Source organism: Pecten maximus, chromosome 7, assembly GCF_902652985.1.
Source record: "Pecten maximus chromosome 7, xPecMax1.1, whole genome shotgun sequence".
Classification (NCBI taxonomy): Eukaryota; Metazoa; Mollusca; class Bivalvia; order Pectinida; family Pectinidae; genus Pecten; species Pecten maximus.
In genome coordinates, this window is record NC_047021.1 from 30,386,666 (window position 1) to 30,503,872 (window position 117,207).

The window sequence follows — 117,207 nt, forward strand, 5'->3', positions numbered from 1 at the left end:
TGAACATGTTCCACAGGTTATCGACTTTACGATAAAACGTCTCATCGAACAGTTAACGATTGGCCTCCTGGATGTAGTCCATTCTGTTCATTGTAACTATTGCAGAACGTTTGTCAGCTAATATGATGACAATGCTGGTGTTTGTTTAAGAGCCTGAGGTGCTTTACGCTTACTCATTCCAAAGGGATCTCTTTAGATCTGAATCATGTTATCTGACATCTCCTGTTTTACAGCCTCTATGAATGCCTCCTGCGGTGAGACTTTACTTGGTGGAGGGTTCCATGTGTTTTTTCTTAAATGAATTACCAGGGGGCCCTGTTTCAGAGCAAACCAAGTCTTCGTCTTTGGCAAAGTGTACGCGAAGGCGGAGTCGTCTGTGAAAGCTCTCTTTAACCTGCATCAGTTTCGCATTGTTTAGATTCCGTTAGATAGGGCAGAAGTTTAAGCATTTAGAGAGAACTGAATTCACTTGAGTAGTTAGGATATTGTCAGAGAGATTAACTGCTGTGTTCACCATTTTCGTGGTTCGCTCATGTTTAGGGCGTAGTCTTCTCTTTCGGGGTTTACATTGTGTCACTGATGGGGTGATGATCATCTCCTGCTCTCCATACAAAGATTAAACACCTAGAGTCTAGAATTGATGAGATGGAGTAGTACTCGCGCCGCAATTTTAGATATCCCCCGAAGATGGTAAGGATTAAAACACTGACGAAAAGATACTCCATGTGAGTATTAATATACACAAAGTGTAATGGTCACACAGCCAAATATAAGTCGCAATCATCGAGTCGGCCCACGTAAAAAGAACTTTTCACGTGATATCATTGTGCAATTCATTTCATACTGTAAAGTATTGATTTCCACATAATATCATCATCATATATATAAATTCTAGTATTCAAAATATTTTGCAATTTGTCATTATTCTTATGCTACGAAAGTATACAGAGGCTTTAATGATATCCCAATTTGTAGTAGCATATGATAATTTGCTGATGACATTTGTTTGAGATTGTGGGTAATTACCCCGTCATAGTAGCTCAAACTCTTGGGGATTATTTATTTATACTAATACTTGGGCTAATCGTTGGGATATACATTTCAACCCATATTAAACTAAATCAGTCATTTTTTCTAAAAATAAATTTGGATAATATGTTAGTATCGATCAGTTCAATTCTTAAGCATCTTTCTGTTCAGTAATGATGGTAAATAGAGCCAACATATAGGATCTATTTACAGAAAGACTAATAAAAGAATGGGAATTCTTACACTATTAAAAATACAGAAAATTCTCTTAATATTTTATATTTTCAATGTTCATTTACTTGAATACGCTGATGTTATATCGGAGAGTATTGTCCTGATTATGCCAAAAACCGTTCAGAGTCTATAAATCTTGAAATCAAGAATAATAACTGGTTTACGCAGAGGTACCTCCCATCCAAACCTGTTTAAAGAGCTCGGCTTTGAACCACTACAGGAGAGGGGCTTGGGGGTGGGGGTATGTGAAACGGGGGGATTTGGGCAGAGGCTAAATGACAACCACAGTGGTGCAGTTCCTTCTTTTCACGTTTTATTCACATATAGTCTCAGTAGGACACCCTAAAACATTAGAAACAAATACTATAAATTTACAGTAGATATGGACATCATAGATAAATTTAACGATACAGTAATAAAACTTACGTATGATCACATACAGTTACCATGATAATAATACAATTACATCATCCCGAATTACATTGAAAATAATATGGATGATAGACAAAATGACCTTATAACTAATATGAAATGTCTTATATTAATAACACTTACTCTATCAATATGGCAGGGGTTGAATCCCAATACCAATTCCGTCCTTTTTTTTTTTACAAAGAACCTAACAAAATGAAAAGACTACCATATACCACTATACTTTATACAGTGACAAATATATATATATATATCTATAAAAGTACTTCAGAGATAATTAATATACCACTTAAAAGTGCTATATTGGACAAATGGCCTGAAGTTAGGAATAATTATGAATTATTTTCAATATGGCCGCCCGGCCCAACACCTTACATAATTTTCATAGATAAAGTTAATACTGAACCTAATTACAATTAATTACCAGGTAATATGTAATTAGCTACAATTGTATGTACAAATACAATTTCTAATTGAATAACAATACTTAAAACTAAATTAAAGAACTGTATGCATGTAATTTAAAAATACCTTATCATGGCTCTGTGTCCCCTGGTGGTCTGACTATCTCTGTCCCAGCTCTGCATGTGCAGGGTGGGCTAGGTGTGCGAGAGGTGGTCACATGGTTACAGGTGAAGGGTGCCAGGTATGAGGTCAAGGGTCACAAACACAAAACATAAACACAAGCACATGGCACTTGACATGGACACTGACACTGAACAGGACTTGATTACAGTTGACATAGACAGTGACATACATTTGACAGAAACTCACAACCTCACTATTATACTATTATATATAGTATATATATATATATATATATTATACACACTGTTTAAAATATTATATGAAAATTGTATCAAAATATTAATTTTGATTTCCAAGACTGGATGTCTCCGCCACATACACCCCCTCAAGGTTGAATGACGTCCCGGAATTCAAATTTAGTCCTGCGGCTACAAGAAAATAAAAACATGCTTATCAAAACTGCTATTTCATGCTGAAATGAAAAGACAACTTACCCACTACTAGACAAGATGTCTACCAAACAGTTTGCCACCCGGTCTAGAGTCCGAGCATTGACCAGGCTACCACTGTTGATCAACCTTTCGAGGATATCTGCCTTTTTCTTCCACTCGGGCTCCACAATCTGCTGAGCCAAGACATACTCCTCGCTTCTCATCCATTTGGGAGGCTGTCGATTCCTTGTGGGGCGGCCTTCCGGTTTCGCCTTCCCAGATAAATCTGACTCCGCTCCACCTCCTTCCGATGGCTCGGCCGTGACAACCTCCTCCTCCCGCACAGCCAGAAAAGAAGGAACTGCACCACTGTGGTTGTCATTTAGCCTCTGCCCAAATCCCCACCCCGTTTCATTGGCGCCCAACGTGAAAGCTGTCCTCTCCTTATGCGCTTCAGCAACCTCAACCTGGTGGTATCCGCTTTTCATATCGATAACAGAGAAAAAACGTGAACCCGCCAGACAGTCGAGGATATCCTCCACACGAGGAAGTGCATAGGAATCCCGTATAGACATCTTATTCAGCTCTCTGTAGTCAATGCACATCCTTAGGGAATTATCTTTCTTCCTAGCTAAAACGACGGCTGATGCCCAGGGGCTGTGAGATCTTCTAATGATACCAGAGTTCAGCAGCGTCTGAAGGTGGGCTCTAACCTCATCATACAGGCCAGGTGGTATCCGCCGGTGTTGATGTTTAAATGGCTTGGTATCTTCTAAGTTGATGTAATGTTGGACAGTGGTACTGTGTCCAATATCGGTATCCCCATGAGAAAAAAATGTTATTAAAATACTCAATAACTTGGGTTCCCTCACGAAATTCCTCATCAGTGAGACTGCCTTGTGTGAAATCAATCTTGGATAGTGTTGAATCATCTTTTGCAGAGTCCACGCGAGTTTCCAACTGCTCAATATGCAAAGGTTGCAATTCGCACAACACCGCCCCAGGTGCTATAGTTACAGTGCGAGTAGAGAGATTGGCGATACTTACCTGCACTGGTCCTGTCTCTCTGTGGTTGTAATTTATAACTGTCGGTGCAATACTGAGGTCAGATTCCAGGACAGAGTCCTTACATGCTTGTAATAAAGCACATGACTTAGGATAGTGCTGACCTTTGTCCACGTATCCCGAAACAACAACCTGTCGGTTAGGGTTAATGGTAATACTTCTGCGCTCTGCACTCTTTAAAATTCCCAATCGATGGTGATGACGGGCCATTCTCTGCTCCCTTAGGGCTATGCATCTAAAAGCGATATAAGATGGGGTATTCATGGAACATCTCTGCATAAAGCGTGCTCCATAACGCGACTGAAAAACAGACATAATCCTGCCAAGTACATTAGTTCCCAGCAGAACGGGAACTCGGGAATTATATGTACTCTCCAGCACCACCAACATCAGGCAAGGTACTCTAATACCGTCAGGCTGTCCATCCCACGAAAGTTCCACCTCTATGAAACCTTCATAGGGCAAAGGATTCCCATCAGAACATTCTATGTTTAACAAAATATCCAATGGCTTCATATCTAAGTGTGAAAAATTAGCCTGGTAAAATCCAGTACTAATAGTTGACACACAAGATCCTGTATCCAACACAACTGGTGTGGCAATATTTTCAATAAATACTGTGGTCTCGTTGGCTTCACCATCTAGTTGCAGCGACTCGGACTGGGCTGCTATATTGGGACTATGTTGTTGATACAGACCTACAGAGTGTCCCTTCTCATAGGTCCTTCTCAAAAATCCTGTGGTCGGCGAACATGATCCACATTAACACGACACCCGTATTGCAGATGTCCACTCTGTCCACATCTCCAACATATAGGTTCGTCCCGCTGTTCCCATGTCCCACCATCATTGTGGCTATGGTGCTGAGTAGATCCATCCCAGTTGTTTGTTGCCTGTTGATAGGAACCCCTATCCTCCATTTGTTGGTTGTTTCCTTGTTGATTTTTGTTGTGCTTGTTATGCTGAGACTGTCGATGTCTGTCCCCTTGTTGTTTATTCTTGTTATACTGTTTCTTGGAATTCCCTTTCTTCAACTCAGCAATATCCACAGTCAGCTGCTGTACCGTAACTGCTAACTTCTGAGGGGATCCTCCTGAGCTGACTTCACAGGTACAGGCTTCTTCCCTGTAGGCTCCTTCAGTACATCTGTACTGGTGGCTGGGATCTGATGCTGCTTCTCAATACGTCTCAGGGCTATACGAAGATCATCAAAATTGGAAATCTGATCAACCAGATACCCCGATATATCCTTGAGGTCCTGTCTTAACCCTGTCCACAGCATATTTCTCAACATCTTGTCAGGCGAATGAGGCAGGGTACACTGCTTCTGTACAGAATCCAGGACACTCTCCAGCCTACATCCCCAATCAGCCACAGACTCGTCCTTGAGTTGTTTGGCTCCATAAATTCCGCAAGGAGATCAGCCTCACTATCAATCTCTCCAAAGACGCTGCCCATCCTCTTCAGTATATCTTCAATGGAAGCTCCATTCTTAATCCTAGCAAATATACTTGCAGACTTATCTTGCAGAGATGAACGGAGAGCATCCATGATATCCTGAGCCTTATGGTTCTCCTGCACCAAGATGATGAGTTGATGTCTCCAAACTGCATAGCTATCCTTATCGGTCCCATTAAACTTGGCAATCCAGGGTTTTCGGTTAAGATGAACCTGAACAGGGGCACTTTCATCTTCAAAGGCTTCGTCATCATTGGTAGTGCTATCATATTCCTCCTTGATGTGTCGGTCAAAATCAGCAGTAGTTAGGACCCCTTGCTGCTTTAAATAGTTCACCATCCATGACTGAAGCTCATCCTTGTTGCTAGTCTTTGGCTTCACCCCGAGTTTATCAAAAAATTCCTTCATTGGATCCACTTCGGAATCCGCACCCTCAGGCTTGTCAACTAATGGTTCTTGTCCACCCTCAGCCATTACAAAAGGATAAATGTTAACAAACATAAATAGAACCAAAGCTGAAATAAATAAAAAAAATTCTGAAAAACAAATATACTATAAGTCATTAGCTGAAAGAAAAAAGAAAAACCAATAAGCAAACAAAGTAAGGAATAATTAACAACAACAAAAAATTACTAACAAATGAAGAGTTACTTCCCCTTATTATGCTAAGGGTCAAACCCTACGCCATTATCTCCCCTTGATTGGGAGGAGCACCTGCTCAATAGTTGTTACCGTCGACAGATGACCGGAATGACACCAAGTGTGGACAGCCACACTAGGTACCCACTACAAAGCAATTAATCATATATATATGCAAAGAAAAAAATAAATATGCCAATGTAAAATATCTAGCTTAGCAGATCCACACACAACAAATAAGAACATTCAACACTGAGTCGACAAAAAACAGAAGGGTGTACTACATATAACACTGAACATATAAACATAAAATGCAAGTGTGAATGAATGAGAGTAAGTTAATTGGGTAATGGGTAGGTGACCTGCTTCAGAGCTTTAACCCACTGGTATGATTTAACACACTGTACTTACCAAAAATATGACAGTATTGTAACACGAAATAAGTAATCTATCTACCGTACACAAGTTACAACTAAATTGTTTTAAAAAAACCACGCAAAAAGCAATATTCATACACAATTAATTGAACAGTTCGAGTCTCACGTAGTATTCCCGGAGATGTACGACATCCTGGTAACAGTAATAGTTCAATGTTCCATAAACTGCAGTAATAATTTCTCGGCGATAAAATGTAAAGTTCTATTTCCCTCAATCACTTCCGGTATAACGTTGACTTCCGGTGTGGCGTAAACTCTCGTTCGATTAGGAACTCACGTGTAGGTCACAACACACGTGCCCCGTGGAATTCACTGGTCTTCTTAGAAGCGAACACTTGGCGACTTCCCATGAATATAGTTATATTCAAAAATGACATGTTTGTGAAGTTCATAGGTAAAGTTAGTTACAAGCGTGACAAATATCATGTCTATAACCGGCAACCGGCGAAATCAAGCTAACTGTTACCTTCTTAGCTTCACTAGAACATCCATATGGATACATGTTGAAAGTTCTGCACTGATGTTGGGCGCCTCTACCCCACGTTGGGCGCCAATGAAACGGGGTGGGGATTTGGGCAGAGGCTAAATGACAACCACAGTGGTGCAGTTCCTTCTTTTCACGTTTTATTCACATATAGCCTCAGTAGGACACCCTAAAACAGTAGAAACAAATACTATAGATTTACAGTAGATATAGACATAGTAGAAACAAATACTATAAATTTACAGTAGATATGGACATCATAGATAATTTTAACGATACAGTAATAAAACTTTACGTATGACCACATACAGTTACCATGCTAATAATACAATTACATCATCCCGAATTACATTGACAATAATATGGATGATAGACAAAATGACCTTATAACTAATTTGACATGTCTTATATTAATAACACTTACTCTATCAATGTGACAGGGGTTGAATCCCAATACCAATGCCGTCCTTTTTTTTTTACAAAGAACCTGACAAAATGAAAAGACTACCATATACCACTATACTTTATACAGTGACAAATATATATATATATCTATAAAAGTACTTCAGAGATAATTAATATACCACTTAAAAGTACTATATTGGACAAATGGCCTGAAGTTAGGAAAAATTAAGAATTATTTTCAATATGGCCGCCAGGCCCAACACCTTACATATTTTTATAGATAAAGTTAATACTGAACCTAATTACAATTAATTACCAGGTAATATGTAATTAGCTACAATTGAATGTACAAATACAATTTCTAACTGAATAACAATACTTCAAACTAAATTAAAGAACTGTATTCATGTAATTTAAAAAATACCTTATCATGGCTCTGTGTCCCCTGGTGGTCTGACTATCTCTGTCACAGCTCTGCATGTGCAGGGTGGGCCAGGTGTGCGAGAGATGGTTACAGGTGAAGGGTGCCAGGTATGAGGTCAAGGGTCACAAATACAAAACATAAACACAAGCACATGGCACGTGACATGGACATTCACACTGAACAGGACTTGATTACAGTTGACATAGACAGTGACATACATTTGATAGAAACTCACAACCTCACTATTATACTAATATATATATATATTATATATAAGGGTCAAAGAAGTAATATGAACAGTATAATCCAGATAACACTGGATCCTCACATAAATGTATGGAGGATACAAATTACTTGTAATGATTATATGGGGCAAAGAAGTAATTCAAACAGTGTAAACAATAAGGTTTGTTAAATTTTCGAGGCAATCCGCCCCTTAATCAAAACACAAAAAATCACAAATACAATCACATAATATATATAAGAAGTACTGGAAATACAATATAATACAATAAGAATAATGTTTTAGTAACTGGAGAAACCACAATGAACCCTTCGGCAAACGTGGGCCGAAGGCGGATACTAGCGTGACTGCATCATGTTCAAACACTAGAACGCTATGCGACCAACGGCAGAGATATTTTGAATTCCCCCGCACGTGAAAGTATTCCGAAGAGTTCAAAGACGATTCGTCCCTAAACACTGCTAGTGGACGACATTGCATTTATATAAAAAACGTTGCATTATCGTCTCTACAGTGATTGATTAAATATCGTGTACAAAGTCTGAAAAACTTTAGAAAAATATGTGTTAGATCATAAGAATTATAGAGAGTGGTGTGAAAAAACTGCTACAAATATTTATCAAGACTGAAAATATAAGAAATACGAATGCCGAAGTGTCCCTACAGGACGCTACGGGAAACAGACGATTCGGACCAACTCGGACCAAGATGCTGCTGCATGATGGCGGGAGGCGACTAAATGTGAGTCTCAAAGAGCAACAATGAATAGATGCCCCAAAAAGTACAGCAATTATGAAAATTTTAACAAATTGAATAATTAACTACATGAATAGTCAAACATAATGGTCAGATGGAGAGTACACCCAGAAGGCGTCTTTAACGTTCGTTCATACCCCGAGGGTAGCAGGTTTGGAGATTGGTAATCCAGTATCTTTCTCTGGAACGACGTTTAGTTTCATTCCAGGTAGGACAGTGATCAATGGCGACCACCTGCATATCCTTCCAACTGTGACTAGGTAAATTGAAATGCCCTATATATATATTATACACACACTGTTTAAAATATTATATGAAAATTGTATTAAAATATTAATTTTGATTTCCAAGACTGGATGTCTCCGCCACATATGTATAATGTATAAAATACTAAATAATGTGACTCCAAAATATGTACTTGATATAATTCAACCAATAATGTTTATGGAACTAGAAAACCGAAAATGAAAGTAGAAATGAAATGATAATATGTCATATGCACTGTGTTGTTGATGCGAAGATTAAAGATTCCACTTGTAGTTGTATCGAATATCCGCATATCCATGTAGTTATATACATTGTGATCCAGGTATAAATATCATCCTATATAGACGATTTGTCACTATGATCATGTCCGGGTATCGGACCGACCATCACTTCTGCATTGAAGCGTTTTTTCAAGAACGTGGATGTAGCGCAGTAGAAGCTGCGTGTATTATCGTGAGTTCGAGGCACTAGTCAACAAATTGTCTTCCTTTGACATTTTTTGTTACTATGTTATATATCTAAGAACTTTTGGGGAAGCTCTGGATTTGTTTTGTATATCTGCTTATCGTTATTAATAAAATTATTATATTCAAATTACCCATTTCATATGCTTACAGTGCCAATTCCTGGGGTTATTGATACTTGACTGTTAGGTTAATACGAATTGCTTCCCTTTAATCGTAAAGATTTATATCCAAATCCGATCACTGTTTTTGAATTAACTTATTACAGTCTTCCAGCCTGCTGTCTAATCGAATTGATATGCTCATACTAATAAAATATCCTGAAATGAGCGCTAAATACAAAACTTCAGCTTAAGATTTTAGAATTATACGATGAAGAAGGGTATTTACATCTGGACCAATATTAGTATATACATCGTAGTTCATATGTTTTTCAAAAGTTTGATGTTGATATAAATAAAGCAAAATTTATTCATTTTAAGTTAAACCTGTTCCACATAAATAATGTACAAACATAATTATGAGCGAGTTTACAGTGCAGAAGTTATATTGTTTTTTTTATAACATAAAGCAATTAAGACAGTTTCATCGTCTATGAAATACTGTTTTGAAGTTGTGTAAAAAGCACTTGTAAATCCATTAGACCTGACTTTACATCCAAATTCACTCATTATCGTAACCAATTTATATTAATTTTTCTTAATTTGTGTCTTTCCTTAAACTTTTGCCCATGGGTTTGTTCTTGTTCATAGATATACTGTTTCGATATATGTTTGTAGTTAGATATGTCTATATCATATCATAAAAAAGAATATTCATTCCTTTTCAAACAACTAGAATATTAAAATTCACTTCGCAGCCGCCAGCCGCATAGTTGCGTGAACACCCCACGTCATACCAGTATGCAGTTGTCCCCCACAGATACACACAGTTCTCAATGTCATCACCACTAGGTTCACCAGGATACCAAACCGCGTTGGTTACCACATCTCCTGGGCCCCACATCCACTCGCCCTCCACAGCCCTGTCGTTTGCAGCAATCCACATAGATGGTAAAACTGTAAATTAAGAGGACACATTCAGTGGGTGATATAAACTCCACCCTCCTCGAATCAGTTAATAGCTTGTGTGACAATATAAACATAAGTGCTATCAATAACGGCAGTTATCGCGAACTGCTTACAATAATACTTCAGCTAGCTAAAGGCCTCTGTTATTTTGGTTCTGACGCCAACCAACCTTTAGCAACCGAACCCTATTTGACACTGCGCAAGTTCGCCCTGATTTCAGGGCGGAAAGATAAATACAATAATATCAGTATTTACAACTATAAAAATCGGACCACTAATCCACGTCTACCAAGCGGAACAAATACAAATTACGAAGCAAATAGCTTCTCGTTTGTTTATGTTTCATATTGCATTTTTGTATTTACCGGACCACCATTTTCAATCAGAACTGTTACCGAATGAAGCCCGGAAATGTAAATAATCTTGATTGCGTCTCGTTTATTGCTATTTTTCTGCATTTAAAGATGGATTCATCAAAACAGCTAATTACATAACATCGCATATAATTCAAATGTAATTTAGCTGTTTAAATAATCAAAATCCTAACTTAGTAAATTTGACATCCTGCGCAGTGTTAATCCGCCTTGGGAAGTTAGAGGTTACATGGCGCCCGTCGCTATTTTCTTGCCATGTTATCCTCTAACATTGTTGGATAAACACTTTAATTGCCGCAACTTATAAAGATGTGAGACTTCAATGCCAATGCATAAATCAGGATTAACTTGCCATTTGTTGCCATTTCCGCTTGAAGGAAAGCAATGACTTCTGCGTTGTCGAGCCTTAAAAGTGAGCTATTCATTGCATCGCAAATTTCCTGAAATACAAATAATATACAATTATGGCCCTCTGTGGAATAATATGTCAAGAATTATGCTCCTGGGAAGGGAAACAAATCTGACCAGGGACACAAATCCAGACTCCTTCCGTTGACAGACCGAACAGTGTTGACACTTCCATTTTTAATGTTATAATTTTGAAATTGAAGCAGAAGACTTCCGGCGGAGGTGCATTCGATGCAAATTGGGGTTATACAGCGGGCGGAAGTTATCCCATGATAATTTGTCCAGAACCAATAGTTTCAACTTCATAAACGGTAACAATGACAGGCTCCTATTGGAGGTGGATACACCCTCTTCCTCTAACAAATTCGTGGCTTTCAAATTTACCATTCCAGACAGGCGTTATACGATATACGTTAATTTCATTTCTAAATAACCAAAATATTTCATGGAAAAATGATAATGTTTGATTTTCACTTTTGCTGATATCTCGTCTGTTCAAATTCAAGCTACTTTTAGTTTAAAAATGAATTAATGGTATTACCTTGACAGTCTATAAATAAATGTTAATTTCGTGTTAAGACGATCCAAAGCAACTTTAACAAGGTGTTCAACATTTAGTCAGCAGCTATGAATTGACATGATTTACATAAAAGAGTTTACTAAAATTAGAATCCTTAAAATTACCGTCTTTGAATCAGAATGGAAACTTCTTTCGGCTAATTCAGCATGCCCTACTAGCCATGATACTTAGAATATGGATGGTCATCAAATATGATTGCATGGAATTTTCCATTCCTTTCATCAGTCCATGCAAGTAACAAAATGGACAATCAATCCTTTTGTTTATGTAATGAAATTTAAAATCCCCGCCCCAGACTGCAAATTTCGTGGATACTGTATTGAATATGTGCGTCACTACGTAATTTTGTTTAAGCTGTCTTGCATGTATGCACAAACAGCTGTCAGGCAGCTACTTCCGTCGCCAAGGCAACATATATTGAGATCCAATAACGTTTGAATTACTGTTATTTTGTATTTTTGTATTTTAATGTTAATATAGTTAGCATATTCAAAAGAATTTCGAGTGATATATCGCATCAATGAATAACCACAACACTAAACACCGAGTTTTTGTCAGTCGTCTCAAACAATTAAATCTTATTGTACAAAAACAGCTTTACCAAGTTGTCATCAGCTAGCATGTTATTTTCTGGAAAGAAATAACACCTGTGATGGAATGGCACCCAGTCCTCTGTGGGGCATACCTCTGGAAAGTAGAAAGTAATTTAGCATAATTGGAAATTGAATAGGACATGTATAATTTCTCATGGATACTTCTAGCATTGACTTCGTGTTCGTAAATTATAAATGAAAATACCTCAATTTACATTTACTTATGTAAAATCGATTTGGGCCTTGATATCATATCAATCCCCAATAGTCACCTACAAAAGCGTTTGAAACAATCAATATGTTGATGTTAAATTAACTTATATAGTGCTATCGTTGGCGTTTTCATAAGCACATGATTAGCCAGCTTTCATAATCATGTACATGTGTGGAATGTCAAAATGTTGTAGTAGGAAGTATTACGAACCATGTTGGGTCGTATTATTTGTTGACGCTATTTTGATATGAGTTTATCTGTGGCCATACATACCTTGCTCAAGACAAAGATGGCTGCCTTCTTTCCTTTCGACGCAAACGTCAGTCTCGGAGCAATTTGCGTATGAACAGTCAGAAATGTCAGTCTGAAATTCGTAATCGTTAAAGTAAAAATTGTGTTTATAGAATATATTAACCAATAATTTCAGAGAGAGAGAGAGAGAGAGAGAGAGAGAGAGAGAGAGAGAGAGAGAGAGCTTTACTACAGGTATAAGCCACATGTAGTCAGGGGCATTTTCTGAATGAGGTTTTAGTGGTCTCACCTGATCGGCTCTAGTGGCTCTAGTGGACTTCTAGTCAATACCTAATATATGTACTAGATTGTAAATAGTAGTCTATAATCACCTGTACTCAAGTACATTGGAATAATGCAAAATAAACAAGATACCAATATGAACTGGTGTCATGGTCTTACAAATCGCTAAATAGTGACACTTATCGAGTTCTACAAATAGCAAAAACTCTCAAGTAAAGCCTATATCAGACACGCAAGGTGAATCATGTGTGTCGATCTTTGACGAGGCAGATGTTAACGAAACCACTATATTATTTATAAACAACCGATAGTCTGTCCTACTACACCTTTATCAGATACAGAATGCGACAAGTTCGGTATCAATATTGGCATTCAAATGTAATTGGTTTTTTTTTTACACGAAAACAATATTAACTATTTAATTACTTAATGACTGCAGTAGAAATGGTACCAAAACCTAAACGGAACTGTCGGTATTTACAACGTGCACTTTGATATAAACATTAGCATTAAGAAGTGCGCTTTAAGGTTGCCTTACTGTAAGACCTGCCACTCCCTAAATCTTCTTAAAACTCATATTTTGAAACTTCGCCTTTTTAGTACTGTCAACTTTTACAGCATATACAAATTACCGTATACCCAATGACATAACGCTCAGGTGATCGATAAAACTCTTCCTTCAAAAAATGGCGCCAGCAACTTTCATAATTTTCCACGCTTCCGCGAAATTTCATAATTGCATGTTTAAATTTCTGAAAATAGTCTTCATTAAATGTTCGATCGTATCACAACAAAGAACAGTGAGCAAGAAACAAACCGAAAATAATAAAACAAGTGTTATGAGAAATATATTTTGTCAACAGTTAAAGCAATGAAATAAATAACTCATGGAAAATATATTAACCTAGTAACACCAGCATTCGTAGAAGCTCTTGATGTAATCGATATCTTCTTTTTTATACAAGGTGTAAACAATGTAAAGGGTCTGCCTTTATATGTTCCTGATGATAAACCATAATGCTTTTTGAAAACGAGAATGAGAATATCATGAAAGATGAACGTGTTCTGCTTCATCGACAAGACTCCAACATAAAATTCCAATTGGCTAGTAATACAAATAATAGTTTAGTAGAATCCAACCAGGGATGGATTGCTAGACGAAGGAAACGAATAATTATTATATCCTTCTCATAACTGTTATCTCGTAGTGTTGGCGATACATTCAGGAGTGAAATAAACAATCTATGAAAGAACAGAAATAACTGAGAATACCGACATAATAACGAATCCAGCGTAAGAGCAACCTATGCAAAAATATAGGGTGGTGACAAAGGAACCACAAGGCATACCAACAAGTGGGAAATGCTAGCCTGTAGTGTCATTAATTTTGAGTTCTTCACGGTATATCCGATCGATAAGGTTAAAAAAAGGTTTTGCTTTCATGTAACCTGTCGTTGATGTATCTAGGTGGAATTGAATGACTTTGTAAGGTATCTGTTATCTGCTCTGATACGATTTCTGTATATTGAGTGTCATGTGGGATCAGTCAATCTCTTAACAGAAACTCTACCTAATGGTGTACTAATAAATTAGATAGAATAACTTTTATCAGTACGTTCATGTACTGTTTCTGATGATTTGTCTGATTTGTCTCAATTCCTATGGATAGGGCGATAGCTTTTTTGGTTCTATTATATCTGACCAAAACAAATTTGGTCCTTTTAGTCAGTGTTTCATATCGTTGTGTCATTCCTTCTCATACCGAAGGGTACCGATATGCTTGATTTGGCGAACGTTTCCTTAGAAGCTTGAAATATAAACTTGTACAGCATTAGTCGAAAGCATTTAATATGTCACCCTGTATTTGTATCACTATCTCCTGTGGTTTGTCTTAATACTCCACATACTACCCATCGTTAACCTTGGAATTACAGAAGTCGCGATTCGTTTTGGTATAGTTTTACACCCTATTTATACACGTAAGATAATTTACTCAATTTTGTGTCGTTGGATTTGATCGTGGAGACACCGCCTGACCACTATAAAGTATCAGTCGTAAAACACCAATACAATGGTATATCAAGTTTCGAGGTAGATAATGGCATATCGAGTTTCCATGTTAAAGTTAGCATGCATTTTAACAGGTGTGTAAAATAAAATGAAATAATTGTTTTTAAATATGAAAGACAAAATGAAGGCATCTGAAATAAATAGTTTGGCTTCGACCTACCTGTACGGATTGTACATCCAAAAGCGACGTCATGTTGTTTTTTTCAGCGTAAGTCATCATGAGGTTACATGTCAGGTGTTCCCGATTGTGGTGGATTTTCTCACATAGTTTGATTCTCTTACATACTTTGATACATTGTATCACGCCAATGGTATCCAAACGCATAAAAGACTTGTAATACATGTTCGATTCCTGGTCAACGTGTACATAACTGGCACAAAGACCATGTCCATCAACAAGTGAAAATATTTTGAAGAAAACAGATGCAGTAAGTATAAGATGATTAAATCGAAAAACAATCATGATGATGTCAAACGATTTCACAGTTTAGCATAAAAGGCTGTCATGCTGTCTCCTTGTCTGCTGTCATTAGTCATTTGGGATCAATATGCCAACTGCAATTCAATATGTAAGGAAAATAAACGTCCAAACTTATACCACCTGACGCAACTAAGCAGGCGAATAAAGGGAAATGTCAAATATTAATGCAATGCTATATTTAAATGCACTCAATGCCAGCGTCATACGAGAACGAATGTCTTGTGGGATGACGACACAGGAAAACAAATACATGTACACATAAAAACAGACCGGAAACAAGTGAAAATACAAAGACCAAAAGTGTTGTAGTGGGCTCAATGGTCTCCTTAGTGTCATGTAAAGGGCACTAAACTTTAGTTGCCTCTGAACGACACGAGTCGACACGAGACATTAAAACAAGCCTTTGAATAGTGTTGAAGAAACAAACAAAAAACAAAAACAAAAATAAAAATAGAAATCGATCATGTCCAAATTATTACACTGCAGGTTGTCCGGTTAGTATATTTGCAAGTTTCATAACTATATCTATAAGAAAAAAAGAAAAAGGAGAAAAGTTATAATTTTTGAATATTTCGTATAATGAATTTGAAGTTTAGGACTCTGATCCTTTGTTATCGGATGTTAATTGTTGCATTGCGTTTACTTTCCGTAGGTCACCGATAAATGACAACTAAGTACACGATTTGCCTAATGTAAATATAGTAAATGTTGTATGTATTTAAATGGGAAAACGATTTAATGAAATGAGCTTGTCAAGTTTATTACAATTGAACAAAACGGAAAATTGCATCTATTAAACAATGCACTAATACTCTTATGCACTAGATCGATCATTAAGTGTGTAATTTGTTATAATTAGGTTAATTTTTGGTGCTGAATTCAATAATAATGGTGGCCCCCATATGAAAAAGTTCAAATTGGTAGAATTTTTAAATGTTCTATTTAAAGGTGGGTGACAGTCTTCAAAATTAGGGTTAGTGGACCAGTGCTGAAAAATCTAATTTCTGTGTTTGAAACATTCGGCAATTTTCCCCGAAGCGCACGTTTAGCTTTGTCCATTTTGTCGAACATGGCTGCTTTTTTATCTTCAGAATTTACATAAAATTTGATGTTTCCAAGAATTGCCTTGTTAGTTTTTTCCTTTCTCCTAACATTTCTACTTCTCATCATTTCACCCGTCCGAAACATGACTCTCTCTATAGCTGGTAGTTGCTGTATTATGTTCTGCCATATTGGTCCCTGGAATTTTTACTATGAATGACCTATATGTAAAACAGGGTTTCTATTTACTCTACATTGACCGGAAGGTATCTACTTATTGAAAAGGGGTTTCAGGTAGTAAATTATGTACATCATGTAACTGTTTTAACCTTATTTGCATGATGTAACACATCCTGACTCTCCCTATCAGAATGAACTGACCAAGATCCGGTCATCTCCCGCCAACACGTTAATGCGCCAAAAATCTTTCTTTGTCTAGAACAGTTTGACCACAGCAGTCATAAATTTATCACCATAAGATAAGGAAGATGAAAGGAGGGTTATACAGCTTAGACTAACATTTGAACAGATAGATGTTATTTCATCCCTATTCACTCATTACGACTGGAACCTTGATAATGCTGTGGTGAGTAGCCCCTGGGATATATCTGAGCAGGAAACACATCATGTCATCACAACACAAACTACTGACCACCATAACCTGGAACCATTAGAAACAGCATGTGACGAGCCTAATAAAAATACTGGTGTGACTGATAGTGACCAAGAAGATCAAATAGAAGGTTATAAAGACTGTTTATGTAACATATGCATTACTACTGATGTGCAGACATGGCTTGGAAATGGTGCACCTGCACATGCACGCAATTCTGCCATAAGGAAAATTAGTTATAAGAAATATTGGACACCATTGTCTCGAAGAGGTGTTTGCACAGACAACAGATATAAGCGCAGAAAAAATGCATTAATTGGTAGAGGTGACAATGATGAATGTGTGTGGACAAAACGTGAACTAATTCCTGATTGTGTTTTAATGCAAGTCAGAAACTTCTATCCAAATCCTCCTGGGACACCATACATGGGACACAAATGGGTGTAGTACTTGGTTATAATATTACATGAAGACATATCAAGTTACAACACTATACATTGTGCAAAATATTTCGCTACTATATTTTTGTGAATCAACTTGAATATGAAAAAACAACTTTGTGTTAAATTCTTGGGGGATGGATATATCGGTATGAGATCATTCAAAAAATTTGGGAAATAATGTAATACCAAACATTTCTGTTATAAGGTATGTAAGCATGCAGTTTTACTAATACACACACATATACACACAGCAGTGTACGTGTATGAGATAGGGCCACGTGGGGGAAATCTTGTTAATGTTGTTGTATGGGGTTAGCAAAGGTCAACATCCCTTATTTGGAACAAGCAACTGTCTAATAAACAGCACTTCAACATTTGTATTTCAAATTGTTACTTTATTACATTTTTTTTCAAACATGACACTTAGCAGATATGTTAATCATACTTAGGAGCAGTTGCATGCCATTTTTCTGCATAATAAATTATTGATGTCTACTGTATACAAAAACGCATTGTCTCTGACCTGAAACCTGCTGAAAAAGTGAAACATTTTGAAATTAGCTCCGCCCATTTCCTTTTATAGTCTCGGTCCCCCTTTAAGCAGGGCAGTGGTAAACGTTAACATTATCGTCTATTAGAAATAATTTGGTTTCGTGGTTCCTAAACGGTCGGTACGTTGTTTTAGTTTACCTTGCGCAGAAAAGACGATGATTATGGAAAGATGTTGCCACCAAAAGCAATTGAAGAGGATATCTAACGTTCTTCTACCAGAAACTAAATAATGTTACTCTAAAACATATATTTGATGTAATTCAAACGATAATGTTAATGAAACTAGATACCAACTTAGAACAAACATAATTGTAATCAACCTATGTGTAGAACAGCAATCTATTCATAAAGCTTTTCCTCTACAATGTTCGTTAAATCTAATCGTCTTACTAAGGATCGTTTTATTGTGCATTCTGGGAGATTATTTAGAAAATATCTGAACAAAAGTGAAAGAGATGTTTATGTATATGGATAATGTATCATATACACTGTGTTGTTGATGCGAAGGTTTCAGATTCCCCTTGTAGTTGTAATGTATTGAATATCCGCATATGTACATCCATGTAGGTATATACGTTGTGGTCCAGGTATTAATATCATCTTATAGACGATTTGTCACTATGATCATGTCAGGGTATCGGGCCGACCATCACTACTTCATTTAAACGTTTTTTTCAAGAACGTGGACGTAGCGCAGTGGAAAGCTGCGTGTATTATCGTGAGTTCGACGCCCGGTCGGGACACCAGTCATCAAATTGTCTTCTTCGACATTTTTTGTTACTATGTTATATATCTAAGTACTTTTGGAGGAGCCCTGGATTTATTTTGTATAACTGCTTATCCTTATCAATAAAAGAATAATACTTTTATTGTATGATTCACATTACTCATGTCTTATGCTTGCAGTGCATATTCCTGGGTGAGGTCATATTGATACTTGACTGTTAGGTCTATCCCCCTTGAGATTTGCATGGCATGTATGTAAAATGAGCATCTTATTTTCTGTATGAACAAAATTTGGAAAACAAGTGTTTTGTGGATGATTCATAGTAAGTTAACTTATGCTGTCAGTTTTTACATCCGACCACTGGTTTTACCTCGTAGTTCATATGTTGTTCAAATGTCTGATGTTAATATAAATAAAGCAAAGTTTATGTAAATGTAAATTTGAACAAAATCATCCAAGCCGAGTTGTCGAATGTTTATTATCTTATTGTTCATATACAATAACCCTAGAATACAAATAATAAAACAATATACATATATATATATACATGCATATCACCGTTATAGGTATTATGGATATGTTACACGGTGAAACTTATAAACTTTAATTATTTAACTTTTCCCGCCATTTGGTAAAATATTATACATAAAATATTCTCTAATATATCGATGGTAAGTATAATTCCATCGATTATACATATCTATAAATTTCACATAATAGCACGTACATACGAACCCGAACAATGGGTTTGGGGTGTCAGATATTTCATAATAAACACTCGGCCAGTGCTGGTCGGTATTCTGCTAGAACGAATAATAATGTCCTAAATTAATAATATATCAGATAATTAACACCAAAACGAAATCGACCGCGTCCAATAAATACCAAATAACTTCTAGAGTTTAAAAGAACTAACCTTTAACGGACCAACTCAAACACACATCCGTCTACCTCGGTGGCTCTACGTCTGATAAAACTTACAAGACAAAGACACCAAAATCGACCGCCAAAACCCAAAACGAGACGACACTGGATATGACCAAACAAGGAAACATTTACATAACCATTCACAACATACATGTAAGACAGGTAACGTACATAGGTAAACAGCACAGTCGTACACAAGTCCGCGCTCACCGCGAAAACGTGGCCGAAAACAGCGAGCGGCGCGTACCTTGGGTAAAATATATCAAACATAATTAAAACCAATAAATTACCAAATTTACACACTGTTACAGAAACATAATTATGAGCGAGCTTACAGTGCAGAAGTTATATTGTATTTTATGATATAAAGCAATTTGGAAAGGTTCTTCGTCTATTAACTATTGTTTTGAAGTTGTGTAAAAAGTACTTGTAAACCCATTAGACATGACTTTACATGCAAATTAATGGAACGTAACCAATTATATATTCATTTTTCTTAATTTTTGTCTTTTTTCTTAAGCTGTTGTCCATGGGTTTGTTGTTATGGATATAATGTTTCTTTATCTGTTTGTCTTTTCATAAAAAAAATTATATATATAAAAAAGAATATTCATTCCTTTTCATACAATTAGAATATTAAAATTCACTTCGCATCCGCCAGCCGCATAGTTGCGTGGACACCCCGCGTCATACCAGTATGCAGTTGTCACCGATAGATACACACAGTCCTCATTGTAGTAATCATTAGGTTCACCGGGATACCAAACCGCGTTGGATACTACATCTCCTGGGCCCCACATCCACTCGCCCTCCACAGCCCTGGCGTTTGCAGCAATCCACATAAATGGTATAACTGTAAATGAAAAGGACAAATTGAGTGGGTGAAAAATACTCCACCCTCCACTTATAAGTTAATAGTATGTCATAGATAATTGCTATCAATGACGGCAGCGATCCCAAACTGCTTACACTATATTTGCCGCAACTTATTGAGATGTGACACTTAAATCGGGATAGGCAACTTACCATATTTTGCCATTTCCGCTTGAAGGAAAGCAGTGACCTCTAAGTTATCGAGCCTTAAAAGTGAGCTATTCATTGCATCGCAAATTTCCTGAAATATAAATGATATAGATTTATGGCCTTCTGTGGAAGAATATATCAAAATTCATACCCCTGGTAAGGGCTATTTCATTGACACACTTCTGGAAATATCCCGACTCAGAGGGCCGTTAACGTTTTATTATACCGAAACAAACAACATTCATCAGGTCGATGTCCCAGTTGTGATATATTTAAGGATTAAACTGTCTTTTTTTGGTGTCTATGGTCGATATAGATGCCAGAGCTTTGCAAACAAACGTCATATTGTGCGCTAGCACAATATGACATGTTTGTTTGCAAAGCTCTGACATCTATGTCGACCATAGACACCAAAAAAAGACAGTTTAATGATTATATTTACATTCTAGACATATTCGTTTTGTTATTTTTGAAAATTAAAATTGAGTTAGCATAAAAAATGCCAATATTCAGCGATTTCGTCAATGGGGTTCGACAAATAGAACAGCCTCTTTTTTTCAAAATTCAATTGTCACAAACAAAAAAGTGCATTGAAATAATACGAAAAAAACACAGTCTGTTCATTTTTTTTTAATTATTTGTGTAACAATATTGTATAAAATGTCTTTTTGATACTTTTTAATCAACATAAACAAAGATTTACGTTAGTTACAAGTAGTTCCGATGGTTGAATATATTCATGCGCGGCATGGATTGATGTCACGTAAATATTCTGTAATGTAGTCTTACTTAGTCACCGCTATGTTTGTAAACATGATCATGATCAATGAGAAGCTTAAAATAAAGTAAGTCGAATGGCGGGAATCCAATGTAACATGGTTGTCTGTGCTGAGCAAAAAAAAGAACGAAACACTGGTCTGTTTCAACAATTTATGCATACAAGGCTTCCAGCGCGTATTTTATAGAGACTTCTAGTATTGATAGCATCTTTGCTATCCGATATATCACTGATGACTCCTTCCGTTGATCGACCGAACCGTGCTGACACTTCCATTATTATTTTGAAATCGAAGCAGACTACTTCCGGCGCAGGCGCATTCGATGAGTAGGTTATACACCGGGCGACGGTTATCCCATGAAGATCTGTCCAGAACCAATTGTTTTAATGTTTCAACGACAGGCTCCTATTGAAGGTAAAAACACCCATTTCCTTTATTAAATTCGCGGCTTTCACATTTCCCATTCCAAACAGGCGTTATACAATATACCTTAATTTCATTTCTAAATAACCAGACCATTTCATGGAAAAATTCTAATATTTGAATTTCATTTTGGCTGATATCTCGTCTGTTCAATTTCAAACCACTTTTAGTTTAAAAATTAATTGGTGGTATTACCTGGACAGTCTACTACTGAATGTTAATTTCTTGTTTGTATCACCCCAATTAAAAGCAACTTTAACAATGTGTTTAACATTTAGTAAACTTTGAGTTGACACGTTTTGAATAAAAGAATTTACTGAAATTAGAAGACTGAAAAATACTGTCTTTAAATCATAAAGACAATAAATAGAAATGTCTTTCGGCTAATTCAACATGTCCTAATGGCCATGATACTTAGATAGATGAATGAACATCAAATATTGTCTTATTATTGATTGCATGGGATGATGAAGGAAAATTAGCCTCCTACAAATGGTATATGTTCACTTCATTTCATCAGTCTATGCAAGTAACAAAATTGACAATCAATCCGTTTGTTTATGTTAAGTAATTTGGAATTCCCGCCCCAGACTACAAATTCCGATGATACTTTATTGAATAAGTGCGTCACTACGCAATATTATTTTAGCTATCGTACATGTATGCACAAACAGCTGTCAGACAGCTACTCCCGCCTCCAAGGCAACATAGATTGAGATCCAATAACGTTTGAATTATTTTAATGTTGATATAGTAAGTATTTTCAAAAGATTTTCGAGTAATATATCGCATCAATGAATAACCACAACATTTAACACCCAGTATTTGTTACTGGTCCCAAACAATTAATTCTTGTTGTACACCATTACCAAATTGTCATCAGCTAGCGTGTTTTTTTCTAGAAAGAAATAACAATTGTGATGGAATGGCACCCAGTCCGCTGTGGGACATACATCTGAAATGTAGAAAGTAATTAAGCATAATTAAAAGTTACATAGGACATGTTTAATTTCTCATACATACTTCTAGCATTTTTTTCGTATTTGTAAATTATTAATGAAAATACCTCAATTAACATTTGCCTACTTAAAATCGTTTTGGGCCCACATTCACTTCAATTATATCTTATCAATCCCATTAGTCACCTACATAAGCGTTTGAAACTATAAATATGTTGATGTTAAATTAATTTATATAGTGCTATCGTTGGCGTTTTCATAAGCACATGCTTAGCCAGCTGTCATAAGTATGTAATGTGTAGAGCGTCATAATGACGTAGTAAGTAATGTCACGACCCATGTTGGGTCGTATTATTTGTGGACGCTATTTTGATATGAGTTTATCTGTGGCCATAGATACCTTGCTCAAGACAAAGATGGCTGCCTTCTTTCCTTTCGACGCTAACGTCAGTCTCTGAGCAATTGGCGTGTAAACAGTCGAAAATGTCATTCTGAAATTCGTAATCTTTGAAGTAAAAATTATGTTTATAGAAAAGACAGACAGACAGACAGACAGACAGACAGACAGACAATGAACTGCTAGTCAATGCCTAATGAATTTACTAGATTGCAATTCTATAATCAACTGTACTCAAGTACATTGGAATAATGTAAATTAGGCAAGATACCAATATGAACTAGTGTCATGTTCTTACAAATTGCAAAATAGTGACACTGATCGTGATCTGCTACAAATAGCAAAAACTCATGTCAAGCCTATATCAGACACGCAAGGTGAATCATGGGTGGCGATATTTGACGAGGCAAATGTTAACGAAATCACTATATTATTTATAAACAATCAATAGTCTGTGCAATTTGATATACACTTAAGCATTAGATTGTTTTCACAAAAACGTTAAGGTTGCCACACTGTACGGCCTTCCAGTCCCTTCTTCAGCATTGTCAACTTTAACAGCATATATAAATTACAGTATACCCAATGACATAACGCTCTGGTGATCGATAAAACTCTTCCTGCAACTTTCATGATTTTTATTGAAAATACCGGGAAATATATCAACCTAGTAACACCAGCATTCGTAGAAGCTCTTGATGTAATCGATATCTTCTTTTTTTCTTTTGTCTTCATACAAAGTGTTAACCATGTAAAAAGTCTGCCTCTTTGTTCCTGATAATGAACCATAATGCTCTTTGAAAACGTACGAGAATCAGAACATCATGAATGGTGAACGCGTTCTGCTTCATCGACAAGACTGAAGACTCCACAAATTCTAATAATAATAGGCTTTGTTTATTCTTGATGACATATTGAGTCAACGACTCGTCTTACATATGCATGATATGGTCAAGTAAATTGTACATTATTTACAACATCAATACACTATTGATATCAATAGTTGAATAAAAATACAACAGGTGAAGTTAAAATAATAAATAGATACATAAATATGTAATACATGTAGCTGTAAATAGTTTAGTAGTAATATAATGATGGACAAATATCACAGTTATATTATTTGAGATTGGCATATTGCACTAATGTTCCAATTTCTTTGTAGCCTGATCAATCATGCAGAGGACTCTGCTTCTGTGTTGGTCATATCAACTCTTACCCCGTCTACAGAGTCATCAGCATGTTTGAACAGGCTCCACACTGATTTACCAATTTTAATTAGTACAGATACTTATATTATAGCTTTGAATGATTTCATCTAAAAAGTAGTATATTTCAATAGTAAAAATGTTAATACATATTGCATAACGACACCATAAAAGACTGCTTGGCGCATTTCTTAAAAGATAAAAGACTTTTTCTGTTTTGTACATAAGATGCTAAACTATTCCATATATAAGGGCCTTGGTAGGTAAAAGATCGTTTTAATATATATTTGTTTTAAAAGATGGCATGTAAAATACATTCTGTGTTGATGATCTAGTAGTTCTTGTTTGAATTTCGAATTTTGAACACCGACTGTGAGGGTTTGGGGATCACTTTGAGAGTTTTTGAAACTAACGGTTTGAAAACCGTCATTGATGCAATTTCTGAAAGATGCCATAGTGGTTTTTTTGAACAGCCATACAATCTTAATTTAGAAAGTAACATGTTGTGATCAACAAGGCCAAAAGCCTTTCTGAAGTCTAAAAATAGAACCCCTGGTAAGTATCCCGTATCTATCGAATCATACCACATATTTGTTACTTTTGTCAAAGCAGTCTCACAGGAATGTTGAGCTCTACAACCAGATTGACATTCTAAAATAAGATCATGACTGCATAAAAAGTTGTAAAAATGTTAATGGATCTGTTTTTCTTGACATTTATATAGAATTGGTAATACTGATATTGGTCTATAGTTACTTTGTTAATTTGTTAGTGATACAAATAAAAGTTTAATAGAAAATTCAACCAGGGATGGATCACTAGACGAAGGAAACGAATAATTATTAGATCCTTCACATAACTGTTATATCGTAGTGTTGGCGATACATTCAGGAGTGAAATAAACAATTCTATGAAAGAAGAGAAATACAAAAAAGATGTAACTGAGAATACCGACATAATAACGAACCCAGCGTTCTATCTGAAATTTGAAAGAAAGAAAATAACCTATGCAAAATAGCAGATTTGTAAGGATATCCGTGAAAAAGTACAAGAGTAATTATACCAGGTGTTTCATTAGGGTAGGCGTCTTCTGCTTCATCGTTGAGTTCTGAGAATGCAAGTCTAGTTCCAATGCGGGTTTAATTATATACTCAACATGGAAACTAGGGTGGTGACAAAGGAACCACAAGCCATATCAACAAGTGGGAAATATTAGCCTGTATTGTCCTTAATTTCGAGTTCTTCACGGTATATCCGATCGATGAGGTTAAAAAGGTTTTGTTTTCATGTAACCTTTCGTCGATATATCTAGGTGGAATTGAAGGACTTTGTAAGGTATCTGTTATCTGCTCTGATACGATTTCTGTATATTGAGTGTCATGTGGTATCAGTCAATCTCTTAACAGAAACTTACCTAAATAGTACCTAATGGTGTACTAATAAATTAGATAGAATAAGTTTCGCCAGTGCGTTCATGTATTGTTTCTAGTAATTTCTCTATAATTCCTATAGAGAGGGCGATATCTTTTTTGGTTCTATTATGCCTGGTCAAAGCAAATTTGATCCTTTCAGTCAGTGTTTCATATCGTTGTATCATTTTTTCCAATGCTGAAGGTTACCGATATGTTTGATGTGGCGAACGTTTCCTTAGAAGCTAGAAATATAAACTTGTACAGCATTAGTCGAAAGCATTTTATGTCACCTGTATTTGTATCATTATCTCCTGCGGTTTGTCTTAATACTCCACATACTACCCATCGTTAACCTTGGGATTACAGAAGTCGCGATTCGTTTTGGTATAGTTTTACGCCCTATTTATACACGTAAGATAATTTACTCAATTTTGTGTCGTTGGATTTGATCGTGGAGATACCGCTTGACCACTATAAAGTATCAGTCGTAAAACACCAATACAATGGTACATCAAGTTTCGAGGTAGATAATGGCATATCGAGTTTCCATGTTAAAATTAGCATGCATTTTAACAGGTGTGTAAAATAAAATGAAATAATTGTTTTTAAATATGAAAGACAAAATGAAGGTATCTGAAATAAACAGTTTGGCTTCGACCTACCTGTACGGATTGTACATCCAAAAGCGACGTCATGTTGTTTTTTTCAGCGTAAGTCATCATGAGGTTACATGTCAGGTGTTCCCGATTGTGGTGGATTTTCTCACATAGTTTGATTCTCTTACATACTTTGATACATTGTATCACGCCAATGGTATCCAAACGCATAAAAGACTTGTAATACATGTTCGATTCCTGGTCAACGTGTCCATTACTGGCACACAGACCATGTCCATCAACAAGTGAAAATGTGTTGAAGAAAACAGATGCAGTAAGTGTAAGATGAATAAATAGAAAAACAATCATGGTGATGTCACATGATTTCACAGTTTAGCATAAAAGGGCTGTCATGCTGTCTCCTTGTCTGCTGTCATTAGTCATTTGGGATCAATATGCCAACTGCAATTCATAATGTAAGGCAATGATTTTTAAAGCTACTTCCAAACTTGTACCACCTGACGCAACTTAGTAGACGAATAAAGTGAAATGTCAAATATTAATGCAATGCTATATTTAAATGCACTCAATGCCAGCGTCATACGAGAACGAATGTCTTGTGGGATGCCGACACAGGAAAACAAACACACAAATAATTAACAGACCGGAAGTAAAGAAAAATACAAAGACCAACAGTGTTGTAGTGGGCTCAATGGTCTCCATAGTTTCATGTAAAGGGCACTAACATTTAGTCGCCTCTGAACGACACGAGCCGACACGAGTCATTAAAACAAGCTGATAAATAATGTTGAAGCTCACGAAAATGACAAAAAAAAAAAAAAAAAAGCTTCATTTTAATCGATCATGTCCGAATTATGCAGGTTGTCCGATTAGTATATTTGGTTAGTTTCATTACTATACCTAGAAAAAAAGAAGAAAACCTGGAGAAATTATAATTTTTGAATATTTCGTGTAATGAATTTGAAGTTTCTGACTTCGATTCTTTGTTCTCGGATGTTCATTGTTGCATTGCGTTTACTTTCCGTAGGTCACCGATAAATGATAACTAAGTACACGATTTGCCTAATGTAGAAAATGTCGAATGTGTTTAAATGGGAAAACGGTTAAATAAAATGAGCCGGTCAAGTTTATGACAAATGAATAAAACGGAAAATTGGATCTATTAAATAATGCACGAATACACTTTTGCACTAGATCGATCATTAAGTGTGTAATTTATTATATTTAGGTGATTTTTTTATGCTTAATTCAATACAAGATGGTGGCCCCCATATGAAAAAGTTCAAATTGGTAGAATTTTTAAATGTTCTATCTAGAGGTGGGTGACAGTCTTCAAAATTAGGGTTAGTGGACCAGTGTTGAAATTTAAGCAGGACAGTAGTTAACATTAACATTATCGTAAATGGGAAATCATTTTTAGTTCCGGTTCCTATACGGCCGGGTCGTTGTCTGAGTTCACATTACGTAGAGAAGACAATGGTTATGGAAAGATATGGCCACCAAAAGTAATTCAAGAGGATATTTAACATTCTTCAACTATTCTACCAGAATATACTGCTACCACAAACCGTTTAAAAATACAATTGGGTACAGTTTGTCTGTATGTGCTTTGAAAACAATTAACTCATTAACTTCTTTTAACTTCATGTTTACACATACATCTAGCTTTTACTTTAATTTATAATCAGATAAGAGGTATGCTTACATGTTGGGCAGTCTGTATTGTATATCCTGAAGGTGCTGAAATCACGTTCACGTCCAGGTGATCATTAATTAATCGGCTAAACAAATTTCGATGTACATGTATATGTTGTGCAACCACTGCATCAGAGAAGTAAATCAAAGACTTGTGTATGCCCCATAAACACGTTTAATCAATAAACAAAACAGACACTGCTCGTATGAAGGTACATGGAAAAACATAAGGTAAATCCTCATCTACGCACGTGTTCGATTCTGCTAGTTTTGTTAAAACCATAATTATGTTACTCGTTAAATATTAAATATCAAATCTCAACATCGGGATGATGGTAAATGACTGTATCAAAGTGTAATTTGTTTTGAATTTTTGATCAACAAGGTCATCCCACTGCGTTAAATTACGGTTATAATAATCATTTTATATGGTAAGTGCTTGACTATAGAATTGAATAAAAATATCTTGTGTCTCTGGCTCTAGCATCTTATATAGAATATTGTTAACTATAAGCAGCTATTTGAAACTTAGTTACTCTTATAAAAATGAATTGAGTACGACTTATGCCCCTCTAGTTGGCTCATGTACGATTTCAATTATGATAGAAGTTATACAGAACAAAAATATCACATCTTTCAACATTACTCTGTAGGTAGATCTAGATCTAAGTGAAGTCTCGGCAAACTCGCTTACAATTTCTTCACTGTTTTCGCAACCGTTTGAAAAACGTTACACCTGTCATATTTCTATCCTTACAGTAATTCTCCATAATTTTTCATTCATTCTCTGTAAACCAGTAAAAATATCCGGCTTCAAATGCAAACCATGTTGTTTACAGTCATGAGACGGTTTTGCGCTTCCTCACATATCCAAGTTTGCATAGACGACTGTTCATTTGCATATAAATCGTATGGTCAGACTATTAAGATCCCACAAACAACTAACTATAATTGCAATGACATAATTGTGTATCAATATATTGCCAACAATAGTTCATAAGGAGTTCTAAAGTACATTACATGGAATAATTCGTGAAATGATAAAAAAAAAAAGTAAACAAACTTGACCAAATTGTCCCTTTAAGGTATATTGATGAAAGCGGGCAAGTTTTGTTAAAACGATTTATCTCATAATACACAACATATGAAAACTGGAAAATAGAGTTTACATGGATCAAATCAAATCTTGACACCTTGTCTCTCTACACCACAATATGAACTTATCAGCAGTGGAGTCAAGACTCATAAGGAAAAAAAATGTGAGTAATCACACGTATGACGGACGAGTAGACAGGGTGTAAATTACATACTATGTCGTAAATACGAGATGACGACGTCGTAAATACGTGATAATCAAGTCGTTATTACGAGATAGCTATTCCGTGATTATGACATACTACAATGAATGTCATAATTACATGTACGACATAAAAGTTTACTTCATGTGCCACTAACTGGATAACTAGATATCTGATGTTAGTATCATAAATAAAATTATTGAGTAGAGGGTGATGTCTTTAATGTACTGGCAGGCAGAACGTACCCGCCGGAGTATTAGTAAACATATCGGTAAATGAAAGTACACAAAATAAAACGACCGATAACAAAACATTGAACTTGATTTCAATCTGATACGACAATATTTCCAACACAACATATATATATATATATATATCTGATACAAGTATGAATATCAAAGCTTTTTGTTCCAGTATTGTTCTTTCTGATGGAAGTTTAGTTCCATGATGTCAACAAGGTTAAGCTGCGATGTCAACAATGTCAAGTTGCTATGGCAACGTGGCGTAACCAACTTCGCACGCGGCATGTAGCTTTTCTTTTGCACATCCATCCGAGTCGCCCCAATATGTACTTTCGTTATTCAAAAGGTCCATCTCATCACTGTTGGACTGAGCATTATCCAATACTTCATCTCCTGGCTTCCATACCCATTTCTTCTCCGCAGCACTGCCGTCTTTAGCAAGCCAAACAGCGGGTATTCCTGTAGATAAGTAAACAGTAATGTTGAACACACTGTTTCTATTTTATGTAACATACATGTAATATAGTTTAATCTGCATATAACTATTCATGATTTTATATTTTAACTGATAGAACAGCTGGTTTCGCCCACTCAAGAGCGCAGAAAGAATATGCATATCTAAAATGTGCTATCAAACATGGATACATTCTCCTAAACGTCATCTTGGCCTCTGGTTCTATATAAATTAACACTACTGGAATGATTATGATATTGATGGTCACTTGCTACATTTGATTACTGACTCACGTTAAATATCTCTAAATTAAATCGGATATAACATTTACTCTTGTTCATCAAAACATATACACCGCAGTTTTATTTCGAAGAAATGGATACATTTCAAATTATTATGAAATAGTGACCCCGCCGAATCCAATATGACAATATATGATAACATAAATAATATTCCTACAGTAAAATGTTAATATATATATGCTATATCATTTATATTCGATATGAAAGATTGGATTTTCAGGCAAACACATTATTGCGAGCTACCGCCCTGGTTATAACACTGCCATCCAATGTTATTTTCACAGTTCCCATTAAGTTTGCTGTCTTTTGTAAATCCCATTTATATTTGACCCTTTGATTTATTCACTAACCACAGAGTAACGCAACTTTGACGTTGAACTAATTATCGACGTCTTTACTGTTATAAATGAATTATGACGTCATTACAGCACGTGTCGTTGATGCTATTTATTGTCCTTTAAACCACACCTCTTTCTGGTAAGTACATATGCATCTGCGCTACCCAAGGCTTCTGCTTGCAATATTATCCACGTGTTGGGAGTGGAACGCAATCAGAAGCCCTTGATGATATAATAGTATATGGTACATTGCAATCTCTTAGTATGCTGCCGTAAGTGAACCATATGGTATCTTTTTTGTCCCGTTCTTTCCTGTATGCTCTGCCTCACGCATACTGTTTTTATTTGCCTGGTGTCGTATTGGATGTGCTGGGTGTCCAATTGGACGCCCGCCCCCAGTGATACTGGCAATTGCTGGGTGTCCCATTGGACCCCCGCCCCCCAGTGATACTGGCAGTTGCTGGGTGTCCCATTGGACGCCCGTCCCAAAGTGATACTGCAATTGATGGGTGTCCCATTGGACGCCCATACTCTACTGATAATGACATTTGCTGGTTGTCCCATTGGATGCCCGTCCCCTAGTGACGTGACACTGGAAATTGGGTGGACAAACAAGCAAATAAACAATCCTTACAAGAGAGTTTTATCGGAAATAATCAGGGCTCCAAGTGGATATTTTGATCTCGTGGCCTATTTGGCTACCAAGTCATAAAATCTAGGCACTAATTTGAAAAGTTAGTCGCATGGCTAAATTAAAAATTAAAAAAACCCTTTTAATTATTTAGATCAGTATAACATCTCTTTGTCATTTTAGCATTGACTACAACCTTTGAAAGATTAACCAAATGAGATTTACACAATATTTTTAGTGGCCATGTTGGCGCCTTATAGGTCAATAACTGATCGCAAATAGTGAATTTAAGACGCCAGGGACCACTTTGAGCCCTGCTACTTGAATAAAAAAATCCTTGTTCTTCAGTTGAAATGATTTAAATTGATTAAAGATAACGTACACATGTTAGGTGTTAACGTTGGAAGTTTACAATCTTACCCCTTTTTGTCATTTCCGTTCTGAGGAAAGCTGTCATCTCCTTGTTATCAATATTCACAAGCGATGTATTTCTTGCTTTACAAAAGGCCTGTGCAACAGAGACAAAATAATTTCAAGGTATGCATAAGTTCATACATCTATTATAAAACCCGACAGACTAAAAAAACAACAACAACAACAAAAACAAAAACAAAAACAAAAACGCATAGTCATGAATATAATATCCGATATATGCGGTTTCTATAAATTGTATCATTTACGGATAATATCTTAAGTGCGGACTACAACCATTTACAACAAGTGCAATCAAATAGATAAATGATTCTTGATGTCCCAGATGGCATCGCACGAATCGTCTCACCGTGGCAGGAAGCCGCGGCCTTCCCGGAGAAACCATAATTTTGTCGCGCCTGGGAGAAAGACAACGGGCAGCCGATGCAATTTTACTAGGACATCATTAATGCATTGTAAGAGGAACATTTACGATAAAACCAAAATCATTCATAATTCGCTAGAATGTATGAGAAGAATTTATAAGGTTTAATATCAGATACTCTCATATTTTGAAATCTTTTGATCACAATATTAAGTGATTACCGCAGAAAAATATGCTTTTAGAACCATTACCGGGTCATAGATTATGATTTACTTGTATTACATATATTGTAACTACAAAAATGATTTAATTACAAAACATTTTGTTGCTTTATCTTCAGTATTTTTGTCATTTATTTACAAGTGAGTTTGTGTTAAAAAGTGCAATAGCATATTCATAAATCGCTTATTATAATTAATCGAATACTACTAATATTACTCTTTTAAAGTAAAACCGTATGTTTGCTTCCTATACTAATGCTCCTCCCGTAGTCTCCTGTCTATGACCATGCGGAAATGAACACAAATAATCGACAAAGCACTCTATTTGCTGATATTCAAATAAAATGACAATTTTGGTTGAACTGATCTCTGAATAATAAGATATATGTTATGTTTTAGTATTGAAAAATACTTGCAATATATCAAACAATTGTTCTGCTGTACTTTTCTTTACTTTTTACTTTTTCACTTCAATGAAACAAGTGTATTAGTTAAAATAAAATCTAAAAAAAAAAAAAAAAAAAAGCAAAAAAAACAAAAAAAAAAAATAAAAAATAAAAACAACAAATTATTGTATAATATCGTACTATGGTTTAAATCAATTTTGAAAAGTAAATGGAAATAATGGGTTAAGTACAACACAAATCATTTACCACGTTCTCATCAGCTGTCATTTCACTTCCCGTGAAGAAGTAACACTTCTGGTTGAAACCTACCCAGTCTGACGTAGGACAGACACCTGGAATATTAACAAGACGGCGTTTTTATTAGAAAAGTCAGATATACATAGTTTTCGAAGTGTCACAGGTACATATTGATTAATTAAGTATACATATCTATCAATTATGTTGTGTACTGTTTCGTCTGTGCGGTCTTACACTTGTAACTTGTTACTATTTATAGTTCTGTCCATGTCTTACACGTGTCGTGTTAGTACGTCCATGTGTTTGGTTGTTCGTGTCCTTATTTGGTGTTGTTTTCGACTTATATGTAAATGAGCGTGTGAGTTTGTAAGAAGTTTGCATTGAAGTGAATGAAGTAGGGATATTAATTACAAGAAAACTACCATTGCTGCTGTTCCATTTTGCTTTTGTATTACGTCCAAAAGACACAGTAAGTTCATTGATGGTCATTGTCCATAAATGATGCTGCCACTTATATTGCACAATGCAGGTGCGTTTATAATGTCATCACACTGGAATTCCACGCGCGGACACTGCAATGTCACATTATATTGAAAAAAGGCATAAAGCCCTCACTAAAAGCAGCATGTACCTATTTTAAAGTGTTGGTTTGTCCCTAAAAGTGTAGAACACAAAACTTCCGCATGGATGAGTGTTCAGCTTGTATCCAAAAGTGAGACAGCGTCAAAGGAGATATTAGGGAGAAGACATTTGGCAGGGCAAAAAGTTGAATAAAAGAAGAATATTCCACATTGAGTCGACTCTAACGAGTAGTACTACAAGTAGTTCAAATAACGACTGCCTATGTATAGAGACATCCATTGATGAATGTGATATTGCGTAGTCACAGAAAGAAATGAAGAAGATAAATCGTGCTTAGAAAGAAAAGATAAAACCTCGAACAAGCAAACGTATTTTAAAAAGACGCAAAGGAGGATAGCGAGTGAAACGATGAGTTTAGTTTCTGGATATTTGAGGAAACGAAATAAACCTTTTTTCCCAATTAAAAAAATTGAAAAGCTTTTCTTTTAAACTGTTCATATTCTGTACAGTTTCTTGGAATTCATAAACTACTTTTAACCGGTCGATGTAACTTATTTGGAAGTCTGTATGGAATATTTTTTCTACTTCCCGCGATGTTTTATGTCAGTAAATAGCTACAGGGAGTTGGTTATTTGACATTTTCTTCTCGATATGACACCTTAATAAGTTCTCTGAGACGCTTAATTATCTGTAGACACGTCTTTGCGATTTCTTTTGTTTAAATGCCTAAACACCCAAATTAAGTAAACAAAGGATAGTTTATACCTATGTCAATACAAACAAAGCTGCCATCCATCCTGTCGATGCAAGCTTCAGTTTCCGAGCAACTTTCTGCGGAGCAACCAGAACTGTTCATCTGCAATGTAAAATAATCAATTCTAGATTCTATAAACATAAACAGATATCTATGAACAAATGATTATCTAAGCAATGTTTAATTCATTGTAAGATGAGTTGCAACGTTGACATGAAGTTGGGTTTAATATACTTTTTAAAATGAATTGAAACGTTGAGGGCGTAAATCATTTTTTTAAACTTTGTTTGTTTCCATTGTTTTGTGCCATCGACATTTTGAGTAATTTAGGGCTAAACAACACTTAAAAAGACGTTCACAAAACTAAAAACACAAAACAATTATAAAAACTCAAATGATTTAAAACTTGATCGGTACATGAAAATATGCATTCGTAAAGTAAACATGGGAAAATTGAGTATGATCTATACACAGAGAGGATAGGTACCTCAATCCGGTCTGTTCTGCTAAGGTACATGTTACCACATGAAGTTGAATCTTAAAAAAGATTTGTAACGTCCGAGAGTAACGTGTCATTAAATATAAAATGAATTTCAACATTGACTTTAAAATGGCGTTTTAAAATATATAACTAATGGCAACGTTGATCGGAAAGAAGGCTAAATTTAATATAATTTGTAGAAATTATTCAGGCGTAATATCTTACCGTTTCACGTCATTATATGCATTACAACCAAAAGTGTAATTTAGTAATTTTCCCTAAATAGTCCCTAAATTTTTCTTCTTGATCATGAAAATATGTATTCTTTGGGCGAAAAATGCAATAAATCAAGCATAGTAGACCAATGTATGAACTCAGTATTATCATAATATGTCATTTTAATGCAATAGGAAATTCAATTGTCTCGAATGCCTCTATTCAGGAGAAAATGAAGAATAATTATGAAAATGAATATTTTCTAATATACAAATTCCGACTCCTGAAAGTTTATGTTCTAAAACGAACCTTCCTCATCACCAGAAAAAGTTAAAAGTCTGGAACATTTGCCTCCTGCCTGGCTCAATAGACAAATGATTAATTGATTATTAATTGACTCAAAACGATCAATATATTTGTTTATGCTTCTTGTTCAAAATATCGTCATTGTAAAAGATTAAATAGAATCTATCACCACTCCCCGCAATAATGATATAAATAACCAATTTACTACAGAATTCCCTGTATCCAAGTCCGTTTATCACCACGACGCTGCATTTTATAGGTTACAGTCTATTGCATTGTTTATAAATTTTCCTGTTATCAATCCATCTTATCCTTAACATCTTTTAGTATCAAACAAACTAATTTATCTAGTGTGTGAAATTATGTTTAAATTTTAATACCCATTATTACTTTCGAAAACGGTCTAATGTAGAATTAATATTTATTATCTATATTTGGATTTTTCTGTATATACCTGGCTGTACCATGATGGAGAACGGTGTAACCCACTTAAAGGTGTCTCCCGAATCACGTGTTAATGTCGGCACCATACAATTGCAATAGCAACTCTTACTTTTCCGAGACAAGTCCTACCATTCTATTTCTAATGGCAATACCAAGTGAAATATCCTGATTAAATAAAAACACTATTTGTTTAAACGAGCAAAAACGTTTTTGTTTTTTTTACTATGGGGTGGTGCTCTCAACAGGTCTAGCTTAAAACACTTACGCATTCTCCAGACTCATACTCTTTTACGAACTGTAATCAAGTATGAGTATATAAGGACGATTGTGAAGGAAACTACACCAACAGCCAGGGTCATATGAGGGCGATTGTGAAGGAGACACCAACAACCAGGGCCATATGAGGACAAATATAAAGAAGACACCAACGGCTAGTGTCATAGGATGACGAATGTGAAGGAGACACCAACAGTCATTTAAGCATTGAACGGCTTTCAGTTGGCATTCATATTGAGTATGAATGCCAACTGAAAGCCGTTCAATGCTTATATTTCCATCTGCGATTTTTTATTTGTCGTGCGATTTTTGTTTTGAAATTTTCAAATTCAAATTTCAGTTGGCAGTTCATAAGCTGGTGAACTCGCAACTGAATTGGTAGGGTTATATAGTCGCAGTGCCATACAATTGTAAATATAGTCATATGATGACGATTTTGAAGGACACACTAAAAGCAATGGTCATATGAGAACGATTTTAAAGGAGACAACACCAATAGCCAAGTTCTTATGAGAGCGATTGTGAAGGAACGCAATCAACAAGTATCATAGTAGGACAATTGTGAAGGAAACACTAACAGCAGCCAAGAGAAGAAAGCAAAGCACAAGATTTAAGTAACATATTAAGGAAAGCTAATAAATGACAGGAAAGAAGGGATTATTTTGTTATTGCAAGTGTTGCACTGCAACCAATAGATCAATTTTTATCTCGTCAAAGCCCCATGTGCAGAAAGTAAAAAGAGAAAATGCCCGATGCTGCAGGGGCACAGCCCCACAGTCATCTCTCATACTGAACATGCAGATTGATACAGTAATATGTCACGACGAATACAAGTAGATTTCAGAAAAGAAGATCTTCGAAATTTGGTTTCAATGTGAAGCACGTATTCACAATTTATTAGATGACATGATCACCTCTGAATGCTGGTTGTGAGAGACGTTTTCACAAAGACATAATTCATATGAAACCTTGGTAGTTTTTTTTAAATGTATGTGAACGTTTACCAAATATCATTATGTAGTAAACGTTAATTGTATTCAATAATCTACCAAAAAATGCTTTATTCATATCAATCATTGCCTATGACTATGGCATTACCGCCAGCTTTAGAGTTGAACGTCAAGCACAGAACATAACATTTCTCACAAGGAAGAACGCCCAGCTAAAGGTCAACAAATAATTACGGTAGGGTCACTTCTGAGTAATCTAATTGTTGTTCTCGGGAAATATCGATAAAACTTCGGTTACAAATTTCAGAGAATTAACTTTTTTCATTGTCCAAAGCAACCTGCCTCAATGTACTTTGAATGAGCCATTATTTAAAACTGTGTCAACATAAACAGTTGCTCTCAGATGATATTTCTATTTTTCGTTGTTTTGTTTGTTTGTGTGTGTTTGTTTTCGTTTTTGTTTGTCCGTTTATCACTTATGGTTATGCCCATCATTTCCATTTCTGTATTATTTATCGCTACATTTGACAACCATTACAAAAACCACCAGTACATGCAAGTATTAGAACGGATGTACGCTGGTAGTGAGAACAGACAAATGTACCGTAGGATACGGGTGGACTTTTCTATTTGCCTCTCGAACAAATAGCTAAGTCGATAAATAAGAACTTACGTTGTTTACATTGTCATACCGATCCCCGATAAGCTCAGACTCGACTTTGTAAAGAGTATATATACCCATCATTTTGGCACATAAGCATCGGGTTCTCTGCCAAACATAATATCACAAGTAATCTGAATACGAAACAAAATGCTTAAGCAGCTAGACACCGGCGAGTGTTCTATAAACGCAACTTAACATTCTTCAACAATATCTATCAGTAATCATAAGTAAGGTTTTACTTACCTTTATGAATTGTATATCAGAAATCATAAGTAAGGTTTTTTACTTACCTTTATGAGTTGTATATCTGAAATCATAAGTGAGGGTTTACTTACCTTCTGAAATCATAAGTAAGGTTTTTACTTACCTTTATGGATTGTACATTCAAAAGTGACGTCTCGTTGCCCCTTTCTGTAGACCTCATCATGAGGTTACATGTCAGTTGATCCCGATTGTGGTGGATTTTCTCACAGAGTTTGTATTGCTTACATATCTTGATACACTGTAGCAGTCCAATGGTATCCAGGAGTTTAAAGGATGTGTAGTTTCTGTTTGATTCCATGTCAACGTGTTCATTTCTGGCACACTGACCATGTCCATCAACAAATGAAAATGTTTTGAGGGAAACGGCTGCTGTCAGTATAAGATGATGAAGCATAACAGTTAACATGACTATCTTAGTATAAAAGTCTATCAAGTATAACAGCAATTCACATCCTCATTTAAAGGGTGCAGTCATTTTCCTCTTCAATCGGTAAGTCTTTCAGAATGCATCTTCAATTATGATTCGATCTGCAAGGTAATTTATTCGTTACGTCACTAGGAGGTGGACTACGTTCAAAGGTATCTCGCCAAATGCCTGCCAACCACTGAATGAACAAAATCATTAGGAGTCTCATGTATAATGTACAATTATCATTTATTCATACTCCACTACTACATTGATCATCTATTGGCACGGTAATTACTAAATATTTGATATATCTAGATAATTTCCTTTTTTCTAAAACGCTATTTTAGCAATCTAGATAAAAAGGTATGTGAAGCGCTAGCTAGACGCTTGGCTCTCCCACTCTATGTAGACCGTAGAAGACGAATCGAAGGTTCCTGCAATAACAAGGATTTTCTATGATTAACGATAGTTTAACAATGTCTCTCAAAAAATGTCTACTCACGGGTAGCTTCGGCAACCACCTATTTGCCCCTTCAACACTGAGTATTGACAGTGAGGGGTTTCAGACTAATCTGGGGGTTTCAGACTAATCTGGGAATTAATCATATGGCTCAGGTCAAGGTCAAAGCTTGTCTGTCTTGCTTTCTGCTTAGAGGACATCGACCACTCCCATTGCAACGTTTAATGCTACCTTTCTTTCCTTTTTTGTCCTGTCTGATTTTGTCTTTTCTGCATTATTCATCCTACATAGACCTGGTTGGAGAAAAAAAAGCCAGTGTCATGTTAGTTATATTTGAAAAGCGCTTTGCATGAAGGAACGAAGATACGCGAAAGTATGATGAGTTTCTTTTTGTTGTTCTACATGTACCTTGTGTACCATGGTTGCGGCTATTTTTCTTTGAAGTTGACTGTTGTATAAATCTCGATAGTCCGAGAAGAGGCGGAGCCTAGGCATACACTAACTACCCCGATACATTGATTGGGGTGGAGCCTAGCTGTGCAATAAGTTCCAAGTTATTTTTCACAGTTAGACTGAAACAATGTTTATGTATCGATTTACAGTCATGTCCCAGAGAAAAATCGCTACAATCAAGATGCAAATTACAACACTGTTCATTTTGAAAAACAAACAAAAAATCTGTTTATTTCATTTTTAATTCATGTAATATTTTTTACAAAATTATAAACAAACAATTTAAAGGTTATAAGACTATACCCGATGTCTTCTTAAAAATCATAAACACTAATGTCACTATGCCACGTCTTCAAAAATCGTTTAAAAGGTCACTTGTTTCCGACATTAAAAGTAACTTGACAGTTGTTAAAAAGACTTCCTGTCGGGAGAATACTTATATCACTGAGAGGCACTGTAGCACGTTTGGCAGTGGGCTCTTCTTGGTGAGTTTTGTTTTCGGAACATTTTCTTTTCTGTGGAGGATCTAACACTGAGGATACTTTGCGTAACACCGATTCGTCAGCTGACTTGTATTTTCTCACTGCCTTTTCTGACCTATGTCCAGTTCTGTTCATGATCTCCTGCTCATCAACCCCGGCTATGTAGAGTTGTGTTGCGCATGTGCGTTTTCCCGAATGATTGGTATAATTTCCACTTAATCCCGCGCGTGCACAAATAATTTTCATAAGATTTCTCAGTTTATTAACTCCTACTGGTTGGTTCCCAAACCTCGGAGGTGTGCCAGGTAATGCGCGCCTGTAGCATTTCCCCGAGACTAGGGCCTGCAGGTACTTCTCATACAAATCGACTATGCAGCGTTCACCTATAATGGTTAAGATCTAAATATTAGAATACTTCATTATAAACTTGTGATAATAATAATATACAGTTAAAATTAAGCGGCTGTTTTTCTTTGAAAGCTTTTAAAAGTGCATTGATGGTAATACAACTATTGCGAGACAGTATAAGCAGTACATTTATAATTAATGAATGTGGACTGCGGATTTGAGGATTAACACATTAGTGAATAGAATAGTTCACAAATAGTCTAATATTTCTAATTCTTATGTATTTTACTCACCTTGGTTACTGTAGTGTCTGATATTCTTTATGTCGATCTCTCGCTGCGCGAGTCCTCCTTTGAATGTCTTCGAAGCTCTTCCCACAAACTCGACGTACTTTCCTTTAGAGTCTTCTCCAATAATGAACTGATCACACTCAAGTGCATGGTGTTCGTCATGGCCCCTCATGCCAAACAATTTACAGTTATAGAAAAACAATGTACATTGGAGGGTATCTGCTGTTTTGTCACCAAATATACCCTTTTCCCATATAATGGCCTCATCCTCGGGAAGAATAGGTTCTGCTTGTTTTGTTTTGCCGCCTATGTCCCTTTTTAACAAATCCTTCATTCGGGAGTCCAGAATTTTCCTAACAGTTCTTGCAAATCGAGTCCGCCGTCTCCAATTATAAAATTGCCCAAATCCGACATATTTTCTAAATAACAACTCTCCTATTGGAAAGTTTATGGTACTGTGTCGCAACGTGGGAATTTGACAGATGATTTCCGTACTGCAGAATCTCACCGTGGGAAAGCGGGTGCGGTCGAATATGATTGGTCAATGACAAAGGAACTAGAATTTGATTTACACAAAGTGGGATGTGCCATGGTACAAGCCAGTTATTGAAATCATTACTCGTGTACCCGAGTTATTTGTTGAAGGGGCGGGGGACTCGGCGCTGACGCGCCTCGTACCCGCCCCTTCAACAAATATTTCGGATACACTAGTAATGCTATTCAATAACTATAACATTGACCACCAACTGACGATGGGCCGTAAAACAATACAAAACAAACGTACACTTTAACTATACCCTTTCATTCGCCACCAACCACTTATTTTAACTCCATATTTCACAGGTTGTGGAGGGGGGGGGGGGGGGGGGGGGGGGGGTTCCCCGGGTTTTGTGTATGTTTGTGCTAGTGAATAGAAAGATAATTATGGAAAAAAAGAAATCTTCGGATTTCCCCAACAGACGTGAATCGAACAGGCTTTCGATTTTTTTTATTTCAGGACTTCCAGTACTTTGATTGCGATCTGTTTGTCAAACGTCACTTCCGCTTTCACTTTACATACATGTAGTGTTATCGCGGGACATCAAGGAGTGACATATATGCATGTGACAGTCAGGCACATGTTGTAAGTGCAGACATGGGAAGGCGACTTCTTCTTATTTCTAACTCCACTTTACATGGGGGTGGTTATCTCGAACACTGTACAGACCAGATCAAGACATTTCTGAGGTAAGTTGAATATTGTGTCGTACTTTGACCCTCGATCGGCTTAATTACTGGTCCGCCGCTCTACCGACTGATCCGGATCCCCTAGCGCGAAACTAGAAAGCGACCATATCACTATGTACAATTAAAACCTGCCACACACAAATAATTAGCAAATTTGTACCGTTTTTTAGCTCACCTGGACCGAAGGTCCGGTGAGCTTATGTCATGGCGCAGCGTCCGTCGTCCGTCCGTCGTCCGTCAACATTTGCTTCAAATCGCTACTAGTCAAAAAGATTTTATTGGATTTTGACCAAATTTGGCCAGAAACATCCTTGGCAGAAGGGGAACAGATTTTGCATAAATGGTGACCCTGACCCCCGAGGGGCCTAAGGGGCGGGGCCCAGTAGGGGAAATAGAGGTAATTCCTCTAAATCGCTACTAGTCATAAAGTTATGAATGGATTTGAACCCAATTTGGTCAGAGACATCCTTGGGGGAAGGGGAACAGATTTTGCATAAATGGTGACTCTGACCCAAAAGAGGCCAAAGGGGCGGGGCCCAATAGGGGAAATAGAGGTAATTCCTTTAAATCGCTACTAGTCATAAAGTTATGAATGGATTTTAACCCAATTTGGTCAGAGACATCCTTGGGGGAAGGGGAACAGATTTTGCATAAATGGTGGCTCTGACCCAAAAGGGGCCAAAAGGGCGTGGCCCAATAGGGGAAATAGAGCTAATTCCTTTAAATCGCTACTTATCATAAAGTTATGAATGGATTTGAACCCAATTTTGTCAGAAACATCCTTGGGGGAAGGGAAACAGATTTTGCATAAATGGTGGCTCTGACCCAAAGGGGCGGGGCCCAATAGGGAAAATAGAGGTAAATTCCTTGAAATCCCTACTTGTCATAAAGTTATGAATGGATTTGAACCCAATTTGGTCAGAAACATCCTTGGGGAAAGGGGAATAGATTTTGCATAAATGGTGACTCTGACCCCCGAGGGGCCAAAGGGGCGGGGCCCAATAGGGGAAATAGAGGTAATTCCTTTAAATCGCTACTTGTCATAAACTTATGAATGGATTTGAACCCAATTTGGTCAGAAACATCCTTGGCAGAAGGGGAACAGATTTTGCATAAATGGTGACTCTGACCTCCGAGGGGCCTAAGGGGCGGGGCTCAATAGGGGAAATAGAGGTAATTCCTTGAAATTGCTACTAGTCATAAAGTTATGAATGGATTTTAACCCAATTTGGTCAGAGACATCCTTTGGGAAAGGGGAACAGGTTTTGCATAAATGGTGGCTCTGACCCCCCGAGGGGCCAAAAGGGTGGGGCCCAATATGGGAAATAGAGGTAATTCCTTTAAATCGCTACTAGTCATAAAGTTATGAATGCATGCATGTTCTAAAAACAATTCATGAGGTCTTTCAGACCTTAGAGAGTCTGGTCTTCATTAATCTTTAAAGCAGTTCGGATTCCCACACTACAACCATATATAGCATTGTTAGAGATTTACAAATAAAACAAATTGAATATGAACATTATTTTGACATTTGGTCTAATCCAACCAGGTGAGCGATACAGGCCCCATGGGCCTCTTGTTTTGCGAACTTGTACCGATTAGAGACCAAACCGTTTCCATTCATTTAACATTGTCCCATCTCTTACTAACTATTATAACCTTATACACAGTATGGGAGCGACACCAGATATTGGTACTAAGCGAAATGAAACCAAGTTGTAAGCAGCCTACCTCTTGTTTGGCCTGCTAACAACTGGTTTCGCTTCGCTTAATACCAATCCGGAGTCGCTTCCATACAGTGTTATATGTTTTATCCAGTTTTTACCTATATACCTAGGATGAAAAAAAAACAAAACAAAAAACACTAAATCAAAACAAAACATTCTTTTAACCAGCGCTGTGTGGAAAATCTTAAGTGTTGGAGGATCGCTGTATGCCCTCTAGTCCCATATTTGTCAACAATCCCGGATTACGCAGGAAATGCCTGGAAAATCATTAAAATTTCACCTGAATCCTGATTTGGTACATATCCCGATTCAGGGTTAAATTTGACACAGTCAGTTAATTTTGTGATTACAACATTGATACATCACTTCAAGAACAAACACTGGTCATGTCTGCTAACAAGATTACTCACATGAAAGCCAATAATGCCTTTCTTAATCGTAGCTGTCACAGTCAGTACTACAGTTTCATATTCCCCAGACTCTCGTCCTCGCACGAGACTGCCTCAAACGAGAGACTGTTGTTTGAGGCAGTCTCGAGCGATGATGAGAGTCTGGGGAATGCGGACTAACTTAAAACTATTTGTCAACATTACTAAACAACATGTATTATTTACATATTTTCGGACTATCAGGCCTTCTGACTAAAGGGCATTCAGAATATAAGGATGTCACCATCGCTAGTATTTTGAAAAAAGAAGATTAAGAGATTGTAGAGAAGGTACATTTTGCTTGGGTGCAAGGCACAAACAGTCGATAACAAAACTGCAAATGATGAGCTGATTATGTATGTGTATAGAAGTTTGAAATGTATCAGTATGTACAATGTACATGTATTGACCTGTAGTTTACATCAGTATAAATACTGAAAGAATCAAACTAGATCAATTTTTGTTGGGTTTAAGTTTATAATAAAGCCTATCATTACCCAATATAACACAAATTCACACTCTGCGTCATTAAAAAAAACGCCTCATTATTAGACATACATGTATCTGAGATCATTTCCAATTTTTTAAAACTGTTTAAATAATGATTATGATAATTCTATTGAGGATTAGGAAATGAATGGATAGAGATGCTAGCAAGCTGAGAAAACATTTTATACTTATTACAGTTGACCCAGAACTACAAGGAATGAAATAACCACTTTAAAGCATATCCGACCAAAAATAAATACAAGTGACAGAAGTCTTAATCAAGGAGGTAAAGCAGCTGTAAATGTGTATTCAGAGACTAAGCTCAGGTATATATCATTAATCAAGAACACTGCTGACTCTCGCACCGACTTTTCAGGAGTCGTCTCATATACCTCACAAAAAATACTTCTAGATCTGTAACATAACTAACAAACATACTGGGTATTGCTGAAGCAATACATGTCCCCTCTGAAATAGTAGCAGTGACCTTGACCTTGACCCAAAAACCCTGAAACTCAAATTTGTTCAAGATATTATGGTCATTTATTGAAGTGTGAAGTTTAGCCAATTTCACTTGAGGTCACAATGAAGCCGCTGAAGCCCTGACAAACTTTGGCATTACATATATATATATACGTACAAGAGGGAGGGAAAGAACCTTCAGTCACCCGGGCTTCACCAGAAGGGGACTAATATTTCCTGTGCTCAGTTGATTTGAGCACATTCCTTATCAGTTTCATTACGATGATAAATATGTATGTTTTCAGTGATTTTTTTTGGCCAGATCTACAGCCGACTTAAGGCTGTGTCCCCTTGCCAAAAAAAATAGTATTTTCCCAATTTTGAAACATCATTTTTCCCAATTTAAAAAAAAAAAAATTTTGTATTGAATTTCTATCTGGTTATCTGTATTGTATTTCATTCCTAGAATATGTGAATATTATGGTACGATAGTTGATCATCATACACGTGAATAGTAGACTGACAAATTTACTTCCGCGATAGGCAAGTTGGCCTCAATTAGTCGTATAAACGGTATAAGGGAGGTAGCTCGAATCCTGATCACTATTGCGCTTTCCACAAATGACATGCAGGCAAGCGTTTCAGAGAGTCCATAGACAAACACCAAGATGAAAACAAGAAAACTTCCTTTGTTTTGTAGTCTAAGTAATAACCCAGAAAGCTTGCTACTGACTCTTCATATCATGAGGCATACTAGAAAAGCCAATAAATGAAGTGTTTTGACTTATTTAAGTATTTTGTCATTATTTGCTATTTTCCCAAATTCACCAAACACCGCAATTATTTTCCCAATTGAAAAGGCATAGGCTGTTGAAAAAATTACCTGAAAAAAACACTGGTTTTGTAGAAAACGTTTCCCTGATTAAAAACACACAGGTTTATTATACATGAAAAGGTACATGTGTACCTACAAACGTGATGATGAAGTGGGAGTAAAGAGTACTAGTGTTTGACAGGTGCATGTGTAGCGGAGATCATATGATCGACACTTCTTACAAAATGATACCCCAATAGTTCAATATACACATAGACTAATAAAAAAAAAATAACCTGTAATCTTACTCGAGGAAGATTGTTGAAATATTAACCAATCCCGTTCCCTTTGGGCCCCACCCCTCAGTCCCTGGGTTAGGGCGTGGTCAATAGTGGCAAACTATCAGAATGCAATCCTTTGTTTATAATTCTAACCAATTTAATTTATGTCCAACCGAAAGGAAATTAGCCTATAATTAACTTCAATCTCTGTCCAGAGATGAATGCCAGGTCTGTGTAAATAAAACTTATATATTTTCTAAATTGAAGATTATTTGATGTTGATATCTGGGCCGAGGAAATTTCAGCTGATTTTACCCCTGTGGCCGGGGAAATAGGGAGGGTGGAGACAATACCATTCACAAGCCGTCAAGGTTCCTGCAACTTTCGAATAAGAATTGGTGCAGGTTCTATTTTGCAAGAAAACATTGTCATATTAAAGTCATTTAATTCTACAGAAACCTTCAGTTATTGCAATGATTGACTTTTTTTCTTACTTAGTCTTGCACATTTTCTCTCATGACTTGACAGCAGTAACCATTTTAGCAGTGGTAGTTGTGAGTGACATCATTTGCACAAGGAAGAATTCAAACTCAAAGTTGTATCAAATAAAACTCTTGTATGGATCGTGATTTATGAATGAAAGTTAATTGTGAAACGTGTATGGCACAGAGCAATGTATTAACTGAATATAAGACATGAGACATTACCATATTGCTGTTGATGCATTATTTACTATTCCATCTCAAGACAACACTATCAGTTAAAAGATATGTTTCCCCCCCCCCCCCCCCCCCCTCCCCACACACCCACTTTTTAGAATGGGTGGGTGGGAAGGGGGGTAAACATATCTTTTTGCCCCTCACCTATACCCTTAACCAAGACTTTTTTTTCATATGTTTATACATTTACACACAATGATTAATATATGTGTGTCACTTTAAATTTGTTTTAATTGAAGCAGTTGTTTGTACAAATTGACATTGTAACTTTTTTCAATTCAGGGAGGTGAAGCGGGTATTATTTGTACCATATGCTCTACATGATAGAGACGAATATGCCAATATCGCTAGGAAGGCCTTTAAAGCCATGGGTGAGTTTTGATTTACATTAAAAAAATGTTCCACCATAGTCAGTTAAATCCTGAATCAGTAAGGTATCACACTTCTGAGAATACTTGCATTCATGGACCTTGTCATTGCAATTCAGGACAGATCCATGAGAGGTAAATATAAATAAGATATATATATATATATAGGGTCTGGTATTTTTTAAGTAATAAAAACAGTATAGTCCAATATAAGTACTTGATAATAACAAACAGATCTATGTTTGCTGGATGTGTATTGCTGAAATAGTTAATTGGCCATGTAGTGCATGTAGTAACAATGAAAGTATACAGACAAGTAAATTGTCAAATTTTCTAGACAGTCTGCCCCTTTATCAAGACACAAGTACAGTATTTTACAAACAGTCACATATGTTTTAATTACTAACAAGGGATACTTAAGTTATACTTATAATATATACATATATTTATATATGTATATATTCTAAGACAAACAGACAAAGAATTTCACATAAGAAGTAAGTTAAGAACCTCGAATTGTGCTTATAGCCATATTTTTTTTTTAATCATATAACAAATGCAGATATTTACATTAACAATTTCCCTCTTGTCTGTGAAATTCGATCATTATAGATAGATTTTACTGTACCTATATCTATTAACATACATGCAACGTTTTCCTTTGGAATGTTACAGGATAGAATTTATACTCTTATATATATTACTTAGTAATATATCCTGTAGATATTAGATAAGGTTAGGATAAATGTAATTGTTTTAAATTCTTTTATATTTTATGAGTCAATTAAGCCACCTTAATGTATGTATAACGTTGTATACGTTCTGTATTTGTGTGTTGTGTGTTACGTAAATGTAATTAGTATGCATGTTATGACACATGACTGTAGACTGACCATTGACTAGTCATAGGATATGACCTTTGACTGATTCTTACCTGGGTACCCGGCAAATTTACCTGGGCACTTCTACCCGAAACTTCAAAGAGCCAGTACGTAAATAATGTATCTATGGGTACTACGCAACGCTATTATATGGACCCATGTTTTGGGAACCTCTGCTCAATAGCTGCAGGGTAAGTGGTTAATTGCTAAATAGGTTTTTATCTAATACTTTAACTTATTTTTAAATAAGAAGCTGAACCATTCCAAATTAACTGTTAAATATACTTTTTATTCATATATATTTAACTATGCATTTATTTCTCAAAGCTCGTATAACACATTTATATGAAAACGGAACTAGCCTGTATGTATCATAGTTGGATAAATATATCAAGAAATGTCATTTGTATAGATATAGAATGTAAAATAACATTTATTGTACTTTTTCTACGTTAAGTAATTTGCACTATATCGTAAATTATAGTATAAAGTTTTGTTAGGAGTTATTTCCCTTTACTCGTATAGGTCTATAGTATGTGTATGTGTCCGTGAGTGAAAGCATGTCTTTGCCACGGTGGCCGAGTGGTTAAGGTGTACCGACACTTTATCACTAGCCCTCCACCACTGGGTTGCGAGTTCGAAACCTACGTGGGGCAGTTGCCAGATACTGACCGTAGGCCGTTGGTTTTTCTCCGGGTACTCCGGCTTTCCTCCACCTCCAAAACCTGGCACGTCCTTAAATGACCCTGGCTGTTAATAGGACGTTAAACAAAAACAAACCAAACCAAACCAAATGTCTTTGTTTCAATTTACAGGGTTTTTCTGTACATTTTCTATAGTAGCGTGGAATAAAACGTCGAGAGAACCCACCCAGAATCTTGTATCATTTATCTAAAGAATGAAGCCAAGAACTGTAACAGGAACACTCCTTCATTGAATTGTACCATTGTCTATTTTTAGGGTATGAATTGGACAGCATCCATACACAGCCCATTCCAATAGAGGCCGTCAAAAAAGCTGAAGCAGTGTTTATTGGTACATATATTATCTGTTTGCCTTCTGTAATGCAGCATGCATTTTTGTTTCTAAATGCATTCAAAACTATATTTCAAGTATCCTGTACTTCAACTAGGAAATTAATTTTTCCAGCAAACTGCTGATTCACGGTTCAGAAATGAATTTACGTACCTACATGTACAACATCCCCTTCATGTATGCCATCACATATTAGGCCACTACAAGATCTCTCCACTGTCTTAGGTACCACACTACTTACCCTATTGTATTCCAGGTGTATCTCTCCACTGTCTTAGGTATCACGCTACTTACCCTATTGTATTCCAGGTGTATCTCTCCATTGTCTTAGGTACCACACTACTTACCCTATTGTATTCCAGGTGTATCTCTCTCCACTGTCTTAGGTACCACACTACTTACCCTATTGTATTCCAGGTGTATCTCTCCACTGTCTTAGGTATCACACTACTTACCCTATTGTAATCCAGGTGTATCTCTCCACTGGCTTAGGTATCACACTACTTACCCTATTGTATTCCAGGTGTATCTCTCCACTGTCTTAGGTACCACACTACTTACCCTATTGTATTCCAGGTGTATCTCTCCACTGTCTTAGGTACCACACTACTTACCCTATTGTATTCCAGGTGTATCTCTCCACTGGCTCCTGTCCTAAACTGCTTGCCTTTTAATGTTCTAGGTGTATCTCTATATTGGCTGCTGCCCTATGCTGCTCGTCCTAAATGTTCCAGGTGTATCTCTATATTGGCTACGGCCCTATGTTGCTTGCCCTATAGTGTTTCATGTGTATCTCCACTGGTCCTGAGCTGCCTGCCCTATATTTGTTCAGGTGTATCTCTCCACTAGCTCAATTCCCCTATATTTCTTCCTCTGCTGTTCTCATCTTTGTCACTCTTGGCCTCAATATGTCTTCTCTTTCAATGTGTTGCCCACCTAACTGATCTTCCTTTACTATATCCCTCCATTCTCAGTACATGTCCTATACTATCTCCCTCCATTCTCAGTACATGTCCTATACTATATCCCTCCATTCTCAGTACATGTCCTATACTATCTCCCTCCATTCTCAGTACATGTCCTATACTATATCCCTCCATTCTCAGTACATGTCCTATACTATCTCCCTCCATTCTCAGTACATGTCCTATACTATCTCCCTCCATTCTCAGTACATGTCCTATACTATCTCCCTACATTCTCAGTACATGTCCTATACTATCTCCCTCCATTCTCAGTACATGTCCTATACTATCTCCCTCCATTCTCAGTACATGTCCTATACTATCTCCCTCCATTCTCAGTACATGTCCTATACTATCTCCCTCCATTCTCAGTACATGTCCTATACTATCTCCCTCCATTCTCAATACATGTCCTATACTATTTCCCTCCATTCTCAGTACATGTCCTATACTATCTCCCTCCATTCTCAGTACATGTCCTATACTATCTCCCTCCATTCTCAGTACATGTCCTATACTATCTCCCTCCATTCTCAGTACATGTCCTATACTATCTCCCTCCATTCTCAATACATGTCCTATACTATTTCCCTCCATTCTCAGTACATGTCCTATACTATCTCCCTCCATTCTCAGTACATGTCCTATACTATCTCCCTCCATTCTCAGTACATGTCCTATACTATATCCCTCCATACTCAGTACATGTCCTTTACTAAATCCCTCCATTCTCAGTACATGTCCTATACTATATCCCTCCATTCTCAGTACATGTCCTATACTATCTCCCTCCATTCTCAGTACATGTCCTTTACTAAATCCCTCCATTATCAGTACATGTCCTATACTATTTCCCTCCATTCTCAGTACATGTCCTATACTATCTCCCTCCATTCTCAGTACATGTCCTATACTATCTCCCTCCATTCTCAGTACATGTCCTATACGAACTCCCTCCATTCTCAGTACATGTCCTATACTATTTCCCTCCATTCTCAGTACATGTCCTATACTATCTCCCTCCATTCTCAGTACATGTCCTATACTATCTCCCTCCATTCTCAGTACATGTCCTATACTATCTCCCTCCTTTCTCAGTACATGTCCTATACGAACTCCCTCCATTCTCAGTACATGTCCTATACTATATCCCTCCATTCTCAATACATGTCCTATACTATCTCCCTCCATTCTCAATACATGTCCTTTACTAAATCTCTCCATTCTCAGTACATGTCCTTTACTAAATCTCTCCATTCTCAGTACATGTCCTTTACTATCTCCCTCCATTCTCAGTACATGTCCTATACTATTTCCCTCCATTCTCAGTACATGTCCTATACTATCTCCCTCCATTCTCAGTACATGTCCTTTACTATCTCCCTCCATTCTCAGTACATGTCCTATACTATCTCCCTCCATTCTCAGTACATATCATATACTATCTCCCTCCATTCTCAGTACATGTCCTATACTATATCCCTCCATTCTCAGTACATGTCCTATACTATCTCCCTCCATTCTCAGTACATGTCCTATACTATCTCCCTCCATTCTCAGTACATGTCCTATACTATATCCCTCCATTCTCAGTACATGTCCTATACTATATCCCTCCATTCTCAGTACATGTCCTTTACTAAATCCCTCTATTCTCAGTACATGTCCTATACTATCTCCCTCCATTCTCAGTACATGTCCTATACTATCTCCCTCCATTCTCAGTACATGTCCTATACTATCTCCCTCCATTCTCAGTACATGTCCTATACTATCTCCCTCCATTCTCAGTACATGTCCTATACTATATCCCTCCATTCTCAGTACATGTCCTATACTATATCCCTCCATTCTCAGTACATGTCCTATACTATCTCCCTCCATTCTCAGTACATGTCCTATACTATCTCCCTCCATTCTCAGTACATGTCCTATACTATATCCCTCCATTCTCAGTACATGTCCTATACTATCTCCCTCCATTCTCAGTACATGTCCTTTACTAAATCCCTCTATTCTCAGTACATGTCCTATACTATCTCCCTCCATTCCTAGTACATGTCCTATACTATCTCCCTCCATTCTCAGTACATGTCCTATACTATCTCCCTCCATTCCCAGTACATGTCCTATACTATATCCCTCCATTCTCAGTACATGTCCTATATATCTCCACTTTCAGCACTGTTTCTCCATGTTGTGTCTCCTGTCCCTATTCTCTCGTCTACCTCTTTGTTGCTGATCTGATCTTGCCACCTCACTCCAATAACCCTTCCTTCCAACCCTCTCAGCCTGCTCTCTATCTCCCTGTTGATCTGACATGTTTCCACTGTATATAATGGCACTGATGTTGCATTGCTCTTGTATGATTTTATCTTTGTCTTCCTTCAAATTCTTGTGATTTCCAGACTCTGCCCAGTTTTTGAAATGCTGTTGATATAACCTATTCTGATGACCTCTTCCTTTATTTACCATTGATCGTTACGTCTTCCTTCAAATTTCTTGTGATTTCCAGACCGCAGTTTTTGAAATGATATTGATACCTAACCTATTCTGATGACCTCTTCCTTTACTTTACCATTGATCGTTACTTCACTCCCAAGAGAACAGAATGTCTATTTCCTCCAGATCCTCTATCCTGATTGTGCTGTTGTTTCATTGTTCATCCTCATTTACCTTTGACTTCATCTGGTTGGTTTCCTCCCTGATCTGTCAATCCTCTTCCTCCAACTTGCTGGTCTTCTCCTGCATCTGCTGTTGTGTGTGACACACGAGACTCATTTCACCTTCTATGTCTATCTCTTTGAGACACAATTGATGTCAGTGTCCAATTAATTACGCAGGGTTCCTTTTTCACGCATTGCATCATCCAGCTAATACACAGAGGGGGCATAAATGTCGAAATGATACACCCCTGTCTCGTGCCAGAAATTTATGTACATCAAAATATAATTTTTCTAAAATGTAAATGGTATTCAAATATAATCCTCTAAACAATTAGCAAATGTAGAATATTATATCAAATGTCCATCATTTAATAACTTTACTTGTACAAAAATATCATTGGTTCAGAGTTCAGTAACCCCTGGTAAGTTTTCTTAGCCCTGCTGTAAATCTTTTTACACAGTCTATTTTGTTTTAAATCCACCAGATTTATTTCTGATATGAATAATATCTACGACATATGTTGTCATAAAGATTTTTTTAGATCTGGTTAGAAAAAGCTTTGTTTTAAACAGAATTTATCCCTGTGTATTTTTCCCGCAGGAGGAGGCAACACTTTCCGTCTCCTCACGACTCTGTATAAAGAAGGGTTGGTGGATGAGATCAAACACAGGGTCGAGCAGGTCTGTACAATACTTTGTTATCCATTAAGATCTCAGAAACATATATAAGGAGGAATTATGATTTACATCTTTGTCACCAGGATTTTATGTAACAAGAATACATCTTCTCTTAAAAAAAAATAGTTTGACAAATTCATAAAAATTTATTTGTTTGTTTTATGAATATCTTAATCTCATTTTATTATTGTCAGGATGGAGTACCATACATTGGATCAAGTGCAGGCAGTAACGTAGCTACTTTTAGCATCAACACCACCAACGATATGCCTATAGTGTACCCACCTAGCTTCTTGGCCATCAACCTGGTCCCTTTCAACATCAATGCACATTACACGGAGCCCGCACCAGGCAGCACCCATATGGGGGTAAGCTATTCAGATTTGCCTACTGTTTTAAGGATAGAAATAGATAATTGGCCTAGACTGATGTACTGAAGTGGCCTTTTGTTGGTAGTATATTTATTGATAGGTAATTAATTATAGATAGATAATTAATTATCTTGATCAGTTTTTATTATTTTATCTCAAAGATAAAGTGGGTAGCATCTTGTACAATTTCAAGCATGACCAAGGTTGCCAACTCCCAGATCCTATGAAGGAGACTCCTGAGAGTCCATGTCACTTCACCTGAACACCATTATCATGCTACATGAAAGGAATGTCTCTTAAAGTGAAAATGTTCCTCTTCAAAATCATGTTATTCATAATGTTATTCATAATGTAGTTATGAGCTTGCAGGGTCTCCAGTACATGAAATTGTCAAATGGGACCTTGCCTGACCCTTTAACTCCAGACACAGGACTAGGGCTTGATTATGTACATACATAGAATTAGAATGCTAGGATGGGTGCTAATTTGGAAATATGATATACACAACAATAATTGGAAACGGAGATAGTGGTAAAATATTTTTCACTCTACATCAAACTATCCTAATTCTATTGTGTAAAAAATGACCTTCTTCCTACATTTGTTTTTCAGGAAACTCGTGAGGCTAGGATCAAACAGTACCATGAGTACCCAGATGCTCCACCAGTTCTGGTAAGTACTTTATACATGTTAGATGTTTATAAACTTGTTTCCTAGTCCCTAACTATATATGTTTGAAATTTAATTTGGAATTTCAGTTATAATTCATATTTACAAAATCTATACAACATTGAACATACTACATCTCACAGCTTTTCATTCCCTACACTGGATGTGAACTATCCTTACAATTCCTTCAAGTTTTTTTGCCCAGACCTAAGCACATTTATGTGAATTTATTTTTTTCAATAATTATACACATTTCGCAATTTTCAAGTCATCAGGTAATTAATATATTATTGTCAATTGGATTAATTTATAAAGCATGTATTTTCCTATGTACACATTTACTTATATTGAAATTGACCTACCGAGGACATGTACTAATTGCAATTAATTCTCATTATAATGAACAAGTATGCTAACGAGTATATTTCTTTACATTCAAATGTTTTAGTTGCAGATTTACATTTATGTTTATTTGCCTCAAACTTATAATGAATTAATTTTAGAATATTTGTTCTATTACTTTATTCATATTAAAGCGTTATGTTTTACTTTGTGTACATCCCATCTGTCTCACTCTGTGTTTATGATCTTGCCCTGTCAATTCTTACAGTTTTCATCAAGCATCACTGATACGTTCAAAGCACATTTAAGTTTTGTACTTGTGCTGATTTTTGGATGTAGTTATGTCCCTTCAACTATGATTGTAATACAGAATTTTATTCTCACAAGTCATCCTACAGATTTCATCCAAACTTTGGAACTGAGGATGTGCATTTTGGCTTATTGCTTTAATCTGCACATGCTATGCAGAGTTATGGCCTTTTTCTTCTCAAAATTTCGGGATTATCCTAAAGTGTGTCTACATGGGAAAAACTAACTTTAGCAGCAATTTTGGTTCATAGCAGGCAAATATGTATACTTTTAATGTATACTTTTGTTTGGGTAAGATGAAAGGGCTAGCTTGCTCTGTTTACAGATCTAAAACATATGCCTTATTTTTAGGTCACCTGAGACAAAGTCTCAAGTGACCTATTCTAATCCCCTTTTGTCCGTCGTCGTGCGTCCGTAAACAATTTACATTTTCGACTTCTTCTCCAAAACCCCTAAACCAAATTCAGTGAAATTTGGCGGGAAGCTTCTATGGCTAAAGGTCAACCAAAATTGTGAATTATATGGTCCCCATCCCCAAGGGGCCTGAGGGGCGGGGCTAAAAAGGTTCAAATTGACTAAAACTTCAAAAATCTTCTCCTCTACTCTCAGATGTAGTGGAATCAAACACTCTTCATAGATGGAAGGGTCTTAAGGTGCTTTACCAAAATTGTGAATTTCATGACCCAGGGGTCTCAGGTTTGCCCCTGGGGAGGGGGTAAACTTTACTATAGTTTATATAGGGAAATCACATTTTTGACTATTATTTGTTGGATTTCTATTGGAATTCATTCTAACTTTGTTAACATTATCAGCTTGTGATGGCAGTTTGATGGTTTACACATGTTGGCCCTGACTGACCCCCAGGGGCTAATGGGCGGGGCTAAAAAGGGTAAAATTGACTGAAATTTCAAAAATCTTCTTCTCTAATCTCAGATATGATGGAATCAAATACTCTTCATAGATTGAAGGTTATTAAGGTGCTTTACCAAAATTGTGAATTTCCTGACCCAGGGGTCTCACGTTTGCCCCTGTGGAGGGGGTAAAATTTACTATAGTTTATATTGGGAAATCTCATTTTTGACTATTATTTGTTTGATTTTTATTGGAATTCATTCTAATTTGGTTAACATTATCAGCTTTGGATGGCAGTTTGATGGTATGCACTTGTTGGCCCTGACTGACCCCCAGGGGCTGATGGGCGGGGCTAAAAAGGGTCAAATAGACTGAAATTTCAAAGATCTTCTTCTCAAGACCCAATTAAGACAGAATCAAATACTCTTCATAGCTGGAAGGGTCTTATAGTGCTTTACTAATGTAATGAACTTCATGACCCTGGGGTCACAAGTTTGCCCCTGGGGAGGGGGTAGATTTTACTATAGTTTATATAGGGAAATCACGTTTTTGACTATTATTTGTTTGATTTCTATCGGAATTCATTCTAACTTTGTTGACATTATCAGCATTGGATATCAGCTTAATGGTATACACCTGTTGGCCCTGACTGACCCCTAGGGGCTGATGGGTGGGTTCAAAAAGGGTCAATTAAATTAACTGAAATATTCAAATCTCAGGTGACCGTTAAGGCCCATGGGCCTCTTGTTTACTGTAAACTGCTATTTCAGTACTCTGAAATAACCTTTTGAACTTGAAGCTAATCAATGTCATGTTCAGCATCACTAATTTCAACACAACTGTCATTGAAGTTGTGTCCATATTTAAAGGCATACACATGTATATTGTATCCATGTTTAAAACATGTGTATTCTAACATTCAGAGACAAATGTATCTGTATTATGGATATTGAACATGCATTAGGGTTTTCAATACTACTTTGTGAAAATTTAGGACACCAAAGTCTTACTCATAAGAATAAATCCTATTTTATGGATAATATTGTCAGACTAAAAGTATCAACTAGCTGTTCTAGCTTATTGAACTATAATGTATACAGTCAGACTTCATACTGAATTATCAAAAATTGAAAAGTGACATAAATTGTTCAAAATGGAACTAGCATGAAAAATGAAAAGTTTTTTCTTGTCCTTGGAATCAAACAAATCCTCTACGTTAACTGGAAGACCAGCTTAATATGCATTGGCCTTGTTAATATTATGCTGCCAAGTTTGATAAATCTTTTTTTTATATGGTGACAGGGGATGAGAGAGGGTTGCATGCTGCTGGTTGAAGGAGATAAAGCCACCCTGATGGGACAGAATGGAGCGAAGCTGTTTGTCAGGTATCAAAACATGTCTTCTCTGCAAAGTTTTTTTGTCAGGCAATTTATATTTAGCCCACCATCATCAGATAGTGGGCTATTCAAATCGCCCTGCGTCTGTAGTCTGTGGTCCGTCTGTCTGTCGTCTGTCCGTTTCTCCCTCCCCCTGTGAACAATTCTAGCTAAGCATATTGCAATTTGAGACCAATCGGAAAACAACATGGCCGACAGGCGGCCATCTTGGATTTTGATAATTGAAGTTTGTTATCTCTATTTCTCAGAATTGTTTGAAGGAATCTTTCTCATATACATTTGTATAAGATGTAAGTTTCCCTTGGTCTGTAGATGTACATATTTCATTTTTGGACTGATCGGAAAACAACATGGCCGATAGGCGACCATGTTGGATTTTGATAATTGAAGTTTGTTATCATTATTTCTCAGATAGTCTAAAGAAATCTTTCTCAAATTTCATGTTGTGTCCCTAGGTCCGTTGTTATGCATAATGCATTTTGGGATCGATCAGAAAGCAACATGCCTGTCAGGTGGCCATCTTGGATTTTGATAATTGAAGTTTGTTATCCTTATTTCACTGAAAGTCCTAAAGGAATCTTTCTCAAATTTCATATGTTAGTTCCCCTTCAGAATCTCACTCACAAAACCTATGATTGCCTGAACACAATACTCAACCGATTCTTTCTCCCCGGGGTCTTTCAGTCCCACAATTCTGATGGAATTTTTGCATCCCTGCTGTTCTAAGTCGTTGTATAATCTCAAGTTTTTTACATGGAAGTGTAGAGAATAAAAAAAAAAAAATTGTAATTACTTGTAGTTTCAATTTCAAACAAGTCAAAGTTCAAAGATTTAACCATATTGAGTGTGTAAGGTGGTAGAAGTAAGTTTCGTAAACTTTTATTTACTCTTAAAAAATTCTGATTGCTACACTTGTACAGTTACAGATGATTTAGAAACATGCATTTAATTAACTTAACAGACTATCAAAATGTATTCCTTCTGTTACCAGGGGAGTAGACCCAAAGGAGATAGACATGGGGGCAGACCTTTCCTTTCTCCTATGAACATAGCAGAAACATCAAAAGACGCTGAAGCATAACTCTGACCTAGTCTCTCCAAAATTGGAATATATCAGACAGGGTTATTATTGTGTTATATCTTATCTTGATTTGATAGTAAGAGCTGCGGGTAGTTCAAGACCCTGTCATTTGTTATTTGTGTTACTACATTATAAATATATATATAAATATATATTGTGTATGACTCCCAGTGTTGTAAAAATACATTGATAATTTGACGACAATGTTGTACAATGTGTAACCAAACCACCACACAATTGTTCTATGGCGCATGTGATAATAAAAAAAATTTTGACCTTAAATCATGTTAATGATATGATTTATTTGTGAATTGTATTCATACACACTGGAAGGAGCATCTTTTTAGTACCAAATTATAAATATCTGGGCAAACTCAAATCTCACTAGCTGAGCAGTAAGTCAAACACATTTAGGATTATCATTATCAGATAATTGGAAATTTTCCATAGGAATAACAAAGAATATTAAGAAATTCAGTCTAAGGATATCTCGATGATATAAACTGCCGAATGTTTAGATACTTCGTGATAAAAAAATATGCAAATATAAAATCAAGCCCTCAGTTTTATTGGGATTTATAACGTAAATGTATTTGTTCATGTTATTTATTACTAAATAAGAAAGTTAAGAAACCGAGCTCAAGTACAAAATGTCAAAACTTTATTAAAATTATGGCAAAAGTATATGAAATGACTTTTTAACAGAATAAGAACAACAGAATATAATAAAATTAATAGTTAAAATCGTATGGAGTAAGTTGCATTGTTGATATTTTTACCATGTATCTGCAATTTGTATGTTCATTCTCTAACAATGTGAACACGTGCTGCTCGCACTCCTGATCTCTTGCTGCAAATCATGTAAATTTGTGTTTGTATTTCACAGCACATCGCAAATTAGTCATTTTTTGCCTAATCACACCAGAAAAGACTCGCATCAAGAATTAATTCAAATTAAAGCAAACACATATCTTGTTTCATTATATAACGTTATATAACGGCTTATCCGTCGATGATGTTCTTCGAATATGTATTTCTTTTATCAGATATCAACTGATCTAATAATACATGTGACAATCCTCAAATCAATTTTCAATTTAAAAAAAGCAATTTTTTTTTCGTTTTTTCTTTCAATCGTTTTTATTTGTTAAAATCCAGCAATCTGTCTTCAAATGTTTCGATTAGATTTCTTCCTTGCACAGTTTCATCGGCCTGAGTAAAATTGTTTTGGGTTCCAAATGGAGAAGTGTGCCTATTCGGATATTCGGACTTTCTGACTGAAACAAGAGATCAAATTAGATATAAAAAAAATTAAAAACATATTTTCACATCTAGTATACATTAAAGCAGTCATAAATGCAAAGACTATATGAAGGCACGCTAGATACAAGAAAGAATATATAGAGAATATAGAATGGTTTTTGATAGGATATTATGTTATTTTAAACGGGAAAGCATTCAATTTTCATGTCTAAAGAAAAAATAAATAAATAAATAAAGAATTAATAAGAATTAAATTTAAATGCAAATGCTTTAATCCAATGCATTCTATAACTAATTTATAATTTTTTAGTTGAATGCTATATACATATTCGAATATTTGTAACAAAACAAAGAGCTTGATGCATTTGTAGAAAAAAGTGAATTTGTCTTTTTTGTAGTGCTCATTATTGTTTTATAAAATAAGAAGCAGAAATAGAGAAAATGAGAAATGCCAGGACTCGTGTGATAAACCAAAAATCCTACTCATTGACATGTTTTTATTTTCATTTACAAGAGACATTATTTACATTAAAAAAAATGACACTTGTGAAGTGATTATGTTCCGTTATGGAATATTTGCAAATGTAACAAGTCTCCCTCTTTTTTATCGATAAAAAAAATCGTTATTACTAATTAACTCTATTTAAATTGCTACTTTGTCCTTTACGATGTCTCTAAAGTTTTAATTTGTACCCCCCCCCAAAAAAAAAAACAACAAAACAAAACAAACAAAGTCGGTCTTTTCTTTTTAATCTAAAACAATATTTTGATATAAGGAGTGACGATATAAGATTTAATCATTTCTGATATTTCACTGGTAAAATGTAATACACATGTATACATATCATGTATTATCTGCATTCAAATAAACATTTTTGTAACAGAGATTAAGTACTAGTCATTTTAAGTGAAAACATTGGCTGTGTCGTAAGGATAATTATTAATTAAGTAGTATTTTTTCGCATTTTGCGAATATATATATATATATTTAATTGAGATTAAGTTCAAAGTTACGTATCATTTCATACTTACCTGAAGACTTTCGTCGTAAAATGTAAATACCACTTGTCAATAATATGACTACACAAAGTGCAGCAACTACTGATAATGAATTAATAATCTTGAAATCCTTTGAGGTTTTGTCAATTTTCTTATCAGCTTTGATATCGACGTTCTCTCCTGAAAGATATAAGAACGATTTCATTGCAAATATCACCTAGTTTGGTTTCATACTTACTATGTTATGTCTTTTTTGATTTATTCGTTATCTTCTTTTTTTTTTAAATTTTGTTTTTGTTTTTCGTTATTTGACAAAATATCATCACGCCAATATCAGTAAGACAAACGAGGTGACTTAATGGTCCCCATTTGATTTAAAACCATAACACACATGGAAACAAATGGCTACATATAATGTAAGTATATAAGGACATTAGGAAAAAGTATATTCAGTGTAGTGAAAAATAAGATTAAGCATACATTTAGATATTCCAACACTCTGAAATAACCATAAGCTTATCTTTCTCAGATATAATGCCGTAAATAAAATAATTACCCAGACCAATATGTTGTAAACGTACTTATTTTAACACAGTTTAATTTTATTAATTTTAGTGCATAATTGGATTTAAACAGACTAGACTAACGTAATGATGAAAAATAGAAAATGGTATTAGAAGTTAGCGGCCACGATAACTCGGTCGGTAAGAGCGCCGACCATGCAACCTCGGGTAAAGAGCCGAGGTGAATCTCGATAATCTGAGAGGTGTGTTCTGAGAAACGGACCGGTCTGTGTTGCCGTGGCTGTGTCCTTGAGCCAGACACGTTACGTATACCCTAATTGCCGTAGATGTGGCATGCTATTTTGTTCAGTAAGGTAGTCAACACCTACTACAAGGAGGCCCCGCTATAAAATGACAATGGCTATTCATGGGGCGATAAACCAAGGCAAGCAGACAAATATAGAAAACCAATTAGCGCAATCAAGATGTATCGGAATGATTTCAAAGTGACCAGTTTTTACAAGAATTTAGCAGAGAAGTTTTTAATTCCTCTAAATCTATTTGTTATAGAATATATGAAAGAAAATTAATTAGAATAATTAAATTGCAATACGCGAAGTTTATTGTGTAAATTTTGGACTTGTCATAAATTTAGAGTAGGAACTTGGAGATGGCAAAATATTGAATATAAAAATATCATTATTGCAATACCCATGAAATCCGAGATGAATTCCACTATTTATTGAAATGTCCTTATTTGAATACAGAAAGAAAATATATCTAGATAAGTATTATACGAATTACCAAATGTTAATAAATTTTCAGAAATAATGAACACAAAAAAATTCAAAAAGAAGTTTATGTAGATTTATGATCTATCCTCCACATGCATTATATTTGCTTTGTTTGTACATTGTTGTTAATATGATTTTACAGTATACCTTAGTGTCAGGGAAACACGATACACTATATTACAATGTACCATGGTTGCTGATTCTATTACAAGTATTCATATTTGTGAAGAACGACATATTTCAACTCTAAAACAAAATTTCAAAAACACTTTTGTATATAAATAAGAAACTTGCCAGGTAAAAACAGGTCCTCACGAGAATGATTTCCATCGATCGGCGGAACCGAGAATGGCTGGGATCTGCTCCATGGATTAGGGTGCAAATTTTGATTGTACAAAATGCAGTTAACCTGTTATGAAAATGAACATTCGCTAGAGAAGACGTAATACGTAACAAATATAGTCTTTCGCATGTTTCAGAATATCCGAAAGTCTCCACATAAAGTTGTGTCTTATATCAATACATAATTATGTGAATTGAATATAAGTTTATCTACCTCAACAAAGTAATCTCCTGTGTCAATCCCAAGGAACGTATGTGTATATGTTGTTGCTGCCCTTTGTGTCTGTAAAATAATTAAGCAGTGTCAGAAATTGTATGCATCTTTCCCTCTATATATTTCATTAAGAATAAAATGCTTCAATGGCCTACATGCAATGTAACAGCCACATTTCCTTTCAAGCAATAATTCCTATATGTAAGACGTCTGACTGACAAGCCATTTCCAATGGGTCCGTTCAGTGGGCGAGGATATCTCAGCCTGGAGTTTGGCTGGTAAGACGAGGCATGCTCAGTGCTGGTCAGAAAAACTTCATGAGGGCTGAGATATCCCTGTCCGCGGTACAGGTCCATATTTGATTAATTTTCTCACATGTTTAAATAAAGTTGTGAGTATTTACGAAATGCTTTCATCGCGTCATTATCAATGCCCCGTGATATATGCGACGAAATTGATTACTTGATCAATTGGCGACGTGGCAACGTTACCTAAAATGATGACGTTACGCAGCGTCATAGCGTATATCTGTATTTTCTCGTACTTCACAGGGTGATTCTGTTGTTGGTAAGAATGTGAAACACCGATCTTACACAGGGTAGAGAAAGACAAAAGACAAGGGCTATGACGCCACTCACATTAGCGTAACATGATCATTTATGTTGTGTAACTACGTACAAATTGATAACGTCATCAATTTTGACGCACGTTTTGGGACATTGATGTTGGTGTGATGAAAAAGATTTACAACTCCATACACACAGTTACTTTTTAAAGTATGTGAGAAAAAGAATGTTGTAAAAGGTTTGCTAGACAGCACTCGGCAAGCCGCGTGCTAGCAAGCAAACCTCTTACACTCGGGCTGAAATATCCCTGTCCACGGCACAGACCCATGTGAGATTCTTTTAATCCCATTGCTCTACCAACCACGGAATCACCGTGTGAAATATGTGATAAACCTTGTTCACGGAACAGACCTTTGTAAAATTCTATTATTCTCTAGCACCAAAAGATTATCCTGTGAAGAATATGGTAGTTGATTAGGGCCATGTCCAAAACGCCGTTTTTTTCGCCGGGAAAAAGCGACATTTTTAGAAAACGAAACCATATTTGTTTTGCCCCAAAAACTTCAATAATGCAAACATGGCCCTAATAAGCCGCCATAGAAGCATTTCAAAATGCCTGTCCTAGCTGTTGGCGATTTGTGTTTTCAAGGTAGAATACATAAAACACATATAATAATTAAGCGCTTCATCAGACAAACCAGATTATAAAGTTATTTCATTTGATATTGATTCCTGATTAATAGTTAACTACATAAACGATATACCTCATAGCTTTGCACTGGAGGAGATGTGTCATAAGATTCTGGGGATTTATGAATACCAATTCTGTAACTGACGTTTTCAGGCGACAGTAGTCTTGCAGGAATTGGCTCAAACACTACAAGCACAGTTCCTGTTGCCGAGCTAACAGCAATTGAAGACTTCCAACTTGTGCTTAGTTTGGATAAATTAACATTTTTTGAAACTGAAAATAAAACGTATAGAGAACATAAGAACATAAGGTATACTTACTTATTTTTTCATCATCGCCAGTTCTCATTGTGTTGTTTTCACCTAATAATCCTAAATAACAGCTTCTTGTGAATAATTGTTTTGAAGCCCAAATACATACGAGGGCTGATTGATAGCGATATAGGGCCGTGTACCCAAGGACTGGTCTCATTTGGTTAGTTTATAATATGGACGAAGTAGCACTCTAAAGTAAACAACATTAGCGACTTTTGCAAAATGGACAACATCGGTTAAGGTTAGACTTCGGGTAAAAGAGTCTGTCATTGCCATGGCTGCCATTCACGACTACAGCTTAACGTTTGCCTCTGTGAGAAAGGTTAAAGGTTATGTCCTTTTGCCGAGACATATTCGAGTCGGCACTTTCTTCTCTCTGCTCTATCTCTGCTTTAAATGTTGATTAGTATCACGTGACCGGATAAAGGATAAAGGATGCAAATATAAATCGAGTCTACAAAGCTGGGTGTCATCACAGACAAATTTCCACTACACTAACACTGTTCCCAAACTTACGAAAACGTGCTGTTAGATTGTCTATGCCTCCAATACTGCCCAGCCTTACCAAAGAGTAGAGTAAAATTGTCCATATTTCCACTTATTTGTGCCAAATCGTATACGAGGTCACAGTCAAATTGTCAACACTCCCACTAATCTTGGCTTAACATTACCAGATAGTACAGTAAAATCGCCCACACTTTCACTCATCTGTGCCAAACTTTACCAGTAAGCATTCGTATTGTTTATATTGTCTGTGCTATTGTCTTTTCAAACAGACCCAGACTTGATATTGGTTTTGTATAGTATAAGTGATATTGAGCTGTAAGTAACTTACTGTTAAAAACTGTGATGTAATACGTCATAGCCGAATATCCAGGTAACAGCGAGATCAGATGGAATACGTACAGATAACAACCATGCAGATTGCACCTATTGGTACATGGTTCAAGTCCTCTGTATGACATCGTAATATTGACTTCCTGCAACAAAATAGTCGCTCAATAAATTGTTTAAACAATATTTGCTGCATCATCACATTTCTCTCCTAAATTATCTAGAAATATCCATCAAAATTTCATTACTTAAAAGTAACAAAATCGCAATTTTTCTACTGAAAATATTTGTTTGAATTTAAGACCAATTAAAAAAAATATTTAAGAAGGAAAAACAAAAACCAATAAACAATGAACTTATTGTGTTCCGGATTACACGTTGTGTTATCACGCATGCATGTGTTAGATAATACCTGTTAGTTGAACGTTCATTTTATTGAGATATTCCAAACATATTGGCTACATTAACGCACATGAGATTATTGTTAAGATGCTACACCTCCGACAAATAAAAATTTTATTATAAAAAAAACACGAATAGAGTCGTATGTATTTTTCTTCATTAATAAAATTTAAATACTTTACACTATCACCACCCTCGGAAATTGGCATATTCCTATTTATATTTATTTATAAAATGAAAATAAATAGATTAATTGCGTTCCGCCCCCATATTTAATGAAATACTGATTGCGCATGCGCTGAAAACAAAAATACAAACGATTGATGGCGATCGTACGGAGCCCCTTGACTGACATGCTACACACTTATTTTATTTCGTTATATCGAAATATTATTTCGTTTTATCGAAATATTATTTCGTTTTATCGAAATGTTATTTCGTTATATCGAAATGTTATTTCGTTTTATCGAAATAATAATTCGTTTTCTCGAAATGTTATTTCGTTTTATCGAAATAATAATTCGTTTTATCGAAATATTATTTCGTTTTATCGAAATAATAATTCGTTTTATCGAAATGTTATTTCGTTATATCGAAATATTATTTCGTTTTATCGAAATGTTATTTCGTTATATCGAAATATTATTTCGTTTTATCGAAATGTTATTTCGTTATATCGAATTATTATTTCGTTTTATCGAAATGTTATTTCGTTTTATCGAAATAATATTTCGTTTTATCGAAATAATAATTCGTTTTATCGAAATGTTATTTCGTTTTATCGAAAAGTTATTTCGTTATATCGAAATGTTATATACAAATGGGTTCCGTTGTTTATCTGTCCTTCCGTCTGTTTTTCCGCATGATATCTTTTGAAGGAATGATAAGATTTTGATGAAACTTGTAATGTAGAGTTATTACCTAAACCTCTCATTAAAGTTAGATTATCGTCATATTGCGCAGATATTTAATGAGGCTGCTTTGACCTGATTGGCTTTAGGCACAATATCTTTTGAAGGAATGATTAGATTTTAATGAAGCTTACTTAGTAGACTCATTGCCTAAGTCCCTATAGTTCGATTATCGCAATATGTAATGATTCTAAATGCTATGTCATGTGTTTTATGTTTTTATGCATGTTGCCCATTTATTTTCACGTAATGCAATATTTGAATGGGCGTGGGATCTTGACAACTGTCCTTGTCCTTCATTTGCTTGTTAAGGTGTATAGTGCTGCATAAAAAATGCAACCAACAGAAGTAAAAGTTTAGTAATATAGTTGAAAATTGATTCCTATAAATACTTTTTCTTATAAAGGGTAATTGTTGAAATGATTGAACTGTGATCACATCCACCATTGTAACTCTGTTATAATATTGGCCCAGTTTCATCAATATTCCTTAAATACTTTATGTAAGAACGTTTCTTAACTGAAAATTGTCCTTAGGAAAACATTACAGACGTGAAGGATTTTTCCTTAAGAGTTTTCCCTAAATCCTGTAATGCTTTTCTTTGGAGAATTCTAAGTACAGGACTTTCCTGAAGGTCAGAAATATTGATGAAACCAGAGCCAATTAGTTTGTCCTCCTCCAATATCTGTTTGGATATGTTATTTTTTACATTAATGTTTTATCTGTGTTCCTTTCTGAGTGTCAACAAATGATCGCAAGTGTTGTTGCTGTTTGATCATCTTGTCACAGAACGAATTATTATTTCGATAAAACGAATTATTATTTCGATAAAACGAAATAATATTTCGATAAAACGAATTATTATTTCGATAAAACGAAATAATATTTCGATAAAACGAAATAACATTTCGATCGATCGCAATAAGACGCGAGGAAAGCCACAAGCGGAAACATCTCCAGAAAAGAATGAATTAAACGGAAATTAGGTTATGAAACGAATGAAGGGAAGGATTTCAATCGGAGACTGCACAGACAGTCGGAATTATATATACACGAGGGCTGATTGATATGTTGTGAGCGTCATAATGAAGGATGTGAATTTTGTCGGACATATTGTATTATTTTTAAACATAATCCCCTTCGGTAGTGGTGTCCTTGGATACACGGCCCTATATAGTCAGAGAATAGGGGGACTTTAAAAGAACATCCTTGAGTATCTTCCTCAATTTAAGGCTCAGAACATATCAATTATCCCTAGTATATATTTTTATATAAAACGGCAATGGAATCGGAACACATGCGACACAGGTTTTGTTAGAGAGGCAAGTGTGTAACGTACATACGTACGTAGTGTAACGTTCGTTTTTTTGTCATCTTTATTGAAAACTATAAGTATATGATGCGATTGAATCAATGGGTAAGATTTCTTTCGTGATATGTTTGACCATCGTTCACCAGCTAAAACCTTTCGATCAATCACATTTATATCAATTTAGCGAAGGGGCAATGCTAAGGAAGCTTTTTAGTTCGTTGGTGGCAGCATGCAGAGGATCGTGATTTTTTGCGACGGAAAGTAAATGTGTATTGCCTTATTTTCGTTTTGCATGAAGTCCACCATATTTATTACTTCTGTATGTAGCTATCTCTCAGAATGAACTACGATCAAGGTTACGTGTATACAAACATGATTATAATGTTGATCTCTTACACAGGCAGGGATATTAAAAAAATCGTAACATCTTGGCTTCATAACGACATTTTTGACGTCATAAAATTATCATTTCTCATTTGTATGTCTTAAATAAACACACATATATGAACTTAATGCCATTTATTGTCAAAATAGTAACAATATATTACACTGTGTCAGAGGTGTAGCATATTTAAGTTCGTACCTGATTTTGATGTTCCGGTTTTAGGTGTACAGTTCTTTGGTCAGGTAGTCGATAGTAATATGGATCTCCAGCTACATTTTCATTCTCACTACTGGTCATATTCACTATCCAGTAGGCATCTAAACATTTAAGTTCTTCATTTATTGAAATGAAAGTTAGGTATTTCTCTCATTCATTTTTATAATGCTTTTGTATGGGAGACGGCCTGGCTAGGCATAGCCTGTTGATCAATCCAATTTAATCGTATTGATTTATTAAATACTTTCAGCAGGTATTTTATAATTTTCATATTCATTATGCATTAACAATGCCACAACACTCAAACAAACATATTTTTTAAAAAGAAAATATATTCATTAAAAGTTAAACACATTACGATATCATTTCACAAAAAAAGGTAACGAAATGTACCCAGATAAGATGAATAAACACTGGTCTGCTATAACCAACAAATATATTGTATGGCATAGATGTTTTAAAATGATTACATTGACTTGTGCTATATGAAATGACGGCAGTTATTTCAGGTAAAGTAGTGGCACCATCTTCCACCAGGTCTGTTGATAACATGGATATATATGGCGGTCTATTAACTGCATCTCTGACTCTTTTGGTGCTGGAAAACGGTCTGTTTAAATTTGTAAGACATTTCTTCCATTCTGAAATATCACGTAAACGACAGAAACTGTTACTACCTGTGTAATAAGATTGTTTCCGAAAGTAAATAATAAATTACTAAAAGTCAAATCTATTATATTCAGAAGATGGTACAAACGAAACATAAGCTATAAGCAGCTTTCTATACAAATTGAGAGTTGAAGTAAAGTAAAAAAAAATAATAACCGGAATCATACAATTTGGCCGTCCTTTTAGGACTCGTCAGTGACCAAAAAATACTTTCAAAACTAAAAAATAACGAGACAATATATAACCGAATTATTTTCATGTATTATGGCCATAGCCAGGTACGTAATATTCTCATTGCATGTTGTAAGAGGCGACTGAATTCGGGATCTTATCCATTTTCCTCTTACTAAACACATTGGTTCTTTCTATTGTCTCCCTTATCACTTTCTGACTTTTGGCTATTAGTTGAGTTCTGCTCTATTACCGTGCAGACAAAAACGAACACACCGCAGCAAATACAACACAAACGCGTTCCATAAACGCATTAATCTCGCACACAAAGGAGACCGTCCTTAAATTATCATAGTTGTTGATAGGAAGTAAACAATAAAAACCCAACCCAATTCTTCTGGTGGTATGCACATATGAGTGTAACCGACCCGTGTTTGTTATTTACGTGACTAACCAACGGAAACTTTAAAAAAAACTTTAAAAGACACCATGTACTTCCCTGGGGATACTTAAGTTTTGTCACCTCCGACCCAGGCCTTTATTTCTCATGACATACGCTCTAATAGCTACATCTATTTCGAACAAACATACCTTTTTCATTGCGTTCCAAACAATATCTTGGTGGTTTAAAAGAATCTGGAGTCTGCAAAAACAAAAAAAGAGTAGATAAGGCAAACTATTTTCTCTGCAGAATGAGGGTTTATTTAGGAAATGTTCAAGAAGGAAGCTTAAAGGTGGACATAAAAATAAAATAGAGGACATTAAGATAAACATAGAACACATAACAGGAGAGAGTTTGTGGGAAAGTAGAAATAATGAAATGTAATAGGGAAAAAGGGAATCCATCAGAAATATTTCTAAATGGTTTTTCCGACAAATTTTATTTCGAAATGTTAAAGAGGTGAATATCTACACATTTTGTTTGCGCTTTGAATTGTTGATCTGAGAGTTTATATCCATAAAGATTATTGATGAGAATGTTATCAAAGAGAAATTTGTACTTTATGTCTGTATGTTCCAGTTGAGATGAATAATCTCCGGATGGCATTCCATGTGTCAATTTGTTTAACCTATAATAAATTCATTTGTCAAAAATGAGGATGTAGATCGGTTGACAGAACTATTCATCGTCGACAGTAACACTAAACATATAGATATTATATTCTATAATGACAGTAAGAAATTTCTGATCGCGAGTGTAACACTGATATATCAGCTTTTTATCAGATATTTATATTAAGATGAATATATGACGATGATGTTACGGAATGTAAATAGTTTGTATTCTCATTGTGTGCCTTCACAGTTGAGTGCACCCGTGTCAAGGTGTAAGGCTACCCTAGTTGTATAGTTTTCGATGTAGGTCAGCCATTGTGACTAGCTCGACGAGGGAGAAAGCATATCAAGTATCATGTGTTTTTACTAAATTGTTGTTATATTTGACTAGACCAACCTATAGCCAATCCCTCTTTTTTCTTGTAAATGATTCATGATTTGATCAATAAAGATGTATTTTTGAGTCCCAAAATTATACAAATACGGAAAACACAGAATAACGGGAAAATACGATAACACTCAGGAGTAAATCTGCCTTACAGCATATTCACTGAAGTGTGACGGGATGTTTTTAACCCTGATCTGAAGTTATATCTGGGTGAGAAAATTTATGCAAAATAACACACCGCAGTTTCCTTGCGTATGCGTTAATAATAACCAAATAGCAATACAAAATTAGAAATATGTGTGACTTCTCTGGATAAACTGGGCAGGATAGAGGAAAAACAAGAATATCGGAGAGGCTTGTTTTATCATTGTTATATAAAAGCACCAAATGAAATAAAGCTAGTTCATAACAGTCATACGACTAAGTATCTATTTTTGTGTAACATTCCATTCTGTGTTAGCATTTCAGATATTTCTCCGAGACTATAAAAAAGCTACGTAAATATTTAATTCATATACAACAATTCTACAACAAATGAAATTGAATATAGGTAATTAAAAATATAACATCATCTCACCTGGCATGTCGTAGGTCGACATGATCTATTGCGTCCGATGAAATCTCCTTGACATCCAATTGTCACCATGGATTCATTAGCTAATATAATGACGATTAACTTTAGAATTGTGTATTTCATTCCTATTTGTCTTTCCTCTTGATAGTTTACATGTGCCATGTTGAGTGGATAAAGATAAGGCAAACCTGCCTTAGGCATTCACCCGGGCAGGTAGTACTGGGGTATTGTGGAGAAATAGTTGAAGCGTCGAGGAGACGATATCACATACCATCATGACAATAACTACAAATACAGTAGTCACGCAAATTCTTGAAACAGAGATACTGTAACTTTAACTTGCTTAAGGTTTTTTTTTCAACGCCAGTATGGAGGATATTATATGACAATATATAAGTGCATTTTAATACGGTAAGAATTTCAATTTTGGAGCGGCAAAACAATGACGATGGTTAGTTATAGTGTACATGTCAACGGAAACATTTCACGTGTAACGATTTTGACTCGAAAATAAGTGAATTTTATTGAAAACAACGCTTAGATATTGTCTCTTTATCCAAAGTAATTTTAAAACACTATAAGGGATAAAACGATAAAGCTTACAAACATTAGCATTTGCTCACTCTGTTAATAAGTAATAGAATAATTAATTTCTATAACAGAAATATGAAATATAATATAAACAGCCGAATGGTTTCAAAGAGTGCGAGTAAAATGTTTAATCGACAAATGCTTGATAATGCGAAGTTTCGTAACCATTGGATGTTTTTTGAGGAATTGATTCACAAAAATACTGATATGCAAATTAATTCATATAATTAATTAACTGATTTTGTATAATGTGAATATGCATTGATTTGCACATTTCTATAATTTCAAATGTTTGATCATGATTTTGCTGAGACAAAAAGTTGATTTCATCACCGGTCGTAAAATTTTCTTAAGTAAAAATTCAACTCAAAATATGTACTAAAGTCTTTACTTGTCTTACAATGAAGATACACATACACATATTAACACACACGAGCGTAAATAAACAACCATACTTAACTATATATACACGTTACATATAAAACGCATACACCATGTAAACTGATTGAACTAAAAAAATCATCACTTTTCAAATTATATTTACATTTACATTGCAGCCCCACTATATAACTTTAACAAGCTCACCTGGCAGTTATGAGTGCATAACTTCCAAATCTTTATTATGACGTCATTATTATAGTGACGTCATAATTGTCACGTCGGCGATAACGAAAGATGGCTGTTGAAAAGGCTGTTCCGTCTTTGACGATAATAAGTTGTTATTTCATTATCAGAGTAAAATTCCTGGATATAGTCTTTCAAATTCGTTGTCAAATGTAAATATAAGCATTGAACTGCTTTCATTTGGAAGTTATGGGCTGATGAATGCCAACTGAACAAAAAAGGCAAATTCAACATGAAGCGCTAGCGCGCTTCATTAAATTTGCCTTTGTCCAGTTGGCATTCATCAGCCCATAACTTCCAAATGAAAGCAGTTCAATGCTTAAGTCAGCTACATTTCGTGATGCTTTCATATACATCGACAGTTACCATCACGTTGCTGCTGCATGCTCCACTTGTTTATCAATACAATCACTAACTTCCCGTTAGGCGACACAGTATCACAGCGAGTACGTTGCTAGATAGCGTATTTCGGCAATCAGGACTTCATGTATATCCTTGTAACCAATAAACTACCTACACGAGTTTCTATGTAGACACTGTAATAGGAGTGGGAAAATGCACGGCCAGACCGGGGTTCGAACCCGGGACCTCCGAACACTAGCCGGATGCTTTACCTGGTCGCCGATGATCGACCCGGTCCAGTTCCGCTACACTAACGAAATGTACTGTTATATGTTCAGTAGAAGTTTATATAATTATACTTAGAACTGGTAAATAATCATATCTACATGTACACATGTTAGCTAATTTGCCAATAATTAGATGGACCTCGGTTCTCTAAACAACTTGGATGTTGTCTATACCATGTTCATGTAGTAGTACTGGTTGTATCCAATTATCTTTGTGTAGTTATAATTAATGTGGTGTTTACATGTAGACTTCAGGTCACGAACCCCATAACCATATTAAGTTAGGGGAAATCTATCTGTCCGGCCAATGCACATCATGATCATATAAAAGAGTAACTTCCATTGAAACTATGGTCGCTCTTAGCCGTCTGCGAACGGACACTACCTACACTTACCTGCATCATTAAACAGAGGAACCTCAACTCTACGACTTCATCTTTATTCAACTCTACAACTACAACTTCCACCACTACACATCTATACTACACAAAATACTACAGAAGATTATTATATTACAACACTTCCATCATTGTTGAGCGAAGTTCACAGTCCTCGTCGCTTTATGTTTAAACAATAGCACTTAATGTTCAATATAATAAAAAAAAAAAACAATGTATCTATGCTTTTGATAATTAGTGTCATAGACTCTCTACGGGGTATTAGGAGGCAGATGCCAAATGATTAAGGGAGAACACTTTCTGGTTTTCGGACGATTTTCCTGATTTTTTTTTCACTAAGACTTGCCTTATGTATCTTTGCTTTTGTCATTTTTCGATCAAGTAGATAATTTACGCATTTTTTCTTTGGGAATTTTAGTCCCAAAATTGATTGCAAGTTGTTTTTAAAACCCATTTCTAGGTTTTGAAAATTATCGGTTCATCGATGTAATCATTTGGATAACTTAGCTTTTGCAATTTTGTAGGGATCGAGTCTGTTGATGCACTGAGCTGTTGTAATTCTCTGCTCGGATCGTCGGTTTGAACTGCTATTTCATTATTGTTGTTTTGAAACAATTTTTCCGCTGATAGTCTTCTATTCCTTTGTTGTCTTGCTGAAAAAAAGTAAATCACTCTCATTACTTTTCCATGACATAATATAACAAATAAAGTCATTATTTGCATATCAGAATGACGAACATTTTACTTACAATTACCGTCTTTCTTTCTTAAATATAAATTGTTTTAGTCACATTAGTCAGTTAAACTGTTTGTTACATTAAAAAAAAAGATCCAATTTTGATACTTGATCAATATTAATGATATTCCAACCATTGTCATTGGTCTTTTTTTCCGTTGTTTGCAATACAACACGAGTATAAATGTTATAAAAGCAGTAAAAGAGTATAGGTTTTAAAAGAGATAAAGATACGTGACATCTCAAAAATATATTTCTTCATTTGTTAAATAATATTACATTTCTTGCATTAATTAAATTTGTTTTATTTGTTTGATATTATTCTTTTTCATTGTTATGCAATCCGTTTTAGGTATAAAAGTACCTTTGATTATCCGGCGGCAAAAGAAAGCATTGACAGTTACGAATACCAAGGTTACAAGAGTTCCAAGAATGACAGCTACTGTGTACCGGGGCTCAGATTCAATCGAAATTTTCGGAGTGCGAGATTCAATTGGGATGGAGTACTCTAAACAAAGGAATAACAGTTTCATTATGTACTGCTCTCGTCTATTTACATTTCAAAAAGATAACACTTCTTGCTAAAACATGATAAAAATATATAAAATATAAGCTTGGCATCATCATTTGTTTAATGTTTGATATATTAGTCACTCTATTTGCAATTATACAAGCAGACATAATTTGATGGAAGATAATGTGGTATTTCTTACCGTATTAAGAATTATGTGTTGCAAATATGTGGAAATAGTTAAATTCTTCATGAACTGTGTTATACAGACAACCAGCATTACCATAATATTATGCATTACCTGGTAAAGAGAAGTCCGCCGATTTTACCCAAGTTTGAAATGGACAGTTCTTGCAGTTTTTATATTGCACCTGTATAGACATCACAAAGTATTATATTTTCTAGTAATGAGTAAAGCAACAGTGTGTCTTTCTACTTTTCAATAGAGAATGGTTGTAATTTTGATTAGATCTTAGCTAAAAGTTCAACGGAAATAATGTGCTTAATTTTCTTTTTTCTTTTTTCATTTACATTCATTTTTAATGCCTCATTATTCATTACCGAAGCAATTAAATCAATCACTGATGTACCCAAGGTTTATCGTAAGAAATGTGATAAATATACAAAAGAATTTGATATATTATGTCTCATAATAGAAATGTCAAAAGTACCATCCATAAATTCCTATATCATACTCTACAAAGTCAGATATTAACACGGTTTTCATCTGATAGTAACTGTATATGCAATTTGTTTATTGTAATGTAAAAAGCCAACCTTGTATATATCCAGATAAACAGAATAACGGATTCAATCGACAAACCTTTCTTAGAAATGTTTGGTAGTTGATAATATACACAGACGATTTAACCTCTCTATATTCGCGGTCTTTAAACAAATCGTGTTATTGAATACATAGCAATTATTAGCCATGTGTACAGGTATTTCTTCTCGTGGTAGGCTGAAGGGAACATGACTTGACAAGGCGACAACGTGCGAAATTTAATCTCTGCGAAAAATGTAGTACCTACCGAGTTAAACTTGTAATATAAGCCGGATAAATTAATCAACCAACACAGACATGTTTATTTTAGACATCTTACCAAGACTTCATAAATACCCTCAGGTTCATTGTTATCAAACGTACATCCGTAGAATGCGCCTTCCTGAAATAGGAAGAGTCATTATTTGATATATTTGATAACGAAGATACTTCAACTGCATACTAGATTACATACATCATTGTGTGTGAATATAAAAATGCAGGATCGGTAAATGTTTACCAAGTGAAACAAAAAAAAAATAAAAAAAAAATAAACATCTACGCATCTAATTAATCTATAATCACCATAGTAAAGATAAATGTAATAGCATTTAATGTAAACAAAACCAATATATACTGTATAACATGTTGATATACAATGAAACATTACACTTTTACCTTGTTGTGTATTACTGTCTTATTCTGTTTAACCTCCCAAGTTTCCCAGTCCTGAAGACTGACTTTGTAATATGTGTGTTCGTCGACATAACGATTTGGCAGGGGTTCGAACACAACATGTACGCCTTGCTGGTCCGGAAGAACTGCTGTCATTACATTTGGTTTCCAATGAGTGTCTTTGGCATTAGGCAAAACTCTTCCTGAATTATAAACGTGGGATTTCAAAGAAATCAATGTTTAATATCATAATAATATTTAGGTGATTTGATCGAATCATCTAAGTAACATATTATGTTGTTATTTATATTTACTTTGATGAAAAAACAGTATTTTTATTACAAACTCATTATCACGGTAAACTCATTGTTTTTACTTTATTCAAACAGCAGTGTACACTTTTCATAAATGTAGACATAAAATCAGATCTATTGATGAATACAGAATAAAGTAGCCGTACGGTTATGTGATGTCACTTGGTAGGTAATGCTCTGTCCTGGCAGACTTTGCTTTTCTGATGATGAGAATAACGTCATGGTCAGCAAGTACAGGTTTGGATATACGGTACATTTTCCCCATTCACAACGAACATTGCATGTGTCAAGATGTCCATAAGTGACACGGAAACTCTAAAAATAATCAAATTATAATGAAATTGATCACTAGTTTTAATAACTAATCCCCCCCCCCCCCCCCCCCCCCCCCCCCCCCAACTTCAAATTCAATAGAATAAATCTTTGCAGGGGTTCCTGGGTGTGAGTTATCGTTTTCGACAGCTTTTTTAACCTAAGTTCATGACCTGTTCATTTCAAAAGCTATCAAGTGTGACATATTTGACCTTTAACATTGATCAGTGACACACAAATCAAATAAGGTGTTAATGCTGTTATGTTGTGGTGTTGATAACTATTTGTACAGAAGTTATAAGATATCGGGTTTACAATATATTTTTTTTTTTGCATTTGAAGTCGTCAAATGTGACCTTTGGCCTCTTTCTTTCATCGATGCCGACCAAATTTTATTCAGGTAAAAAATGATGATATGATACTCTGCTGTCAATATGAACTAAATCTATCTAGGGCTTCATGCTATATCACGTGCACAGGTTTATCACAGACGCACCAACGCACGGACACACTCTTTATGAGTGATATGTATTACCTTTTTGCCAAGTTCCTTGTAATCGGCTACAGGGAACGTTATGTGTCTCCAGGCCGGGAACTTCTCATAATACGGATCAACGTAGTATTCGTCAGATACCGCCCTGCTGCTTCTAAAACGTAATTGCAGCACACCTGTTTGACAGTAAAACAATACATTTGAGTACAGTACAGGTTCATAAATTCAAACTGAAAACCATGTACCCGATTTATAAATATCATGCTGAAAACTACAATACACATATCACAATTATATATTTCATCAAGCAGATATGAAAGAGAAAATATTAATGCTATCATATCATATGCATTATAAAACAAAACTGCCACAATGGGATTCATAAAAAAGTTTACTGTGTTTGCGCAATTACAATTAGTCATGTATGTCATTTACTTTTTTCATTATAAAATGCATTGACAAGTCAATTTACTTGAATATATTGTTATTTTGAATACAGTTGATTATCTATCGTTCCTACCATTGCCACTAATCGTTGGTTGAGATATGGCTATGTTTAATAGAGGTTTGCTCTGTCCTAACTCTTTCTTTGATGACAGAAACACTCCTGTCACTAAGGAGACTGGAAGTGTTGTCCCAGAAGACACGTCCTGAACCGGATTGGCGGAATGGAAACATCTTGACAACTCTGAAATGTTCATTTTTGAAAGTTATAGAACAGTGCTTATCGTCCTTTATCGAAAACGTTTGATTTTCGAGTGCTATACTATATACATATATTAAAACTTGTTCAAAGATTAATGAAATAGTTCGTTTAATCATTAATAATGCATTGCTATGGTATAAACATTCGTTATAATTGACAGGTAACCACCATATTTGATAGTATCGGTCCATAGCAGTGCAATTAAAGGCTTATATTTACATTTCCTTCTTCGTTTGTTGTAATGTTTGTTTCAATAAGATTTTAAATGATATATGTTATATTCATACAGAGTGATTGTACATCTTGACAATGAGCTAAGTTTGTTACCGATGGTTTTGATTTAACGTCACAAGAAAGGGCCTGTGCGTTGTGAACAGCATATCGGTGTTTGTTGTTGCCACCTGCTGATTGTCTATTTGAGAAATGTTATATTCTTACAGCGTGGTCATTTGACCATTTTAACAGTGAATTACATGTATTGCCGATGGCGATAATTGAAGTCCTAACAAACGCAGTCGATGACATTTACGATCCTATAAATCAATCTTCTTTCTTATCAATTTATACCGTGGAATGTTCATTGAAATATTAATACATGTATAAAACTTTATATCAAACACTCTGGCTGTCCTGGAGAATGGGACCATACATAGAAAATTCTCCTCGAAATCCAGCATCCAGATACTTACTGTCATTGTACAAGGCCGTGCAGTTGAGAGGAGGCTCATATCGGTATCTATCCTGTTAAAAAAAAGATAATAAAAACGTGTCATGATTATTTGCGATATAAATCTCAAATTTGTACCATGCCCACGCTTATAGCGGAACTGTGAGCGTATGTACAGTTTAAAACTTTATTCAAATACCAATACATTCCATATCTCTGTCTGTATATATTTTACGTTCTTTCTCTCTCTATTTTCTGTATTTTTGTCTTTGCTTTGTCCTCTTTACAAAGCAAACAATGTAACAACTTTGAAATTATCATCTATGCTCTTTGTTTGGATTGTTAAAAAATAATGATAAAACAAAATAAATGAAGAATAAAAAAAGTAACAAGAAATATCTTTAAAACAAGATAAACGGCATAGTTTTAATGCTGGTGGTTTTAGTGTAAACCTGATGGTGAAATAAATTAACAAACTAAAGCGTTTTAGCACGAATAACAAAATTATATCAGTTTGAATCATTTTTTGGTAATAATAAGACTGCATTTGAATCAGGAATATGATTTTATTTATGTGTCATTCAAAAAGATAATCTACTTATTCAGCTTGCATTCAATCTTATCTTTGTTTCGTTTTTAACTGCATATCTGCATTTTGCATTGATCGCTACATTGACCAATCACATACTTCATCTTGACCAGTAACGCCACCTGTCGCGTCATATCCGGGGCCAAAAGAAAATTAAACAGCTATGCCGAAAAAACAGACATAGTGATCTGCAAGTAAAATGTATATTCGGTATATTCTATGTTTTAAACAAACCTAAAATAACATATACATGTATAATCTAATGTGACCGGATGTTCTGACCTGCTGTCGGCATTATACTGCAGTGAGGTAACACTGTAGTCATCATCAGACTGTGCTACCACAAGGAATCAAACACGAACACAACAAGCACTCACCTCAGACCATCGATACATTTTGCACAAAGGGGAGCCGTCCTTTAAATTGCCATAGCTACTGCTAGGGCGTTAAACAATACAATACAATACCAAAACCAAACCCAAGCGAAACTTTGATATACAGTAGACTAATAGGTTGATTGCTATGTCGCTGAGTTCTCTGTCCAATCATAATCTGATTTAGAAAGGCGTACATTTCCATCAATATCTTTTATTTTCTATTTTCTTTTTCCAAACTTTTTTGTACACAAATGCATTGTTATGTGTTCTGCGATAATATTTCTACACATTTTACGTTGGTAGCTTGCTACAATGAAGCTGGTTTGAAATCAAATGTATTTCATCAAAATTTACAATTCTAGTTGTAATATATATAACATAGATGCACATGTTATTAGAAAGCATATTTAAGGAATTTCATTCTCGCCCATGCTTTTGTAGAAATATTTGTAATGATAACCAACAATAAAAATATTTGAAGATAAAAATGTTTACTCTAAATAATCACTGCTGACAAAAAATATTATGTTCGTGACTAAAAAAATATCTCAGTAATATTAACAAAATTTAAACAATAAATACATATGCACAATTGTGCCTAGCACAATTCAATATAGTTTCACCACTGATCATGTAACATGAATGTTTCAATACACGATCAGCTTATGCCCCTATCTTTCTTGTTTATGAAATTTGATCAGTGCAAAACTAAATTTCTACCTTGACTTGTACTCAGATAATAAAAAATGTCCAATGCATAACGAACCACTGACCGTATCGAAAACATATCGTATACCCATCTCAGCATATAAGTTTCCGTATTGGTGCACTTAAAGTGATGCAGCCGTATAAAATGATGACAATTTGATACCTTAAAGTGCCCTACTGATTGAAGGCATAATGACTTTGTCCTGTAATCTTACACTACTCAATTTCGGTGATTAAACCGACATGCAGTATTGCTTAACAAGATACATTAGGGAAATCAACTGTAAGAATTCTCAAGCTTCTTTTGCGCATCTAAATAATTCCTTCTGAAATATGATAGTATATTCAAGTATTTGAATTCATTTTTTGTTTACATTAAAGTAAAACGACGGTTGTATTTCACTTGTTGTGCAAAACATGACAATCTTTCCATTGTTATGTATGCTTCCTGACGACAGCCAGTCCCTATTAATTAAGGTTTTTTTTAAAGAACGGTGATTGCTAGAAAGGGGTCATCTTCGCAAGCCAAGGCTTCTGATTACGTTACACGTTCGTTGCGCTCGTGGAGTGTAACGTACTTCGAAGCCTTGGCTGGCGAAGATGGAAAGTGGTCGGCTTAAAAGGGTAATATTATAGCATGATACCACTGAAATATCATTTCGCATATATGTACATAAATATATATATACATATTTATTTAAAAGTTACTTTTTAATTTTTTAACTCGTTCACAGGGACTATTCCACATTATTAAATATATTATTATGTATATGTTCACATGATCTTTTCCCTGATCCAATACAGTGATAATTAATGGGTAATTTATTTTACCTTGGAAACCCCATTTCGTGCTGAACGGCAAGGAAGGAGTATCAAATATCGTTTTAATGAGTTGTTTCTGTAACCGCCAAGGAACAGCTTACTCACAGTGACAAATGTTCGAGCAATAAACGTGTTACTAAACGTGATGCACACATGATGACCGTAAAGTAACAGTGCTCAGAATTTTAAAATTATATAGAATTATCTTTTCCCTATGAAAGCTGTTTGCAATTTGTCTTTATTTTTATGCACAATGAAGACACTATCTGTACCTTGAAAGCTTTATTTCAATATAGAATTATGACCGATTTTGCTTACTGTAGTAACGACCTGAATAGCACACCAGAATGTAGAATGTAATGTTTTCAGATGCTACAAAGAGCAATGGATAATGCGCAATAGGAACTCATTCCATATATACTTTAAGCTCATATAACCTTCAGTTTTTATGTTGTATGTAAATTATCTCTTGTGTACAACAGTGTGATACAAAACTCTTGACGTTAATGTATACAATAGTATTACACCGTACACCGTAGACACGTGATTGAATTAATGATGTAGATTATAATAACTTTAGATGAGGCGATTTTTATTTCATATTTACTATTTACTCTTTAAAACATAAAGTAGCGCAGCAATAATTGATATCTAGATATATATATATATATATATATATATATATATATATATATATATAGTTAGTAATATAAAAATATCATGCAGTATGATTTATCGCTATATATTGACACTGGCGTTGCTAGGATGAAGAAACAGGATTTGTACATATACATTTCTGACAGTATTCTGTTAAACTTCTAATGTTTGCACCTCATCAGGTGGAACATATATTGGAGTTTTGTGCACAACTGAAATTTGATTAGTGCCCTTTTCCTCAACAAAAATAAATCATCTGCAGACGGAGTGACGACATGTGAGTTCATTACCCTATTTATACTGCCCTATATCTAACTGACTTTTATGCACCCTTTGGTAAAACCGTTGTGCGTTCGACTGGCCTGATCAAAATAAACCAGTGGAACCATGGAAGGTCTACTTAATATTCAACTTCAAATTAGTGCTTATTGTTTGCCGAAAGTCAGTTTATTTCGATCGAGATGGGTTTGTTCATTGTGACATTTCAATCCAATCATACTTTCACATTTTAAAAGCCTTGGGTTGCCTGTCATTCCTTGAAATAGTCCTTTATTGAGGTAAAACAATAGCCACAACATCATGCATGTTCCATTGATTCTAGACAGACCAGTAACTAGGCTGATACATGTTCTTTGAAGATCTCCCAATGTAGGACCGATGCTGTTATAAGGATATTTAACTATATCAACATCTCTGTTTACTGTTGGCCATAATGATATTCCTTATTACGTTTCTACCTGAGTTCAAAAATTTGCAGTATTCATACAATGTACTACAGTAGTTGTTTATGAGCTAAACAGCAGCAATTAGATGTTGTAATATAAATTTAAGATATATCTGATATGGACTCTGTACTTGTATCGGTCAGAGTGTACTTATAAATAAGTGATTTTGTAGCTTAAAGCTCACAGACATTTCTGTGATTGTCTATGTCCGCCATCTTGAAAGACCACGACACTGTTATCTATAACTAATTATATCTAAATGCGTACCTAATCTGTTAATGTTAATCCGTTCTCATTTTTCGTCACCGAAATAAGAAAACATTCGAATGGCGAAACCTAGAGCAGTTAGAGAGCACAATAATACACCTTTTTATTTTATGACCACATAGTAAGATAACAGGAGTCAACTTTCGATCAAATGCATTCTTAAATTGTATATACGGACACTAAATTTGAGAAGACAAGGTTCGGTTCGACTATACGATTTGGTAATTACTTTGTGTATATTTTGATCAATGTTGGCTTATTTACAGCTATGATCAATTTTTAAATATCTTTTCCGTTTTAAAAGGACGTCCGACATCCCAATGCATGTAGTTCTTGTTTCTTTTGATGATTTTTAAATATATCTTGATTTCATTTTATCGCTATGATGTCTGGAATCAAACTTTAAAAGAACGCGACAAGAAACATTTGATACCTACTATGATACTTTCATGATAATACACTTTAACAATACACTGTGAATGTTCATTGTATTGGTATACCCGTAGTGTATGAAGTTGATGCATGATATCTAAACAAAAACTGTAAAATGAAAAATGATCTTTAGTACCAGAGTACTTTACACTTGAATTAACATCGTCTCTGTTTCAGTTTGGTTATTTCAGTATTTCTATTTCACTCTGTACCTACCTTAGGTTGTTTTACGTCTCATTATGTATTACCGTGTGGGCTATGTTTACATATGCTGCCATGCATACGGTATTATTATCAAGACCTATCTACAATGCTGCACAAGATCTGACTAACCTGCTCTGTCTCACAGCGACTCCACGTAGGCAGGCATTCTTTCTGGCTTCCTACCGAAATATCTTCGCAGGTGTCAGAACCGGTGGTCAAACTGACCAGTGTGGTAAATACAATAATTTGATAAACAACTCTTCCTCTCGACATGTTGACTGTACCTACTGTTATTGCTATGGCGAGGCAAGGTGACCTGTAGTGTTTAACCTACTGAAGCATAGACACACGGGATGGTAACACGACCAGTGTCACACGAGCAGCCACCCAACCTTCTTCCCTATGTAACAGGAATACCCAAATAGTTTAATTTACATGAATATGATGACACCTCAAATTGTGCTTTGATATATGTCATGTCTAAAGGAAATTTCTTTTTACAGCATTTACGAAACAAGTTATATGAATTTTTAGCTCACCTGGTCCGAAGGACCAAGGTGAGCTTATGCAATACCGTGTCGTCCGTCCGTCCGTCCGTCCGTCGTCCGTCCGTCATCAATTGACTTCGTCTTCATAACCACTGATCAGAATTGGACCAAATTTGGTCAGAAGCATCCCTATGGGGTGGGGACTCAAAATTGTACAAATGGTGAGGCTGACCCCCCAGGGGTCTGAGGGGCAGGGCCAAAAGGGGTCAATATAGCTATATTGATATAAACGACTTCTTCTCTAAATCCGAGCAATTGATATCACTCATATTTCCCTGGTAGCATCACTATGAGGTAGGGATTTCAAAATTGTTCAAATGATGGGGCTGACCCCCTAGGGGCCTGAGGGGCGGGACCAAATGTGGTCAATTGGGCTATATTTATATAAACGACTTCTTCTCTGAAACCGAGCGATGGATATTGCTCATATTTACTTGGTAGCATCACTATTGGTTGGGGACTCAAATTTGTACAAATGATGGGGCTGACCCCCCAGGGGTCTGAGGGACGGGGCCAAAAGGGGTCAATATAGCTATATTGATATAAACAACTTCTTCTCTGAATCCGAGCAATGGATATCACTCATATTTGCCTGGTAGCATCACTATGAGGTGGGGATTCAAAACTGTACAAATGATGGGGCTGACCCCCTAGGGTCCTGAGGGGCGGGGCCAAATGTGGTCAATTGGGCTATATTCATATAAACGACTTCTTCTCTGAAACCGAGCAATGGATATTGTTCATATTTACTTGGTAGCATCACTATTGGTTGGGGACTCAAAATTGTACAAGTGGTGGGGTTGACCCCCAGGGGTCTGAGGGGAGGGGCCAAAAGGGGTCAATATAGCTATATGGATATAAACAACTTCTTCTCTGAATCCGAGCAATGGATATCACTCATATTTGATTGGTAGCATCACTATGAGGTGGGGATTCAAAATTGTACAAATGATGGGGCTGACCCCCTAGGGGCCTGAGGGGCGGGGCCAAATGTGGTCAATTGGGCTTTATTTATATAAACGACTTCTTCTCTGAAACCGAGCAATGGATATTGCTCATATTTACCTGGTAGCATCACTATTGGGTGGGGATTCAAAACTGTACAAATGATGGGGCTGGCCCCCTGGGGCCTGAGGGGCGGGGCCAAAAGGGGTCAATTGGGCTATATTCATATAAACGACTTCTCTAAAACCGAGCTATGAATATTATTTATATTTGCCTGGTAGCAACACAATGAGGTGGGGATTCAAAATTGTACAAATGGTGGGGCTGACCCCCCAGTGGCCTGAGGGGCGGGGCCAACAGGGGTAAATATAGCTATACTGATATAAACAACTTCTCTGAAAACGAGCAATGGATATCGCTCATATTTACCTGGTAGCATCACTATTGGGTGGGGATTCAAAACTGTACAAATGATGGGGCTGGCCCCTGGGGCCTGAGGGGCGGGGCCAAAAGGGGTCAATTGGGCTATATTGATATAAACTACTTCTCTAAAACCGAGCTATAAATATTGTTCATATTTTCCTGGTAGCAACACTATGAGGTGGGGATTCAAAATTGTACAAATGGTGGGGCTGACCCCCAAGGGGCCTGAGGGGCGGGGCCAACAGGAGTAAATATAGCTATACTGATATAAACAACTTCTTCTCTGAAAATGAGCAATGTATATCGCTCATATTTGCCTGGTAGCATCACTATTGGTTGGGGATTCAAAATTGTACAAAGGACAAGGCTGACCCCTGGGGAGCTAAGAGGCGGGGCAAAAAGGCATTTTGGCAGAATCGATGTAAACAAATTTTTATCTGAAACTAAGCCATGGATATCTCTAATATTTGATTGATAGCATTCCCTTGGGTTAAGGATTCAAAATTGTACAACTGACAGGGCTAACCCCCTGGGGGGCTCAGGGACGGGCCAAAAGGGGTCAATCTGGTTAAATTGATATAAACAATTCCTTCTCTGAAACTAAGCAATGGATATCACTCACATTTGTATGGTAGCATGGTCATTGGGTGGGGATTCAAAATTGTACAAATTTTGGGGTTGAGCAAAAGGGGTCAATTTAACTAAATTGATATGAACAACTTTTTCTCTGAAACAGCTCATATTTGACTGGTAGTATCCTTTTGGGTAGGGATTCAAAATTTCATAAAGGAAGGAACTGTTTATTGTTTCATATCTCATACAATCCAGGTGAGCGATACAGGCCCTCTGGGCCTCTTGTTATTAATTACTCTAGTTAGCCAGAAAGGAAGATTTAGAGGAGAGAAAACCGGAATACCCATGGAAAAACCCAGGTGGATTGGTAGGTGACCCTATACCTTTTAACATAACACACTGAAAGGAATCAAATATCATCAGCATTCCACACGGAAATATATACCAACAAAATGAAAAGAATACCCATCAAAAGTGGGATACCTTACATTTGCATTAAATGAAAAAAATAACGAAATGGTGGAGGATTGGCGTGTAAACAAAGGAAACAAACTTGTGGTTACATGTCAACAGGTCAAGCTGTGCTGTTTTATCTAGTTACAGGTATTTATATGGAGTCTCTTTCTCCAATTCACAACAATGCCCTCCGTCGTCTTCAGCAACGTAGGTTTAACAGACGTTGTTTAAAAATTAATTTAAACGTAACTCTACGGAATAACTTAAATATAGCAGTGATGAAAAAAAAACTGTGCCATTCATATACAGTTGGACATATTTTGAATGTTTACACTGGTGATATGTTGCCTTAAATTGATATATTGATTTTTTCTTGAAAAAACGACATATATCTTGATCATAATGTAGCCTTTTAAGGATTTCAGGTAATGGCTTTCAAACTTAAGGTGATATGAAATAAATATGCTTTTTTCAAAACTGTTTTAACATATGCGAATGAAGCAATGATACTTTTTCCTCTTTAATGCCCCCATGTCTACGATTCCAGGGCAAAGTAACGAGACACAGTACTAATAGCTATCTGGAAACATTAATGTGATGTGACATTGTATTACGGACTGCCCTGATTGATCTAATAAATCACTAACATTCCGTACATGTATATAAAGTGTTTGCAATGTTTCTCTTTCTCGAACACTGACTGAATGATTACATTTATAATACCGGTTCTGTTCTGTCCTAATGTGCTTTTAATGTATGTTCAATTGTGATACGTTTCTGCACTATGGGAGCCTATTTTACTCAATTACGTCTTGTATTTCGAAACCATTGTGCTATATTTTTTTCTGCAAATTGTGTGCCGAGTTATTTTCTTTTTATCTGCTCGATTGTGGGTTTTTCCAGTTTATCTCAGCTGGATGTTTTTGTTTGACTTTCAGGCGAAACATTGAAAAGAAGTTAAGGCAACTATAACTAAAAATCCTTGTTGAAAATTTGTTTAAGACGTGATATTTTTCAAAAATATGTCATAAAACTAAGACTTTCCCATAATTACGAGAGTTAAACTTGTCTTTAACCCTGTTTGTAAATATAGCAATCACTTCAAAACAAAAACATTACAATTCGGTATATCCTACAAGATTGCATATAACTGCTCGTAAGCAAAACGATGCGCGGACTCGAGGTAAAGAGTCTTTTAAAACTCGTAAATATATATTTATAGGATTTCCTTACGGTTAAGGCTCGAGCATAGCCTTTTCTTGAAACGTTTTCACTCTGTATATAAAGAAATCATCGCTTAACGAGTATGAAATCTAAAGTCACTATGACTGGTTTTGTTAAAGCCTCATAGACTGGTTGGACGGGGACACTTATCGTTTTATTTCGGTTGACTTTGCACGGTGCACGAAAATGACTTAGTTATCTTCATAATGCATATCTTGATTCCGGGTTTAAAACACGTTTTATTATATGGATCTATCTAGAATGTTATTTCACTGTAAAATGAGGCTAAAAGATTAACACACGATACGAATGAGTGCACATGATGATTAAAAGCTATGATAATGTCATTTAGAATTAAATTTCCAACAAAACACGTTTTTTTTTCTTCTTTCTATTAAACGATAGACGTTTGCTATTTATCATTTATTGATAGACTTGGTGAGAGAATGAGTGTAAATTGTTTTTGTTATGGTAATGTGGTAATTTAAGTGCGAGAGTATGAGATGTGTAACATGAGTCAGTTTTGTGGCGAGTGAGAGCCCCCCTGTGTGGGGACATTGTTTATATTTTGAAGGCTGACCCCAAGGCCCCAACCTTGGCAGCCTTCAAATGTATGCATGTTCTGTGGTATTAAATGTTTGTGTTAAAAATGATAGACGTTTTACGTTTCCCGGTCGATCACGCTGTTATAGCTAATGCATGAATGATGGACATCGGCATATCGAAAGATGTGCCGCGTCCAAAACACTCGCAATTATAGTTGGTTTAGATGATGATACACAACCACATACCTGTGTATTTACATCTTCAATATGATAGGTATAATTAAAGTGTTTGGTTAACACGCGTGATTTCCATTGACCAAATCAGTGTATGCAGGAAACCAGATAATCATACTGTCCGAAATTGTGAAAAAAAAATCCACTTAGATTCTTAAACAAAAACAAAGAAAATAAGACCAGGTGTTCCAGAAACTAAGCGTCTTCTGCTTCATCGACGTCACGCGCCATGCAGATATAGGTTATACTAGGGTAAAAACCCAATTCTTAAAATGAGAACCTGGGTTCCATCAGGCATATCATAACGCATCAAAAAGAGGTCTATGTTCATATTACATTTGGAAATCCTGATGTCGACCGTAAAACCTCCTTAGTTGTAGTGATAATAGATAGAAACATGCACTTAGATATTAAATCAGCTGCTGCATGGAAAGGAAGGGGAAACAGTAATGTTACTATATAGAAATAGAAAACTAACAGTTCCGGAATACTATTCTTACTTCTTCCGCTTTTTAGGGGAATCTTCTGTCCTCATTTCATCGTGATGAAGTCAGTATTAAAGTTTCGTTTGCCGAACTATATTGTTTTTGTTAAAAGTCACAACGCTTACAAAACCGTTATTATTGCAGAAGAAGGTTTATTAAAATATTGACGATGACTGTTCAAAAAGTCGTCAAAAACGCTCATAATGTAGTTGATATGTACTGTATAACATAATTGGCTATATTTACAATCTTTTTTCATTATATAAAATATACAGCTACAATAATGTATATCATAAGTATATCAAATACAAACCAGTGCTGATTAAAAGTTGTCCAGTGATTGCATTACTTGTGAAGATCATGATAGTAAAACTGAAAAAAATCATTGTGTGATAAAGTATTTTCCGTATATTTTGCAATATCCAAAGATAAGATTTACAAAATGGAAACAATTTGATAGAATAAGATCCTGTTCATATTCATAAATGTTCTGTTCGGGCATATTTACGAGAATGTATAATGGTCTTAAAAATGACATTGAGTACAATGATATTTGACTTCTTTTATAACACATATACAAGTTACATTTCCATGGATATTAGCAACATTCTGTTACTAAATTTATCCATGTCTATATCATTTTTTACAGGAGTAAATACTTTTTGTGGACAATCAATAACGCTTTGGTTTAAATCATTCTCCATAGCTGGACAATCGCTAAGGGGAATGTCACTGGAATTTGAAGGATTACAATCGTAGGAGTTTTCAGGCAGGGCCGTTGTTTTCGGAAAATGGAGAAAAAAGTTCTCGTCGATGAAAGGTTCAGGAATGTTGGGATAACAATGTCTGGAATGAAGCAGAGGTCTGTGAATGTCCTCCTCTCTGTTTGAACGCACTGGACATGGGTCCATGGGAGGAGTATCCGTAGGTTCTCTGAATGTTTGTAACACACGTTGAAAGTTATGAAACTCGCCAGAATTTTCAGAAATATTATTGAGTGGAGGACGGGATCGCTTAAATCTGTTTAAGCAGTGACCGTTATCTTTTTCCTTTATGTATTCAATCATTTTTTTGGAATCATGATACCAATGGAACCATTTGTCTGATTGAGACATCATGTTCCTTTCTGTTTGAGAGAAACAGATAAATAAGTTTTTTGTACAGCCTTTATTTTTCCATCTGATATATAAGTTTTCGATTTTTTCAATTTTGACGTGGTGGCACATTGTTGCAATGATGATTTTGTCCAGTTTTTGAAGTCCAAATTTAGAGTACACCTCTTTTGTACTCAAGCCAATATCCTCAGCTGTGACAGTCGTATGAAAATATTGTTTTAAGCATTGTTGTAACGCCGTAGAAACATTTGTGTGAATATCTTCTGAACATAGATTTAAAATACACACCTTTGGTCTGTGATCTGTGAAACAGAAAAGGTTATAATTCAGTAACACGAAACATTATAAATTTGACTTTGACAACAACGCTGCTAGCCAATGGTGTCCAATACGCTACACCCCTTTCGTGCAGGATAATATCATAATGAACAGCCTTTACTAGCAGAGTTGCTAATTATATTGATAAATCAAATATTATTATTAGAACATCGATATCATATAAAATAGAAATGACACTTAATATTTATATTGCAATCAATCATTTCGAAAGGTTTTATATTTTCAAATATCATTCTGCAAACATAACTCATTTTATTATCAATAATAACGAAGACCACGACTTTGGAATACAGTTTTTTTTTAGATCGTATGAAACGAGAATTTGAATATATAAAAACATATCATATCTAAACGGAAACAAAACAACAAAAAACAAAAAAAGACAAAACAAAACAAAATAAAAAAAAAACCTTGAGCCTATAATTAGGACTTTGTTAGGAAGATACTATATAGTAAGATTAGGCGACTGTTTATGCACCGAAAGTTAGAAAATTAAATGAATTTTGATCTTGCTTCCGATCCAGTTGGTCACCGTGCTAGTAAGTTCTAAATAGATTGTTTACATGACTATAAATAACTAGTCTGGTGTAACTGAACAAAACGTATCTTAATCAATTGTTAGTATATACCATGGCTAACCAGGGGCTTTACTAATGACATGTAATTGTAGATTTATTTCGGTAAAACATTCGGAAAGTATTTATATATCACATAGGAGGGACAATTATTTCACCATATTCGATTCTTTTATTAAGCATAAGCATTAATCATGTTTTGACTTTGAGATGCAAATAGCAGTTGTTAATTATATCACAAATACTTTTTCCTGATGATGAATTTTGCATCATTATAAAAGCAATTCAGTAAAGTAACAGAGAGAGGGAAAAGAGGCATTTTGGCAATAGGAGCTATAATATTTACTTCAATTTCTTACACAAATACAACTGAAGGAACAAAAAGAACAAGAAGATTAATTATGATATCAATTTCATTCCTACCAACGGATATCACGAAGCATGCCAGCAGAAGCAGTAAGAGGGCGACACCACCAACGGCGCCAATGGTAGCGTAAATCCCTGATGATGGTGACATTGTCTTTTGGAAAGCTAGGTCGTCCTTTAAACGTGGTCCTTCTACTGAAATTTGACAGCACCAAAGAAAAAATATACTGTAAAAGGTTGGTTGCCCGTTGTTCAGTAGTTTTGCTCTGGTCAACGTTATATGATTCATTGTCAAACGGTAAAATACGCAATGTTTTATTGATAACAGTGTTCCGTGTGAATGTATTATATGTTGTGTATTTCACTTCGTCTTACTCTTTTTTAGTTACAGCTCATCATTATCTGGTTTTTCCATCAGTTTTATAAACAAAAATATATTTTTTGAGTAGCATTAACTGCACTGTTGTTGTCAATAAATGTATATCATTAACAGATCCATAACAAAAGGGTCTAAACTTACCTGTAGTGTAATCGACTTCAACAATCCCCGACTGTGACTGAGGACATGGCTCAATGCCGCTGCAGTTTCTAACTCTAACCTGCATTAGATATTACAAATCCATGCAACTTATTTCTAAAATCAATTTCAATATGTATTTAACTCTAAGAAAGAAATGTAATAGTGTAAGCCTTTATATTGATCTAAAGATGTTAATTGCCTGTTGAAATTGATTTATTTACAAATACATGTACACAAATGTACATATATAGATACATTTGCATAAAGTATCAACTAAAAATTAGTGTGCATATTGGAAATGTTTTATTTAGTAAGATCGAAGAAATGACCTTACCTCCACAACATACTTTCCATTGGTGACATTATTGAATTCATATTCGTACCCGACGGATCCGTGTTCCATCTGAATGTCAATAGAGAAAGGTTTTATAAACGATATTAATCTATTTGACGTAATTAGTTTTAGATTGATAACACACTTGTCATTATTCACCACCGTTCTTACATTTCACATGAATGAACAGCGAATACGGACATGAACAAAAAAAAATAGTTGTTGTAATCAAAAATTGAAAAACAAATTGCAAAATATTAACAAAATATATATTTTCATGGAGGCCAATGAAGAAGTAAAATGGAAAAAAAACACGTGTTCTCTGAGGTTATGTATATTCTGACCCTTCAATGACATTTTTCATGAATCTCAAAGTGAAAGCCAAGGTAAAGAAAACGAACGGGACATATGCATTTTACACATCGGGCACAAATAGTTAAACAAAATAGTGTTAGGGGTTTGTATACCTGTACTCAGCTGTACAAGGGATTACATTCTATCGACTTGAAATTTTGTTTTAAAGTCATCTTAATTTGCCCACTTACCTGAACGGTTTGCAGTTTGCCCGTGTCAATTTCCATCAGTTGGATATCGTAATACGTATAACGCGAAGCATGATCTTCTGATATTGGTTCAAACACTACATGCATTTTTCGTAATCGGTGCATATACGCCACTGCTATCGTCACTTTGCTTGATTTGGTAAAATACCTTGCTAAAAGAAAAAGTAATATCATTGTGATCTTTTGAATATTGTTAAATGATTCAATGAAGCACCTTTTCAACTTAATGTTTTCAAAATGTTGCAATTCAAAGGGTTTAATAATTTTTCCTTACTGGATAGTACCAACCTTGTTTTCGCCACCTACATGTATTGTGTATACATGGCATGGTTTTATGCTGGCCACAGTTTTTCTTGCATATTGGTAAAGAAATTGCAAGGTTACAAGGATGATGATCATTTTTAAATGAGAAGTCCTCTTCCCGTCAATTGCCCATTTGAAGTTTCATCATAAAATATATCAGGAATAAGTAATACATTCAGTGATAAAATATTCTGTATAATATCAAGTATAAATTTGACTGAAAACATACACGTCTACCCCTCAGAACATGTACCCTGTTACAATCTCATCTCAATTGAATGAATTGTCCATTTGGATAATTGTCGAATAAATTAAATTGATAATACATATATACTTGTGTAGACAGTGAACTGATACGTAAGACTTGATCCAGGATGCTGAGAATTCATTGTGTAAGCTGTAAACGTGATGAGGTAAACTCGTTTTGCACTTGTGCAGTCCAAGCCCATCAAACATCCGTATACGATCTCCCTCTAATAAAACAAAAGTCGCCTTAGTTACCGTCCACTTTCAGTAACAAAACTATATAGCAAGGCGAATATGGATAGAAATGATCTACACTTTATAATTAACATCAACAAATGATGAAAAAGTCCTAATTGCCGATATGGTGATTTTAAACCAGAAATAACGTTTATAACATTAAAATATCTGAGGGAGGGGGTGGGGTGGGGGAAGGTCGGTGATGGATTATTAGTCAAGAAGCACAACTACTTGCAAGAAATAGCATTAAGTACATGTTATATTAGGCAATTTATTGTAATCGATAATTGTATCTATTTCTTGTATAAATTGATTATATTTTCTATTCGTCGGAAATGTAGTGCATTTAACGGTTTAAAGAGATAAAACTAAGATAAGTATTATATAAAATGCTAAGGTAGCACACCATAGAAAGACTGGATGGCTATGGGTGTTTTATTTTGTTATGAAGTAGTACATACAGGCTTCACATTTGTTAAAACTAAAATAAATAAATTGGTTCCGGATTTTAAATTTCCGGATTTTCCCAAAAATGTGTTTACACAGGAAATTTAATTTTGCCTACAGCGAAAAATGGAGACTCACAATCAAGGTAGGATGGCGGGGAAACTTAATGTGCAACACATGTCAAAACAAGATTAATTCTGTCTTTGGGATAGGGATGATTAATTTTAGATAGGTTTCAGAAAGAAAAAAAAAGAAAAAAAACTGTGGAGAGAAGTGTGACATTTTGGTCAAATATAATAAAATTTGCAATTTAAAAGTTATTTTTAAGTTGTTGCCATTGTATTCACAGGTCTGAAAGACATAGAAACAATAAGTTTACCTATCCTTCAATGCTGTATTAAAACTGCAAATTTTGTATAGATATATATATACTTTATTAGAGGTAATATGTAGGGTTAACTGGCAATGTTTACATATCTAAAACATGTGACATATTTTTCAGAATTGGGCATTTTTACTGTACTGCTACCATATGACACTGATATCAGGATGATATTCCTTACTTACCGGGTATTTTGTATCCAGTTCTGAGGATTTGTACGATTGAAAACTGAAAAGTCGGTATCGAGGACTATCTTTGTAGTACGGATCAATAAGCTCGGGGTACCTCTTGTCGTTCATACCTATAAACTTTATAAGTAATGCTTTCGTATCTGCAATGAAAAAACGTCGAACTTATGATAACAAACATGCCTTCAGGTTCAATACAAATGTGTACAACTTCGTTCAGCATGTGCTTGTTATGACTGCATGCATTTATGAGTGACGTCATTAAATCGTTGTCGATACTACTTATCATATGATATTTAATCCTGTTTACAGTATGACAGGTTTTCTGTATATTTTCACTATCAAGTATATCTATTGTATTGTATGACATATTTACTATATAACATGCTTACAGTTTACAATTATTTACTTTTTTATGTGTACACGAGACTATACGGACCTGGTCAAGAGTTTGTTCATCGAGGTCGAAGGCCAATGTGAACAAATTCTTGATCAGATCTATATAGTCTCGTGTACACCGAAAACAAGAGGTTACGGTTTTGTAATATGGCAAACTAAGAATATTGAACAAAAAATCACAAATCTCCTGTCCAAATCACGTTTTCTTCTAAATTTTAAAAGTCCGCACACTGACACTTTGCACTTAGATATTAAGTTTTGTTACACCTGAAGTATTTTCTCGGGTGTTCAATGAGCCTTTTTTCTTCAAAATATCTTGTAATTCCTCTTCGTTTATTGTAGCGGAACGTCGTTGGGGTATCTCCTCTGCCATAAACAAAGAGATGCCGAACACTAATTTGTTTCAAGCATTCTGATTGGCTGTTGTCCAAATTAAAACGTTGCGTGATTGTATAAAAGCAAAGCAAATACTGCTGACCTATTCGTGCTAAAAATAGCACGAACAGGTCCACAATGCCTTGGTAATTTCCAAGCTGAGTTAGTTTTAGGACGAAGAGGTTTACCCACTGACAGATCTTTGTGAGGAAAATAGTTAATTGGCCAATGAAAATCTAGCAAACATATTACAATATAAATTGTAATATGACTTGAGTGTTTGCTTTATTCTCATTGGCCCACTTCATGTTTTCCTCTCCAGCACCTGTTTGTGAGTAGACCTGTTCGTGCTAAAAATAACTCGACTGGGAAATTCCCTTCACATTGCCGACCGGTTCGTGCTATTTTTAGCACGAACAGGTCTGCAATCTTTGCTTCCCTGTTGTCCAATCGCGCAACGCATTAGTTTTGACAACAGCCAATCAGAATGCTTGATACAAGCGATCGTTTGGAACCACTTTGTCTACAATATGGCAGACGGTCAACCCACAGAACGCTTTGCTACAATAAACGAAGAAGAACTTAATGATATATTGAAGAAAAAAGATGCAAAGAACACACGCAAGAACACTGCTGTCGCTGCGAAATTATTTAGGCAATATTTGGGTGCCAAAGGTCAGTCAACTTCATTGAAGTCTGTGATATTTTTCCTGAGGATATGAACTATGTGTTGTTGGACTTCAGTGTCTCTTTTTAACTGAATTATACAATTTCATATATTTGTGATATTGAAAGCTACTGGTAATTCATCAATATCTACACTCCAATAAAATCTGACCATGGATTAAATATGAAATCTGTGATATATTGTTACTGATTATAAATGTTGTTTTTGCAAATGGTTCTATTATTAAACTGTTGAATTGTTAACTTCTTAATTGTTATTCATTTGTTTTATTTGGTCATATTACAAAGCAGTTATTGCATTTTGTTTTCGGTGTTCACGAGACTATACGGACCTGGGCAAGAGTTTGTTCACCTCGGCCTCGATGAACAAACTCTTGCCCAGGTCCGTATAGTCTCGTGTACACCTCAACAAAATGCAATAATTGTATAATGTTTACTGTATTACATGTTGTCTACATGACATATGTATAGTATGTCTTGTTCACCGTATAACATTCTTATCATTTGACGTGTTTACTTACCGTATGCACTGTGCCTTGGTAAACGAAAGGTCAGATTTAAGTTTGGATTGTTCTTAACATTGTTTCTGTCTGCAATCATATAAAATCCTACGGCACTGACTGTCGGTGGGTTTAAAGTTTCGTCGCTTTTCTTTTCGTAGCTTTCCGAAACCCGGAACTTTTCTTTAAACTTCTCCCATTCTAAGTTAATAGAAAAAACAATATTCGGTTTGAAAATTGCAGATAGAATACAGAAACATTCTAAAACCAGGAAGAATTTCTGTAAAGCAACCTTCTTCGCATGCGATTAGTTATTAATCGCTGCAAAATAGTTTCAATCGGAAGTAAATTAGGCCTATTATTGCTGTAAATCGCCAAATCAAATTTCTTCGAAAAAAGTCGTTGGGCGAGATTAAGCAGTCACAAACATAATAAGGTTAACAGTAGCTTAAGCAGTTGAACCAATAACTAAACAAAACTTAGATGTCTTCATGCGGGAGCTTTTGTTTATCAAGCAGTTATTTCGTTATTCTTTGATATTGTCCATTTCTCTTTGATTGAATTAACACTCACCTGATCTTCCTTTTACACACATATTTATAACAATCGATCACACATTGTTATTTACTGTAGTGATATACTGCTTAAAGTATTGAAAATTAATACAAAACTTAATTCATTCCCTAACGGGCAACTAGAAGCAGTCCATCATATTTTAGTATGTTATCTACGAATTGGAACAGAAGTAATAATATTTAAATGCGATATTGAAATGTTTATTTCCTGATTCACAGAATGGTTCAATGATATAATGATGAGCTAAAAAACAGAACACATACATGTATAGGTATGTCGTTGGAGATTTGAGGACATCGTCATTTCAACACCGGAAAAAACACATACAAAGTAACACGTTTACATTTGTAACCTGACACCCGCGGAAAGTTTTTTCCACAGATATGATTAGAAGTTATAATCGCTTACCTTTGAACATTCCTATTGAACAGTTGAAATAGGAGTCTTCCGCAGAGCGTCTCTGAAAAAAAGTAAATTTACTGAAACTCATATGGATGACAACATTAATAGCAGGAATACATGTATTAATAGATATTATCTACTCTAGCTCTCCCTCTATCACGACACCATTATAAAGCAAGATTCAAAAAAGCAGTTTCAAAATTTCTTTGCCTTAACATATTCCGAAACATAACTTTATTTTTCAACAATGGCCATGCCAGTAGAGTCATATGAGAAAGGGTGTCAAAGAGACACCTAGAGTTTAAGATACTCGCGAAAGAATGAAACACAACAGTTGTTTGTAATCTGCGAAACAAAAAAACTAAATAATACCGATATTAAGAAACAATCATTACTATTTTCTATTGTCCATCTTTATAATAAAACATATTTCATCATTTGGTTTGTATTCAAATATAACAGTACGGATCAGAGTAAAAATCGGTTTACCTCGACCCCTGCCTACTTATACCAAATCACTGTAGTTGATTGAAATATGCAATAAGTGTTTTGTGGATTTGGGGTAAAAGTTCTGTGTTAATGTTATTTCATTCATCAAAACGGTTGATGTGTTCTAGTTCACAGAGTTTCCTCATAGCAACATGAGGAAATGTTTATATTCTCGAGCTTTGCATTTTCGTGTATATAAGGGTGTTTTGATGAATCTTACTATCACTACGCAAACGTAAGCGTTGCAAATATTGACTGATGAAGATATTGCTGAAAGATGTTGCACAATGGAGTTGTCTTCAATTACATGTGTAATATTACGAAACTAAGGAAGTGCGAACATATCGCCCTGATGCTTTATATTCATAGAAGGAAATAGGTCATGCTTAATGAGTGTCACATTAAATGTAACATTTAAGCATCAGTAGTAACAGGTACAAGGTGTCTTAATCATCACCATCATGATCTATGTTCATATGATAATTGATCATGCATATTCAACAAAGTGCCATATGTAATTATAGTGCAAACAAATTTGAATATCCAATCAAATGCATCTATGAATGACGGAAGATATTCTAAAATGATTGTTAAAATTTCTTTAAAAAAACCCATTTGAAACAGAATGACAAGAAAGGAAAGCTGAGTGATATATACGTTGCATAGGTATGCAGATTGTAAGATGTCACTATGATTTGATAAAATGACTCAGTCAGTTATGACCGCAGTTAAACAGAGATACGATCATGCATATTCTGTTAAGTGTGGGAAATAGCGCAATATGTGTATATACATGTACAATCAAAAAATAAGAATTATCCTATTCTAGAAAAAGCCTTGGAAACAATTTAATTGTTATATGAACCAAGACACTATAGTCTGCCTTAAGCAAACGTGTTCGTTACAGAGAAATTATATGATAATATGTACGGTTAAGGGGATAATAAAGCAAGACGACGATGAAATGCCTTTCATATTATGGTTATGTACTTGATTAAAATGCTTAGGTGCACGTATTAAATCTCATGAAGCGTTGAAAGTTAAAGTCTGGTGCAGAAAGCAACTACATTTCAATAGATATGTTTTTCACTATATATCAAACACACTAAAGTACATGTACGCCTGTTAATAATCACATACTGTATCACAGCATAAACGCTTAAAAAATTGAAGACCAAAAGCGGCCGCTGATTTCTTAAACTGATCAACAGGTTATTACTATCTTAAGGGCATATACACGTATTTGAAATTATCCTCTAAAACTACATTTAAATTAAATTGAACTGATTTTGAATAATAAGGACAGGAAAAGAAGAGATACGGAAATACTGGTGTTCAAAACGAGTTACATTTACAACAAATAAAGTAAATATTCTAACAAGATATCATAATTAAAGCGGGAAACATCATTATCACTTCAATTCTAATATACTCTGGATTTTCTTTTCGTAGTGGATTTTCGAAAATGCAGGGTTCCTTTAAGATAAAAAAATATGATAAGATTTTAAATGTGTGAGTATAGGAATAACTTTAAATTTGTAGATTGATTGAAGAAACTTACAGTGTGGACAAAAAAAAGTCAATTTTTGAGGCAATCTGCCCCTTTACCAAGACCCAGAGAATACAAAAACAATTACATGATATATAAACATATACTAGAAATACAATAAGATACGGTAAGAGTTATATTTTAGGTAGTAGTTGAAATATCACCCATGCACCAAAGTCAGGGCTAGCGTGACATGTGCAAATAGAACATGACTCTGTACTGGGACGACGACGACGACGACAACGACGACGACAACGACGACCGCCACCACCACCACCAGAGTGTTTGTTCGTTTAAAAACCGGACGGCGACCAATGACATTGATTATTATACATGCTACTTTCGTTTTTCGTTTCACCTTTATCTACGATATCAGATGTTATTCAATGATTCTTCATTTCTTAATTAGTACAAGTAAGTCTCCCTTCCTCAGAACAATGAGTGAAAAAGAAGATTCTTGAAACGCTGAAGTAGTGTTTTTGCGGGTAACTTATATGGGGAAAAATTGATTCTGAACAGTTTTATCAACGTCATCACATGAGTGAAAAAGAAGATTCTTGAAATGCTGAAGTAGTGTTTTTCCCTTAACTTATACCTGGGAAAATAGATACTGAACACTTTCATTAATGTTATCACATGAGGATACTAATGTTATCCCTTTACCAGGACGTTATCCGATATGCAGACAACTTGAATGTAATGTGTGTGGCGTGACACTTACGTAAAGTGAAAGGATAGTTAGCTTCCTGATACATATATATATATACATTTATGTAGCTCCACAGCAGAAACACGTTAACTGTTTGCCTAACCCCGAGTCCAGCAATAGAATTTTACGATCGGCATTAGGATAGACAGACAGATCAGAAATCTTTCCGTCAAAATGAATAAAGATTGGTGCTTAGACTACCGAAAATCCTCGAGATAATAAAGTATGTGTACATTTGATATTGCAACCTATATGAGGCTAAGAAAAGTAGATGTACTTACACCCTGCGTACAGTTAGATTGATCACATCTATGGTTGAAAATCACCGCAACCACATCACAGATTAGCAACAGGTATGTCACCAATAAAGCAGGCAAGATCATACAGCATGAATCCTTTTTATGCGACGCCATGTTTGATTCTCTAACTAAACCGATAATTGTACGGCCCAGGTCCCATGAAGCTTATAAATCCCTGTCTCGCTCTATTGACAGAGGGTGAGACATAATGACATCTATGTTTATATAGTGACGAGATAATTATGCAGTGTAGTCAACAAGGTATAAACTCAAAGTTTTACTCCATTGATTTTCATTTTAAAATTTATCTCATTCGAAACCAGTTTAGACGTATAATGTTACGAGGTACATCAAGGATAGTTTTCGATCCGTTGTATGCTACAAACAGATCGTGACAGAAGAGTTGACTTGGTAGATTTATTCATTTACACCAAATTAGCAACAAATGTTGAAACTCCAACAATAGGAGGACATCATTTGCCTTTTAGAATCAATAAAATATATAATAGCATATCGAGATGTGAGACCGCATTCGAGTCAAAGGTGGATATGAAAAGATGACAAGAACTGAGGAAAAACGCTAAAGTATGAATAGCGTGAACACCAATAATCAATGTAACATGAAAACAATACGAAAACGTCTTTGTCAAGATATTGTGATAACAAAAACAGAAACAGAGGAGACACAAATACAACAGAAAATATAACCGAATAGGCACACAACAACAGGAATGGAACCAAGGAGACACCAAAACAACAAGTAAGGAGACAAAATAACATGAAATGAAAACGAATAGATGCAAAACAACATAAATGAAACGAAATTGAAGAGGAATGGAAGTTGAGGAGGCACTTAATCAACAACAAAGGAAGGAAACCGAGGAGACATAAACAAACAGGAAAGTAAGTCGAGAAACACCAAAACAACTAATGAAAACCGAGGAGACACAAAAACAACAGAAGGTAAAAAAAGGAAACACCAAAACAACACGAAAGGAAACCGAAGAGACACCAAAACATCAGGAAAGGAAACCAAGATGACAACAACATAATATGGAACCGGGAGACACAAAACAATAAGAAAGTGAAATTCAAAACACCAGAGACAAATCAGACACATACAGAACGTCAGCATACAAGACCTCTAAGACGACAGGAGCAGGGAAGACTTTCAAAAGAGAAATAGAGAAAAGAAGGAAGACATCTGCGTCAGATAAGGTACTAAAACAGAATAATAGGAGATACAAGAACACTGGGAACATATAAGTTACCAAAATGCATGGAACACACGAGACGTCAAAATAACTGTTAATTAGGAGACGAAAAAAACACGTGAAGGCGACGAGACACCAAAACAAGTCGAGGTGAGGAGACACGAAAACAAGTCGAGGTGACGAGACACCAAAAAAAGTCGAGGTGACGAGACAACAAAACAAGTCGAGATGACGAAACACCAAAACAAGTCGAGATGACGAGACAACAAAACAAGTCGAGGTGACGCGACACAAAAACAAGTCGAGGTGACGAGACAACAAAACAAATCGAGGTGACGAGACAACAAAACAAGTCGAGGTGGCGAGACACCAAAACAAGTCGAGATGACGAAACAACAAAACAAGTCGAGGTGGCGAGACACCAAAACCAGTCGAGATGACGAGACACCAAAACAAGTCGAGGTGACGAGACACCAAAACAAGGACAGCTGACGCAACACCAACACAAGTGCAGCTAAAAAAAACACAAAACAAAACAAAAAACAGAGGAACTAGAATACTTGGATTAGTTGAGACTCCAAAATAACAGGAAATGTATTATTCATAATAGTAAATAGAAAAATTCTTGAAATGAGATGATAAATGTATCGGTCCCATCAAATGTATTCATTGGTTGCTTTAAGGTCATACATAGGCTGAATATATAAAACATTAGGTTTCCTTACAGCAAACATTTTTATGTGATACAAAGTTTCGAGTTATAAATACGAAGATGATAAGATTATCTGATCTAGCATAAATTGTCAGTAAATCAAGTTCTTTTGTCACTTAATTCTACATTACAGGCTACAATATAGACAGAAACGAATGAGCGTTAACAAATTCCACATTGACCTCAAAAAAAGTACATGCGAGAAGCTGCATCTAACAATGACATAGATCGAGATAGGGGAGGGGGGTGGGGGGGGGGGGGGGGGAGCGCAGCCGTCCGTCTGTTCGTTCGTCGACCCAAAGATCATGTACATTACATAGATTTTTAATCGGTCTGCCAAAATGGCCGTTACGGCCTCTGATTGGCTCAAAAACTAATTAGCATGTTTTAAGTTTAGTGAATGTTGACCCATATAGCAGACGGTTTTATTTGAGCAATTAAGTAAAATATCACGTAATTTGTGACTGGTATCCAGTAGTCTGTTTTGTCGGCCAACCTGGCTGTTACTTTGGTCAGTACTGTCTAGGATTGTGAAATTGGTAAATTACCCGTTGTCGCACTAAATGTGCATCCACAATCTGCCAGCGCCGAGATCATATACAATAACAGATGGCGCCAAAATTCTGCAGTTTGAGTCCAGATTTTTATCATTTTGACGAAATTTTGATGTTGTAAGGTTACTAGGATCAACCGTTGTTCTCATGGTGTTTGTTACTGCGTTGTCGCTGATCTATTTGTCGGTTCTATAAATAAGGAAAAGGTTATCCGTTCATCGCACTAGGTTTTGGGGGTTGTGTGGTGCACGTTAAAAAAAAACTGGGATCATTTTTGTTGACTCTATAAAGATGGGCGACAGAAGACTTATTCAGAATCTATCTTCTCATTGTAATTTAGAAAGTTTTAGAAAGTGTCCTAATATCACCAATCTAAGTTAGAATTTAAAACCAGGGTCATTATCACATATCTTTAAGAAAAAAGAAAAAAGAAACACTCTTTAAACCAATGGTTACAAAATCGGCTGATTCACGCGTTAGTGTGTATCATGTAGTCTAACCTGTTCACATTAGCTGTCACTTGTTTACACAAAAGTCAGCCAGCCATGAAGAAGTAGGTATGAATACAATACGTTCCTGTATACACAGAAAGTAATTCTTACACAGCTTTTTGTCTCGTGCGAATACACATTTACCTTTAACTGGTAAAATAGCGGTTATTCCCAAATTCATACTTTTATAATTCTAACGCATGCATAATGTTTTACAGCAATTACATATATAACATGGTAACACAACTGACGAAGGAAGACAGCTTCATAACTCGTGCCCTGACCGGGCCTCGAGCTGACGATATACGACACTCAATCGCCTAGCAAGAAATAAAAAAGAACGTTTCAATGGCGCAGTGATGGTCGGCCCGATACCCTGACATGATCTTAGTGGAAGCCGTTTATTAGTTGATTTGAATACATGGATCACACTATATTTACATACATGGAAGCGAATTGTACACATGTTATACATATTTTTCACCGTACAACTATGACAGTAAATACCCTCTGTACATTAACGACATTATCAAAACATGGTTTTGAATGACTATCCCTATATATTTAATTGGTCCGCAACAACAGACTTCATAGTAAAGTCCGCTCTCTTAGACAGTTTGCTGTCCTTCAAACACTTAATGTGAATACATGTACATACCTTTTGCGAGCAATTCTGTTGTTCACATTCTGGCGAATCGCTAATTACAACATCATCTGACGTGGGACAATAGTATTCATTGTCATATGTCTGCAACTTAACACGTACACTGACATACAGCAGTACGAACGTAGTACTTAATTTCAGTGTCAACATAGTTACAGTGTCTCACGAACCTACAGCCACCCTCTAAGTAAACCAGGAAGCTACAATATCTATACGTCGTTTACGCAATGGCTATATTTTATTACCGTCATCCCGGAGAGATGGGCCATGCGATACCTCTCTTCTTATTATAAATACACCGCTGAATTAAACTGATGTGCCTAGATCTTATATCTCTCATTTTGCTTTTCTATCATAATTGACAAATAATGCGTCATAATATGTTCAGTGATAAGCAAGTGCCAAACTTCAATACATTTGTACATGTATGAATTGAGGATACAGTAAACAGCACATCCCTTCACGAAACATGAACGTTTCTTGATAAGTTAATAGATATGTCCCTATTGGCCGGCTTACTGCTCCCGTTAAGGACAACATGTTCGCAAATGTAGTACCAAAAGAGGGGTTTTGTGACAAGGAACAAACTATCATGGCAAATATAGCCCTAGTCTGTACGGTTAATATACTATGGCCACGGATAATGTTTTTCTTAAAAAAAAGGTCGGTCATTGTCAATGTAAGCAGGTCCACAAAGATGACAGGATGGGGTGTCATACTATCGGAATCAGCTGCAACAAATCCGTGTGAAGGCACTATCAGTGTTCAAACCTTTCATTGACAAAGTCATTCAGTGGTATATTTCTTTTTTTTAGTTTTCTTTTTCTTTTGCGTGGGTGTGGTTATCAGGAACAGGTCTTTGAATACCAAGTCAAGCGGAAAATGTAAACACTAGTGGCTTGAGAAGTTTGTACGCTGTCCCGCGGCAGTATTGTTACAATACTACGGAATATGGTGATCGTTCAAAATACAGTTTTGTCGTCATTTCTTGAGTAGTAAGAAGGTTCGAATCTTGGTCAGAATTCGTGTGCACCTTGGGTGGGATGTGATTAACAGTTAAATCTGCTTATTCCGGCAATCCTTTCATTGGTGAACAATTAACCACGTGTCTGCGGCAGCATTGTTACAATACTACGTAATATGGTGGTTGTTCAAAATACAGATCTGTTGTCATTTCTTGAGTACTTAGAAGGTTCCTATCTTGGTCAGAATTCGTGTGCACCTCCAGTGGAATGTGATAAACAGGAAAATCTGCTTATTCCGGCAATCCTTTTATTGGTGAACAATCAACCACGTGTCCGCGGTAGCATTGTTACAATACTACGTAATATGGTGACGCCTTAAAATACAGTTCTGTCGTCATTTCTTGAGTAGTTAGAAGGTTCCGATCTTGGTCAGAATTCGTGTGCACCTCAAGTGGAATGTGATTAACAAGAAAATCTGCTTATTCCGGCAATCCTTTTATAGGTGAACAATTAACCACGTGTCCGCGGCAGCATTGTTACAATACTTCGGAATTCGGAGTTGTTCAAAATACAGACCTGTCGTTATTTCTTGAGTAGTTAAGAAAAATTCTGATCTTGGTCAGAACTCTTGTGCACTTCGAGTGGGATGTGAAAAACAGGAAAATCTGCTTATTCCGGCGATCCTTTTATTGGTGAACAATAAACCACGTGTCCGCGTTAGTATTGTTACAATACTACGGAATATGGTGACGCCTTAAAATACAGTTCTGTCGTCATTTATTGAGTAGTTAGAAGGTTCGGATCTTGGTCAAAATCCGTGTGCACTTCCAGTGGAATGTGAGTAATAGGAAAATCTGCTTATTCCGGCAATCCTTTTATTGGTGAACAATAAACCACGTGTCCGCGGTAGTATAGTTACAATACTACGGAATATGGTGACGCCTTAAAATACAGTTCTGTCGTCATTTCTTGAGTAGTTAGAAGGTTCCGATCTTGGTCAGAACTCGTGTGCACCTTGGGTGGGATGTGATTAATAGTTAAATCTGCTTATTCCGGCAATCCATTCATTGGTGAACAATTAACCACGTGTCCGCGGCAGCATTGTTACAATACTACGGAATTCGGAGGTTGTTCAAAATACAGATCTGTCGTTATTTCTTGAGTAGTTAAAAAAATCCTGATCTTGGTCAGAACTCGTGTGCACTTCGAGTGGGATGTGAAAAACAGGAAAATCGGCTGATTCTGGCAATCATTCCATTGGTGAACAATAAACCACGTGTCCGCGACAGCATTGTTACAATACTGCTGAATATGGTGACGGTTCAAAATACAGTTCTGTCGTCATTTATTGAGTAGTTAGACGGTTCGGATCTTAGTCAGAATTCGTGTGCACCTCGAGTGGGATGTGAAAAACAGGAAAATCTTCTTATTCCGGCAATCCCTTCATTGGTGAACAATTAACCACTTGTCAGGGGCAGCATTGTTGCAATACTACGGAATAAGGTGACGGTTCAAAATACAGTTCTGTCGTCATTTCTTGAGTAGTTAGAAGGTTCGGATCTTGGTCAGAATCCGTGTGCACCACGGGTGGGATGTGATAAACAGGAAAATCTGCTTATTCCGGCAATCCTTTCATTGGTGAACAATTAACCACGTGTCCGCGGCAGCATTGTTACAATACTACGTAATATGGTGGTTGTTCAAAATACAGATCTGTTGTCATTTCTTGAGTAGTAGAAGGTTCGAATCTTGGTCAAAATCCGTGTGCACCTCCAGTGGGATGTGATTAACAGGAAAATCTGCTTATTCCGACAATCCTTTCATTGGTGAACAAGTAACCACGTGTCCGCGGCAGCATTTTTACAATACTGTTTAATATGTTGACGGTTCAAAATACAGTTCTTTCGTCATTTCTTGAGTACTTAGAAGGTTCGGATCTTAGTCAAGGGGCCGCGGTGGCCAAGTGGTTAAGGTGTCCCGACACACTAACACTAGCCCTCAACCTCTAGGTTGCGAGTTCGAAACCTACGTGGGGCAGTTGCCAGGCACTGACCGTAGGCCGGTGGACTCCGGCTTTCCTCCACCTCAAAACCTAGCACGTCCTCAAATGACGCTGGCTGTTAATAGGACGAAAGGGTCATCTATATAGCAGAATAATGTTGAATTTCAAACACGAATAAATACCTAAATATTTGCACAAAAATATCATGTAATATACCAAAATGTTTGTTTGGACATGTAGCTTCTTAAAATCACAAATAATATGCTATAGATGCTACCAGTTTCTTCTATAGAGTAACTTTGTGGTAAGATGTAGCATGGAATAATTCTAAGTCACGCAAATGACCAAACGTGAAAAATAGCTAAGCTGTTATGTTCACAAGTGTCTATAGCACAGGGTAGGAGCATTTGTTTGGTTGGATTTTACTGTATGTACGTATAAACATTTATTTTGTTTTGACCTTGAAATGCAAATGGCGGCTGTAAATAATATTTCACAAACATGGCTTAAATGGAGGCATTTCAGTTATAACAATACTCCTATATCATACTTTTAAGGCATCTCATCATAGTAAGAAGAACATTTTAAAGTCAATTTGTTAAACTGGTGAGTTTGCAGCCTTTTTCAGAAATAGGCATATTTTACTCCAAACTCAACGGTTGAGCATTTTTTCATAAAAACAGCCTTCTTGACACTTCAAGAATACTTTATATTGTCTAATAAGAACATTTCTAATGTTTAAAATACCTCCTTATATGCCGTATTTGTGTGATATCATTCACGACCGCCATTTGCAATTCAATGCCAAAATAAAAACAGCGTTTATACATATAATAACGTCAAAGCTGGTCAAACCAATGCTCCTATTTTGTGCTTTAGACATTTGTGAGCAAAATGACATGGCCAGTTTGTGGAATATATGGGATACAAGTGAGTTAATTATGTCCCCCTGAAACATACATTTTTCTTACGTTTTGTTGAAATTTACAAACAGCTTAACAAATTATATGTCAACAGCAAGTCCCACGGTTTGCCATGATACATACTAAAAGTTCATCATGTTACTTCTGTGACATTGCACCATAATAGGGATTTATAGGCCTGTAAAATATCAATGTTTTGACTGGATTTGCTGTTTAGATGCCCCTTAAACAAAAACAAACAAACCAAACCGGATCTTAGTTAGAATTCGTGTGAACCTCGAGTGGGATGTGATAAACAGGAAAATCAGCTGATTCCGGCAATCCTTTCATTGGTGAACCATTAGTCATATGTCCGCGTCAGTATTGTTACAATAATACGGAATGTGGTGACGGTTTTAAATACAGTTCTGTCGTCATTTCTTGAGTAGTTGGAAGGTTCGGATCTTGGTGAGAATCTGCTTATTCAAGTCTTTTTGTTGTTGTTTTTTTGTGGACAATTAACCAACGTGTCCGTGGCAGCATTGTCACATTATTACGGAATAGTGCCGGGTCAAAATACAGTTCTGTTATAATTTCCAGAGTATTCAGAAGGATCGGATCTTGGTCAGAATTCGTTTGAACCTCGAGTTGGATGTGGGGAACACGGAAATGTTCTCATTCCGGCTACCATTTTAATGGCGACAAGGAACCACGTGTCCGCGGCATTGTTACAATCTTACGAAATGGAGCCGGGTCAAAATACAGTTCTGTCGTCATTTCTAGCGTACTTAGGACAGTCGAATTTGGTTTGTTTGTTTTGTTTTGTTTGTTTTTGTTTAACGTCCTATTAACAGCCAGGGTCATTTAAGGACGTGCCAGGTTTTGGAGGTGGAGGAAAGCCGGAGTACCCGGAGAAAAACCACCGGCCAACGGTCAGTACCTGGCAACTGCCCCACGTAGGTTTCGAACTCGCAACCCAGTGGTGGAGGGCTAGTGATAAAGTGTCGGTACACCTTAACCACTCGGCCACCGCCCAAAATCCACATGAAGCTCGTGTGGGATGTCGGAATTATGGAAATGTACTCGATCCGAAATTTATTTTAATGGTGAACTTCAAACCACCTGCCTACGGCAGTTTGCTTAATTCTTTCTGTTTTCTATTTCTATACCTAGGGGTCATGAAATGTACAATTTTGATATATATCACCTGAAGAATTTTCGATCCATGACGAGTACGTGACCAAAAACATGGAATTTACATCCAGGAAATGATCTATGATATGTTATTGATGTGATGGTCACATTCATATGATATATACCTTTTTATTTTCTCATTGTTTTCTCTTCTTTAAAGTTCCTTAAAATATGACCCATACAAATCATTTTGAAAGAATTTTCTATTTTTTTCATCATTTGACCCCTGTAAATTTGGATGAAGGTCAAAGATAAACATATCAGTTGTAGCCAGTCACACATGCTATCTGTGTGCTAAACTTAATAGATAAAAGAGCAGAAACCTTTTATGTGCAGTTTTTGGTGACTTTTGAATTTTTGCGGAATGTTTTTCTTTATTTTTTCAAAGTGCCATATCTGCGTCATTTATTTTTGATTATTGACCTTGATACATTGCGTACACCTTCATAATAGCAGGTTCTTTAAATTTAACCAAAACGAATCATTTTGAAAGAAATTCTAATTTTTGAATTTTTTCGTCGTTTGAACACTGTGACCTTGAATGAAGGTCAAGGTCAAAGATAATCATATCATTTGAAGCCACCCCAACATGGTTTATCCAAACTACTATAATACACATCACATTGGAATGTATCATCGTAGCAGATCAGAGTTACAAGTCTACTTTTAATTTGAATAACTGATTCAGTACAACTGTGTACTACTCCTTCACAAATAATCCAAATCAACAACATAATATACAGATGATTTATGGCTTTATTTGAATGCTGCTTCGATGTACATGTCAACAATAAGTATGTACTTTAATTTGATAAAAATATATATGTTTATCTTATAAATGAAAAATAAATGAAAAATCAAACTTGCGATGAAAAATATAAATAAAACATGTTATATTGCAAAAGATTTGTACACTAGAATAAAAACTAAATATGGGATTAAATCAATATGTACAGGATAGTAAGGACGTTTTTACTTCATATTAGATGCAAGTAAAACTCTGGTAACCAAATTGAAAATATTCATGAAAAGTTTCTGAAATCTCATATGAAATGGAAAAAAATTAACATGATGTAAAGATAATGCTGTGAAGTAAAGTAGGATGAAAATATTTGTCACCAGATCTAAAAATTGTATATAAAATTGATACTAATTGAATATTATTTTATATTTATACATATAGTAATATTGCCAAAAGCTATTTTCATATTAAAAAAGTTTCCTTCACTCAATCATGAAGAATGTGATTTGAGCTCATTTATTATGAAGCTATGTTTGTTTATGCTACATTAGCTCACAATTTGAGGAGATGTTCGAAATGTATTTTCAATATGGCAGTCATCTCGGACTTCTGATCAACGTGAAAAATAACACTTGGTCAGGACCATCTCAGGAGACCATTTCAGACAACTAGTTTGAGCTGATATCCCACTGGTGAGGCTTGTGAAGAAGGTTGAAATAGGTATTGTTCAATAAAACCATAATTGCACAATAATGTTAGGAAACAGCCATTATGGTTGCCGTGTGTTTTTACAAAGCCGTAACTACACTTTGTCAGCTGACATTCCTTAACATCCCCACAGAATTTCACCGACCCAAAAAATAACAACACTTGGTCAGTACCAAAACAGAATCATTGAAGGCAAGTTTGAGGTAAATCCCATTTGGGGAACTTGAGATTCCGATCAGATTATCAAATAAAACTCTACAATTTATAACAAAAACTATGGGTTTTTTTAATATATAAAATATAAAAAGTCTGACACCAGCACATCAACAAGACTGTACTAGCAGCAAATAATGAACGAATAATTTTCATTAAAGCAAAAGCATATCAATGATATTTTTAATCTACGAAAATATTTGAAGAACAAGGGCCCGTTGGAGGGCCACAACATACGCCAGCCGCAATATTTGACACTTGGAAGGGGGTAGTTTCATAGGTTGTAATGCTCCGGCTCATCAAGATGTATATTTGTGTCAAGTATGGAGAGACTGGGTCAGGTAGTATTGAAGTTATGATCCGGATAAGTAAAATCATCAAAGGGCAATAACTCCGCTAATAAGGGGGTAAGAGGCATAATTTTGGTATGTGACACTCCGGCTCATCTAGATGTATATTTGTGTTAAGTATGGAGAGCTCAACACCATAGGTGCCCAAAGCAAAATCATCAAAGGGGAATAACTCCACAAATAAGGGGGTAAGGGGCATAATTTTGGTATGTGACACTCCAGCTCATCTAGATGTATATTTGTGTTAAGTATGGAGACCTCAACACCATATGTGCCTGAAGTAAAATCATCAAAGGGAAATAACTCCACAAATAAGGGGGTAAGGGGCATGATTTTGGTATGCGACACTCCGGCTCATCAAGATGTATATTTGTGTCAAGTATGGAGAGCCTGGGTCAAGTAGTACTGGAGATATGGTCCGGACACCATATGTGCCCGAAGTAAAATCATCAAAGGGGAATAACTCCACAAATAAGGGGGTAAGGGGCATGATTTTGGTATGCAACACTCCGGCTCATCAATATGTATATTTGTGTCAAGTATGGAGAGGCTGGGTCAAGTAGTACTGGAGTTATGGTCCGGACAAGAAAAATCAACAAAGGGGAATAACTCCGCAAATACGGGGGTAAGGGGCATGCTTTTGGTATGGGACACTCCGGCTCATCAAGATGTATATTTGTGGCAAGTATGAAGAGCCTGGGTCGAGTAGTATTGGAGTTATGGTCCGGACACCATATGTGCCTGCCCACCAACCCGCCCGCCAACATGATAACATAATACGTCCGGTCTTTCGACAGGCGTATAAAAATGGAATGTTACAAAGAATGATATGTCAAGAACCAAAGTATTAACAAAACGTGTACTTTAAATCTCACAAAAGAGAACATATTGTACTCAAACTCTGCATGAACAACCAGCAGCATTATTTTGTAAATGAATATTTTCTAAAATTTAAGAAAAAGTTATAAACAGCAAAAAATAAGGGGGAGGGGGGGGGGGGGGGGGGGGGGCTACAATTGGCAATCAGGGTCAAGCATACATATGTATATTTGGGACAAAGTACAATTAATTTAACATATGGTACAAATTTCAATTATAAAGTTAATAAATAGAACTGGTATAGGCCTACAGTTGTTTTGGGTTTTTTTTATTCTATTTTTAAAAAGCATCAGTTAAAAAGCATATTATCATATTATTACCATTACTAAACTAATAATTTATATTCACTATAAATGACTATGGAAGAAAAGAAAATGTTTTTCAGCTTTTTTACAATTTTTCAATAATAAATCTACTGTTATAGAAAGTATTTAATATATCATATAGCACAACTTACATACATCTTGATGACTGATGAGGTTATAGATACACAACATACCACCTATCCAAAGAAAATAGAAGAATGTTTTAATGATGGTATACACCAAATATCACTTTTTTAAAGAACATAAAAACATGTTTTGATGATGAAATACACAACATTCAACTTTTTTTAAAGAACATAAAAACAAGTTTTGATGATGTAATACACAACTTTCTATTTTTTAAAAAACATGAAAACAAGTTTTGATGATGAAATACACAACATTCTACTTATTTAAAGAAGATATAAAAACAAGCTTTGATGATGTAATACACAAATTTCTTTCTTTTTTGAAAGAAACTTCACACTGAACAGGTCATTTAACAAGTGGTTGCCTAACTTCCACAAAATATTACTGGAAACTTTCATACCATTGGGACATGTACTCTAAACTGAAACAAGCAATGAGCTGTAATTCTGCTACGGTTTGCTACAATTTATTAATTTTTTGTTGGATCAATTTAATAATGGCTAAGACTTGAACAGTTAGTAATAAAATGGAATAGTACCATATTCACATGTTGGCCCCATAGTTTGTTTTTCATTGTTATGTGAGTCTGATGGAATATCTATTTATTTATCTATTTATTGCATCCAATAGCTGATGAGATCTGAAGAAATTGATACACATATTTCATTTCTCATCCTTTATATATATAAAATTATTACAAAGTCCTAAACAAAACAAAACATGAAACACAATCCTCAACATTTAATTGTTATTAGGTCAACACCAGGTCACCAGGTGAAATGTTACACTAAAAACAAAGTGTATATCAAATCTTATGGAATTGGAAGCATCTCAAAAACATACTCAAAAATCTTACAAAAATGCTCGGAGAGCCTGTTAATGGTCACAATGGTGATCACAGAATTATATTAAAGACATGATTATTTACAACCAGTGAGGAAAATAAAGTTTTTTTTAGTGTAAAGACATGGTATATACTGGATAAATATGGCTTAATTACATCACATGAGACAGTCAATCCAGACAACATGTAGGACAATTACGGTAGCACTACAATAATCAAATTTAATACATGTAACTAACGGGTTGGTGTACATTAATACATGTAACTAACGTGTTGGTGTACATTAATACATGTAACTAACGTGTTGGTGTACATTAATACATGTGACTAACTCATTGGTGTACATTAATACATGTAACTAATGCATTGGTGTACATTAATACATGTAACTAATGCTTTGGTGTACATTAATACATGTAACTAACACATTGGTGTACATTAATACATGTAACTAACACATTGGTGTACATTAATACATGTAACTAACACATTGGTGTATATTAATACATGTAACTAACGCTTTGGTGTACATTAATACATGTAACTAACGCACTGGTGTATATTAATACATGTAACTAATGCTTTGGTATACATTAATACATGTAACTAACGCACTGGTGTACATTAATACATGTCATGTAACACATTGGTGTACATTAATACATGTCATGTAACACATTGGTGTACATTAATACATGTCATGTAACACATTGGTGTACATTAATACATGTAACTAATGCTTTGGTGTACATTAATACATGTAAGTAACGCTTTGGTGTACATTAATACATGTAACTAACGCACTGGTGTATATTAATACATGTAACTAATGCTTTGGTATACATTAATACATGTAACTAACGCTTTGGTGTACATTAATACATGTAACTAACGCACTGGTGTACATTAATACATGTAACTAATGCTTTGGTGTACATTAATACATGTAACTAATGCTTTGGTGTACATTAATACATGTAAATAACACATTGGTGTACATTAATACATGTAACTAATGCTTTGGTGTACATTAATACATGTAACTAATGCTTTGGTGTACATTAATACATGTAAATAACACTTTGGTGTACATTAATACATGTAACTAACACATTGGTGTACATTAATACATGTAAATAACACTTTGGTGTACATTAATACATGTAAATAACACTTTGGTGTACATTAATACATGTAACTAACGCACTGGTGTACATTAATACATGTAACTAACACATTGGTGTACATTAATACATGTAACTAATGCATTGGTGTACATTCATACATGTAACTAACGCACTGGTGTACATTAATAGATGTAACTAACGTGTTGGTGTACATTAATACATGTCATGTAACACATTGGTGTACATTAATACATGTAACTAACGTGTTGGTGTACATTAATACATGTAACTAACGCACTGGTGTACATTAATACATGTAACTAACGCACTGGTGTACATTAATACATGTAACTAACGCACTGGTGTACATTAATACATGTAACTAACACATTGGTGTATATTAATACATGTAACTAATGCATTGGTGTACATTAATACATGTAACTAACGTGTTGGTGTACATTTATACATGTAACTAACGCATTGGTGTACATAAGTACATGTAACTAACACATTGGTGTACATTAATACATGTAACTTACGTGTTGGTGTACATTAATACATGTAACTAACACATTGGTGTACATTAATACATGTAACTAACGCACTGGTGTACATTAATACATGTAAATAACACATTGGTGTACATTAATACATGTAACTAATGCTTTGGTGTACATTAATACATGTAACTAACGCACTGGTGTACATTAATACATGTAACTAACGCACTGGTGTACATTAATACATGTAACTAATGCTTTGGTGTACATTAATACATGTAACTAACGCACTGGTGTACATTAATACATGTAACTAACACATTGGTGTACATTAATACATGTAACTAACACATTGGTGTACATTATTACATGTAACTAACACATTGGTGTACATTAATACATGTAACTAATGCTTTGGTGTACATTAATACATGTAACTAACGCGTTGGTGTACATTAATACATGTAACTAACGCGTTGGTGTACATTAATACATGTAACTAATGCTTTGGTGTACATTAATACATGTAACTAACGGGTTGGTGTACATTAATACATGTAACTAACACATTGGTGTACATTAATACATGTAACTAATGCTTTGGTGTACATTAATACATGTAACTAACACACTGGTGTACATTAATACATGTAACTAATGCTTTGGTGTACATTAATACATGTAACTAATGCTTTGGTGTACATTAATACATGTAACTAACGCACTGGTGTACATTAATACATGTAACTAATGCTTTGGTGTACATTAATACATGTAACTAACACATTGGTGTATATTAATACATGTAACTAACGCACTGGTGTACATTAATACATGTAACTAATGCTTTTGTGTACATTAATACATGTAACTAACACATTGGTGTACATTTATACATGTAACTAACACATTGGTGTACATTAATACATGTCATGTAACACATTGGTGTACATTTATACATGTAACTAACACATTGGTGTACATTTATACATGTAACTAACACATTGGTGTACATTAATACATGTAACTAATGCATTGGTGTACATTAATACATGTAACTAATGCTTTGGTGTACATTAATACATGTAACTAACACATTGGTGTACATTTATACATGTAACTAACACATTGGTGTACATTAATACATGTAACTAACGTGCTGGTGTACATTAATACATGTAACTAACACATTGGTGTATATTCATACATGTAACTAACGCTTTGGTGTACATCAATACATGTAACTAACGCGTTGGTGTACTTTAATACATGTAACTAACGTGTTGGTGTACATTAATACATATAACTAACGTGTTGGTGTACATTTATACATGTAACTAACGCATTGGTGTATATTAATACATGTAACTAACGTGTTGGTGTACATTATTACATGTAACTAACACATTGGTGTATATTAATACATGTAACTAACACATTGGTGTACATTCATACATGTAACTAATGCTTTGGTGTACATTAATACATGTAACTAACGCGTTGGTGTACATTAATACATGTAACTAACACATTGGTGTACATTAATACATGTAACTAACGCATTGGTGTACATTAATACATGTAACTAACGCTTTGGTGTACATTAATACATGTAACTAACGCACTGGTGTACATTAATACATGTAACTAACACATTGGTGTACATTAATACATGTAACTAACACATTGGTGTACATTAATACATGTAACTAACGCATTGGTGTACATTAATACATGTAACTAACGCGTTGGTGTACATTAATACATGTCATGTAACACATTGGTGTACATTAATACATGTCATGTAACACATTGGTGTACATTAATACATGTCATGTAACACATTGGTGTACATTGATACATGTCATGTAACACATTGGTGTATATTAATGCATGTAACTAACGCTTTGGTGTATATGAAAACATGTAACTAACGCACTGGTGTATATTAAAACATATGTAACTTACACATAGGTGTACATATTTCCTCCAACAAAATAGCTATGACATCATTAACAAGACAAAAATTTTAACATTAAAATAACTAAAATTGCCTTTAAACACATTTGATTTTCACTATTTTCACTCAAAAAATATTGTCCATTTTATTTTATATAACTACATATCCATATACATGTAAGAAAAAAAAATAAGAAAACTTTCTTTGATTTTGAATATTAAAAAAATATATGAGAAATGTTTTTTTAGTATGTTGAAAATTTATCATTAATTATCTCTTATGCTGGCAGAAAACAATCAATATTTTCTTCTTAATTACGATTATGAAAGTTTTTTAGATAAATTGATTCACCTTGAGAGTTCAGTTTCCCTGAAAACTTGACATGTTG

At 35.4% G+C, this 117,207-nt stretch overlaps 6 protein-coding genes across 9 annotated transcripts; 1 reads left to right on the top strand and 5 right to left on the bottom strand.

The window, feature by feature from the left end:
* Nucleotides 1-28,606: 28,606 nt before the first annotated feature.
* Nucleotides 28,607-38,768, bottom strand: LOC117330540. Its single transcript, XM_033888928.1, has 5 exons — nt 38,404-38,768; nt 34,711-34,801; nt 33,373-33,458; nt 32,123-32,210; nt 28,607-30,436 (listed from the first exon to the last, which is right to left on the bottom strand). The coding sequence occupies exons 1-5, from the start codon at nt 38,704-38,706 to the stop codon at nt 30,225-30,227; spliced, it is 780 nt and encodes a 259-aa protein (XP_033744819.1). The 5' UTR covers nt 38,707-38,768; the 3' UTR covers nt 28,607-30,224.
* An 827-nt stretch (nt 38,769-39,595) lies between these two features.
* On the bottom strand, nt 39,596-41,076 carry LOC117331164. Its single transcript, XM_033889762.1, has 2 exons — nt 40,746-41,076; nt 39,596-40,487 (listed from the first exon to the last, which is right to left on the bottom strand). Exons 1-2 carry the CDS (start codon nt 41,074-41,076, stop codon nt 39,994-39,996), a joined length of 825 nt encoding a protein of 274 aa, XP_033745653.1. The 3' UTR covers nt 39,596-39,993.
* Nucleotides 41,077-41,789: 713 nt separating this feature from the next.
* LOC117330543 (alpha-aspartyl dipeptidase-like) lies at nt 41,790-58,797 on the top strand. Its single transcript, XM_033888931.1, has 8 exons — nt 41,790-41,969; nt 47,172-47,260; nt 49,099-49,173; nt 53,406-53,485; nt 53,677-53,850; nt 54,466-54,525; nt 57,328-57,410; nt 58,414-58,797. Exons 1-8 carry the CDS (start codon nt 41,878-41,880, stop codon nt 58,466-58,468), a joined length of 708 nt encoding a protein of 235 aa, XP_033744822.1. The 5' UTR covers nt 41,790-41,877; the 3' UTR covers nt 58,469-58,797.
* Nucleotides 58,798-59,631: 834 nt separating this feature from the next.
* On the bottom strand, nt 59,632-72,323 carry LOC117330541. The gene is made up of 10 exons (XM_033888929.1): nt 71,111-72,323; nt 69,681-69,732; nt 68,720-68,890; nt 68,232-68,350; nt 65,025-65,169; nt 63,949-64,148; nt 62,619-62,687; nt 62,357-62,471; nt 60,799-60,945; nt 59,632-59,780 (listed from the first exon to the last, which is right to left on the bottom strand). The coding sequence occupies exons 1-10, from the start codon at nt 71,306-71,308 to the stop codon at nt 59,644-59,646; spliced, it is 1,353 nt and encodes a 450-aa protein (XP_033744820.1). The 5' UTR covers nt 71,309-72,323; the 3' UTR covers nt 59,632-59,643.
* A 309-nt stretch (nt 72,324-72,632) lies between these two features.
* On the bottom strand, nt 72,633-83,645 carry LOC117330542. Its single transcript, XM_033888930.1, has 10 exons — nt 83,437-83,645; nt 78,549-78,600; nt 77,674-77,841; nt 77,196-77,329; nt 76,495-76,663; nt 76,038-76,237; nt 75,700-75,762; nt 74,898-74,967; nt 74,450-74,593; nt 72,633-74,002 (listed from the first exon to the last, which is right to left on the bottom strand). The coding sequence occupies exons 1-10, from the start codon at nt 83,578-83,580 to the stop codon at nt 73,806-73,808; spliced, it is 1,341 nt and encodes a 446-aa protein (XP_033744821.1). The 5' UTR covers nt 83,581-83,645; the 3' UTR covers nt 72,633-73,805.
* Nucleotides 83,646-88,872: 5,227 nt separating this feature from the next.
* LOC117330544 lies at nt 88,873-104,200 on the bottom strand. 4 transcript variants are annotated; one of them, XM_033888932.1, is made up of 10 exons: nt 103,970-104,200; nt 97,301-97,352; nt 96,338-96,517; nt 94,353-94,498; nt 93,190-93,328; nt 92,535-92,704; nt 91,990-92,058; nt 91,656-91,734; nt 91,193-91,336; nt 88,873-90,157 (listed from the first exon to the last, which is right to left on the bottom strand). In XM_033888932.1, exons 1-10 carry the CDS (start codon nt 104,123-104,125, stop codon nt 89,322-89,324), a joined length of 1,971 nt encoding a protein of 656 aa, XP_033744823.1. In that variant the 5' UTR covers nt 104,126-104,200; the 3' UTR covers nt 88,873-89,321. The 4 variants fall into 4 exon arrangements, with proteins under 4 accessions (XP_033744823.1, XP_033744825.1, XP_033744824.1 ...); XM_033888934.1 differs by having other exon boundaries at nt 91,193-91,327; nt 103,970-104,199; XM_033888933.1 differs by having other exon boundaries at nt 91,193-91,330; nt 103,970-104,197.
* Nucleotides 104,201-117,207: the final 13,007 nt, after the last annotated feature.

Excerpts from the sequence above, each read along its gene's own strand:
- LOC117330540 (XM_033888928.1), bottom strand. The coding sequence starts at position 38,706 with ATGTTAACTGTTATGCTTCATCATCTTATACTGACAGCAGCCGTTTCC. Across the intron at positions 34,802-38,403 it reads TGAATGTACAATCCATAAAG|ATGAACAGTTCTGGTTGCTC; the intron begins GTAAGTAAAAAC and ends TTTACATTGCAG. Across the intron at positions 30,437-32,122 it reads AACGGAAATGACAAAAAGGG|GAATACCCGCTGTTTGGCTT; the intron begins GTAAGATTGTAA and ends ACTTATCTACAG.
- LOC117331164 (XM_033889762.1), bottom strand. The coding sequence starts at position 41,076 with ATGAAGGATTTGTTAAAAAGGGACATAGGCGGCAAAACAAAACAAGCA. Across the intron at positions 40,488-40,745 it reads CAGACACTACAGTAACCAAG|GTGAACGCTGCATAGTCGAT; the intron begins GTGAGTAAAATA and ends TAACCATTATAG.
- LOC117330543 (XM_033888931.1), top strand. The coding sequence starts at position 41,878 with ATGGGAAGGCGACTTCTTCTTATTTCTAACTCCACTTTACATGGGGGT. Across the intron at positions 41,970-47,171 it reads CAGATCAAGACATTTCTGAG|GGAGGTGAAGCGGGTATTAT; the intron begins GTAAGTTGAATA and ends TTTTCAATTCAG. Across the intron at positions 53,851-54,465 it reads CAGGCAGCACCCATATGGGG|GAAACTCGTGAGGCTAGGAT; the intron begins GTAAGCTATTCA and ends TTTGTTTTTCAG.
- LOC117330541 (XM_033888929.1), bottom strand. The coding sequence starts at position 71,308 with ATGCCTAAGGCAGGTTTGCCTTATCTTTATCCACTCAACATGGCACAT. Across the intron at positions 68,351-68,719 it reads TTCATATAGCACAAGTCAAT|ATGCCTACTGGATAGTGAAT; the intron begins GTAATCATTTTA and ends TTAAATGTTTAG. Across the intron at positions 62,688-63,948 it reads CTCCAGTGCAAAGCTATGAG|ACACAAAGGGCAGCAACAAC; the intron begins GTATATCGTTTA and ends ATTATTTTACAG.
- LOC117330542 (XM_033888930.1), bottom strand. The coding sequence starts at position 83,580 with ATGTCGAGAGGAAGAGTTGTTTATCAAATTATTGTATTTACCACACTG. Across the intron at positions 78,601-83,436 it reads GTCGCTGTGAGACAGAGCAG|GATAGATACCGATATGAGCC; the intron begins GTTAGTCAGATC and ends TTTTTTTAACAG. Across the intron at positions 74,594-74,897 it reads GGCGGACTTCTCTTTACCAG|AGTACTCCATCCCAATTGAA; the intron begins GTAATGCATAAT and ends TCCTTTGTTTAG.
- LOC117330544 (XM_033888932.1), bottom strand. The coding sequence starts at position 104,125 with ATGTTGACACTGAAATTAAGTACTACGTTCGTACTGCTGTATGTCAGT. Across the intron at positions 92,059-92,534 it reads GCAAACTGCAAACCGTTCAG|ATGGAACACGGATCCGTCGG; the intron begins GTAAGTGGGCAA and ends ATTGACATTCAG. Across the intron at positions 91,735-91,989 it reads ATGGAAAGTATGTTGTGGAG|GTTAGAGTTAGAAACTGCAG; the intron begins GTAAGGTCATTT and ends TATCTAATGCAG.